The sequence below is a fragment of the Oncorhynchus tshawytscha genome, linkage group LG02 (assembly GCF_018296145.1).
Source record: "Oncorhynchus tshawytscha isolate Ot180627B linkage group LG02, Otsh_v2.0, whole genome shotgun sequence".
Classification (NCBI taxonomy): domain Eukaryota; kingdom Metazoa; phylum Chordata; class Actinopteri; order Salmoniformes; family Salmonidae; genus Oncorhynchus; species Oncorhynchus tshawytscha.
Genome location: NC_056430.1, coordinates 42878607 through 43022785, shown reverse-complemented (window position 1 = coordinate 43022785; position 144179 = coordinate 42878607). Strand labels below are relative to the sequence as shown.

Sequence of the window (144179 nt, the reverse complement as noted above, 5' to 3'; positions counted from 1 at the left end):
CTTTTCATTTTCCATGTGTTTTGTCTTGTTTTTTTCTCACACCTGGTTTCAATTCTCTAAATTACTTGTTGTATATTTAACCCTCTGTTGCCCCCATGTCTTTGTGTGGGATTGTTTATTGTAAGTGCTTGTGCACATGTTGACTGGTGCGCGACGGGTTTTGTACCCGTCACGCCCTGACCTTAGTTTGCTTTGTTTTCTTTATTATTTTGGTTAGGTCAGGGTGTGACAAAGGTGATATATGTGTTTTGTATTGTCTAGGGGTTTTTGTAAGTCTATGGGTTTTCACTAGTCTAGGTGTTTATATGTCTATGGTTGCCTAGATTGGTTCTCAATTAGAGGCAGCTGTTTATCGTTGTCTCTGATTGGGAACCATATTTAGGCAGCCATATTCCTTGGGTTATTTCGTTGGTCATTGTCTATGTGTTAGTTGCCTGTGTCAGCACTATATTTAGCTTCACATTCGTTTTGTTGTAGTTTGTTTAAGTGTTTCTTCGTCTTCATTAAAATAAGATGTATTCATCTCACGCTGCGCCTTGGTCTCCTCCGTACAACGAACGTGACAGTACCCATTGTCTTGTTACTTTTTATGTAGATGGTTTTGCTATTAAACTGCTTCGGCTATTACTTAGTTCTGCTCTCCTGCATCTGACTTCCCTGCCACCGGTTACGCACCCCTTACACCAATATATATTGTCCTGCTAATAACAGGGTTAATAATACACCTGTGAGAATATCCAAGGGGCTTTTATATAATTCAAAATGAATATAATTATAATAATCGCTTTGTTTAAAAAATAACAGTATTTTAGAGATTATTTTGTTTTCAAATAACGTAAAATGAGTGAGAAAAAAGGCCATTCTTAAACATGGGGTAAGGCATTGCAACTAATTTGTAAATAAAGTCAGTTATTTATAATGATTTATTTCTGTTTTTGGAGAGAGAGAAACCAAAAAGCTACAGTCATCTAACGGGTCTCCCAGCCGAGGCCGGCAAAGGTATCGACCCAGCATCTGAAGCTGAAGCAACACAACACAGTTTGCTATGCAGTGTATTAGACAGTTGCGCCACTCAGGCTCTATACACCATGATTGGTCAAGAGTGGGCTAGAGTACAACAGTAAGAGAAAAATAATCTTAGTAAAATAGTAAAAACCTTAGTGTAACGACAGTTTTAGTAAGTAATACTGAAGTCGTGCACAATTATCAGTTTCTATTTAGGTTTATGGTCGCCCGATCATTGTCAGTTAGAGACACAGTAGGACTGAAAAGCATAATCAGTGCACTATTCTACAGTGTAGAAAATAAAGATAAACCCTAGAGTGGATGTGTCCAAACTTTTGACTGGTACTGTATGTATTATATCTGCCCCCCCCCCAAAAAAAAAAATCACATTTCATAATAATAAATTAGTCATACATGTCAGGGATTTCTTCCGAAGAGGAGAGGTGAAATGGATCAGAGGACCAATATGCGGCGTGGTAAGTGTCCATGGTTCTTTTAATACGTAAACATGAACAACTGATTACAAAAACAAGAAACGTGTGAAAACCTAAACAGTCCTATCTGGTGCAAAACACAGAGACAGGAACAATCACCCACAAACACACAGTGACACCCAGGCTACCTAAGTATGATTCTCAATCAGAGACAACTAATGACACCTGCCTCTGATTGAGAACCATACTAGGCCGAAACATAGAAATACCCAAATCATAGAAAAACAAACATAGACTGACCACCCAACTCACACCCTGACCATACTAAATAATGACAAAACAAAGGAAATAAAGGTCAGAACGTGACAATACATTTTAAATATTATTTTTATGTGAACATAATCAATTTCCACATTTAAATTCAAAACTCAAGTTGACATTTTCTAGTTGGCAGTTCTTGTTCAATGCCCTACCAGATAATAGTGCCATATTGAGAAAGAAAACTGTTGAAAGGTAAATCGAAGTTCACATTTGTAATCGTACTACATTATTGTGATCCCATTATCGGTGACAAAAACAAGACAACTTAATGTAGAATTTAACAATGTTTTTCTTAACCTACCATGTACAAAATTCAAATCCTTATTGGGTAAAACAACATTCTCTCTCCACACTTTAATAAGCCTCCACACCCAGAACAATAGCTTGAAATGCCATAGCGATGAGGCTAATGAATTGTTTTGTATTGTCAGGATTCTGTCTGTTGCATTCCCCTCCTTGTAAAATGAAGATGAACAGTTTCATTGTTTTGGGTGGTATTATCATCCTCTCCTGGCTGTGACGAATGGTTCATTTCTATCTGTGTAATGTTTTTGTTGTTGTGTGTAAAGGTGAAGCTGCGCTGAATGGAAAGGTGTTAAAGCATGCCGATGTTTCATAAACCTGCTAGCTGGAACTGTTCTGAGGTGGAAATTGTCTGTGGTTTACAATTCCAATAACCAACAGGGAATTCATACTGACTTTCACCCTCTCTGTGCTTTATGTGGAGATTAGTTTTGGACTGATGGTTTTGAGCCAATTATCACAGTGCCTGGTCATACCAATTTTGTCTTCCCTGCTGAAGAGACTGTGCTGCAAAGAGTGTAACGGTGTAATCAAAGAGACCTCTTAAGCCATTTCTTTCCTAAATCTATACCCAGGAGTGTGCAACATTGGCCTGGGGAGTCGAGATGAGGGTATTATGTAAAGTGTTTCAGGCTAGGTTTTCAGGGACCTTTTTTAGCCTTGTGAAATACTGAAGACTATGAAATAGTACAAGGCTCCAGTCATGTTGGGTGTTGGTCTGTGAGTGTCTCAACCCTACAGTAAGGAAGCTAATGAACACTGTCTGGGGGTGTGCCTCTGGAAGGCATGAAGCAGAGAGAGCTTGCCTCTGTGAATGTGCTTTTTGCGTTAGCACAGACATTTCAAGATTTGTATTTCATATATAACCTTGTTGACGTATTCCACAATATAGGCCTAGTTTTATAAATTTTGATGGTAAATTGGGGCAAATAATAGATTTACCTGGCTACTATAAATTCAAAAGTGTCAATTTGTCACACCCTGAACATAGTTTGCTTTGTATGTTTCGATGTTTTGGTTGGTCAGGGTGTGATCTGAGTGGGCATTCTATGTTGGATGTCTTGTTTGTCTATTTCTATGTCTGGCCTGATATGGTTCTCAATCAGAGGCAGGTGTTAGTCATTGTCTCTGATTGGGAACCATATTTAGGTAGCCTGGGTTTTACTGTGTGTTAGTGGGTGAATGTTCCTGTCTCTGTGTTTTGCACCAGATAGGGCTGTTTTTGGTTTTCCACGTTTATTGTTTTTGTTAGTTTATTCATGTCTAGTGTCTTTATTAAAAAACATGAATAACCACCACGCTGCGTTTTGGTCCGCCTCTCCTTCACCTAAAGAAAACCGTTACACAATTCTTCACAGTATAATATGTATTAAGCCTGGATGAAATTGACTAGGTGCAACAGATTGCACGGATGAGTAGCTGTGTCTAAGAGCGTGAACTCAAGCAGGACCACAAGCAGGACCACCCGGTTACCACTCTCCAAGGAATCGTGTGTCCACACTGCTTTCATTCCTACACTGGAGCCCTGAGCTACACGGTTGACCATACTCAGAAGACCCCCTTTCAGAAAAAGGGCGAGGAAACAGACCACTAAGAGAAAGGACACTGACATTGTGTGGACAATCAGCAAGTTACAGCCTGTAACAACAAAAGTGCCGCCATCAGAGGAGAAGGAGGAACTCGGTCCACGAGGAGCTATCCCATTGGAGACCTTCGACACGTAATTACATCATTATATTCTGACCCATAAGAGCAGCTGTTCGGGGCAAGGTTAGGGCTAAACTAAGCATAGTTTACAAATGTACCCAATTGTGTTTCTCTCACTTTTGAAATCCCCATTTTGTGTAACACGTGACATATTGTGTTGGCCCGCTAGGGACCTGTTTCACTGTACAGAGTTCTAATCAATATCATAGACTGTGTGTTCATTTGTGTGTATCTTATATTATCATTTTAGCATGTTAGTAAATAAATAATCAACCCAATTGGTGTGGTTGGGATTTATTTAGTAGTTTGTGCAGATTCCTGGATTATGCGATGTTCAGGATGAGACTGTAGAGATAATTAATTAATTAATTAGCGACTTCAAAAAATGATATTCTGACATTCTTTGGGTTAATTTGGGAAATAGAAACTCAATAAAACCAAACTTTCCCATGGTGCCCCAGGTTAATAAGTTTATAATTAACTGATTAATTTAATCACGTAATTATAAACAGTTAATCATTCGATGAACAGCAGTCATCACAATCAATACAACGTGATGACAGTATGATGCGTAACCATACCAACACAATATTCACATTTTCTCACTATCATTATAGGTTTTCCTTACCTTATGTTGCTGTGACTTGCCTTGAGTCTATGAACACCAATTATCATAACCATTTCTACTGAGTGAAAAGCAGAGAGAGCAGAGGACAAATAGCCCATCTCTAGGTTCATTTTACAGCTCACTATGCCCACCCCATATTAGGTCACCATGGTGATAAGAGCTGTTGCTGTCACCTTGGTTATGTTTGACCTGTCTGCCAGGTCCATTCAAACTGAACAGGGCTCTAGTCTGAACCAAGACAACAGGGTCAAACACCTTATGCTTTATCAACCACAGAGATCCTATTAAAAGTTATAATATAATGGTGAATTATACAATAAACTCTCTTTTATGAGTCCTTTTGCCCCCCCCGAATTTACCAATTGCCAAAAGGTGTCAGTTTCAGCTCCATCTACCAAAAAAATATCAACTATATTTGCTATCTTTCACTGAACTGTACCAATTTAACACAGATATGTCCAGAGAATTGGCACAATGGCCTCCATCCATCCAGTATGCATCATCAGTGGCGTCATTTGGCCTGGGATTCAGGGGCATCACCCGTGGATGTTTTGGTCCAGCCCTGAACCTATTGATTTTATTTACATATATATATATATATATATATATAACACATCCTAGATCTGAATGACTGAAATATTCTTATTAAATACTTTTTTCTTTTATATAGTTGAATGTGCTGACAACAAAATCACACAAATTATCAATGGAAATCAAATTTATCAACCCATGGAGGTCTGGATTTGGAGTCACACTCAAAATTAAAGTGGAAAAACACACTACAGGCTGATCCAACTTTGATGTATGTATGTCCTTAAAACAGGTCAAAACGAGGCTCAGTAGTGTGTGGCCTCCACGTGCCTGTATGACCTCCCTACAACGCCTGGGCATGCTCCTGATGAGATGGCGGATAGTCTCCTGAGGGATCTCCTCCCAGTCCTGGACTAAAGCATCCGCCAACTTCTGGACAGTCTGTGGTGCAACGTGGCGTTGGTGGATGGAGCGAGACATGATGTCCCAGATGTGCTCAATTGGATTCAGGTCTGGGTAACGGGTGTGCCAGTCCATAGCATCAATGCCTTCCTCTTGCAGGAACTGCTGACACACTCCAGCCACATGAGGTCTAGCATTGTCTTGCATTAGGAGGAACCCAGGGCCAACCGCACCAGCATATGGTCTCACAAGGGGTCTGAGGATCTCATCTCGGTACCTAATGGCAGTCAGGCTACCTCTGACGAGCACATGGAGGGCTGTGCGGCCCCCGGAAGAAATGCCACCCCACACCATGACAGACCCACCGCCAAACCGGTCATGCTGCAGGCAGCAGAAGGTTCTCCACGGCATCTCCAGACTGTCACATCTATCCAGACTCTGTCACATCTGTCACATGTGCTCAGTGTGAACCTGCTTTCATCTGTGAAGAGCACAGGACGCCAGTGGCGAATTTGCCAATCTTGGTGTTCTCTGGCAAATGCCAAACGTCCTGCACGGTGTTGGGCTGTAAGCACAACCCCCACCTGTGGACGTCGGGCCCTCATACCACCCTCATGGAGTCTGTTTCTGACCGTTTGAGCAGACACATGCACATTTGTGGCCTGCTGGAGGTCATTTTGCAGGGCTCTGGCAGTGCTCCTCCTACTCCTCCTTGCACAAAGGCGGAGGTAGCGGTCCTGCTGCTGGGTTGTTGGCCTCCTCCACGTCTCCTGATGTACTGGCCTGTCTCCTGGTAGCGCCTCAATGCTCTGGACACTACGCTGACAGACACAGCAAACCTGCTTGCCACAGCTTGCATTGATGTGCCATCCTGGATGAGCTGCACTACCTGAGCCACTTGTGTGGGTTGTAGACTCAGTCTCATGCTACCAATAGAGTGAAAGCACCGCCAGCATTCAAAAGTGACCAAAACATCAGCCAGGAAGCATAGGAACTGAGAAGTGGTCTGTGGTCAACACCTGCAGAACCACTCCTTAATTGGGGGTGTCTTGCTAATTGCCTATAATTTCAACCTGTTGTCTATTCCATTTGCACAACAGCATGTGAAATTTATTGTCAATCAGTGTTGCTTCCTAAGTGGACAGTTTGATTTCACAGAAGTGTGATTGACTTGGAGTTCCTTTGTTTAAGTGTTCCCTTTATTTTTTTGAGCAGTGTATATATATATATACATACCACCGGTCAAACGTTTAGAACACCTACTCATTCAAGGGTTTTTCTTTATTTTTACTATTTTCTACATTGTAGGATATTGGTGAAGACATCAAAACTATGAAATAACACATGGAGTAATGTAGTAAACTAAAAAGTGTTAAACAAATCTAAATCGATTTTATATTTCAGATTCTTCAAACAGCAACCCTTTGCCTTGATGACAGCTTTGAACACTCTTGGCATTCTCTCAACCAGCTCCATGAGGTAGTCAGCTGGAATGCATTTCAATGAACATGTGTGCCTTCTTAAAAGGTAATTTGTGGAATTAATTTCCTTCTTAATGCATTTGAGCCAATCAGTTATTTTGTGACAAGGTAGGATTGGTATACAGAAGATAGCCCTATTGGGTAAAAGACCAAGTCCATATTATGGCAAGAAAATCTCAAATAATCAAAGAGAAACGACAGTCCATCATTACTTTAAGACATGAAGGTCAGTCAATATTGAAAATGTCAAGAACTTTGAAAGTGCATTTGCAAAAACCATCAAGGGCTATTATGAAACTGGCTATCATGAGGACTGCCACAGGAACAGAAGACCGACCCAGAGTTATGTCTGTTGCAGAGGATAAGGAAATTAGAGTCACCAGCCTCAGAAATTGCAGCCCAAATAAATGCTTCACAGAGTTCAAGTAACAGACACATCTCAACGTCAACTGTTCAAAGGAGACGGAGTGAATCAGGCTTTCATGGTCGAATTGCTGCAAAGAAACCACTACTAAAAGGACACCAATAAGAAGAAGACTTAATTGGGCCAAGAAACACGAGCAATGGACATTTGACCGGTGGAAACTGTCCTTTGGTCTGGAGTCCAAATTGGAGATTTTTGGTTCCAACCGCCGTGTCTTTGCGTGACACGGTGTGGGTGAACAGATGATCACCGCATGTGTACTGTATATCACACCATAAAGCCCAAACCATGAAAAACAGCCCCAAACCATCTTTCCTCCTCCACCAAACTTTATAGTTGGCACTATGCATTCGGGTAGGTAGCCTTCTGCAGGCATCTGCCAAACTCAGATGGTGAAGCGTGATTCATCACTCCAGGGAATGCATTTCTACTGCTCCAGAGTCCAACGGCGGCAAGCTTTACACCACTAAAGCTGATGCTTGGTATTGCGCATGTTGATCTTAGGTTGGTGTGAGGCTGCTCGGCCATGGAAACCCATTTCATGAAGCTCCTGACAAACAGTTATTGTGCTGACGTTGCTTCCAGAGACAGTTTGAAACTTGGTAGTGAGTGTTGGAACTGAGAACAGACAATTTTTACCTGCTAAGCGCTTCAGAGGGACTCTGCGTTCCCTTTCTGTGAGCCTGCATGGCCTACCATTTCACGGCTGAGACGTTGTTGCACATAGACGTTTCCACTTCACAATAACAGAATTTACAGTTGGCCGGGGCAGCTCTAGCAGGGCAGAAATTTAACGAACTGACTTGTTGGAAAGGTGGCATCCTACGTTGAAAGTCAGAGCTCTTCCTGTCAGGCTATTCTACAGACACAGACAGACAGACAGACAGAGAGAGAGAGAGAGAGAGACAGAGAGAGAGAGACAGAGAGAGAGAGAGAGAGAGAGAGAGAGAGAGAGAGAGAGAGAGAGAGAGAGAGAGAGAGAGAGAGAGAGAGAGAGAGAGAGAGAGAGAGAGAGAGAGAGAGAGAGAGAGAGAGAGAGAGAGAGAGAGAGAGAGAGAGAGAGAGAGAGAGAGAGAGAGAGAGAGAGAGAGAGAGAGAGAGAGAGAGAGAGAGAGAGAGAGAGAGAGAGAGAGAGAGAGAGAGAGAGAGAGAGAGAGAGAGAGAGAGAGAGAGAGAGAGAGAGAGAGAGAGAGAGAGAGAGAGAGAGAGATTTGACAAGGGAAAAATGACTGACAGACATCGGCTAGAGACCAGTTGATAGTTAAAAAGATTTCCAACAAGTGGTGCAAGACTTTCAATAATGACTGGGATTTGGAAATGATTGGTAGTGCTTGCAGGAGTTCTCTTTCTTAATTATGGTTAATTTGTCTTACTTGTTTAAAAGTACTGCATATATATTGATCACATCACCCACACATTTACAGACACTACCCACACCCAGTAAGACAATTCTCCCAAGATGTTTTTAACCCAGCACATCTAATTTTGGCTGGGGCAAAGGGGCTGCATCAAACCCAAATGATCCTCCTAATTTACGGGTTTGTGACACTTGGCCGGTTCCTGTGTGGTCTAATAACTGTAATCTGTGGCATTACGGGGCACTAGAGGCAGACAAAATCAGACAGAGAAGATTATGGGGCAGACCACAAAACTGAGATCGGGGTATAGGCAAGTGTCAAGTTGTGACAGGTCTCAATTCCTCCCTCTCTGTCTCTCACCCGGTTGCTCTCCCCACTCCCCATCTCACTCTTCCTCTTACATCCTCTCTTACTTTCTGTGTTTTACAGACCCTTTTTTGTCTGGTTCTCTAGGCTCTCTACTCTTTTATATTTTTACCAATGAAACTGGCACTGGCATTAAACAAAGCATGTGTGTCTATGTATGCTGATGATTCAACCACATGCGCATCAGCAAACACAGCAGAGTTGCAGTCCGTTTTGGAATGGGCGGCCAGTAATAAACTGGTCCTGCACATCTCTAAAACTAAGAGCATTGTATTTGGTACAAATTAGACCTCAGCTCAATCTGGTCATTAATGGTGTAGCTGTTGAATCATTTGAGGAGACTACATTACTTGGAGTTACCTTAGACTGTAAACTGTCATGCCCAAAACATATAGATTCAATGGTTGTAAAGATGGGGGGAGGTCTGTCCGTATAAAAGAGATGCTCTGCTTTTTTTACACCACATTCCACAATGTAAGTCCTGTAGGCTCTAGTTTTATCTTATCGTGATTATTGTCCAGTCATTGATCAGGTGCTGTGAAGAAAGACGTAGTTAAGCTGTAGCTGGTCCAGAACAGAGCGGCATGTCTTGCTCTTCGTTGTAATCAGAGGGCTAATATTAATATTATTCATGCCAGTCTCTCTTAGCTAAGAGTTGATGAAAGACTAATTGCATCACTTCTTGTTTTTATAAGAAACATCAAAGTGTTGGAAATTTCCAGTAAGACACCAAAATTGTTTACCTAGTCAACTTCCACACAGCACTGACACACTTACCCCACCAGACATGCCCCCAGTGGTCTTTTCACAATCTCCAGGTCCAGAAGAAAATTCAAGGAAATGTACAGAATTATACCGAGCCGTGAGTGGATGGAACTCCCATCCATATCGTACAGTGTAGGTGAACAGCAAACTGGTTACGAAAAACAAATAGTGCAACACCTCACGGCAGAACGCCTCGTGTGACCTACTTGTTGTGTGTATGCACTGACATATGTGTGTGTCACCGATAGACGCGCACACACACGCACACCACATGTTCATGTTTTTAAATATATCTCAATTGTTAAGTATTTTGTCTGCAATGTCTTTTTCATTATCTGTCGGACCCCAGTAAGACTAGTGTCCCCTTTGGTGTCGGCTATTGGAGATTCTAATACATCACATCAAAAATGATGTCTGATGGTCCATGTTGATATCTGCGTCGGTCTCTTTTTCCCTCCCTCCAACCCATCTTGGTCTCATTTGCAAAAAAAAAGTTCAAGAAATGACATGAAAATCAGTTATCAACATTGTCACCTGTTTGATATTGCAAACTCACCCTGAGTAGAGGTACATAATGGGCAGCATAGCCTAGACTTAATCTCCGTTATTCTCAAGTCGCTAGTCAGAGTACCGAAGTGCCAAGTGCGGTCACGAAGACCGAGGGGAAAATGATTAACAAATCCACATACAATGCTGTGACCAGATCTTTTTGCCACCAGGCACAATTGAGTGTTCATTTTAGCGACAGCCTCTTTTACCCAGGTCTGTTCAGCCATTTCAGTCCTGACAAATGCATGAGAAGGCAACACGAGCACGTTTGAAAGTCACTGACCTGAATAACAAGAGCATAGTCTTATTTCTCCTATTTTCTTGAGCTAAATCACAGGGCCTCAGACCCCTCTGTACCTTTGTGTGAACTTGAACTGGGAGCCACCACCTCCACCCCCATTCCACCCTGCAGTTGGACTCACTCATACTTGACTGGCTCCAAATTGCATTCTGAATTGCTTTTCTGACAAATCCCCCAAGAGGACACTGTAGAAAATCCAATGAATTTGCATGTCTTTCCATCTCAATGAAGTGATATTACCACCAAACAAAGTTACTATAATTACTCAACATACAGTTGAAGTCAGAAGTTTACAAACACTTAGGTTGGAGTCATTAAAACTTGTTTTTCAACCACTCCACAAATTTCTTCTTAACAAACAATAGTTTGGGCAAGTCAGTTAGTACATCTACTTTGTGCATGACACAAGTCATTTTTCCAACAATTGTTTACGCACAGATTATTTCACTTATAACTCACTGTCTCACAATTCCAGTGGGTCAGAAGTTTACGTACACTAAATTGACTGTGCCTTTAAACAGGTTGGGAAATTGATGTCATTGCCTTAGAAGCTTCTGGTAGGCTATTTGACATCATTTGAGTCAATTGGAGGTGTACCTGTGGATGTATTTCAAGGCCTACCTTCAAACTCAGTGCCTCTTTGCTTGACATCATGGGAAAATCAAAAGAAATCAGCCAAGACCTCAGAAAAAAATTGTAGACCTCCACAAGTCTGGTTCATCCTTGGGAGCAATTTCCAAACACCTGAAGGTACCAAGTTCATCTGTACAAACAATAGTACGCAAGTATAAACACCATGGGACCACACAGCCGTCATATCGCTCAGGAAGGAGATGCGTTCTGTCTCCTAGAGACGAACGTACTGTGGTGCAAAAAGTGCAAATCAGTCCCAGAACAACAGCAAAGGACCTTGTGAAGCTGCTGGAGGAAACAGGTACAAAAGTATCTATATCCACAGTAAAACGAGTGCTATATTGACATAACCTGAAAGGCCGCTCAGCAAGGAAGAAGCCACTGCTCCAAAACCTCCGTTAAAAAAAACAGACTATGGTTTGCATTTGCACATGGGGACAAAGATTGTACTTTTTGGCAAAATGTCCTCTGCTCTGATGAAACAAAAATAGAACTGTTTGGCCATAATTTTATGTGGATATGTTGAAGCAACATCTCAAGACCTCAGTCATGAAGTTAAAACTTGGTCGCAAATGGGTCTTCCAAATGGACAATGATCCCAAGCATACTTCCAAAGTTGTGGCAAAATGGATTTAAGGACAACAAAGTCAAGGTATTGGACTGGCCATCACAAAGCCCTCCCCTCAATCCGATAGAACTTTTGTGGGCAGAACTGAAAAGGTGTGTGCGAGCAAGACAGCCTACAAACCTGACTCAGTTACACCAGCTCTGTCAGGAGGAATGGGCCAAAATTCACCCAACTTATTGTGGGAAGCTTGTGTAAGGCTAACTGAAATGTTTGAACCAAGTTAAACCATTTAAAGGCAATGCTACCAAATACTAATTGAGTGTATGTAAACGTCTGACCCACTGGGAATGTGATGAAATAAAATCTGAAATAAATAATTCTCTCTACTATTATTCTGACATTTCACATTCTTAAAATAAAGTGGTGATCCTAACTGACCTAAGACAGGGAATTTTTACTAGGATTAAATGACATAAATTGTGAAAAACTGAGTTTAATGTATTTGGCTTTAAGGTTTATGTAAACTTCTGACTTCAACTATGTGTGTCCCCACGTACATGCATGTGTACATGCGTGTGTGTTAGTATAGACAAATGAGGCACAGGGGCGTTTCTAGGATTTGAAGACATTGGAGGCTCAGCCCATAAACTGTAGGGGGGTCCGAGTATAAGGGCACAGGGCGAGACCCAGATGCAGACACGGGAGGCAGATGGTTCGAGTCTGATATTTATTAGTATCCAAGGGGCAGGCAAGAGAATGGTCGTGGACAGGCAAAAGATCATAACAAGGTCAGAGTCCAGGAGGTTCAGTGGCAGGCAGGATTGAGGTCAGGATAGGCAGTATGGTCAGGCAGGCAGGCTTGAGGTCAGGATAGGCAGTATGGTCAGGCAGGCAGGCTTGAGGTCAGGATAGGCAGTATGGTCAGGCAGGCAGGCTTGAGGTCAGGATAGGCAGTATGGTCAGGCAGGCTGGTTCAGAGTCAAGGCAGGCAAGGGACAAAACTGGTAGGACTAGCAAAAAAGCAGGAGCACGGAGTAACACGCTGGTTGACATGACAAAACAAGATGAACTGCCCCAGAGAGACAAGAAATACAGGGATAAATACACAGGGGGAAAATAAGCGACACCTGGAGGGTGGTGGAGACAATCAAAAGGACAGGTGAAAGAGATCAGTTTGTGACACCGAGGGCATTCTCTCCCAGCATTTTTTTGAAAATAATTTCAACAGCTAAATGCATGAATTTGATGAACATTGAGAGATTAGATTTTTTGCCGGTAACTTGCACCTTCTCACCTCAACTCTCTCGTCCTCTCTCTCACCTACCTTCTCACCTCACCTCTCTCGTCCTCTCTCACACCTACCTTCTCACCTCACCTCTCACGTCCCCTCTCTCACCTACCTTCTCACCTCACCTCTCTTGTCCTCTCTCACACCTACCTTCTCACCTCACCTCTCACATCCCCTCTCTCACCTACCTTCTCACGTCACCTCTCACGTCCCCTCTCTCACCTACCTTCTCACCTCACCTCTCGTCCTCTCTCTCACCTACCTTCTCAACTCACACTCTACCGTCCTCATCTCACCTCTCTCGTCCTCTCTCTCACCTACCTTCTCATCTCACCTCTCTCGTCCTCTCTCTCACCTACCTTCTCATCTCACACCTCTCGTCCTCTCTCTCACCTACCTTCTCATCTCACCTCTCTCGTCCTCTCTCTCACCTACCTTCTCAACTCACCTCTCTCGTCCTCTCTCTCACCTACCTTCTCAACTCACCTCTCTCGTCCTCTCTCTCACCTACCTTCTCAACTCACCTCTCTCGTCCTCTCTCTCACCTACCTTCTCAACTCACCTCTCTCGTCCTCTCTCTCACCTACCTTCTCAACTCACCTCTCTCGTCCTCTTTCTCACCTACCTTCTCAACTCACCTCTCTCTCACCTACCTTCTCACCTCACCTCTCTCGTCCTCTCTCACATCTACCCTCTTGTCTTGCCCTGGTTGTTAATAGTGTACAAGTAAACAGTTGTTTTAATAGTCTTTTCACAGGCTTTTTCACCTCCCCTGCAAATTCTTTGTTTTACTTATTCACTGTCTCTATTTCACCTGTTATAGTTTGTGCAAATAAATGCAACTAATGAGAATCTATAGACCAGCTTGAAGTGATACAGTCTACTATGTGCTCAACTCACCTCTGTTCTCTCTCCATCTGCCCTCTTCTGTCACTTTCTCTGTGTCTTGTATGTTGCCGTCTCAGGTTATTTTTTCATTACTGTCTCCTTTGTCCATCGTCTTCTGTTATGGCCTGTTCTCTTGTTCTGGTGTCTCTCTCTCTCTCTCTCTCTCTCCCTATCATATCCTATTCTTCTGTTGCAGTCTTTGTGTCTTGCCTGGTGTGTCTCTCTCCATCATATCCTACTATTCTGTTGCTGTCTCTGTGCCTTGTCTGGTGCCTCTCTCCATCATGTACTCTTCTGTTGCGGTCTGTGTCTTGTCTGGTGTGTCTCTTTAATTTGGCAATACAAACGGTCAAGGGGATACTGGGGTAGCTTAACTTGTTTTGGGCCTAAGTCTGGGTCACCTAAATCATCCTCTTCCCTACCATTTGCCCCTGGCTGCTGCTGTGCTAAGTACTCCACTGGCCTGCTGTTCTCATCTGTCCTCCTCCTAGCCTCATCTGAAAGTGAGGAAGGTAGAAGTGCAACATATCATTAGTTAGTTTTAAAGGGTGAATGCACTTCCTGATCTGGCCTCAAACGGTACAAGAATGAAATAACAGACATGTAAAAACATGTAATAATAAATACACAATGAATACCAAGAACTTGGCTATATACATGGGGAATCAGTACCAAGTGTATGTGCAGGGGTACAAGTTAATTGAGGTAGATATGTACATATAACTAAGAATAAAGTGACTAGACAACAGGATCGATAATAAAAAGTAGCAGTAGCATATGTCATGAGTCAAGCAAAGTTAATGTAAAAAGGGTCAATGCAGATAGTTAACCAAATAGCTACCCAGACTAACTATTTAGCAGTCTTGTGGCTTGGGGGTAGAAGCTGTTTTACCGTCTTGTTGGTTCCAGACTTTGTGCATCGGTACCGATTGTCGCGCGGTAGCACAGAGACAGTCTATGACTTGTGTGGCTAGAGTCTTTCACCATTGTTTTGGACATCCTCTGACACTGCCCAGTATGGACATCATGGGTGGCAGGTAGCTCTATCTTCTGTAGCGCATTGGGGTCGATGCCAAGCAGTTTCCATACCAAATGGTGTTGCTGCCAGTCAAGATGATCTCAGTGGTGCAGCTGTAGACATTTTTGTTGCCTGAGGGCCCATGCCAAATCTTTTCAGCCTCATGAGGGGAAAAAGGCTTTGTCATGCCCTCTTCATGACTGTGTTGGTGTGTGTGGAAGATGATAGACCCATAGTGATGTGGACACCGAGGAACTTGAAGATCTCAAACCACTCCACTACAACCCCGTCGATGTGAATGCGGACATGCTCGGCAGTAGTGCATGATCAGCTCCTTGACTATGTGATATAGCAGAAGAAGAACTCGTAGTAAAAAGCCAAACAAAAATGAATAACACTCTCTCTCCAATATCCCCTACCCACTAAAACCCCACAGCTCACAGGTTGTGTCAGCGATTCCAACACCATTATAATTACTTGTTTGCCCCATGGTCCTAGTTTACCATTCCCATTATGAGAAACACTGCTACAAAGCATGCTATATATTGTACTCTAGCAGCCAAACTATGTAGCACATTTCTCTCTAACACACCCTGTGAGAAACAGTTTTACACATTTATAGTAAAGGGTAGCTAGTTGTATCTTTCTCTCTCACACCTTGGCTTTATAATAAGTGTGTGTGTGTGTGTGTGTGTAGGTCAACTGCTTGGTAATACGAGTGTGTAGGTCTAAAGTGTGAGTGTATATACCTGCAGAGGATGTTAGCCTGAGGGTGTGTACTCCCTGTGGGGAAGAGCTGTATACCTGCAGCAGCTGTTGGGCCAAACTCAGTCACGTCAAGACAAACCCCCTGGAGACAGATCAGGACAACCCCCCCCCACCACTCATACACTCACAGGCACTTCCCTAACAGTTAACCCTCTCCTCTCCTCTTTTCCTCTAGTCTCATCTCCTCTACTCTCCTCTTTTCCTCTCCTATTCTCTTCTCCCCTCTCATCTCCTCTACTTTCCTCCTCTTTTCCTCTCCTCTCCTCCTCTTTCTCTCCTGTCCTCTCCTCTTTTCCTCTCCTCTCCTCCTCTTTCTCTCCTGTCCTCGCTTCCGCTCCTTTCGTTTCCTTTATTCTCCACTCCACCTCTCTTCCTTAACGACTTAACGACTATTAACTATTAATGAGAACAACTGTGAAACTTCCCAGGTTTCGTTTTTTTTAACGACTATTATCATTATGATCTAATTTACTGAAAAATGTTTTGCTCTTGGACAGAATAAAAGCCAATTACGCAGCGCCATGTACACTGTTTGAGGGGAACTTGTCTGTGAATGCTAATCGCTTCAGGGTGCATTAGCATTTAGTCAGCTAGCTCTGTTGTCTGTCTCCTCCCTCTCTGCACATGTCGCTCTCCCCTGTGAGTGTTTTTGCCATTCTCAGTAATGAAGGGCATAGAGAGAACTTTAATGATGCTAATGCCACCTCCACATTAGCATTTGGCTGTGGTCTGGGAATGTTAGGCTTTGTGTCAGCCCTTTGTGTGTCCAGGGTGACTGGGTTGTATGCACACTTCTCCTGACTCCTGTACAGTAGGCCTCTGGGCTCTATGATTGGTTTTCTGGCCTGGAGTTCCAAATAATTTCCCTTTGAAACTGCATCCAGCTGACACACTGTGGCACCTTTTGACATGTCACACAGGAGTTGATTGGAAATGTCACAAATAGTGGTGTGTGGGGGGATAACCTTACCCATACTTGAGTCCTAAATAGTAGGCCGTTTGAGTATGAGAAAAAAACATGTTTAATACTATGTGACGTTTCAAAAATCGAGCATGCTTTAAATGCCATGATGTTTTATTAATTTTGGCTTTTCGTCTAGTGGAATTCGACGCACACTTTTCAGGAATTTCTCAGCCAAAATTAAGTAGAAGAGGGGGGCTGCGGGTTTTGATAGCTAGATCTCTACAACTAAACAAAACAACTTGGAAGATGGCGAATAGCGAAGCTTCTGCGGTGGTCTTCATATGTAAGTGCGTTTTTGTAATCCTTAAAATAATCACAGCTATTTCATTGTAACATTACATCTTTGAAAACAGATCTGCCATGCCTCTACATCCTTTAGGAGGACTATAAGTTATAACTGTTAGAACAGTAGCATTAGCTACAGGGTTACTTGCTTGTTGTTGAGTGAAAACATCATATTAATCTAGTTAGCTAGCTAGCTACTTGTGGTAAAGTCCAGGGCTTGTGTTTATACTGGTACAGGGTCTGATGACAATACCAGGCATTTCATTCAGTGGCGAACACCGCAGGATCAAGTGGCCATAGTTAGCTATCTTGCCACTGCACTATGCACTGCCACTAGAATTAGCTAATGTTAGTAACGTAACCTGCTATGGTGAAAGTAATGGTAAGCTGCTCTTCTTACTGTTTCACATTGGCACTCCAATTTGATAAAGTATGTGTCAGTGTAGTGATCTTCAGAAAGTTCATGCAACTCTACTTTGCTCATGTTTTGGTTAATGTTGTTGTTCATCTTATGTATTTTCAGGATCTACATAAAGGAGTGTGAGATGGAGGTGCAGCTGTCACCTGCATGGGTGAAAATGAAGTTGGAGAACCATAAGCAAAAAAAACGATGTATTTTACCGTATGTTATCTTGACATTTATTGACTTTTCTCGAAGAGCAACAACACTTTCCTATCCATTTCCTATGCTTCGCCGGCACATTCATGTAAGTGTGAAGATATACATGTTAGAAAGGTGCCAGTTTTCCAGAGAAATGTAATTGGAATAATTCATTTTACAGGGCTTTGCATGTAGTATGTTTGTGGCTGAAAGATAGTGGCTGCTACTCCACCACTTCATCACCCCACTGGACATCATCTCATGTCAATATGCCTTGTCTACTGCTGTTTCGGTTAGTTACTATTGCTGTAGATCCCCAGTCCTGCTCAACATGCCTTAGATAGCTCTTTTGTCCCACCCCCCATGCATACGGAGACATCACCTGGCTTAACTTGTGCACCCAGAGACACAACCTCTCTCATCGTCACTCAATGCCCAGGTTTACCTTCACATCCTACCATACCCTTGTCTGTACATTATGCCCTGAATCTATTCGACCACATCCAGAAATCTGCCCCTTTTATTCTCTGTTCCCAACACACAAGACGACTAGTTCTTATTCCTTTAGCCGTACCCTTATCCTACTCCTCCTCTGTTCCTCTGGTGATGTAGATGTGAACCCAGGCCCTGTAGCCCCCAGTTCTACACCTATTCCCCAGGCGCTCTCATTTGTTGACTTCTGTAACTGTAACTGTTTCATGCATGTTAACATTCAAAGCCTCCTCCCTAAATTTGTTTAATTCACTGCTTTAGCACACTCCGCCAACCCTGATGTAATATCCTTGTCTGAATCCTGGCTTAGGAAGGCCACCAACATTTCTGAAATATCCATCTCCAACTGTAACATTTTCCATCAAGATAGAACTGCCAAAGGGGGCGGAGTTGCAATCTACTACAGAGATAGCCCGCAGAGCTCTGTCTTACAATCCAGGTCTGTGCCCAACAGTTCGAGCTTCAGTTTTAAAAATCCACCTTTCTAGAAATAAGTCTCTCACTGTTGCCGCTTGTTATAGATCCCCCTCAGCCCCAAGCTGTGCCCTGGACACTATGTGAATTGATTGCCCCCCATCTATCTTCAGAGTTCGTACTGTTAGGTGACCTAAACTGGGATAAGCTTAACACCCCGGCCGTCCTACAATCTAAGCTAGATGCCCTCAATCTCATACAAATGATCAAGGAAGCTACCAGGTGCAACACTAAATATGTAAACATGGGCTCCCTCATAGATATCATCCTGATCAACTTGCCCTCCAAATACACCTATGCTGTCTACAACCAGTATCTCAACGATCACTGACTCATTGCCTACGTCCATAATGGGTCCGCAATCAAACGACCACCACTCATCACTGTCAAACGCTCCCTACAATACTTCTGCGAGCAGGCCTTTCTAATCGACCCGACCCGGGTAACCTGGAAGGATATTGACCTCATCCCATCAGTAATGCCTGGTTGTTTTTTAAAAGTGCTTTCCTCACCGTCTTAAATAAGCATGCCCCATTCAAAAAAATGTAGAACTAAGAACAGATTTAGCCCTTGGTTCACTCCTGACGTGACTGCCCTTGACCAGCACAAAAACATCCTGTGGCGTACTGCGTTTGCATCGAATAGCTCCCGCGATATGCAACTTTTCAGGGAAGTCAGGAACCAATATAAATAGTCAGTTAGGAAAGCAAAACTTTTTCAAACAGAAATTTGCATCCTGTAGCATTAATTCCAAAAAGTTTTGGGACACTAAAGTCCATGGAGAATAAGAGCACATCCTCCTAGCTGCCCACTGCACTGAGACTAGGAAACACTGTCATCACCAATAAATCTACGATAGTCGAATTTCAATAAGCATCTTTCTATGGCTGGCCATGCTTTCCACCTGGCTACCATTACCCCGGCCAACAGCTCTGCACTCCCCACAGCAACCTGCCCAAGCCCCCAGTGATGATCCAAGGCCCGGAGCCTACAGTGATGATCCATGGTACGAAGCCTCCAGTGATGATCCATGGCATGAAACCTCCAGTGATGATCCATGGTACGAAGCCTCCAGTGATGATACATGGCACGGAGCCTGCAGTGAAGATCTAGGGAAAGGAGCCTCCAGCGACGGTCCTCGGTCCGGAGCCTCCAGCGACGGTCCCCGGTCCGGAGCCTCCAGCGACGGTCCCCGGTCCGGAGTTCCCGGCAACGATCCCCACACCAGAGGCGCCACCCTCCACTATAGGTTCAGGTTTGCGGGGGGTGGGGGGGGTTCTGTCACGCCCTGACCTTAGATCATTTTTATTCTCTATGTTTGGTGTGACTCAAGTGGGAAAGTCTATGGTTTCTACTTCTTTGTTTTTGGCCGTGTGTGGTTCCCAATCAGAGGCAGTTGTCTATCGTTGTCTCTGATTGGGGATCATATATAAGTTGTCATTTTCCTTTGGTTTTGTGGGATCTTGTTTTCTGTTTAGTGTTTCCGCCTGACAGAACTGTGCGCTTTCGTTTTTGTTATTTGGTTTGAGTGTTTTTTTTAAATAAAAGTATCACGAACACTGTCCACGCTGTGCTTTGGTCCACTCTTCCTACCACCAACGAGAGCCATTACACCATTACACTTCGTTATTATCATGGCGTTCATTATTATTATTCAGGTTATTACTTATAAATATGAACCAACAAATTTAGCGAGTCAAAATTAAGATATAGCTCTACATTGTCCTTGTTTGTTGGCTTTTCTGCATATAATTTCTTTCGACGCACACATTCATATTTCGACACACAAACCATTCAAACGAAGTCAGATGGGTTTCTCCCACTTTTCCCGAAATATTCGCATAATGTCACAAACCTTACTGCTGCGGTCATTCATTGGCATTGGCACAAGTTCTTCAAAGAGAGGACACTGTAATGAGAGAAATCATGTAGCCAAAGCTACTGGAAATAGCAATTTTACAAGATTAGATCATGCCAGGAGCGTTTGATTCTTATTAAAGAGATTGAGTTATGTTGGCCAGGACTGGGTCTGATCAGCGTTGATTAGTCTATAATTTAAGAAAAGATTCCTTATCAAATTATACAATGCAAGGTTGGAGATTAATGGCACATTGTCCATTTTACATAACATTAGTGCAATATAGGCCTCAGAGACAGAACAACCTTGTCAACTGCTGTTGAAGTGAATAGTCAAACACATTTTTTTTAAGAAGAACGGTTAATTTATTTACTCTATCAAATAGTTTCGTATTGCCAGTCTCACTTACATCAGATTGATGAATCCTGTCACGTTCCGACCTTTATTTCCTTTGTTTTGTCTTTATTTAGTATGGTCAAGGCGTGAATTGGGGCGGGCAGTCGATGTTTTGTGTTTCTATGTTTAGGTTTCTGTTTTGGCCTAATATGGTTCTCAATCAGAGGCAGGTGTCGTTAGTTGTCTCTGAGAATCATACTTAGGTAGCCTGGGTTTCACTGTTGGTTTGTTTCTGTGTGGGTGTTTGTCGCCACACGGTACCGTTTCGGTTTTTGTAGATTTCACGTTATCGTTTATTGTTTTTGTTCGAGTGTCCATTCGTCTTTATTAAAAACATTATGGACACTTACAACGCTGCATTTTGGTCCGATCCTTACTCCTCTTCAGATGAAGAGGAGATCTGCCGTTAAAAATCCTGAATAGGTACATCACCTAAAAGCATATGAACTTACAACAGTGTTGGAGAGTGGTGAACGACATGTAGTTCAACTACTCATTTAAATACATTTTCTCACATATGTTTTTTTCCTCCTCCCTCTCTTCCCACTGGAGCGGAAGTTGTGTACCCACCCATTCCTACAGAGAGGACCTGATCCCCTATGAGTCCTCTGGCTCGCCAGGGAGATTTCTACGTATCTGAATTCTGCCAGGACCCGGACAGGAGGCTGCTGGGAGACGGTGATTCCAAGGAGGACAGGAGGGCCGACCTCACAGGTACACTACAGTAGGCCCTAGACACACACACTCTCCACTGGGCTATACCTAGTACTGTAGAAGTAAACAACATTATTTTCTCCATGGGCATCTCACCCCTTCATGTTTGAGGCCATTAACATGCCAATAAGCAGGAGAAGTAGGGATATAATTATTTATTGTTAGCTGCTTGAATCACATATATATATATAATAATGGATATGACTATCCACATCGGCAGGTGTAAGAACAGATAGGTCAGTGGCGCAGAGATGGACTCTGCACATAATGTGAATGTAATAGTGATCCATTCTGACAGTTAGTGTCAGTTTTACTGTTATTGGTTTTGACTCCTCTTTGGCACTGCCACAGAATAACAGGTCACTCAATCATATTAGCCGGCTTTACCTTCAACCTGCTGACAACCTGGCACTCATTCAACTGGCTAATCATGTTAAAACTGGAATAAGTTAGGCCTATAACAGAAAAGAATATGTTAGGCCTATAACAGAAAGAAAGAAGTTAGGCCTATAACACAAATAAATAAGTTAGGCCTACAACAGAAAGGAACAAGTTAGACCTATAACAGAAAGGACAATAGTGTATTTTGAAAAAACATTTGAAACAACAATAGCTTCAGATAATTCAACAATAACGCACAAAATGTAATATTTGTTTAAAATTATCAAACATTTGAGTTTCCAGCTGTTACCAATGGGATTTGTACCTTGTTGATTGCTGGCGGTCGCTTTGTTTGTTTATGAGCTGAACTGTGTGCCATGGTGTGTCTGTTTTTATGAGCTAGGGTGTGTTCCTGTCCTGCGAGTGACATTAACATAGACACACACCGTATCCTGTGAGTGACACCCTGTTTGTTAGGTGCTAATGAAAGGCTAAGGCCCAAATGACACTGCTGTCACCCACCAAGTGGCTGGCCACAGCCACCACCACCATATGGCCTGGTGCTACTCAGTGCTCACTAGACTGGACTGTAGCTGTAGCAGAGTCCTCTGACCTCCACTAGCATTGTTGCATGGCACCTCATTTCTAATCAACACAGTAAGAATCAGAAGTGAAGTGTAGGAATACTAACAATGTCTGGATCCCAAATGGCACCCTATTGCCTTTTATAGGGTACTACTTTTGACCAGAGCCATATGGGAAATACACTGTATAGGGACCATTTGGGAACCAGACAGTGTAACTGCTTGAGATCAAATCAAATCAAATTTTATTTGTCACATACACATGGTTAGCAGATGTTAATGCGAGTGTAGCGAAATGCTTGTGCTTCTAGTTCCGACAATGCAGTAATAACCAACAAGTAATCTAACTAACAATTCCAAAACTACTGTCTTATACACAGTGTAAGGGGATAAAGAATATGTACATAAGGATATATGAATGAGTGATGGTACAGAGCAGCATAGGCAAGATACAGTAGATGGTATCGAGTACAGTATATACATATGAGATGAGTATGTAAACAAGTGGCATAGTTAAAGTGGCTAGTGATACATGTATTACATAAGGATGCAGTCGATGATATAGAGTACAGTATATACGTATGCATATGAGATGAATAATGTAGGGTAAGTAACATTATATAAGGTAGCATTGTTTAAAGTGGCTAGTGATATATTTACATCATTTCCCATCAATTCCCATTATTAAAGTGGCTGGAGTTGAGTCAGTGTCAGTGTGTTGGCAGCAGCCACTCAATGTTAGTGGTGGCTGTTTAACAGTCTGATGGCCTTGAGATAGAAGCTGTTTTTCAGTCTCTCGGTCCCAGCTTTGATGCACCTGTACTGACCTCGCCTTCTGGATGATAGCGGGGTGAACAGGCAGTGGCTCGGGTGGTTGATGTCCTTGATGATCTTTATGGCCTTCGTGTAACATCGGGTGGTGTAGGTAGTTTGCCCCCGGTGATGCGTTGTGCAGCAGACCTCACTACCCTCTGGAGAGCCTTACGGTTGTGGGCGGAGCAGTTGCCGTACCAGGCGGTGATACAGCCCGCCAGGATGCTCTCGATTGTGCATCTGTACAAGTTTGTGTGCTTTTGGTGACAAGCCGAATTTCTTCAGCCTCCTCCTGAAGAGGCGCTGCTGCGCCTTCTTCACGATGCTGTCTGTGTGAGTGGACCAATTCAGTTTGTCTGTGATGTGTATGCCGAGGAACTTAAAACTTGCTACCCTCTCCACTACTGTTCCATCGATGTGGATAGGGGGGGTGTTCCCACTGCTGTTTCCTGAAGTCCACAATCATCTCCTTAGTTTTGTTGTCGTTGAGTGTGAGGTTATTTTCCTGACACCACACTCCGAGGGCCCTCACCTCCTCCCTGTAGGCCGTCTCGTCGTTGTTGGTAATCAAGCCTACCACTGTTGTGTCGTCCGCAAACTTGATGATTTAGTTGGAGGCGTGCGTGGCCACGCAGTCGTGGGTGAACAGGGAGTACAGGAGAGGGCTCAGAACGCACCCTTGTGGGGCCCCAGTGTTGAGGATCAGCGGGGTGGAGATGTTGTTGCCTACCCTCACCACCTGGGGGCGGCCCGTCAGGAATCCAGTACCCAGTTGCACAGGGCGGGGTCGAGACCCAGGGTCTCGAGCTTGATGACGAGCTTGGAGGGTACTATGGTGTTGAATGCCGAGCTGTAGTCGATGAACAGCATTCTCACATAGGTATTCCTCTTGTCCAGATGGGTTAGGGCAGTGTGCAGTGTGGTTGAGATTGCATCGTCTGTGGACCTATTTGGGCGGTAAGCAAATTGGAGTGGGTCTAGGGTGTCAGGGAGGGTGGAGGTGATATGGTCCTTGACTAGTCTCTCAAAGCACTTCATGATGACGGAAGTGAGTGCTACGGGGCGGTAGTCGTTTAGCTCAGTTACCTTAGCTTTCTTGGGAACAGGAACAATGGTGGCCCTCTTGAAGCATGTGGGAACAGCAGACTGGTATAGGGATTGATTGAATATGTCCGTAAACACACCGGCCAGCTGGTCTGCGCATGCTCGGAGGGCGCGGCTGGGGATGCCGTCTGGGCCTGCAGCCTTGCGAGGGTTAACACGTTTAAATGTCTTACTCACCTCGGCTGCAGTGAAGGAGAGTCCGCATGTTTTCGTTGCAGGCCGTGTCAGTGGCACTGTATTGTCCTCAAAGCGGGCAAAAAAGTTATTTAGTCTGCCTGGGAGCAAGACATCCTGGTCCGTGACTGGGCTGGATTTCTTCTTGTAGTCCGTGATTGACTGTAGACCCTGCCACATGCCTCTTGTGTCTGAGCCGTTGAGATGTTTAGGAATGACTGGCTATATTGGCACATTATGGTCCAAATCATTTTGGCAGACACTTATGCAGGTAGTTTTGATGCAGAATATAGGCTAAGGAGTGATTGAAAGAAAGTGAATATTGGGCAGACTAGAACTGAGACTGGAAGACAAGGGGGCCGAAAGACAGAATTACAGTTTTAGAGAGAAGGAGAGCAAGAAATGCAGATAAGATTGATAGTGAGACTGTGCTTAAGATCACCATACAGTGCTTTCCGAAAGTATTCAGAACCCTTTTCTACATTTTTTTTTACGTTACAGACTTATTCTAAAATGGATTAAATAAAACATTTTCCTCAGCAATCTACACACAATACCCCTTAATATCTTATGTTTCACTGAGTCGTGGCTGAATGTGAATAACATACAGCTGACGGGTTATACACTGCAGGATAGAGTAGTAGCCTCTTGTAAAACAAGGGGTGTTGGTCTATGTATACTTGTAAACAACAGCTGGTGCATGATATCTAAGTCTCAAGGTTTTGCTCACCCGAGGTAAAGATTCTCGTGATAAGCTGTAGAACACACTATCTACATAGAGTTCTCATCTATATTCTTCATAGCTGTCAAATTACCACCACAAAACAACGCTGGCACTAAGACCACACTCAAAGAGCCATATATGGCCATAAGCAAGTAAGAAAATGCTCATCTAGAGGCGGCACCCCTAGTGGCCCGGGGACATTAATGCAGATGCTAATGTTTTACCAGCATGTTAAATGTGCAACCAGAGGAAAAACGTCTCTAGACCACCTTTACTCCACACACAGGTACAAAGCTCTCCCTCACCCTCCATTTGGCAAATCTGACCATAATTCTATCCTCCTAATTCCTGTTTATAAGCTCAATTTAAAGTAGGAAGCACCAGTGACTCGGTCAATGAAAAAGTGGTCAGATGAATCAGATGGTAAGCTACAGGACTGTTTTGCTATCACAGACTGGAATATGTTCCGGGATTCTTCCGTTGGCATTGAGGAGTACACCACATCAGTCACTGGCTTCATCAAAAAGTGCATTGATGACGTCGTCCCCACAGTGACTGTACGTAAATACCCCAACCAGAAGCCATGGATTAAAGGCAACATCCACACTGAGCTAAAGGGTAGAGCTGATGCTTTAAAGGAGTGGGACTCTAACCCGGAAGCTTAAGAGAAATCTGGCTATGCCCTCCGACGAACCATCAAACAGGCAAAGAGTCAATACAGGACTAAGATTGAATCGTATCACACCAGCTCTAAGACTCGTCGGATGTGGCAGGGCTTGCAAACTATTACAGACTACAACGGGAAGCACAGCCGAGAGCTGCCGAGTGACAAAAAACACAAGCCTACCAGACGAGCTAAATAACTATGCTCGCTTCGAGGCAAGTAACACTGAAACATGCAGGAGAGCTGTTCCGGACGACGATGTAATCACGATCTTCTTAGCCAATGTGAGTAAGACCTTTAAACAGGTCAACATTCACAAGGCCGCAGTGTCAGACGGATTACCAGGACGTGTACTCCGAGCATGCACTGACCAACTGGCAAGTGACTTCACTGACATGTTCAACCACTCCCTGTCTGAGTCTGTAATACCAACATATTTCAAACAAACCACCATAGTCCCTGTGCCCAAGAACACTAAGATAACCTGCCTAAATGACTACCAACCTGCAGCACTCATTTCTGTAGCCATGAAGTGCTTTGATCACATCAACACCATCATCCCAGAAACACTATATCCACTCCAATTAGTATACCATCAGATCCTCTGATGCAATCTGTATTGCACTCCACATGGCCCTTTCACACCTGGACAAAAGGAACACCTATGTGAGAATGCCATTCATTGACTAAAGCTCAGCTTTCAACACCATAGTGCCCTCAAAGCTCATCACTAAGCTAAGGACCCTGGGACTAAACATCTCCCTCTGCAACTGGATCCTGGACTTCCTGACATGCCGCCCCCAGGTGGTAAGGTAGGTAACAACACATCTGCCACGTTGATCCTCAACACGGGGGCCCTTCAGGGGTGTGTGCTCAGTCCCCTCCTGTACTCCCTGTTCACTCATGACTGCACGGACAGGCACGACTCCAACACCATCATTAAGTCTGCAGATGACACAACAGCGTTAGGCCTGATCAATGACGAGACAGCCTATAGGGAGGAGGTCAGAGACCTGACCGTGTGGTGCAAGGAAAACAACGTCTCCCTCAATGTGATCAAGACAAAGGAGATGTTAGTGGACTACAGGAAAAGGAGGACCGAGCATGCCCCCATTCTCATCAACGAGGCTGTAGTGGAGAAGGTTGATAGCTTCAAGTTCCTTTGCGTCCACATCACCAACAAACTAACATGGTCCAAACACACCAAGACAGTCGTGAAGAGGGCACGACAAAACCTATTCCCGCTCAGGAGACTGAAAAGATTTGGCATGGGTCCTCAGATCCTCAAATGATTCTACAGCTGCACCGTTGAGAGCATTCTGATGGGTTGAATCACTGCCTGGTATGACACCTGCTCGGCCTCCGACCTCAAGGCACTACAGAAGGTAGTGCATATGGCCCAGTACATCACTGGTGCCAAGGTTCCTGAAATCCAGAACCTCTATACCAGGCGTGGTCAGAGGAATGCCCTAAAAATTGTCAAAGACTCCAGCTACCCTAGTCATACACTGTTCTCTCTGCTACCTAGGTCCAAGAGGCTTCTAAACAGATTCTACCCCCAAGCCATAAGACTCCTGAACATCTAATCAAATGGCTACCCAGAGAATTTTTACGTTACTGCTACTCTCTGTTATTATCCATGCATAGTCTCTATAATAACTCCACCTATATGTACATGTCACCTCAATTACCTTGACTAACTTGTGCCCCTGCCAATTGACTCTATACCGGTACCCCCTGTAGACTCTATTTTTATTTTAATGCTTCACTTGAATGATTTGTAACTTTTTTCTTTTTTTTTTCTTAAAACTGTATTGTTGGTTAAGGGCTTGTAAGTAAGCATTTCACTGTTGTATTCGGCGAATGTGACAAATACAATTTGATTTGATGACAAAACAGAAACAGTTTTTCTTCTTCAAATGTCTTAAAATAAAAAACAGATACCTTATTTACATAAGTATTCAGTTCCTTTGCTATGAGAATCGAAATTGAGCTCAGGTGGATCCTGTTTCCATTGATCATCCTTGAGATGTTTCTACAATTTGATTGGAGTCCACCTGTGGTAAATTCAATTGATTGAACATGATTTGGAAAGGCGCACACCTGTCTATATAAGGTCCCACAGTTGACAGAGCATGTCTGAGAAAAAAAACAAGCCATGAGGTCGAAGGAATTGTCGTTAGAGCTCTGAGACAGGATTGTCGAGGCACAGATCTGGGGAAGGGTACTAAAAAATGTCTGTAGCTTTGAATGTCCCCAAGAACACAGTGGCCTACATTATTCTTAAATGGAGGAAGTTTGGAACCACCAAGACTCTTCCTAGAGCTGGCCGCACGGCCAGCTGAGCCTTGGTCAGGGAGGTGACCAATAACCCGATGGTCACTCTGACAGAGCTCTGTGGAGATAGGAGAACCATCTCTTCAGCACTCCACCAATCAGTCCTTTATGGCCAGACGGAAGCCACTCCTCAGTAAAAGGCCACTGACAGCCCTCTCGCATTTTGCCAAAAGGCACCTAAAAACTCTCAGACCATGAGAAACAAGATTCTCTGTTCTGATTAAACCAAAATTGAACTCTTGATGAAAAAGTTCTCCAGAGCGCTGATGACCTCAGACTGGGGAAAAGGTTCACCATCCAACAGGACAACGATCCTAAGCAGACAGCCAAGATGACAGCCTTTACTGTTTCTAACAGCAGAACTTTAAGCTTGCTGTCAGCTCTTAGCAAACTGTTGGAAAAAAATGTGTTTGAAGAAGTGATGCGGTAAAAGCTATTTCTCTGTAAACAAATTAACAAAAAACTTTCAGCATGATTATAGAGAAGGGCACTCGACATGTACTACACTGACACAAATGACTGATGGTTGGTTGAAAGAAAGGGATAATAAAAAGATTGTGTGGTGCTGTAATGTTAGATTTCAGTGCGGCCTTTGATATTATTGGCCATACCCTGTTGTTGAAAAAGACATGTGTTATGGCTTTTCAACGTCTGCCATGTCGTTGTTTCAGAGCTATCGATCTAATATAACTCAAAAGGGTTTTCTTTAACAAGACGTTGCAGTCTGTTTTGGAATGGGTGGCCAGTAATAAACTGGTCCGGAACATTTCCAAAACTATGAGCATTGTATTTGGTACAAATCATTCCCTAAGTTCTAGACCATAGCTGAATCTGGTAGTGAATGGTGTGGCTGTTGAACAAGATGAAGAGACTAAATTACTTGGCGTTAACTTAGATTATAAACTGTCATGGTCAAAACATATAGATTCAATGGTTTTAAAGATAGGGAGAGGTCTGTCCGTAACAAAGAGATGCTCTGCATTTTTGACAAAAAGCAAGTTTTTACAGGCTCTCATTTTGTCTTATCTTGATTATTGTCCAGTCGTGTGGTCCATTGCTGCAAGGAAATACCTTGATAAGCTGCAACTGGTCCAGAACAGAGCTCTTCATTGTAATCAGAGGGCTGATATAAATACTATGATTCCAGTCTCTCTTGGCTAAGAGTTGAGGAGAGACTGACTGCATCACTTCTTCTTTTTATAAGAAACATTGTGTTGAAAATCCCAAATTGTTTGCATGGTCAACTTGCCCACAGCTCTGACACACACACTGACCCCACCAGACATGCCACCAGTGGTCTTTTCACAGTCCCCAAATCCAGAACAAACTCAAGAACACGTACAGTATAATATAGAGCCATTATTGCATGGAACTCCGTTCCATCTCATATTGCCCAAATGAACAGCAAATCTGGTTTAATAAAAAAACAGATAAGCAACACCTCGCGGCACAACGCCTCTCCCCTATTTGACCTAGATAGTTTGTGTGTATGCATTGATATGTAGGCTACGTGTGCCTTTAAAAAAATGTATGTAGTTCTGTCCTTGAGCTGTTCTTGTCTGTTAATGTTCTGTACTATGTCATGTTTTGTGTTTTGTGTGGACCCCAGGAAGAGAAGCTGCTGCTTTTGCAACAGCTAATGGGGGATCGTAATAAAATAACACACAAAAAAAAAACAAAGGGACTGAATACTTATGTAAATGTAATATTTTTAAAAACCTGTTTATGCTTTGTCATTATGGGGTATTGTGTGTGTGTAGATTGATGAACGATTTAGTACATTTCTGAATAAGGCTGTAACGTAACAAAATATGGAAAAAGTCAATGGGTCTGAATACTTTCCGAAATCACTATAGACTGTGTTGCTGTTGTTGTGGCGAATCATGGAGGTGTGTTGTGTGTCTGCCATATGTGTCGCTGTATCTTCCTCTTTATGGAAATTCTGCATTCCAACCTTCTCATACCCCCAGGCTGCTGAGGTGAGCCCCCACCCCAACACCCGGGGGCAAGGCCGTGTCACAGTCAGTTATAAGAATGAGAAGAGCAAGAGAAAGTGAGAACCACCAAGACGTACGTATGCACGTATGCATACAGAACACACACACAGACACAGGTGACATCACATACGCACACACACTGTCTTTGGGATTCTGTCTTTTATCTCAACTTTCCACCACATAGACTGACACACATGTGCATTCGCACACACGCACACACACACATTCTGACAGTATGTTTGTCTGTCAGAGGCTGGGCTGAGGCAGAGCAGTCTTGTAAAGCCAGACTAATCTTGCAACCTGCTGGCCAACACACACACACACGCTCAACCAGAACATGTAATCTCCCTCCCTTCTGTCTCTCTCTTTCTCCATCTTTTTCTCTCTCTCTCGGTCTCTCTCTCTGTCATCTCTGTATCTCCACACGACTGCAGACCTGACTGAAATTGAGTGACCGTGACAAATCTTGCACCTCTTCTCTATTCCCACTGTCCACTGTTTGTGTGAGCGTGTGTCTATAAATGCGTGGGTGCACGTGTGCGTGTGTGATGATACTGTGACAGGTACCCATGCTCCTGTCACTGACTGGTCTCGTCTCGCAGAGGTCAGCGGAACACTGGAGCACCGGACCATCACCCCCTGTCTTTGTGACGGGCCAGCCGACCCACACCCCGCTTCCTCCTCCCTCTGTCAGCCTCCCTTCCATCTCAAAGCCACCTTCTCCCCTCTCTGTTTTTTTACTAGCATGATAGTCAAAATTGCGGGTGGGCATTGTATGGATTTTCACTTGGTTGCATTTTCCTGAGAGTTTTAGGCGATTTTCTTTATAGTTTCTGACATATAGCTGTGCTAGCTTATGTCTCACTGCTCACTATTGCCTATGGCTTTTTGAGAATGCTCCAGAAAATTCCTTTGGAATTCAAAGCCAAGCTAAATAAAGCACATTAAATGGTAACAAGATAAAAGTTTCACAGCATATTTCACACACAGGCACATTGTGATAATGGATCAATTGTAACTTTGAAGGGTGGGAAGTGAAGAAGACGGTAGCTGGTAGCCTGAAGGCACCACTAAACCCATCCTCTCAAATCCAGAAACAATTTTGGCGCCTGGAAAAGAAGAATATCATGCAAAATGTGTGTTTTCCAAACCAAATGGGATTTTTTTTCTTCTCTATTGACTGATTCAATTTGGTACGAGTAGCTTAAGGCGCGAGACCAGGGAGGGAAAATTATTTAAAACCAGGCAGAAGCCCATGTGACTAAGTTGTAGCGTGTGTGTGTCAGTGCATGCATTTGTGTGCGTGGTTGTGTGTTTGTGCGTGCGTGTGCTCTCTGATGTGCTTCATATTTCAGTTTCCACTTCCTCTCCATCAAATGTAAAGATTTCAATTTCAATGCAATGGGGCAGTTTTATTAAGATACAAATGCACTGGTTGTGTGTCTGTTGTTTCATGGCTATTTCCTATGATTTTGCTAATGTCGCCAAGTGTTAACTAACTCAACTCAAACAGAATGAAACTGTCTTGCCTGATTGTCAAGAGTCAGTGAGCTTTGTGTCTGGTGTCCTGTCATTCGTGGAATATTGACTCTCTTGCACTGGCTCCATGCAAACTCACACATACTACACTAATACTACACTGACACTCCAACACACACACACACACACACACTACATACACTCACACACACAATGCACATACGCACATAGATATTGACGTCACACACACTTTCAAACTCGTCACATACGCTGCTGCTGCTACTCTGTTTACTATCTACCCTGATTGCCACGTCACTTTTACCCCTACCTACATGTATATACATATTACAACAACTTCATTGTACCCCTGCACATTGACTCTCTACCGGTAATCCTTGTAAATAACCTTGTTATTTTATTGTGTTACTATTTCCTTTTTATTTAGCAAATTGTTCTTACTTTTTAACTCTGCAATGTTGGGAAAGGGCTTGTAAAGTAAGCATTCCATGGTATAGTCTACACTTGTATTCAGGGCATGTGACAAATATCATTTGATTTGATTTGAGATTGAAATTATATGGATAGAGATAGACAGGTGATAAACCCTTCAACATAAACTGCTGTCAACACGTCATTGTCTTTGGTGTCAACCCCTTTCAGTATGACATCGCCGATCAGCTTCAACTTCATCTCTCTCTTTGCTTCTCTCTCTCCCTCTCATTCTCTCTCTCTGCCTCTCTCTGTCCTTGGGTGGTGTGTGTGTGAGAGCCACTGTGACAAAATGAGATAGGAATACACGTGAGGAAGGAATACACGTGAGGAAGGATCATATCTGTCCTATCTGCTAATAGGTACACTGGAGGACTAACAAACCAAACCGTCACTCTGTTTCAAAAACACTGACACAGACATTAAAAACTGAATCTAAGGAAATGTTGTGTTAATGTATCATTATCAATTAAAAATGCTGAGTTTGAGGTGATGCTTCTTGAGCTTATCCCCACCACTCATACAGAGAGTGATAGACGTGCTTTCAGTAAAGATGTGAATTGATTATATGAACCCTGTCAGCATTAAGTCTGATTTGGTGCCTCTACAGTGTTATTGAAATGATATATCTTCAACCATAGATTGCATGAATGCGTCTCTTGATGCTCCTGGACACATCATTAGTGATGTAACTATGAGGGCACAAGGCGAGACCCAAATGCAGACACAGGAGGCAGATGGTTGAGTTCCGATATTTATTACACCAAAAGGAGTAGGCAAAAGGCAGGTCGAGGACAGGCGAGAGTTCATAAACCAGGTCAGAGTCCAAACAGTACCAGGGGATAGGCAGGCTCGAGGTCAGGACAGGCAGGGGCTCAGTGAACAGGTCCGAGTGCAAACAGTACAAGGGGACAGGCAGGCTCGGGGTCAGAACAGGCAGAGTGGTCAGGCAGGCGGATTCGGGCGTCAGGACAGGCAAGGGTCAAAACCAGGAGGGCTAGGAAAAAACAGAGACTGGGAAAAATAGGAGCTAGGAGAAACGCCGGTTTACCTGGCAAAACAAGATGAACTGGCACAGAGAGACAGGAAACGCAGGAATAAATACACCGGGGACTAATGGGGAAAACAGGAGACACCTGGAGGTGGGTGGAGACAATCACCAAGACAGGTGAAACAGATCAGGGCGTGACAGTACCCCCGAGCTCTTCTCCAGGTATGTCGACAGCGGTGGACAAACATCTTGGCCGAGGGTAAGTTGACCTCCTGCTCTTGTTCTAGGAAGAGTGGAGGTTGACACCCCATAGAGCACACAAAAGGGGAGAGTCCCGTGGCTGAACAGGGAAGGGTGTTCCGGGCATACTCCATCCAGACCAGTTGTCGGCTCCAGGTAGTGGGGTTGGTTGAGACCAGGCATCTTAGAATGGTTTCTAGGTCCTGGTTAGCTCGCTCCAACTGGCCTTTGGATTGGGGATGGAATCCGGAGGACAGGCTGGCCGACGGCCCAATGAGGGTACAGAACGCCTTCCAGAACTGAGACGAGAACTGAGGACGCTGGTCGGCGACCACGTCCACCGGGAGTACATGGATCGGGAAGATGTGATGTACCATAAGCTGGGCCGTCTCCTTGGCAGAGGGTAGTTTGGAGAGAGGGATGAAATTGGTGGCCTTGGAGAACCAGTCCACTACCATCAGAATGACAGTGTTGCCATCAGACAGAGGGAGCCCAGTGACAGTAACCTGGGGTCATAAAGAGTTTCGGGTCCTACAACATCAGACACTCTCGCCCAGCCGAGGTTGATCAGACCCCAACTTGTGTCCTAGTGGGATTCCGATGCTTCCCATGGATCTCCTCTCTTGGTCCATCATAAGGCTTCTTCAGCTGCCTTGATGGTGTTGCTGATGGCTTTCCTCTTCTTTGCTCCATTGATGCAGTGTTCTGTAGCCTCTGTAGAGGGATTGCCAAACAAAAACCCTACAGCCTACCTCAATAGGCATGCTAATTCCACTCCTGCTCCTAGCAGTCAATGACCAGTCCCTTGTACATGGCCCTCTTCTTCTTGTAAGCCTCCTCCAGATGACGTTCCCAAGAGACTGTCAGCTCCAGAATATTAATAGAAATACATTTACTAGAACGGCATCCGAACATGTCAATGGTCTTTGATGTGTGGGACAGCAGTCATATTGAGTGTGTTTCCATTTACAGTTGAAGTCGGAAGTTTAGAACAATCTGGCCTTAATGGCCGTGTACTTTTATAATCTCCACCCGGCACAGCCAGAAGAGGACTGGCCACCCGTCAGAGACTGGTTCCTCTCTACGTTTCTTCCTAGGTTCCTGCCTTTCTAGGGAGTTGTCCTAGCCAAGGTGCTTCTATATCTGCATCGCTTGCTGTTTGGGGTTTTAGGCTGTGTCTCTGTATAGCACTTTGTGACATCTGCTGCTGATGTAAAAAGGGCTTTATAAATTTGATTGATTGATTACTGCACATACTTTACTAGGGTTGGGAATTGCCATGGACTTCACGAAATGATCTTATCGTGATACTTAGGTGCCTATACAATATTTACTGCGATTCAAAATTCTATATGCATTGCCTTTCGATAACGCAATATTCCAAATACAGGATATTGCTCACTGTATGTCTGCTGCAGGGAGACAAGAGAGAGCATGAGGAAATTAGTTTTGTCCAGTTATAGAAATAAAAGTGCTGAAAACATGTTGGCTCACTCTTTAAAAAGAAGATGGATAACAAGCTATTCAATTAAAAATACCAGAGTTTTGGTGCAGGCACAGCTGAAGGGCGCTAGCTAACACTACCTTGCAACAAAATAACACTACCTAGCATTAAATAGATAATATTGTCCAAAAGAATATTGCAATATTTGACTGTATCAACTTTTTCCCCATCACCAGACTTTAGTAGTGTTTCCATCTGCCACTACTGTATCTCCAATATAATTTCACATGTAGTTTTATTGAAATAACCAATGGGCACCTTCACTTTTTACAAATTGATACTTTGAGTCAAAGTATCAATATAATATTGTCCAAAATATATTCCGACGTGTAATTGTGTACATTTTTTCCCCCATTACTATACATTAGTAGTGTCCTAGTTTCCATCTCCCACTATTGTACCCCTCATCTGATTTCACACCTAGAGTATCATTGAAATTACCATTCATGACCTTTCACCTTTGACTGTTTTTTTCTGTCACAAACGCTATATTCTTCTTGACCAGGAAACTCTTGATGGTCGTTCAGGTGTGATACACTGTTTCAAATTTGTCAAAGGGGTGACTGGTAATATGGGCCACTTGTAATTAATGGAATGTATTACAATGTTAGTCACTCCATAATTCTCCTTCTACTTCTGCAGACATTTAACCTCTCTACCATTCATTACTGGATACCAAGTTTAGCCTACTATTCATTACTGGATACGTTAGTAGTGCTTTAGCTTTCAACCCACTACTGTAGGAATATTATGATCTTAATGCTGGGAAGAACAAGATATCTATCTTGCTGAATGTAGTTCATCTTGCTTTTCCAAGGAGAAGAGAATAGCGTTTTTCTCTGCTAAAAGATGATGCCTAGAGTGATCCTTTGGCCACCTCAGGAGCAGAGTCAGCAGGAGTTTTCCTTCTAATCCCCCACTGTGTCCATATGGTGTGTGCGCGTGTGCGCGTGTGTGTGTGTGCGTATGGTAGTAAATCTCACTCATAAAATCCAAATATGCAGAAATTGATCTGACTCCAAATGTGCCGAAGTGTACATGATCATGTTGACCATTGTACATTGCACAGGAGGTTGCTGAGAGGAAGACGGCTCATAATAATGGCATCAAACACAGGAAAACCATGTGTTTGATGTATTTTATACCATTCCACTCATTCCTCTCCAGCCATTACCACATGCCTGTCCTCCCCAATTAAGGTGCCACCAACTTTATGTGGTACCTTGTTTCCAGATGCATCATGCACCAGTGGCGTGTCCAAAACATTTTGATTGGAATGGCCAAGGTGGGGCACAGATCCAGTTTAGGGGTCCATAACATTTTGAACCTTAATCAATGCAAGGTAGATTTTTATTAATATAATTATGATGGTTCAACTCTTTAAATGCTTCAGCTTAGGTTTGGTGCATTTCCCTGTTCAAATAAATAATCAATCATTTCCAAAAGTCTCGTTACAGTTCTTAAATTCAAGGTCAGGATTTTATACAAGGGTATTAGCATACAGCAGTAAATTAACTTTAAAGTGCCATTCAGAGTGTGAATATTACTGTGACATTCGGGGGGAGGGGGTCTCTTGTTCTTTTTACGGGACCTCCTATGTGCACATACTTTTTTAATGGGTTTTATAGTTAAGACAGTTTAACTGTAAAAATGTATTATCTTATATTGTTGTCATGAACACAACCAGTAATGACGTTTTCATCTGATTGTCAAACAATACACTTCAAAAGTAGCTTCAGTACTGTAGGTTACCAGCCAGACATTCAGCCTACAAAGTTGCATGTATTCATGAATAACAAATTGAAACAATTAAATGTTTAAAATCATTTCTAATTTGTGTTGATCATTTTCCTTCAGTTCACAGGAGGCTGAATCTATTTCACCAGAGAGCGAAGCAAACTCTGTAGCCCATGCATTTGATTCTGTCTTTCCAAAAATAATATTTAATGTCGCTCTCTTTTTGGCCAGGAAGCAATGTATCGGATTCTATATGGCCAAAAAGCATATGACATGTCATACGCTTTTTGGCCAGACAGCATTAGATACATGGGCTAAACATGCTAAAACAGAGGGGCGCTGTTTAGCTCACTCAGATGTTTTCTCCGGGGAGATAAATTTGCCTTGTTGTAGCTGCGCGTCTTGGTCAAACTTGTCAATATATTCAGAGACAACCTATCAGATCTTAGAATTTCTAGGGGGACAATCAGATTTTAGGGGGGCGTGGGCCACTGTCGTGCCTGTATGGGGCACAAAGGCACGTGCCCCCCCAGATTTGTTCTGTTGAATTAATTACCACCTTAATCAGTGTTTGTAGCTGAAAAGCTTTTTCTGAATTTTTTGTCTACATTTACCTTTGTTTCATCTGGCAATGAACACATTGGACAATAGTGCAATATTGGATACACTTGGACACCCTACCCTGCACTGGGGCCTGCACTGGGGCATTATCTAAGCAGACACCTGCCTACTGTTGCTTTCATCCTTCCACTTGACATTATGCCTCTGATGTTTTTGGACTACTGCCAAACTTGAACTCCACTTGGATTTACTGTTTTGGACTCTCCCGCGGCCCGGTGTAGCACTTGCCACCCTCCCAGCTTTCCACCAGCCTGTGCTGGAAACTACATCAACTCCAAGGTGCTTCTATCCTGGCTATCATACTGGTAACACAGCCTCTGTTGCGTTGAGTAAGTCACTGCTCACTCCTTGCTGTTGCTATGTTGGCCAGCTTTATGCCTTGGCTGTGTTTATTGTGGGTCCTAGTACTGTTTTTAGTCTGTGTTTGGGTTCTGGCTTATTGCCTATAGCTATGGTGATCCTACAAACTGCGTGATACAATCTAACTATCACAGTGTGAAAGTGAAAATGGTACCGGAGGGGATGGCTGCCGTTTTATTGGCTCTTGACCAACTGTGCTATTTTGTTTGTTTTTTCACATTGTTTGTAACTTATTTTCTACATAATGTTGCTGCTACCGTCTCTTATGACTGAAAAGAGCTTCTGGACATCAGAACTGCGATTACTCACCTCGAATTGGACAAATCATTTTTCTTTAATAAGTCGGACTGGAAGGATATACAGTGCCTTGCGAAAGTATTCGGCCCCCTTGAACTTTGCGACCTTTTGCCACATTTCAGGCTTCAAACATAAAGATATAAAACTGTATTTTTTTTTGAAGAATCAACAACAAGTGGGACACAATCATGAAGTGGAATGACATTTATTGGATATTTCAAACTTTATAACATATCAAAAACTGAAAAATTGGGCGTGCAAAATTATATTGACTGTGTCCTCCGGCCCTATGGTGCTAACCTTGGAAAAGTAATTCCAATTGACTTTCCTTCCCTATAACTAATAGGAATAGATCCAATTCTGCAGTTCTATGCAATCTTATAGCCATACCAACTATATCAACCATCAAACAGGGCCTGCAACTGCCTCTTGAAAGTAACTTGCTTTGAGTTGGTGTTTCCATGTGACTTTAAAAATGGTAAAAGTCTTAGGTTGATGCATTTAGGAAGTAACAGGAGCCTACTTCCTAGACTGGATTACATCAAGATCTGGGCTATGCAGATGAATCCAGATATTATGGTATTGACTGAAACTTGGATCTCTGGGGACATTCCCTCAATTCAATATTGAGGGTTATCATGTGTTCTGAGCTGACAGACAGGGTAGAGGTGGTGGAGTGGCCATTTAAAAAATATATATATATATTTATGTCTCTTTACTGAAATCCATTTTCCTTGCCATAAATTTGAGCTAGAATTTATAAGCCTTTGCCCGGTGAAAAATGCATCCTTAACTGTTATAGGCGTCTACCATCCTCCCACGGCTAACCTTTGTGCACTCGAGGAGTTAACTAGCTTGTCTTCTTTTACTAAACCATAAGTTATTATCCTGGGTGACCTAAATTAGGATTGGTAAATGCAGGCTTCAGACAATCTGAAAACATGTGTAATGATCTAAACCTAACCCAGTTGGTGACTAAGCCTCCACGGCCCAAACCTAGACATCCTACAAATTGATCTTGTTGTAATGAATACAGAAGAGAAATATGTTTCTACTGGTGTCTTCGCCCAAGATGTTAGTGACCATTGCCCAGTTGTTTGTGTTAGAGATGTAAGAATACAAAAATCTCAGCCTTCTGTCATCACAAAGAGGAACTTTAGAAATGTCAGTAAACAGGCATTTTACATGATCTTTATTTTAGTCAAATTTGATTGTTTTTAGCTATCCCTGAATCAGATTGAACTTTGAGCCTCTTTCCAGATGTCTTCAATAAAATTGTGGATAGTCATGCTCCCTTCAAAAAATTAAGGGTTAAAGGTAGATCAAATGCATGGTACACTCTGGAATTATCAGAAGTCATTCATAAAAGAGATGATGCTTGGGTCAAGGCCAGGAACACAAGCTTAGGCCCAGACTGGCAAGCTTTAAAGCAACTGGCTAAATCGGATTATTATGTAACTGATTTCAGATTGTAATGGGATCCCAGCTAAATTCTGGAAAACTGGAAAATCCCTGAAGGGTTCTACGTCCTCCTCACTGCCACAACAAATGAATTCAGATACTGGCCTTATTACGGGGGAAAATTCCATAATTAATGCATTTAATCACCATTTTATTTCAGCGGGCTATCTTTTTGACAGAACGTCTAAGCCTATATTAGGCTGGATGCTGATACTGGAAATGTGCTGAATGATCATAGAAATGATAGTCAAAGCTTTTCTTTCAGGAAATTGACATAAACATAAGTCCTGGAGGCTTTGCTAGCAATAGACAACAAGAAATCCACATGGGACGACTAATTGGATCTTGGCCTATTTAAGTGTGTAGCGCCCATTATTGTTTGCTCATTAACCCACATTTGTTATTTAACATTCTTATCAGGAAATGTTCCAAAAGTATGGAAATCAGCTCTTGTGCTGCCACTCCATAAGGGCGGGGATAGTAGTGATCTTAATAATTATCGCCCCATTTCAAGGCTTCCTTGTACAGCTAAGATTCTATAATCCTTGGGAAATGTACTACTTTGCTCTTTTTATCTGAGAAATGTATTTTAATGTAAACCAATCAGGGTTCAGGCCGGGACATAGCATTACTACAGCAACCATTTTAGTTGTTAATGATTATGTCATTGCTTTAGACACTAAAATGAAATGTGCTGCTTTGTTTGTGGACGTGTCAAAAGCTTTTGATACTGTTGATCTTGGCCTCGATAGGCCTGAGCTCCTGACACCTGTTCATGGTTTCATGATTATCTTAGTGAAAGAACTCAGGCCATTGTGATGGATGGGGTTATGTCTGAATTTCTTGAAGTAAATAAAGGTGTACCACAAGGGTCAATTTTGGGACCTGTTCTCTTCACTATTTAAATTAAAAGAATCGGTCAATCTGTAAAAAGAATATATATATATATATATATAAATAAATAAAAAATATAATATTATATATGTTATTGCCCCAACTGTTGATCTGGCTGTGTCAAAACTGCATTCAGATTTTATTGCTATGCAGGAATCCCTTGCTGATTTTAAAACATGCTTAATACAGGCAAAATAAAATGCATGTTGTTTTTAAACTCTTGTAAGAATGTTTCGGATGAACTACATGTGCACTCATTAGATGGTTCTCCAATTGAACGTGTTCCCGCTGTCATGACTCATGTGAGGATCCAAAGGATCAGGTTACAGTGGATCAGCTTTACAGAGCTCTCTCTCTCTCTCCCGCAGAGGAGGAGAGGGATGGATGTGTTGTTGTTTTTTTACATCTCATGTCGATCGTAAACCATAGGCAGCAGATGATTCCTTTTGGGGCCTAGTTTGGGTGATCGGAATGTCTTTGTGTCTTATGAAGGCTTTGCCACGAAAACTTCCACATTAAAAAATGGACATTCAAACATTATTTCTAACATAAAGAATGTTGGTAATGATGACAGATGGAATATGGAAAATTAATGTCTATTTTGTGATGTCATTAAAATGATCAGAAACGTTCAAACGGTAAATTTTTAACTTTAAGAGCTTTCACAATGTACATATCAGATTTACATCTAATATGTTGTAAAAATGATGTGATAAAATATGAAGCTATTTTTGAAAAGAAAGAAATGTGATTTTAACCTTCTAAATGAGATAATGGCTTTTCATATAAACCTGGGCCCAGTCAGTATCACAAGGACTCGCTGAGAATTTAAATACAGATCAGAGAACATGAGGACGTGGTCCACATGTTGAAATGGTTAAATCTACATGACTAGAAAATGGTAAGACCCTCTGAAACTCTCGACGAGTGAAGAAGATATATACTAGACCAAACATTCACAGTCTGCAGCTGTGTATGTACAGTAGTCTAAGACAATTTGGCCAATGACGAGAGGGAAGAACAGAGCCCTCTCACAACTGTGTGGGACACCTACAGTATCCATTCTAAGAACACTCCAAGACAAATACGCATACAACTAAGAAGGGCATTGTGACTTCTGGTGGACAACCAGAGACTTGCATTCAACCACTTCCTATAGAACCATCGAGTTCAACAGAGAGACGACAAAGAAATCTATGCGCAAATACACTACAGGTCAAACGTTTTAGAACATCTACTCATTAAAGGGTTTTTCTTAATTTTGACTATTTTCTACGTCGTAGAATAATAGTGAAGACATCAAAACTATGAAATAACTCATATGGAATCATTGAGTGACTAAAAAAGGGTTAAACAAATCAAAATATATTTTAGATTTGAGATTTTTCAAAAGCCAACCTTTGCCTTGATGACAGCTTTGCACACTCTTGGCATTCTTTCAACAAGCTTCACCTGGAATCATTTTCCAACAGTCTTGAAGGAGTTCCCACATAAGCTGAGCACTTGTTGGCTGCTTTTCCTTCACCCTGCAGTCTGACTCATCCCAATCCATCTCAATTTGGTTGAGGTCGGGGGATTGTGGTGGTAAAATAGCCCTTACACAGCCTGGAGGTGTGTTGGGTCATTGTCTTGTTGAAAAACAAATGATAGTCCCACTAATCCCAAATCAGATGGGATGGCGTATTGCTACAGAAAGGCAGTGGTAGCTGGTGCTGCATGCTGGTTAAGTGTGCCTTGAATTTTAAATAAATCACAGTCAGTGTCACCATCCCCACACCATAACACCTCCTCCTCCATGATTCATGGTGGGAAATAAAAATCCGGATATCATCCATTCACCCACACTGCGTCTCACAAAGACACGGCGGTTGGAACAAAAAATCTCCAATTTGAACACCAGACCAAAGGACAAATTTCCAACCTCCTAATGACCATTGCTTGTGTTTCTTGGCCCAAGCAAGTCTCTTCTTCTTATTGGTGTTCTTTAGTAGTGCTTTCTTTGCAGCAATTCAACCTTGAAGGCCTGATTCACTGAACAGTTGATGTTGAGATCTGTCTGTTACTTGAACTCTGTAAAGCATTTATTTGGGCTGCAATTTCTGAGAACGATAACTATAATGAACTTATCCTCTGCAGCAGAGGTAACTCTGGTTCTTCCATTTCTGTGGCGGTCCTCATGACAGCCAGTGTCAACATAGCGCTTGATGGATTTTGCGACTCCACTTGAAGAAACTTGTAGAGTTCTTGAAATTTTCTGAATTGACTGACCTTCATGTAGTAATGATAGACTGTCATTTCTCTTTGCTATTTGCGCTGTTCTTGCCATAACTTCTTTGGGCTTGGGGGCAGTATTTTGACGTCTGGATGACAAGCGTACCCAAATTAAACTGCCTGTTTCTCATGCCCGGAAGCTAGGATATGCATATAATTGGTAGATTTGGATAGAAAACACTCTAAAGTTTCCAAAACTGTTAAAATAATGTCTGTGAGTATAACAGAACTGTTATGGCTGCCAAAAACCTGACGAAAATCCATCCAGGAAGTGAGATTTTTTTATGTGGGTGGTTTTCAATTGAATGCCTATTGGCTTTCACTAGATGTCAACAGTCTTTAGACATTCAGGCTTGTTTTCTGAAAAATTAAGAAGAATGAGACCTTTCTATCAGTGGACTGTGGAAGCATGCAGTACTGGTTTGCGAGCGTTATTGTAGAATAATAGTGAAGACATCAAAACTATGAGATAACACATATGGAATCAAAAAGGTGTTAAACAAATCAAAATATATTTTATATTTGAGATTCTTCAAAGTAGCCACCTTTTGCCTTGATGCCACAACCATACATGGTGACAATGACGTGCTAGCCACATTAACAGCTTATTTTAATCGGGTGGGGGTTAGCCATGTAGCTAGCTAACTTAGCTTCAACGATAGCTGGAGAACATTAGCATGCTAGCATCATAATATATAATAATATAGACTTAGTGTACAAAATATTAGGAACATTCCTTATATTAGGTTGCACCCCTTTTACCCTCAGATCAGCCTCAATTCGTCGGGGAATTGACTCTACAAGGTGTCGAAAGCTTTCCACAGGGATGCTGGCCCATGGTGACTCCAATGCTTCCCACAGTTGTGTCAAGTTGGCTGGATGTCCTCTGGGTGGTGGAACATTCTTGATACACACAAGAAACTGTTGAGCATGAGTAAGCTAACAGTATAAGCCAGCATTGCAATTCTTGACACACTGGCACCTACTACCATACCCTGTTCAAAGGCACTTAAATCTTTTGTCCCGCCCATTTATCCTCTGTATGGCACACATTCACAATCCATTTCTCAAGGCTTAAACATCCTTCTTTAACCTGTCTCCTCGCCTTCATCTATACTAATTGTAGTGGATTTAAATGATCACATAAATAAGGAATCATCGCTTTCAACTCGTCAGTCTGTCATGGAAAGAGCCTGTGTTGCTAATGGTTTGTACATTGTGTATAACATATGTGACTTGTTTCAGGAAACTATGCGTATGTCGCGTGTCATAACTTCACAGGAGTGTCATTAGCGTTTTTTGGCAGAAATGCTTCTGCAATATGTGAACTTTCATGTGCCTTAATAACAAATTTGTATGCCATCTTTAAATATGAATAAAATTGTTAAATTACGAGCCCAGTTGTGTCATGGTTCCTCCTAGCACCAGAGGGCAGCAGAGACCGCCCTAGAGACTTTTATTGGAGTCAGGTTATTAAAAGAGGTGTGTTTTCTGTGGTCCTTTGAAGAAGCATGAATTGTTTACCATCGTTTCCTGAGTGAGTTTTCGAGACTTAGTGTTTGTTGTTTTATCAAGTGTACTGTGATCCTGTGGCTACCATTTCTCAGTCAAATGTTATGTTTATCCTTAACCACTGATTCCTCGTCTGGTCTCTTCTCCACACCTGGGTCCAAACTTACCACTTCACAAGTTGGTTTTGCCACGGAAAAAGTCAACAACCTTTCCGCTAGCCATGATTGTCTAAAATAATGAGTGGATGACTAAGTTTGCTTTGGATAAAAGCATCTGCTAAATATCCAAAGCAACTTATAGTCATGCATACATTTTACGTATGGATGATCCGGGTAATCAAACCCACTAACCTGGCATTACAAAGCACCATATTCTACTAACTGAGCTACAAAGAACTAGACAACTAGGCTACTAGCTGCTAAGGCTATCCTGAGCAACAAAAAAAAACGATAATTAATGTCTAGTTTTCTTAGCTACATCCACATGTTTCCCCAAGTTCAAGGCATAGTTTTTATAGCCGAAGACGTGGATGTCGATTAAGATAGCTCCCCGCACTTCTATGATTAAGAGGGGTTGGGTTAAATGCAGAAGACACATTTCAGTTGAAGGCATTCAGTTGTACAACTGACTAGGTATCCTGGGTAAGGAGCTTGGCTTTGCATGATTGCACTGTCGCCTCTCCTGTGTTTGAAGGAGAACTGGTCACTGTAACGCGGCCAGGGATTCTCCTCATCGTCTTCTTCAAAAGATGCAGACACTGGGTCTGTGTTTGGATTGTCTCCTGACTCTCCTCTGTCTCATTCGTCTCTGTTGTTTATCACACACACCTCTCATTAAAAAAAATCCTCTCTTTCATAAACACTTTTTCATTTTTCTGGGTAATAACAGGAGCTGACAGGACAAACGCTGGTAGGCTTGACAAACAAGACGAACTGGCAACAGACAAACAGAAAACACAAGTATACAGTGGGGAGAACAAATATTTGATACACTGCCGATTTTGCAGGTTTTCCTACTTACAAAGCATGTAATTTTTATCATAGGTACACTTCAACTGTGAGAGACGGAATCTAAAACAAAAATCCAGAAAATCACATTGTATGATTTTTAAGTAATTAATTTGCATTTTATTGCATGACATAAGTATTTGATACATCAGAAAAGCAGACCGTAATATTTGGTACAGAAACCTATGTTTGCAATTACATAGATCATACGTTATTTATCTCCCCAATTGTTAGTAGCTACTATCTTGTCTCATCGCTACAACTCCCGTACAGGCACGGGAGAGACGAAGGTTGAAAGTCATGCGTCCTCTGATACACAACCCAACCGCACTGCTTCTTAACACAGCGGCATCCAACCCGGAAGCCAGCCGCACCAATGTGTCGGAGGAAACACCGTGCACGTGGCAACCTTGGTTAGCGCGCACTGTGCCCGGCCCGGCACAGGAGTCGCTGGTGCACGATGAGACAAGGATATCCCTACTGGCCAAACCCAGCCAATTGTGTGTCACCCCACAGAACTCCCGGTCGCGGCCAGTTACGACAGAGCCTGGGCGCGAACCCAGAGTCTCTGGTGGCACAGCTGGCGCTGCAGTACAGCGCCCTTAACCACTGCGCCACCGGGGAGGCCCTTCCTGTAGTTCTTGACCAGGTTTGCACACACTGCAGCAGTGATTTTGGCCCACTCCTCCATACAGACCTTCTCTAGATCCTTCAGGTTTCGGGGCTGTCGCTGGGCAATACGGACTTTCAACTCCCTCCAAAGATTTTCTATTGGGTTCAGGTCTGGAGACTGGCTAGGCCACTCCAGGACCTTGTGATGCTTCTTACGGAGCCACTCCTTAGTTGCCCTGGCTGTGTGTTTTGGGTCGTTGTCATGCTTGAAGACCCAGCCACGACCCATCTTCAATACTCTTACTGAAGGAAGGAGGTTGTTGGCCAAGATCTCGCGATACATGGCCCCATAAAGCCTCCCCTCAATAAGGTGCAGTCGTCCTGTCCCTTTTGCAGGAAAGCATCCCCAAAGAATGATGTTTCCACCTCCATGCTTCACGGTTGGGATGGTGTTCTTGGGGTTGTACTCATCTTTCTTCTTCCTCCAAACACGGCGAGTGGAGTTTAGACCAAAAAGCTCTATTTTTGTCTCATCAGACCACATGACCTTCTCCCATTCCTCCTCTGGATGTTCATTGGCAAACTTAAGACGGGACTGGACATGCTCTGGCTTGAGCAGGGGGACCTTGTGTGCGCTGCAGGATTTTAATCCATGATGGCGTAATGTGTTACTAATGGTTTTCTTTGAGACTGTGGTCCCAGCTTTCTTCAGGTCATTGACCAGGCCCTGCCGTGTTGTTCTGGGCTGATCCCTCACCTTCCTCATGATCCTTGATGCCCCACGAGATGAGATCTTGCATGGAGCCCCAGACCGAGGGTGATTGACTGTCATCTTGAACTTCTTCCATTTTCTAATAATTGCGCCAACAGTTGTTGCCTTCTCACCAAGCTGCTTGCCTATTGTCCTGTAGCCCATCCCAGCCTTGTGCAGGTCTACAATTTTATCCCTGATGTCCTTATACAGCTACCTGGTCTTGGCCATTGTGGAGAGGTTGGAGTCTGTTTGATTGAGTGTGTGGACAGGTGTCTTTTATACAGGTAATGAGTTCAAACAGGTGCAGTTAATACAGGTAATGAGTGGAGAACAGGCGGGCTTCTTAAAGTAAAACTAACAGGCCTGTGAGAGCCGGAATTCTTACTGGTTGGTAGGTGATCAAATACTTATGTCATGCAATAAAATGCAAATGAATTAGAATTACTTAAAAATCATACAATGTGATTTTCTGGATTTTTATTTAAGTTTTTGATTTAGTTGAAGTGTACCTATGATAAAAACTACAGACCTCTACATGCTTTGTAAGTGGGAAAACCTGCAAAATCATCAGTGTATCAAATACTTGACTCCCCACTGTAAGTACACATGGGATAATGGGAAAGTAGGGCTACACCTGGATGGTGGTGGAGACAAGCACAAAAACAGATGAAACAGATCAGGGCGTGACAGTACCCCAACCCCCCCTTTACCGGCGTCACCTGGCGCCCTACCTGGGTGCATACCTGGTTGACCGGGGTGCCGGCGGTGGAAGGCGGTGATGAGGACTGGGTCCAGCATGTCTCTAGTGGGGACCCAGTACCTCTCCTCCGGGCCATAATTCTCCCAGTCAACCAGGTACTGGAAACCCCTGGCCCGTGGTCGAACCTTCAGGAGGTTTCTCACCACATACGCCGGATGGCCATCGACAACATGGGGATGGCCATCGACAACAACAGGGACTGTGAGACATGGGCTTGACACCAGACAGGTGAAAGCTGGGGTGTATACGAAGGGTACGGGGCAACAGAAGACAAATAGCAGAGGGCCTAATGACCTTGGAGATGGGGAAAGGGCCGATAAACCGGGGGGACAGTTTGCAAGACTCAACCCTGAGGGGCAGACAGCTCACCTTCTGCCCCTCCGGGCATATTTGACCCACACAAGCTGCTGGCTCCAGGTGGTGGGGTTGGCGGAGACCAGGCAGTGCAGGCTGGTCTCGAGGTCCTGGTTGGCTTGCTCCAACTGGCCGTTGGACTGGGGGTGGAACCCAATGAGGGTGCAAAATGCCTTCCAGAACTGGGATGAGAACTGAGAACCCCGGTCGGAGACCATGTCCATGGCAGTCCATGGATCCAGAAGACATGCTGTGCCATGAGCTGGGCCATCTCTTTGGCAGAGGGTAGTGTGGGGAGAGGAATGAAGTGGGCGGCCGATCCACCACGGTCAGGATGGCGATATTGCCATCAGACGGGGGAAGACCAGTGAAAAAGTGTGCAAGCGGGGACGAATGCGGACACGTCCGTGACCATGGTAGGCCAACAAAAGCGGTGTTGCACAAAGGCCAGGGTGCAGGCCTGCCTGGAGGAGTGGTCCCACTCCAGGACTGTGGAGCGGACAATGTCGGGAATAAACATCCGGTTTTCAGCCCCCCCTCCGGGTTTGACTGGGAACTCTGTGCCTCACAGAGCTACTTACCTATTCCCCAGCTGAGTTCCGTCGTCAAGCATGAGGTGGGAAGGATGTTCTCGGGTTCCGGGATAGTAGTTGTGAGGCTGTAGCTGTGGGACATTGCTTCCAGCTTGACATTCTTGGATCCCGGCAGCTACGAGAGGGAGAAGTTGAACCGTGTGAACAGCAGAGCCAATCTGACTTGTCTGGAGTTGAGGTGCTTGGCGGTGCAGAGATACTCCAGGTTCTTGTGGTCAGTCCACATGATGAACGGATGTTCCGCCCCCTCCAGCCAGTGCCTCCAATCCTCCATAGCTATCTTCACCGCGAGAAGCTCCCGATTCCCCACATCGTAATTCCTTTCCATGTCATTGAGGCGATTCGAGAAGAAGGCGCAGGGATGTAGCTTGAGGTCAAGGGCAGAATGTTCGGACAGGACAGACCCCACTCAGACGTCCGAGGCATCGGCTTGCACCACGAACTGCCAAGATGGGTACGGATGAACCAGGATGGGAGCTGTGGTGAAGCAATGTTTGAGGTCCGGAAATGCCCGGTCAGCAGCTGGCGACTACGTGAACGGAACCTTGGGCAAAGTGAGTGCTGACAGGGGGAAATCCAGGGTGCTGTAACCCCATATAAAGCGGCGATAGAAATTGTCAAACCCCAGGAAACATTGCAGCTGCACGCTGGACGTAAGCTGAGGCCAATCCATCACTGCTCTCATCTTCCCAGGATCCTTCTGGACACTCCCAGCAGAGATGATGTAACCCAGAAAGGGGATGGTGGAGTGATGGAACTTGCACTTCTCCACCTTCACAAACAGCTGATTCTCCAGAAGGCGTTGATGGACCTGCCGGATGTGGAGAACTTGTTCTTGAGGGGAAAGGGAGAAGACGAGGATGTCATCAATGTAGAAGATTACGAACCGGTTGAACATGTCACAGAGAATATAATTCACCAGAGCCTGGAACACAGCATGGGTGAGGCCAAAGGGCATGACCAGATACTCGTAGTGGCCACTGACCATGTTGAAGGCAGTCTTCCACTCGTCCCCCTCTCATATCCGTTCAGTAGAACCAGCTTGGAAAACACAGTGGCACTCTGGAGCGGCTCGAAGGCTGAGGAGATGAGTGGTTAGAAGGTAACGGTTCTTAACCATAATGTCTTTGAGTTCCCGGTAGTCAATGCATGTCTGCAGGGTCTTGTTATTTTTCTCTACGAAAAAGAAGCCTGCACCGGCGGGAGAGGAAGAGGGACAGATAAATCCAGCAGCTAGGGAGTCCCCAATGTAGGTATCCATAGCCTTGGTCTCTGGTCCCGACAGTGAATACAGACATCCATGGGGCGGTGTGGTGCTAGGGAGAAGGGCAATCCCGCAGTCATAGGATTGGTGTGGCAGAAGCGACGTGGCCCGGGCCTTGCTGAACACCTCCTGAAGGTCCATGGCACCTTCCGATTCCCCCGGAAAACATCCCAGGGCAGGTTGTGTTCACTTCAGGCAATGGGCCTGGCAGAACGGGCTCCAGCCCATGATTGCACCTTTAGACCAGTTAATGATGGAATTGAGTCGTTGGAGCCAGGAGAATGCCCAATACGACAGGAATCAGAGGGGACTTTATGAGCACGAATTGGATAGCCTTGCTGTTGTTCCCTGACACCCATAGGTGGATGGGGGTGGTGTTGTGGGTGACTCTGCCTATAGAGTGCACATTCAGTGCTCTAACGTCCATGGGAATGGAGAGGGGCTGAGTGGGCATGTTCAGTTCGGAGGCCAGGGTAGCGTCCAAAAAGCCCTCATCGGCCCCAGAGTCAATGAGGACCCGGAGAGATTTAGACTGGTTTCCCCACAGCAGAATGGAATGAAAAGGGGTGCGAGCAAGAGAAACAGAATAGTTTTCAATATGGTCCACCAGAGTCCTTGCTCCTACCGGCTTCTTTAGAGGACAAAAGGACACTAAATGACCAAGAGTCCTGCAATACAGACAACTCTTCGTGTCATTCCTGTTTTGCCATTCCGCTGGCGACAACCCAACTCTGTCTAGTGGCATATGCTCAGGAAGCGGTGACTCGGCCGTCGTCGGCAGCCCTCGAGACCGTCGGGAGCTTCCGGGTTGACTCGGAGGCAAGAAGGGACCCCTGGGCGTGCGAGCAACATCGAATTTCCTCTCCCTCCATCGTTCCCGTAGTCGCCCATTGATTCGGATGGCCAAAGCGATGAGGGAATCGAGATCCGTAGGTAACTCCCGAGCAGCAAGCTCGTCCTTGACCTCCTCCGATGCGCCGTACAGGAACATATCAAACAGTGCTTCCTGGTTCCAAGCACTCTTCGATTCCAATGTATGGAAATCCACTGCATAGTCAGCCACACTGCAGGAGGGAGCCCTGCCGAAGCTGGAATAGCCTCCGGTCAGTTTCTCTCCCAGAGAATGGGGTGTAAAAAACCTTTGTCACCTCTGCCACGAATCCCTCCAGACTAACGCATATGGCCGGCTGCTGAGCTAGAAATGCACGACAGGTGCTCGACTCTCCATTGAGAGAGGGGGGGAACCCGAGAAGGTGAACAATCTGCTGAATTTCTCCAGAAAACTGTCCAATGCCCAGTCATAACGTTCAGCCAACATTTGAACCCCCTCTATAAGGCCCTGAAGCAGTTCCTCGGGCCTCCAGATGGTGGCTCCTTGGGAGGAGATGATGTCGCGCAGCTGGCCCAGGTCTGCTGCGTCAGTCATGGCCAGTACGTACTATCAGGATAAGGTAAGACCCAGATGCAAACTGTGTCATAGTAACAATGTGTATTACAGCAACAGAGACAAAGGTACAGGATGGCAGGCAGGCTCAGGGTCAGGTCAGGGTGAGGTCGAAAATTCAGATAGGGGCAAAGGTACAGGACGGCATGCAGGCTCACGGTCAGGGGAAGGCAGAGGGATCAGGCAGGCTGGTTCAGGGTCAGGGCAGGCAAGGGTCAAAGATGGGAAAGATGGGCGACACCTGGATGGGGTTAGAGACAAACACAAAGACAGGTGAAACCTATCAGGGCGTGACAATACCTGCTACAAGCTTTGCTCATCTGTATTTGGGGTGTTTCTCCGTTTCTTCTCTGCAAATCCTCTCAAGTTCTGTCAGCTTGGATGGGGGAGCATCTTTCCACAGCTATTTTCAAGTCTCTACAGAGATGTTCAATCGGGTACAAGTACCGGGCTCTGGCTGGGCCACTCAAGGACATTGAGACTTGTCCGAAATCCACTCCTGCGTTGTCTTGGCTGTGTGCTTAGGGTCGTTGTCCTGTTGGAAGGTGAACCTTCACACCAGTCTGAGGTCCTGAGCGCTCTGTAGCATGTTTTTATCAAGGATCTCTCTGTACTTTGCTCCATTAATCTTTCCCTCAATGCAGCCACCAATATGCTTGAAAATATGGAGAGTGGTGCTCAGTAATGGGTTGTATTGTATTTGCCCCAAACAGAACACTTTGTATTCAGGACAAAAAGTGAATTGTTTGACCACATTTATGGCAGTATTACTTTAGTGCCTTGTTGCAAACAGGATGCATGTTTTGGAATATTTTTATGCTGTGTAGGCCTCCTTCTTTTCACTCTGTGAATAAGGTTAGTTGTTCCATCTTCCATCTTCATTTTCTCTTATCACAGCCATTAAACTCTGTAATTAAACTCTGTAAGTCAACATTGGCCTCATGGTGAAATCCCTGAGCGGTTTCCTTCCTTTCCGGCAACTGAGTTAGGAAAGACGCATGTGTCTTTGTAGTGACTGGGTACATTGATAAAGTAGACCAGCCAAAGAGAAATTAATAATTCCACCATGCTCGAAGGGATATTAAATGTCTGGTTTTTTTACCCAACTACCAATAGGTGCCCTCCTTGGTCTTTGTGGTTGAATTTGTGTTTTAAATTCACAACTCGACTGAGGGACCTTACAGATAATGAAATGTGTGTGGGGGGTATGGAGATGAGGTAGTCATTCAAAAATCACGTGTAATACTATTATTGCACACAGAGTTCTAATTTGACATTTTTTGGTATTATGTGTAGGCCAGAGACAAAATTCTCAATTTAATCCATTTTAAATTCAGGCTGCAACACAACAAATTGTGGAAAAAGTCAATGGGTGTGAATACTTCATGAAGGCACTGTGTAATGCACAATGTCTCAGGAAAGACTGTGTGGGTTAACAATACTCAGTACAGAAAACAGTCGGACTCGAAACCTGGTGAAATTATTTGCACACAAAAATGCAAGGCGATGCAGTCACATACTGTAGCTGCTATAGGCCTCTACAAAAATAGACAAACAAGCACAGACATATTTGTTTCTAAGAGAAAGAAAGAGAAAAACTAACACAGAGAGAGAATCAGCATTGAGGGCTTCAGGAGTCCAGGGGAGTCTCTCAAGTTGGATTAATTTGATATAATGTTATTTACCTTGAATATTGCAGCCCATTTGTGTAGGCTATAAGCCAGACAAAACCCGTTGCGTTCAGCTATAAAGAGTGTCGGAATTTATCCTCAAGCCAACTACTTTTTTCCTCATTGTTAGGCTATTTTATGTGTAATTTTATAAAAATGTTATAAATAGCAGACAAATAGCAGCTAAATACAAGTATATAGTTTTAGATAATACACTGAATAATGAAACAATCCCTAGTAAGCGAGTGTGTTGAGGGTGGACTGACTGTATTATTTACCATTAATAGACTTGTTTTATGTACAACTGCAGTGTTTGAATTTCCAACTTTAATTACCAAAATTACCAAGTAATTATTATAAACACCAGCCAACCAGCATACCCTGTGTACAGCTTTGTGAAATGCTAGGCTTAACATGAGAAAATTATGACCAAATAGGCCGACCAATGAACATTTACACATTAGCTAAAACAAAGCTATAGGCTACATGCCCTGGCAGTGGCGTCACAGAAAGCCAATCATCGATTTGATAGGCAACTGTCAGCGATTGGGTGCAGAGTGAAAGCGGAGTCAGGCGCAGGACACAAGTATGGAGTAAGTTTGTTTACTCAAAGAATAAAGCAAAATTCCAAAATGGAACATACAACAAAACTCTAACACAAACACAACCACTAACGACATAAACAATCACGGACAGAACAGAAATGTATGTCAAATGTTTAAAAAGGGAATGTAATGAGGGAATGTAAAACAGGTGTGTGTGTAATCAGACAAAACAAAACGAAACAGAAAAATGGATCGGTAGTGACTAGAAAGCCGGTGACGTCGACCGCCGAACACCACCCGAACAAGGAGAAGGGCCGACTTCGGCGGAAGTCGTGACAGCAACTGCATAGTCATGTCGCAATTTCAGCACCATGGACAGAGGTCGGTAGTCTATACTTTGTGAGTGGCTGTCTGGCGAACTCTGACCTTGCGGCGGTCCATAGAAACTGCATTACCCAAGTGGATAGCCTTCAAAATTGTACTAAACCATATGGTTTTAAAATGTAGCGATATAATGTTAATTCAAAACATACTTAAGTACCCCTGCCTGTTTGTTGCACTAAGGGTTGAGCAAAGTGCAAACTCATGGTAAGATCTTATTCAAAAATATTCACAGCTGTAATGGCTATCAATGGTGCTTCCACAAAGTATTAACTCTGGGGTGTGAAAACATATGCAATCAAGACATCTTTATTTTTTTTTCTCAGTTTGGAAAATGTTCTATAATTGTCTTTCACTTTGAAAATGTGGAGTAGGTCAGCAGAATGTGAAGACTGTGCAACGGGTGTGCAGACTTTCACTAGGTACTGTGTACTAAGATATGCTATACTATGCTTTGTTCTGTGCTGTGCTTTGAGCAAAACCATACTGAATCTGTACCCTCTGGCCTGGAAGATGAGCCATGAGATCATTAATTCACCATTAATGAATTCATGAATTCATAGATATGAATTTGGCCATGATAAAGAGTAGAATGTCTCTCAATGTCTTCCAGTCTCTATCATCACACTCTCTCTGCATCTCTTCCCTCTATGCTATCTTTCTCTAGCATTTATTTTGACACCCTTTCCTACCTCCCTCTCTCATTTTCACACCCTCACTCCCTTCCTCACACTCTCTCTTTCTCCATTTCCCCTAATCTCCTCCATCTCACCCCTCTCTGTCTGTCTCCCACTCCAGCTCACTCTCCTCTCACTCTCTCTGTCTGTGTGATGAGGGTAAGGCAGCTGTTCCTGAGAGACCACCCGTTGTCTCTCACCATGAGGCTCATGTCCAGACATATACTCATCCTGCATCTTCACACAGCCTATTACACACAGAGAGAGAGGTGGGGTGGAGGGAAAGCGAGAGGGGTGGGATGTAGTGGGAGAGAGAGGGAGGTAGAGATAAAGGAAAGGTAAAGGAACGAGAGAGGAGGCAGACATATCCCATCCTGAATCTTCAGACAGCCCATTACATCCAGCTAGACACACTGAGAGACACAACACCCCGTCAGTAATCTCCCAGGCCAGCCACGTCCTACTCACTATGCAGAGGGAGAGGGAGAGAGAGGGGGGAGAGCAAAGGGGAGGGATGTAGGAAAGAGGGAGACAGAACAGAGCGAAATGCAAGGTGGTGAGTAGAGCGAGAAGGAGTAAGTGATGTGAGGGAGATAGATAAAGAGAGGAGGGGTGAGAAGGAGAGAGAGATGGGGAGGAAAGGAAAGTGTACAGACAACACAGAGGGAATTAAATGACTGGGAGACCATAAATGCCAGTTTTATGCAAATGGTGTTTGTATATTCTGGACTCCAGCATATTTATATTCATAAGCAGCAGTGTTAAGGTATTCTCAAGATCACCCATTCGTTACACACTCAGACAGATGAATAATACAAGCCAGGCTGGGTAGAATCCATCTCCACTTCAGTTCGTTACTGTTTCTAACCCTGAGTGTCTCTCAAATGGCATCCTATTCCCTATATATGGTCAAAAGTAGTTCACTATGTAGGGAATAGGGTGCCCTTTGTGACACATTCCCTATCTGCTTTAGGCTTTGAATGGATGTCTTTCTAGACACACACAACCTTCGGTTGATATATAAACACATATACATTTGTCAGTCGTAGAGTACACTAATGTCATATATAATCAACTAACATGTCATTTGTCTTGCTGGTCCCCCTTTTCCTCATCATTCATGACAAATACAATATGCTAACTCTCTGTTCGCCAGCATATACCTTGTAAAACTCAGTAATGAAAAGGACCATGAAGGTATATATACAGTAACAATAGACATATCCATGTATCCAACTGTATCATATTTTTTTGTCTTTATTCTTTAAAGGATAATCTTAGAATATAATACATATTGTATACCTCCCCCACAGACACTCAAAAGATCCTCAATCAGCCATCTCCAAAGTTTGATCCGTCCATTGTTTTTACCATCACACGCTTCCTGTAGGTTGTTCGGTTGAGTTGCTTTACCTCTCCTCGGTGAAATCAAGGCAAGTTGGTGGGTGTATTTGTTCTGAGTCAAACTTCAAAGTGCTACAACCACCCACTCTGATACTGATACAAGCCCTGGTTGCAAGCTATACCCAACCAGATCTATCTTCATTTATAATATGTTGTTGCCAATGTTTTTACATCTAAGATCGGTGCACTTATTTATACATGGTTTTTCCATAGTTCCATTTTGACATAGCTTTTTAAGGTTAATTCAAGGATTTACCACAAGTGGGTTCCGAGAGGGACTGTTTTCATTTCCACCCCTGGGTAAGTGTACTGATGTTGTCTATTTTGGCATGTGATGTGATGACCATACCCGTGTCCCAAATGGAACCCTACTTCCTATCTAGTACTACGTAGGGGATAGAGTGCCATTTGGGTCGCAGACCATGATAACAAGGTTGACACTGATCCAGAGGGAGATGCCATTTTAAGGGCCTGAAGGCTGATAATATGAAATATGAAACTGATTTGTACATTTTTTGCTGCTCTGCAACAATATGTTTCTCCTGAGAGTTTTGTTGGAACTGTTTTAGTAAACAAAATGAATAAAAAATACAGAGCAAAACACAATTGGGTCGTTCCACGAAATAGGTGCTTTTGGAGTCCCTTTGATATTTAAAGTAGAAGTTATGCACCAATAATGCAGTTTTAAAACCTGTTAAATAAAGTGCACTTTAATATTGACCAAGTGGAGAATTCAATCAATCTTATTTGTATATGAATAAGGTTTGCTAAATTTCCAAAATTCAGATTTTATATTTTACATGTCCCTCCATCAACCCTGTGTTACTTCTAGGAAGTAATCCAAAAATGTCTCCAAGATTCACCATCATTGTAATCATTGTATTTTTATATAATAGTTAGGCTAGGTAGTTGCACAAGTGTATGTAACATAGTTGACAGACTGTGTGGTACAAGTGCAGATAAAATGCTCTTAGTTAATAGGACTTTAATGCCTGAGATGGGAAATGTGTTTTTCCGTAGGGTAAACATATCCTCCATGCAATTGAATGTTGAAAGAACAGATCTTTTAAAGAAAAAAAAATGTAAAGGCACCGATTTCGTGGAACAACCCAGTTACACAATTTCTCTAAGGGTCACAACATACGTAGGTCATTAGTACTATTCACTTAATTGCCCAATATTCACTTGTCAGCCTCGGAGAGCAAGACTCAAAGTTAAGACATGGCAAGGCAGAATGAGAAGCCCCATACACACTCAAGTTGTATAACTGATGTACAATGCATTTGACATGGCTGTGTTGATACAATGGAGAGTTTATCTGCACAACAATAATTGCACAAGTGGTTTGGAGATACCGCATAATGGTTGTGTAAATATTTCATCCCAAGAATATCACTTGTGTATCATAACCATGGTGTCAAATGGGTTGTAGATTAGTTGTACAACCTGAGTGTGTACGGGGCCTGAAATAAAACATCTGATCTGGTACAAGTTGTACTAATCCGATGATACGAATGGCACCCTAGTCCCTATATCGTGCACTACTTTTGACAATAGGGACAGGGGTGCTATTTGGGACAGAGACCGATGGTGTGTATTTACATTTCTAATCTAAATGCTAATAATTATTTTCTAGATTTGGAACAGTGCAGCCCATGAGGGTATATTGTACTACTGTAGGTAAATGATTGTGTGTATCGTCATTATGCTAAAATACTGCTCTGTGAGAAATGTGTGTGTGTGTGTGTGCGAGGACCTCCATTCTGTATGTTTGTCTTCTCTCATATTTGCAGTCACATGTTTGGTTGTTGCTTTTTCTCCCCTGCCACTTACAGAGTGGGTTTATACAGAATCCGATATATAGTGAATCTTTCCTCCTTGTTTTGGTTTGTTTCATCGACCTCCAAGACATATTATATGTTTTTCACAGGCTTGCATCATCACTGTTTAATAATGAATTAAATCTGTTCATAAGGTGTGTCAGATATCCCAATTGTTTTTAACCTCAAGATAAATGTTGTTTTATGTTAATTGCCCTATGGTATATTGCTATCAATAGGTTTTGCTATCAATTCAGCTTTCCAAACGTAGATATTTATTTGGGTGATGTTCACATTTGTTGCTTATAAAAAGATACACAGTTCCAATACAAAATATGACACTATAAAAGGAGCAGAATCTATGAGCATGTAATGTGATACGGTAAGAACCGTATGCCGTCTCCTCTCACTTGCGCTAACACTTCCTGGTCACGTGCTACCTATATACATGCGACCAGTGACCCATGAACCCATATATAGTGCCCCAAAACAAGTTCAAACATTCCTAGAAAGACAACATATACACAGTCTGCACTTTCATCAGAATAGTCATAAATAATCTAAGATAAATAATGAAATCTGTAATCATTGTTGACCTTTTTTGCTGAGGAGGTCTTAGTCGCACAATTGAACTCATATCAAATGTTTTGTGCTGTGCTTCTCAAGTGAAAAAATGTGCATGAAATCTAGTTGTCTCTCATTGAATGATAACCAACCCTTAATTGGAGTAGTACTGTTGACCAATCAACGACAAAGGGGCGTAGACTTCGACTATCAAACTTCGACTTGCCTCAAGAAAAACATTTTTTTGTGCACAAACAGTCACTAAAAAAAAAACAGTTGAAAACCAAAATGAGCAAAACAAAGTCACAACATGTCTTCGTAATATATGCACAAGCTGTTTCGACTGGGAAGCGTGCAACACTCTTAAGAGACCAGATCACAGCGGTGTGGAATCCATCACCAACATTGTCGTCATCAGCAGGGTCGCTGGCCTGTGGAGCATCGCTGCCAATCAGCAACCCCATGCCGGCCCCAATATGACCCTGCTGTCCAAAGTCAGACGGCCCCTGTTTCACATGATCCAAAAACTCAAGGCTAGTAGACATTTTGGATTTAAACCAGTCAGTCTGCATGTGGTCTGATCTTTTCCATAGATCTGTCCATTTTCTTTAATGTTCAGATAATACCTTCTGTAACACATTCAATTACATACATATAGGCAGGTCAAAACGGCTCCTACAGGTTTTGTCGGCTTGGTAATAAAAAGAGAGTTAGAAAAGTTAGAGAACTGATTGATTGTTGTAATACTCTGAACTATGTGATTACAATGATGAACTCTACTGAGTCTGGTGTAAAAAAGTGAAGTGAGGTGTAAAAGGAGTGTTGTATTCCAAACGTTACCCTATATCCTATATACTGCATTACTTTTGACCTGAACCCTATGGGCCCTGGTCAAAAGTATTGTGGAAAAACAGGAATAGGCTGCCATTTGGGACATGAGGAGCAGGGACCCAAGTGTATAGTCCAGGGGCAGGCTTTACAAGCACCCCACTGAGGCTGCGCTTGGTACTGCCATTGTCAACTCAATTATACTGTAATTATACATTGATATGAAAGAACACATATGACATGTGAGATGGATGTTTCGGTAAATAAACGAGTACAAGCAGAGATCTGTTTTGCATAAAACATTTACTTGCAATTTTCATGACCCACATAGCACAACAGTCATTCATCCTTCTCCAAATGCTGGAACAACAGAGAGAGAGAGAGAGAGAGAGACTTACAAACGCCCGCAAACACTCACGCACGCACTCACACACACAGTTGGTGCGTGTCTTTTGGTTTGTAGCCTAATACAACATCTAGATGTTTCATCAGAGACTGAGTGACCACTGTACAGGAAGTCTTTGATAACAGACTGTTCTCTATAATTCCCCACTACATTAATTGACATGCTCCTATCTCCCTCCTCCTCCCCAGAGATCCCTGCCATTCTAATGTTAAACTAAAAGTCTATTTCAGGAGGAAATTGGTCCCTTTGTGTTGGCAGAGGGGGAATTATGCAACGAACATGGACTAACTGCGAGTCATTTTAATTACCTCTCTCTCTCCAGCTGAAAATAAACTGTTCTGTTTGTCCGGAGGTGAGAAAGTGTAGATAGAGAGAAAGGTATCTTAATTTGAGATAGAATGATCTTTGTTTTCATATGTTGCTTCCTGTCCTTGTTTCCAGATTTTCTCTTAATTGGTTGTGTGCTCATTGACGATCTGCCAACAAAAGACGACTGAAGAGGGGAAAGGAAGACGGAAGGAGAGAGAGGGGATGGGGACTTCATGAACACTTCATCTGTGAAAGATTATGCAACAGTTATTTGGCTGATGTTACGTACATCAGCCAAATAATTCAACAAAAGTGCTAAAAAATAGCCTGCAGGCTCTGGACCGTTTGAGACAATATCATGAAGTTTGTACGGTCAAAGTATGTTGTCTATGAACAATTCTAATAGGGAGTGGTAAACTTGTCAAAGTGTGGTGCACTTACTTTCACGTCATTGAACACAATTGGTGTGCATTTCCTTTTCTGGCTTCTATAGCAGCCTACACACACACACACACACACACACACACACACACACACACACACACACACACACACACACACACACATAAACACTCTTCTCCTGACTGTGTTCAGGAGATTCCTGTGGGGATCAATCACACCTCATCGAGTTCCACATGGATAGCTCATCCAAACAGCCACACCACTGAATGGCCCAAACAGCCCTCTGTCCATCCGCCACCTACGAGCTGTAGGCCTAACTCCTTCTCTCCCTCTCTGTTATTTCTGAAGCAGAGAGTTATTGCAGCTCAAAACAACTAACCTAATTTGTCACACAGAAGAAAAACTCTCCTCTCAGTAGTACAGTCAAATAGAAAGTTTGTTGTTGAGAATGACCACAGCTTACAAAGATCAGCAATTACTCCCCTCTCAGCTTTCTGACCATAATGTGCAGTTACCTTGACAAGTACACTCACTCAGACACCTAATGCACTGGTTGTATATTAATTGTGTGTGTGTGTGTGTGTGTGTGTGTGTGTGTGTGTGTGTGTGTGTGTGTGTGTGTGTGTGTGTGTGTGTGTGTGTGTGTGTGTGTGTGTGTGTGTGCCTTGCGTGCGTGCTTGCGTGCGTGTGTGGTGTGTGAAAAATGGATGACATATGGCCCCTACTCACAACCATAAAATAGTATGTGATTTATATATATACCATTAATCTGTGCTGGGCTAAAGAATAGAGCTACCCATTAGACAAAGATGGAACACGGATATGGACGAATACAAGAAAGCCCGCTACGACCTCCAACGAGACATAAAACATGTAAAAGGACAATATAGGAGGAATGTGGAATCCTATTACACCGGCTCCGACGCACATCATATGTGGCAGGGCTTGCAGACGATAGTGAATTACAAAGCAAAAACAAGCCATGAGATGCCCAGTGATGCAGAACTCCCAAATTAGCTAAATGCCTTTTATGCTTGCTTCAAGGAATACAATACAGAGTCTTGCATGAAAGCCCCTGTTTTCGGGATGACTGTGTAATCTCGCTCTCTGTGAGTTGTGAGTAAAAATGTTAAACAGGTTAACATTCACAGGCAGGCGGAATACTAGGGCGCATTCTCAAAGCATGTGCAGACCAGCTGGCAAGTGTGTTCAGGGACATTTTCAATCTCCCCTTGTCCCAATCGGTAATCGCAACATGTTTCAAGCTGACCACCATTGTCCCTATTACCAAGAACTTCAATGTAACCTGACCAGATTGTCAATGGCGCCGGAGGAGATGGCTGCCGTTTTACGGGCTCTTAACCAATTGTGCTATTGTGTGTGTTTTTTCGAGTGAATTGTAACTTATTTTGTGCATAATGTTTCTGTCACCGTCTCTTATAACCGAAAGAGCTACTGGATATCAGGACAACGATTACTCACATCGTACTGGATGAAGGCCCACATCCCCGTCCTTCGCATGAGAAAGAGACTTAGATATTGGGGACGTAGGTTGGGGTGCCTTGAAAGGATCTGATGGCGAGTGGGTAATCTCCCTCTACCATCAGTCCTATTAGCCAACATTAAATTATTGGATAGCAAAATAGACGAGATACGATCACCAATATCCTACCAACGGGACATTAAAAACTGTAATATCTCATGTTTCACCGAGTCGTGGCTGAATGACGACACGGACAAAATACAGTTGGCGGGGTTTACTCTGCATCGGCAAGATAGAACAGCTGCCTCTGGTAAGACTAGGGGTAGCGGTCTGCGTATATTTGTAAACAACAACTGGTGCACAAAACCTACTGAACAGGTAATCAAATGGCTAACCAGAATATTTGCATTGTCCCCTCCCTCCTCCCTCTTTTACACTGCTTATACTCTCTGGTTAATATCTATGCATAGTCACTTTATCTCTACCTACATGTACATTTTACCACAATTACATAGACTAACCTGCACATTGACTGTGTACCGGTACCCCCTGTATATAGCCTCGCTACTGTTATTTTTCTGCTGCTCTTTAATTATTTGTTATATTATTTTACATTTGTTATTTATCTGTTTTTTACTTAAACACTTATTTTTCTTAACTGCATTGTTGGTTAAGGGCTTGTAAGTAAGCGTTTCACTGTAAGGTGTAACCTGTTGTATTGGGCACATGTGACAAATACAATTTGATTTGATTTGATTTGAAATGACTATCACACAGCTGTAATTATGAAGTGCTTTGAAAGGCTGGTCATGACACACATCAACACCATCATCCCAGACACTCTGGACCCCCGCCAATTCGCATACCACCCCAACAGATCCACAGATGATGGAATCTCAATTGCACTTCACACTGCCCTCTTCCACCTGGCCGATGAAGGGAAATGACTATGTGAGAATACTGTTCATAGATTATAGCTCACATACTGGGCACAGACGTAAATTCAACATGTAGTTTTGACTTGCATTTGATTGAGTTGTCAACTAACGTGAATTCAATGCGAAAAAATTAATCAACATGTTATTGGATTTAGGTAAAATAATTATAATAATGAAATTTAAAAAATATGAAATTCCCTTACGTTGATGAATTTTCTCAAATGCAATCAGTTCATGTTGTTTCAATGTCATCACATGGAAACAACATTTATTCAAACAGTTTGTCTCAGTGGGCAGTGTTCAACACCACAGTCCCCTCCAAGCTCATCACCATGCTGAGGGACCTGGGAATGAACACGTCCCTCTAACTGGACTTCCTGATGGGACGGTCCCAGGTGATGAGGGTAGGCAACAACACCTCCGCCACGCTGACCATTAACACTGGGGCCCCTCAAGGGTGTGTGCTTAGTCCCCTCCTGTACTCCCTGTTCACCCACGATTGCATTGCCACGCACGACTCCAACACCATCATTAAGTTTGCTGATGACAGAACTGTGCTGTCACCAACTGCATCATTGGGGCCGAGCTCCCTGCTATTCAGGACTTCCATATCAGGCGGTGTCAAAGGAAGCCCTGAAAATTTGTCAAACATTCCAGCCATCCAAGCCATAGAGTATTCACTCTGCTACCATCCGGCAAATGGTAACAGAGCACTGGCTCTCAGACCAACAGGCTCTGAGACAGCTTCTACCCCCAAGCCATAAGACTGCTAAATATCCATAAGACCGCTAAATAGTTACATAATTAATGGTTAACTGGCCTATCTGCGCTGATCCTATCTTGCACTAAGTCTATACACGCTCACAAGACTATTGACACACTCACACATACACTACACGGACACTCACACAAACCCACACACATTCACATACACTACATACACACGCACACATATGCATACCGACAACACAAACACGCATTCAGACACAACGCAAACACAGATACACACATATACTTACACTTTTACATTCAACATTTGCTGCTGCTACTGTTCTTCATTTTACTCTTATTAATATCTATCCTGATGCCTAGTCACTTTGCCTTGCTTTTCTGTACATATCTACCTCAATTTGTTTTTAAACTACTTTTCGTTTCATTATTTGTTTTTAAACTCTGCATCATTGGGAAGGGCTTGTAAGCAAAGTGCATGTGACATTACAATTCGATTTGATGACACACTGTACAATACTGTCTATTATACTGTACAAAAAAAGTCAATGCTACCATAATCAGAATGAATGGATGAATGAATTCCATTCATTGAGGGGAGGAGTTTGTATTTCACAGTTGGCTATTTTACTGCAATTACAAGGGATTGATGCAAGCAGGTTGGCTGTTTGATGAAGTGTTTACACATTACAGCATATGAATATTTGGTGTTTTACATCACTTGCACTTCTTGAGATCTTAACAAAAGCTTACAAACTGGCAGCAACTACAGGTCAAGACAGACATCGCAAAATATTAAATCATTTAAGGCACTAGTAGGTAAAAGGTTTTTGGTGCTCCGAAGATACGGTACGGTACTCTCTGTTGTGGAATTACAGTACCATTAGAAATACAGCAATTTTCACCAAATGCATCATCATTTGGTTGAATAAAGGTTAAATAAAGGTTAAAGGTTTATCTTGATAATATCTAAAATGACCAGGTAAATTACAGTTTTCCATTACAGTGTAGGCTATCGTTCCTATGCATGGTGACTCCTCCTGTTATTTAATCCTCTAAATGTAGATAGGAAGATGGTAAAGCACAAGCAGAGGGGGGCAGGGGCCCTGATAGTAGTTGGTAGCCTATGTCAGTGCACTGGACAGGCACTCCTTAAACACAGCCAACTGAACTTCTCCACACTAACAGAAGGCAGCAGTCCTAGTTTACAGTCCCATAACCAAATGGGAATGGAAGTCCAGTCTACATAGTAACCAAGCCAGGCAAGATTCTTGAAATAATGTGAGTTTACATAGGCTACTGAAGCTTTATGTGTCTCTGTAGCTTGATGGGGAAATTAAACTGAGCAATTGAAATTAACTTCCTGCCAAAAATGCATTTGGGTTATTAACAGTGTAAAGTTACAAGAGTAGCCTTCAGTAAAGACCATCAAAGGCATTTGGTGGATATCGGATTTCCTGAGATGGGAATATGCCTAGATATTAATTTATTGGAAAGGTATTCCATAAAGGACATTAATTAATATGTACAGCTGTATAGATCCAAGACAAGTAGATTATTATGGCAAATTTCAAATAGTACTTTGTGCATAACAATAACCCAGTGCAGGCTACATTCCAAGAACAACTGCTACACAGCAAGCAATTTGCGCGCGAGACAACAGAGCATATCAGTCAGGGGGTGCGTCTGTTTCGAAGTTGACCTGATGAACTCGCTTGCAGAGAAGGATATCTCTATCGCTCTCTCTCTCTCTCTCTCCCTGCCATTGAAGGCATTTCATTGGAAATACATGAAGCAAGAATGTTATAATCGCATTATTAAATGGCACGTGATTTTTAAATTGACTAATGAGAATTAACTCTAACGTTCAGAACGAACAGTCCATTCAATCTGGTTTTGAAGAGCGCTTGCAGATCGAGACATTTAGGAGCATTTTGAATTACATAACTTTATACTTGACTATCTACTCTGGTCAGTGTGTCCGTTTAAAGTCATAATAGCCAACTATATCCTACACTCAGCGCCTTGGAATTTCGAGCACAACTATGTGGTCAAGAATGTCGAGGAATTTCCCACTCCTGCCAATCTGATCTAGATTTCAGAACCAAGGACAGTGCACACCTGCTCCACCTGGGATACCGACGCGCGACGTTTCCTCACTTCCCGACTTTAACAATGCAACCAGGTAGGAAATTAACTCTGATGTTTTAGGCTAGGCTACTCACTGTCACAGCATGCCAGTTGTATCAGAAATACTTGTGCATCAATATAGAATTGGCTAAAGCGTTATTCACATGCTTTAATAGTGCCTTTCCTACAGGTCTATAGCAACTGTACAATACAATTTTACCTCCATATCGATGTAGGTTTTAACATTGTAGCCTTCTATGCTATTTGGCTAAATTATGCCGTTTATGGAAATAGCCTACAAATAGATTATTTTCCATTTGAAAAAATATGTTGAATTTAGAAGATCTATTGCATACAATAGCAGGCTATATTACATACTGGAAGAGTAGGCTTATTATTATTACAAATAAATATAATATTGAATCAATTGTTTATAAGCACATGCACAAGTTGTCAACACTCCCACCTCATCTGTAGTCCACGCTCTATTGTTCTGCACATTATCAATCTAAAGCAAAGTTTGACAGGTCAAGAAGAATGTGACACAGTATGTTTTAACATGAACTATTCCTAGATCATACCTTGTATATTACTAAAATATATCCTAGGGGCCATGTATTGCTCACTGGTAGGCTATATAGAAATTGTATTATTGCATTATATTTCACTTTTTAGTCATTTAGAAAATGCTCTTATCCAGAGCGATTTACAGGAGCAATAGCCTATTTAAAAGTCACAATGATAAGTTGGTCTTAAGAGCGGGGAAAGGATAGATGTTATTGACCGTGCAGAGCTGGAGATGCAGGTGCTAGCCTACGAAAAGTGAAATATTCTAATCAATCAACACACCAAAAAACTGCATGTGCCATGCAAGCATGACCATCCTCCATGAGACTTCCGAGATCTGTCCTAAGATTTAAAGCTGACCATAGCAGCATATAGTGTAGGCTACAGTAGGCCCTACCAGGCGCTATATTAATGTATCGTTAGATCACATTATGTGGTGAACAGGTACTGAGGCAACTTGGATTTTGTCTGCCCTCTCTACCTATAGCATAGGCTACTACAGTCTGTCCTCATTGTTAATTCTGCGTTGTGAAGTTAAAGTTGTCACAAATATAAATAGTAAAGTAAAGTACAGATTCCCCCAAAAAACGACTTAAGTAATGCTTTAAATAGTATTTTTACTTAAGGACTTTACACCACTGCATATAGGTGGCCCAAGGATTTAAACCCACAATCCTGGCATTGCAAGTGCCGTGCTCTACCAACTGAGCCATACAGGACCAGAAACAGACGCAGTTCCTCTATAGGCTAACATATTTAACTGGGAATAGAGATTCATCTAATTAAGCTCTATCCTTCTTCATGAAACACCATCAAAACCACCCTCCTTCCTGTTTTGAAGTCACACCCATTGTGTGTTGTTTCTCTGCTCGCTTTACAGGACCAATAACCCCATTCATCTCATGTAGAAAGGAGTCAAAAGCCTCTTATCACCCCACAAAAAGTAGATCGTAGTTGGATTACTTTTTTGGGGATTGAGCCCAAAACCCTCCTGTGAGAATTTGACACTCAGTCACTAATGCTCTATATTGTAGCATACAATGGCTATTCAGTCAAACTTTCTAGTTTGAATAGGCTTCCGTTTACTGAGTGCACTTTTGCGATACATCACAAAAGAACACCAGTTGGCCTTCTGAATGTCCCCCTGTGAGAACTACTTGAAATCTGAAGTACCTATCAGAGTTAGATTCAGCTATGGAACTTTTTGAGGTCATTTTGAAGCCCATTGAGTCTTGGGCTTTCTCACGCTGTACTGATGAATATTCCAATTGCAACACAGAGTTGAGTCCCGGGGGAAGGTCTTGAAGTTAACATTTTTGGTTCAAGTGAGGAGAAAGGGAATTGACCAGCATGTTGTGGTGTGTTTGTGTCCGTGTGTTTGAACTGAGAGATGAAATGTATCACTGAAACACAGTAGTGACATGGAGTGTTAGAAAAGCTGGAAAGGTGCTATGTCACATGGGTTAATCGAAATCATGATTATTTCAGTCACAAATAGATACCACCTTTAGGTATATCTGTCTAGAATAAGACGTGTTATCTCTTTATGATTGCAGGTGTTATTGCCATTCATCGACACAAGGTGTCTACTGTTAGTGTTGCCTTAGGGTGTAAGTCTTTGCTACTTATGTGTTATGTGTTAAATATTTATATCCATCTTAGCACGCATTGTTTAATTGTTTATTTATTGATATGTTAAAACAAGTTAAGAACCTATAGCCATTATTTTAAATATTACAGACTGAGCATCAATCATACTTATACCAATGACATTATATAGAACTCATTATATTCACACAAGCCATTCATACTCATACCAATGGTGATACCCATTATAATGCCAATGTTATAATAGACACAATCAGACGTGTTTAATCTATGGAGGCTGTATTTGAGCAGTGCCTTGAGCAGCTGGGCTCTCTGTCTGAGGGCAGACAGGGCATAGGCTCCTTCTGGCTCCACCATGTGTTGTGTGATGGTGTTCAGGTCTGTTAGGGAGGGTTACTGGCTGTGCTGTCTGACATCTCACCACCTGATCAGGGTGCCACTTAACACAGCATGGGGACATCTACCAACTAACAACATTACCGTCCATATGAAGGTGCCATCATGCACCACTTACCAAGAGGACTAACTGCAAACTGTTTGGTCTGAAAGTCTAGCTCAGTAGAACCTATTCTAGACTCTTCTACATCAATATGTTCACAAGTGTCTGCTGCCCACAGTTGATGAAAACAGAAGCTTCAATCGGGAGTCTTTGTACAGTAAAAGCCAGTGAACTGTACTGTACCAATGGATCTTAAGGACCTGTGCTTGGTTGAAACATGTGCTCAAAGCAACATTTGTACTTAGTCACTCAATAATTTGAGAAATGCCGTTATTTGGATTCCAAGGGAGAGAGGCACATTGTATTGGAGGCAGTTGACTGCTGTACTGTATGCTGCTAGAGGGATCTGCGTTGAAGAGACCTGCAGCTTTTCAATGCACGTGATGGGAGGCTGGTGTGGATTTGGTACTGTATGTGTGTGTCAGCTTGCTAGCTGAGGGTTCAAAGTGGAGCAATTATGCACACTGTCTTCTCTTTTTGAACTCCTGTTTCACTGGGAATCATTGTGCAGAGATAGCTGGGTAGGGAGGGAGCAGCTCTCTTGGCTGCCAAGTGCTATTGTGACAGTCGATTCCGCCACGAGCCAGATTTAATGACGTGACCATGGCCTGATAGAAAATTCCTCAGAACTAAGAGGAGGCTGAGCAAGAGTTGACAGTTGTCGTAGCAGCTCCAACTCATGTCAAATGACTCTTGGTCCCCTTGGTTATTTGCTCTCTCCTGTTTAAGGGGAAAGTATTATGAGCTCTACTAAGTGGGAAATGTTTTGCTAATATTGCCAGAGATATCATTTTATATCTATCTACCTCCCATACTTCAAGCTTGTGTATCCCCACATCTCTTCAACACACATCTGGGGAACTTGCAGTAGGACTTTATTTGCTATCAACAGACTAAGATCCACTCTTAGATCAAAACGTTGTATAACTAAGCCTAATTAAATGTATGTGGTGATGCCATTGTGTCCGTGTTCTATATCTTTAGGATTTTTTGGGGGCGACTATGACAGTCAGTCCTTAGACCATACCTTGGCCTAGTTCCTTTTGGCCCCCTTCTTGGTCTTCTTGGTTGGCCCTGATTCCTCCATTAAACTCAGGCTCTGCAAATGGAGAGTCCCTACCAAGCCCACCTGGTACAAGGGACAGTCGAGTGGGAGGATTCGATTGCTAACATCAATTAAACAGTTTTGGGTCACCTGTACCCTGTAGCTCCTGTTGGAAGGCTTTACAACAACAGACTGTGGCTCAGTCCCAACAAGTTCTCCTTCCTCTTGAAGTGTGCACTCGTTCACTACTCCCCACAAATTGTAAAGCGTCGATTGGTGTAGGCATGGGCTAGAGGAAGTTTCCATATACCAGTCTATCCTTTCAAATCCATAAAGGGAACTGAACAAGTACACAGTTCGAGAGAAAGGAGATACTATTGGTACACACGCTATGAGACAGGAAGAAGGATATGGCTGGCATATTTGTATGCTTCATGATCTCACCATACCAATCATAGCCATGCTAAACACCTGCTCCACTAAAGTACACCAAACAAAAGTTCTGGGTTTTGCCTTGACAGATCTAAACAGCTATAAAACAGAATAGAAGGTAGAAGAAAATGTGGCATTGTAAAATAGTTAACTCAGTCTACTTTACCTTGTAGAATAATATGGACAGTTGATTTGGACAGAATATTTGGTTGTTTATGAAGTTTTTGCCATTATAAGTGTTCTCCTCACACTATTTTGATTGAGCGTGAATCACTGTCTTGCCAATGGAGCACAGGCAGTTTCAGTTGTTTTTCTCTTGGAGGGAGAGAAGAGGTTTCATCAATGCACCATATGGTCTACAGTAATGTCGGGGTTGTGTTTCTGTAGAGATGGCAGATTCAGCAGCAATCATTGCACTTGTTCCTGCTCATTTGCTTCCTTGTCTGTTGCTGGGGTATGACTGAACAATATCCCCCTGAACACCATCACACACACACGCACCAGGGGGGAGAAGCTATACGGACACTCCTGGTGTACAAAGTGATGATGTATGTCACGCTGCTGAGAGCCGAGTGAACCAAATCACACAGACCAACTTTCTCTGGCCAAAGACTGAACTGACTAGCCTCTTTCTCACCAGGGGCCCACCCACAGGAAGAGTGACAGGACATGCTATAGATGGCATACTATGACCACAGGTTATTACTAACTATAGTCATGGGTGCTGAGAGATGTAGGTGTGCACATTCCTTTTGTACTAACTTTTTGAAAAAACGTATATGTTTAAGATTGACCAGTTTACTGCGATAAGGTACCTGTAGGTAGGAAACGTTTAAGATTAAGACATGTATCTTTACAAATAGTATTACATGAACTCCTCCATATGTCCACTACCAAAGCTTGGAAAAGATTATCAACATCTTGCCGTATCCTTTTAGCAACGGCAAAACTGGTTGAAATTATGTATTTTCAACCAGTTTTGCAACAGCATATACAGTATGAGTGAGATGGTTGATTGAAAACCCAGGCCACACCTTCAACTAACAGCTATAGCTACTATCTCCCATCAGTGATGAGGTGGTGTGTCCAGCAGCTAATGGGACTGATTACCTCAGCTTCCCTTAACAAAGTTCTCAGATTACCAATCATACTTTGAAATTGAATGTCGATTGTGAAATAAAAATCACAAAAAAAGTAGTGTTGTCACGATGCCAGAATTTTTACTTCGATACCGATACCAGGTATAGTATCACAATACTCGATTCCATTACGATACTCAATACCAAAACAATACCACTGGGAAAAAAAGAAGGCATATTAGCCAAAGTCACAGAATGGCACTTGATCCAAACAGTTAAGCTCAGCTACTGCTCTGTTCAATCGCTGGGCATCTTTTGAGTTGTTATTACATTACAATTTTTTTACCTCAACATTTTTCAGATGCCATGTATGCCTTAATAAATCAATTATACAATCATACAATCAATTTTACTTTGTATTTACCAATCTACATAACAACATAATGGTAATAATTTATTTGAATTAAAAATCTCTATTGATATACTGGCTAAATGAAGATGAAGCCTAGGCATATCCACAATACACACAATGTGTGTGCCTGCATTGAGTTATTGAGCTTGTTTTGGCTGATTCCATGGGACTACAGATAGCAAACAATCTGTTTCCCTTCCTTATTGTATATTTGCATACAAATAGCCTATTTTATAAAAATGTGTGCTGTCTCTTTAACCAGTAATATCGTCATTCACAAGGCAAGAGTGGGGCGGCCTGTCGGAACACAGGCAGTTCGCTCAGCCAATAGATCATCTTTGGGAGAGATGTGAGACAAAGACCGAATAAGTGAATGAATAAAGTTTTTGTTGGCAATCAGCTTTGAAATCAGCATACAAGCTTGGCACACCTCTATTTGGGGAGTTTCTCCCATTCCTCTCTGCAGATCCTCTCAAGATCTATCAGGTTGGATGGAGAGCGTCGCTGCACTGCTATTTCCAGGTCTCTCCAGAGATGTTCGATCGGGTTCAAGCCCGGGCTCTGGCTAGGCCACTCAAGGACATTCAGAGACTTGTCCTGAAGCCACTCCTGTGTTGTCTTAGGGTCGTTGTCCTGTTGGAAGGTGAACCTTTGCCCCAGTCTGAGGTCCTGAGTGCTCTGGAGCAGGTTTTCATCAAGGATCTCTCTGTACTTTGCTCCATTCATTTTTTCCCTCGATCCTGACTCGTTTCCCAGCCCCTGCCGCAGAAAAACATCCCCACAGCATGATGCTGCCACCACCATGCTTCACGGTAGGTGTAGTGCCAGGTTTCCTCCATGTGTGATGTTTGGCATTCAGGCCAAAGACTTCAATCTTGGTTTCATTAGACCAGAGAGTGTCCTTTAGGTGTCTTTTGGCAAACTCCAAGCGGGCTGTCATATGCCTTTTACTGACGAGTGGCTTCCGTCTGGCCACTCTACCATTAAGGCCTGATTAATGGATTGCTGCAGAGATGGTTGTCCTTCTGGAAGGTTATCCCATCTCCACAGAGGAACTCTGGAACTCAGAGTGACCATCGGGTTCTTGGTCACCTCTTGGTGGTTCCAAACCTCTTCCATTTAAGAATGATGGAGGCGACTGTGGTATTCTTCCCCAGATCTGTGCCTCAACAAAATCCTGTCTCGGAGCTCTACGGAAAATTCCTTTCGACCTCATTGCTTGGTTTTTGCTCTGACATGCACTGTAAACTGTGGAATCTTATGTAGACAGGTGTGTGCCTTTCCAAATTATGTCCAATCAATTGAATTTACCACAGGTAGACTCCAATCAAGTTGTACATTGTAATTGAAACAGAATGCACCTAAGCTCAATTTATTTCGAGTTTCTTACAAAGGGCCTGAATACTTATGTAAATAACGTATTTCTGTTTTCGCCTCATCATTATGGGGGTATTATTGTGTGTAGATTGATGAGGAGAAGAACACATATTTAATCAATTTTAGAATAAGGCTGTAACATAGCAAAATGTGGAAAAAGGGAAGGGGTCTGAATACTGTCTGAATGCACTGTATTTTCCCATTCATTACAAAGACCCCCATTGCTTTGTTTGACAAACCCGTGCAGCTCTCTCTCTCTCTCTCTCTCTCTCTCTCTCTCTCTCTCTCTCTCTCCAGTCAAACAGGTATTTTCAACCCCTAATATACAAGATATGACCTCAACATGATACGAATTTATATCAGCAAACCTCTTGTCATTTATATCAGCAAAACTCTCTGCCCACTACCCCTTCCTGCCCACCCACCACCATCCTATTTTTTTGCCCATCATGTTTCCATGGCAACCACAGTTAGCGAAGAAGAGAGCTCTTCCAAGTGTGAGAATATCTCTGATTATACTTCTTGTATGGTATGGTGTTCGTATGGTTCACACTCCATGATGCTATACTGTAAATATTTGATTACGTTTTTCAGTATGGATTTGTCTTCGATTAGAATAATGAATAACAAATAACAAAGTATGCTATAACCACTGTCCAAAGACAGAGCTCTTTTATACAGTATTCATTCACTTCTACCTTTCATTCAAAAAGTGATCCCACTGTGGTTTTCCACGCAGTTTCTCCTTGCATGTGGTCCTTGGAGATGGTTCTTCACTGAACTAGCTCCCAGTACACACACAAAAAATGGTGCTTAATAGTACCAAATAGGGTTCTTTAGCTTGTAACCATGGCGGAACCGTTTTTTGGTGCTACTGTAAATAGAACCATTTCTTGAAGTTAAAAATAAATAACTATGCTCATGAGGTTCTAAATGGAACCTGTATGGTGCTATAAATAACCTTTCCTATGGTTCTATAAAGAAGCATTAAAAAAGGTTATATTTAGCACAGAAAAAGGTTAAAGCCTTAAAACCCACTTTTGTGGGTCTTGAAACTTCCCATTAGCACTGCATGAAATGGTCACTTTTGCACTTGTTTTTAAGGACAAACCTCAAATATTGCCACCCTTCCCACCCCAGTTCAAGCGAGCTGATGTTAGTCAGGTAAATTGACAAACCTCATGTTATGACTGGAGAATACCAGTGAGACAGTTTTTACATGACGAAAAACAAACAATTTACGTGAATTTGACACTTGTTCTTCCTTAGCGCCAGCCAAAAATAGAGCCCTTTATCTGTTGTAACGTTCTTTCTCCTCAAGTCAGTGTTCACTGTTTATATTCTTAATCTCCCAGTGATGCAATTAGTTAGAACAACTCGTGTCAAGTGCTGGATGCACTCGACAGAAGCAGAGGGCAACACATGATACAGTATATTCACTAAATATATGTATTATTGTAACGGCTGTCGTCGGATGAAGAAGGAGACCAAGGTGCAGCGTGGTAAGTGTTCATGATAAATTTAATACTCAAAACACTGGGAACCACACCAACATAGAAATAAAGAAACTAGAATGTCCACCCTAGTCACACCCTGGCCTAACCAAGATAGAGAATAAAAGCCTCTCTATGGCCAGGGCGTGACAATTATGTACCCGTGTGCATGTGCTGTGTATGTACAGTGAAGTCAGTCAAGTGAAAACAGAGGAAGTATGTATATAGTGTAGATGTACAGTATGTGAGTGGGTGCAAGTGGGTGAGTGTTTCATGTTTCAGAGAAGTAAAATGTGTCATAAGATTAAATGTATCTTATCAAGTCATCAAATCAAGCTTTATTTATACAGCACATTTCAGACATGGGATGCAACAAAATGTGCCTCATAGGAAAAAATATGTAAAAAAAACAAAGCAGAAATATTTACAACACAACAAACACAAGATCAAAAACAAAAGAATGACACAAACTGGACGACTAAAAAGCACCGTAAGAAAAGCTAAAAAGATTCAATTTAAGATCTCTTTTAAATATGTCCACAGTTTTGGCCCCCCTCAGGTTCTCTGGCAGGCTATTCCAGATGCTGGGGGGATAATAACTAAAGGCTGCCTCTCCAAGCCTCTTGATTTGGTTTTGGTTTTGGATAGTTAAAAGGCCAGTGCCAGAGGAGCTGAGGCACCTACTGTGTACATAACTTAAAAGCATGTCTGACATGTATTGTGCACAATCGTGGATTGGTTTAAAACCAATTGAAGAATCTTGGTACCCGTGCTGCAGAATTCTGTATGTTTTTCAGTTGACCAATGGCTTTCTTGAGTAGAACAGACCGGAGAGCATTACAGTAGTCAAGCCTGCTTGTAATAAAAGCACGGATGAGTCTCTCTGTCCTAGCCTGAGAGAGAAACTGCGCAGTTTGGCAATGTTCCTCAGGTGGTAAAAAAAACGATTTTTGTCACATTCCTAATGTGTGATTCGAAATTTTGTTCTGAATCTAAAACTCACACCTAGGTTTTTTGTCTTTATTGCCCATGAATTAATATGTGCGGCCAGATTTGCGCTCTGTGCTTTGGCACCAACAACAAAGTACCTTGGACTTGTCTTGATATAGTTGGAGGAAGTTGCAAGCCACGCAAGTATTTAAATCACTAATACAGTCTAATCATTTATCCCAAAAATTCTCTGGTGACACTGAAATATAAAGTTGTGTATCGTCTGTGTAGCAGTGAAAATCCTTGCTGTGCTTTCTGATAGTGCTGTTCAGATCTAAATTGGTTTAGGACCTATTTATTTGGTCAAGATTTCTCTGTCACTGTATACGGTGAACATAACTCAGAGAAAATACATATCACATGTGGCGTTCCACAAGGTTTGATTTTGGGTCCGGTACTGTTCAGTTTATATATGTTACCCCTTGTAACATATATAAACTGAACATTACTGGACCCAAACTAATCCACCTCTCCAGTCTGTCCAGAAGGACATCATGGTCAACAGTGTCGAATGCAGCACTTAAATCCAAGAGTACAACAAGGACAGAGAGCTGTTTGGTATCTCGGTTGGCTTTAAGATAATCTCCCACTTTAACTAAGGCTGCCTTCTTCAGATATACTATTAAAACTGTTTTGAAGAAGGTGGTGGGGATAGGATCAAGAAGGCCAGTAGAAGTCTTAAGTTGTAATATCACTTTCCTGAGCATGTCTGTGTCAACCAGGGAAAATACATCTGTAGTGCCTTTGCGTGGTAGGCTAGGGAACAAATCATCAAACTTCTCGTCAGGTTTTGCTTGACTGATACCCAGCCTAATGTTGATTATCTTATCTCTTAAATATGCCGCAAAGTCATCACATTTAGATGTGGAGGGAAGTTCAAATAGGTTTGAGGTGGTAGGATTTATCAGGCCATCAATGGTCGAGAAGAGCACTCTTAAATTATTCTGATTAATAGTGATCAAGTTAGAAAAATGAGCCCGTCTGGCATTTCTAATTGCCTTGTTAAATATGCCAAGTTGCTCTCTCAGAATATCATAATGGACCTGCAATTTTGACTTTCTCAACTTCCGCTCTGCCTTTCTGTAATTTCTCTTTAATTGATTAATTTCCTCACTCATCCAAGGGTCTCTCTGTTTGGATGTGGCCCTTTTCAAATGTAATGGAGCTATGGCATCAATGGTTGCCCTTCATTTTCTATTAATGTTATCAACTAAATCATCACAAGAGGAAGGCAGAATAGGTGGTGGAGAATTGTTCATACATAAAATCTGTAGCAACTTCAGAGGTAGGATAGTGTTTCTTAATAATGTGTTCGGTATTACCCTGTGTGTGTATGTATGTAAACTTTAACCCACTGGAATTGTGATACAATGAGTTATAAGTGAAATAATCTGTCTGTTAACAATTGATGGGAAAGTTACTTGTGTCATGCACAAAGTATATGTCCTAACCGACTTGCCAAAACTATAGTTTGTTAACAATACATTTGTGGAGAGGTTGAAAAACAAGTTTTAATGACTCCAACCTAAGTGTATGTAAACTTCCGACTTCAACTGTACATGTTATTCAATCATTGCATCCACACTGCTCGCACACGTCAACGAGCGTCTGCGTAGCCGGGCTCTAAAATAGAACTTGGTTCTATTTGTGACGCTTGATGCGCTGCAAGTCCCGCCTCTCCCATCTCCTCATTGGTTTTTAGGAGCATATACCCACGTGAATGATTGAACGGTGTACTGAGGTCCACACTCCCGTCCAGTTGGTGGTGGTAATGCACCTTAAAGTTGGTTGCCAACCGCAATATAAAGTCCAAAGAAGAAGAAGAAGACTGAAGGAGGAGAGATTACTAGAAACTAACTTGGTTTACCCTTTTATTTGTGGATTAATTGTCGGAGTAGAGGACCTTGTGCATTTCAGGTAAAATAACAAGCCAATGTTAATGTCCCAGGATAAATTATCTAGCAACAGCAAGCTTGCTAGCTAAATTGCCATGAATGTTTTTTTAATGTCCCCAATGTAATATAGTTGGCTCAGAGTTCATCTTGATATTTCAACCTGCGTGTCCTGATCACGTCTGGTGTGGATGGACAAAATCAACATGTGCTGTTAGGGTGAATCACGTCTCTTTTAAAACATTCTGGTTGCTCGCCACAGCAAATGAAAGTTGTCACAGAAAGAGATTCCTGTTGTTGCAAAGTTTCTTCAGGTACTTGTTCAGGGCAAAGAGTCAGCTGAAACGTTACGGACACCTTTGATAGCACGGGAGGGGGCAAGAGATAATTGTTATCTTCCCTGTGCTAGTGTAAAATGATCGCCTAAAATGAAAGTCGTTATAACCTACGTGAGTGATGATGGTGTCAATGGAGTAGTTGGCCAGAACCGTGGGAAGAAGGGAGTTGATGTCATGGACATGGGCTCCTGGGTGACAGCGGACCTTGGTCGGTCCACAGATCGTAGGCAGGCCAAAATCTCTCACCATAGGGCTGCCTACATTGATGGTGGTCGTGATGGAATCAGATGGGTAAGTGACCTGCTGAACTATGGTGGCCGTTGGAGAGGATGCCACTGGGCGGCCTGTTGGTATACACCCAGGATACATGCTGACTCCCGGGGCTGGTAGGTCCGTCTCAAGCGGGGCAAAGCTGTTTGATAGCTGGATTGCATCTTCTCGGATAGATGAAGGGTGGCCAGACTTCCTCCCCGATCTCCTACGCCTTGCGTGTGTCCAGTCTCCCATCTTATGTCTCATGGAGTTTACTGTAGGATCTCATGGAGTTTTCATGTTAGATTGTAGTGTAAGGCGTCAATATAAAGATTAGCCAAACAACCTCTCTTAGAAGATGAATATTTAATATCCAACTGCTAGCTTCACATAGAACAAGTCATACAAAGGATAGTTCAAAAGACCACCTGGGAACGTGAATGAATACCAATAACCTTTTCCGAGGTCAAGTATTGCATAGAGTGATTATGTCTGCTCCTGGTGAGGGACTATCCTGAGCAATGTCCACAGGGGTTGCAGCCTGATTCAAAGGGGAACAGGCAGGAGCATCAGGGGACAAAGGGAAAGTCTGGTGCCCTGGGGGGACCCTGGTGGAGTGCTTGGAGTCTCGGGAGTAGCTGACAGTGGGGCTGCCTGTCTCAAACCATGCCCATGAGATAGTGGGTGACGGAAAGGTAATGGTGCTTAGAGGGCAGTGAGAAGGGGGTATGGGATTGGGCTGAAGGTACAAAACCCTGCTAACACTTGTGGCTGCCTAAGGGGTGGGACATTCTCTGCAACATCACCATAGAGTGGTTTCAGTCTATTGTGATGGATAACTTTCGGGGTAGTTTGAGGTGATTTCAAATCCAGTACCCTGCATGTTACACCAGGCTGTCCATCTGTGTCGAACAGATGTAGGATTTTGGATGGGCCCTTCCAACATAGGGATAGTTTGCAGCGCAGCTTTGCTGGATCGGTCATGAAAACCAGATCCCCAACTTAAAATGGTTTGAAAAAAGTTCCCTTGTCGTATTGCTCCTTCTGTTTTTTTCCTCCAAGCCAGCTGTAACTGGGAGTTGGCATCAGCAAAGGCCAACAATAGTCTGGATGTTACAGAGGAGGCGTACTGTGATGGGGACTTTGAGGAGATGTCAGACGGGCTGGGCAGCATGACAACTCACTGCCATTGGCATGTTTCTTCTTGACCACGTAGTTGTAAACATTGAGTTCCAGTGCCCATCGTGCTCTCTGCCCTATAGGGTCATTGTCCAATGGGATCATCCTGAGCCACACGTGTGGTATGTGATCAGTTACGACCTTGAACGGATTGCCTCCCAGATAGTGTATGAAATATCAGATGGACCACGCTATAGCGTAGAGTTCCTTGTCATATGTGGACCAGTTTCTCTCAGATGGGTTGAACATGTGACTAGCATAGGTGATCACTGATTCTCTGCCATTCTGCACTTGACTGAGAACAGCACCAACTGCCATCTCGGATGCATCACAGTGAATGAGGAAGGGCTCTGTAAAAGTCAGGGAATGACACGATAGGTGGCACTGAGAGGGTCTGTCTCAAGTATTTGAAAACCTCATCTGCCTCCCTTGACTACTCAAAAGGAACGTCCTTGAGTGTGAGCATGTGCAGTGGGGCTGTGATTTGGGAAAAGTTCCAAACCTTCCAAACCTCATGTAGTAAGTGCACAAACCCACAAATGCCCTGACTGGGATCTGGTCTCAAGCCCTGGGCAGACGCAACATGACCTAGAATTGTCACTTGGCTCTGAGCAAAGGTGCGTTTTGACGGCTTCAGCTTCAAACCTGCTGACCTGAATCTCTGGAAGACATGTGTTTTTACAGTTCCTGCTGAACACAATGACGTCATCCAGGTAAACGAGGCACTGGTTCCAGTGACAACCACAGAAGACTAGTTCCATGAGGTGTTGTAACGTCAGCAGTGTGTTGGACAAGACCATCGGCATGACTTTAAACTGGTAGACCCCACTCCCTGTGTTAAAGGCTGTCTTGTCCCTGTCTGTAGAAACCATGGGAACCTGTCAGTAACCAATGGATAGTTTGAGCCTTGTTTGAGGGATGACCTGGCACTTGACCCACAGTACCAACTAGTACTAATTTCCCTGGTCTTGAGTGTGTGAATTATCAAACGGATGCCCTCATTTTTGGGCCATCTCCTATTGTTGTTCTTGTGGTCGTAGTGACTGTGTCCCTATCCCTGTCTGTAGATACATACTGATGGGTGTCTGAGGTCTGTTGTAGCCAGAGCTGCTGTAGCCCCGTTCATGACGTCCGACATTGTTATGTCTGTAGAGTACTGTCTGTAGTCTTGGGAAGGTCTACCACAGCCATCATGCTGTCCACCATCGCTATCATGTTGCCCTTATGGTTGCACACGTTGCACTGTGTTCCTAGGGCGGCTAGGTGAGCGTTTCCTCTGATGAGACGAGCTGTAGTCTGGAGTAGGTGAGCTACCGTTGACTGGAACGGCCTCTTGAATCCTGTTGTGGGTCATCCTGCCTCTGTTGTTGCATTGACAAAACCAGTTTCATCACCTGTTGTTCTTCACGTAGTCCTGAAAAATCACTTTGCAGTGCTTTGATGTCGGTTGTAAGAGCCTCTATTAATTTTGATTAGCCATCACATGAAGCTAATCACATGAAGCTTCATCACATGAAGTGGTGGGTGTGGTTTCACCATGTGAAGCCTGGCATGAGGCGTTAGATGTGGCAGGCATGTTAACCATTAGACTTGGGGAGCTAAAATTAACTTCATCCTGTACTCTCTGGCTAACAATTACAAGTGTCTGTTCCAGAGTAGCAGCCCCATGTACATGGCACTTAGCCTGAAGCACCAGATCCAATCCAGCTACAAAATGTCTAAAATGTTCCATTTGGATGGCAGCATCATTGTAGCCTGGAAAAGCTTCCTGTGTTAGACGTGTGATTACAGCTGCATAAACGTCTAATGTTTCTCATGGGAGTCTGGGCCTAGCGTTAACTCTGAAAAAGAGCTAAGTATTACATCCACCAAAAACATCAAACTTTCCAATAGTTTCCCCATAGAAAATTGAGTTGCTTGTGGCAGAGAAATCCAGTTTGGTTGGAAGGATTGTGGCTAAATCATTGTCTGTTGTGTCAGCACAAGCTTTGACAGCTAATCCCCCAAAAAAAAAAAATCCTTAGAGTAAAAACTCTCCTTGTCCTTTCCATCACCCTGAAATGGTTGGAGAAGATCCACTTTATAATATATCACTTTGTTAACAGCAGCAAGCTCTCGCCTTTCCTATCTTCCTCCGAGTCTGACATTCTTGAATTATTGATATATCTTGAATCAGATATCAAATTTAATTCCTCTCACATTTGAGCTGTTTAGTCCGTTTGTTATTCCACTCACTTGTAATTGTATAGTCCTTTCGTAAGTCTGTTTGGTTGCATAGTTTTGCATTTATTTTATTTTTTACAGGGACAGTGCACATTAATCAACGTTTTAGTAGAAGTTACCCCTTTTTACCCGCTAGTTCAAAAGACCACCCGGGAACATGCATGAACCCCAATAATCTTTTCCCAGGGCAAGTATTTCAGAGTGATTACGCCCTCTCATGGCGAGGAGACAATAACAGTACATCACTTTCTACACTAGTATGAAACATGTGCTGCCCTTTTATTCATGTTTTCTGTGGAAGTCTTTCCCACTGCTATTGCTACAAATACAGTCAATAAACTTGCCAAGGTGGAAAATGCTAACTTTAGGAATGTGATATCTATCAACAAGTGACACGTGACATGCACACAGATGATAGATTGGACTGCCTGGAATTGGACTTTCTATCATGTTTCGATGAAGAGCACAAACACATGGAAAGGTTAACATACTCAGGGAGCATTATACTTGACAGATTAAGTTGTGCATCCGAAATGGCACCATGTTCCCTACCTAGTCCACTTCTTTTGCCACGAGCCATATGGGTCATGTTCAAAAGTAGTGCACTATAGGGAATATGGTTCCATTTAGGATGCAGACAAGGCTATCAGGCTAACAGGAACCACATGAACTAGCTGTACTTTAACTGAAGCATTGTCATTTATTATTATTTTTTAATTATGCGCAAAATGGTAGAAAGAGGAAGGGTGGGAGAGAAACTCAGAGGTAGAGTCTGTGTGGCTGTGGGAGAGAGCGAAAGACAGAGAAAAAGAGATGATGAATTAGGGAAAATGGGAGAATATAGGTATTTATAGGTATATATATAGGTATGTCTAGAGGGCAGTAGATTGGGGTGCTGGGAAATCCAGGCAGAGGAGTGGAACGTGACCAGCCACCTCGATTCGGGTCTTATGTAGCAACATTTGAAATGGTGTTTTTTACATTGGATAAAAGTAGAGTATCAGAGCTACAAATGATATGTCATACACTGCAGTTGAGGAACAATTGGACAGTAATTCTGCTTTGAAAGTGAATGAACTTTTGAGAAAATGGCCCTTGGATGTTTTGGTACACCTCCTGGAGAGCTCTTCTTTGTCTACACATATTCAGCATCGTTTACACCCTCTTAAGCCTTAGCCTCACCCATCTCTTTAAGGATTCACATGTGAGGCCATGTGCTAAACAGAATGAGTAAGATAGTGTAGTAAACAACCAAACATTTCAAAACTAAAAATTGTGAAAGTCCTAGCCCACAATAAGAAAAACTCCAGGTTAAAATACACTTTATCTAGCCCTTGGCCTATATCCTAATCTGACCTTGCTGCAGGTTGTGTTGTTCTTCACATTACCATCTCTGGTAAACACACAAATAAAATCACAATTATTTGTCACAGTGAAATGTTTACTTCTATATTTGCATAGTAGCAATATAAAAAATAGAAAGTTTCCAGATAAATATTTTATAATTATTAGATGATGCTTACCAAGACACTAGGGGTGTGCCGAGTAGTCGGACAAAACAAGTATAATAACGGATATGGGCAATTTCCTGGATACAGTTATGATCCTAGTATTTTTTTCGGGTGCCAGCGAGGATGTTTCTCATGTGTTAGTCAGAGAGTTTCGGAACCATACTGTACTGTCTTTGAGTCACTCGTTTGCGTGGTTTAAATAACTCAACTGGCTTGATACTTGATACTGCTGCTGTTGATACTACTGCTCTGATTGGATAGAGTGAAGATCTATTTCTCCTCATCATTTCAGGATCACTTTTCTTTGAATGTTTTCGGTCTGATCATTTAGATTGTTACTGCCTGCTACTATGATAAATCACATTTCGAGGACATTTGCTATCAAGCTATCAATGTGCGTAATATCTAATAAGTTGGGCAAGGGTAGGGAAAAAAGCTAAAATGCTAATGCGCATTCTGACTGAGTGACAGCAAACCTGGTTGCCTGCAACAAAATGAGGTCACAGACACACATACGCACTGACACCTTCGCGATGCTCCTAATCGGCATCTTTTTTTTTTGCAGTGAGAAGGGAGTTAAATTACCAATAACTATTTAGGCATATTAAAACCCTTCAGTTTTTTCTGATCACATGTATCATTCTATCCAACTGTCACGTGTCAATTTACAGATACGAATATGAGTATGGCCATATCAGCACACCCCTACCAGACACACTTGTCTAAATTGATGGGTCGTGAAAGAAATGCGATAACCACCCCCCAGCCACATTTAGCTAAGTGGTTGGGTCACTATTGTCTAGACACATACACATGTTCATGAAATACAATATATGGCCGTAATCACCCACAGACACACCTGGCTAACTTGATGGGTCGTGTAATCATCTGGCAAAGTGGAGTCTTTTCTTAAGACATGTAGCTAGCTAAACAATGAACCATACTCCCAACCCATACTACTAGCAATACAAAACTGATTGTCATAGCTAGCCACCATTTATGAAATGCTCTAGTATGTATCTACAGGTAGTTAAAGCTAACCAACTAGGTTCAATGTGAGCTAGCTAGCTAACGCTATGCTATAACTAGCAATTCAAATGGATTAGCTAGCGAACCAGCAAACTAACGTTCGCTAGCCAGCGAACAGTACACTTTAACTTGCAATGAAAATGACTTTCTGACTAAATTAGGAGCGTATAGTTACCGGTGTACATGGATGAATGCTTTATGGCAGACTGGAACCCATTTAACTCGGTTTTGTTTGTGCAGCTTGTTTGGCCTGCGTTATGTCAAGTCACTCCGGTTCACATTGACTGTGTGCGGAAAGTAGTCCATCAAAACTTTTTCCCACTAATCTTGGTCGATAGTGCCTGCTAAACTCAGGGCAACAATGTTGTTGAGAGGAGTAGCAACACTTTTGCAGTTCTCCATGGATAACATTATATCTTTAAAAAAAGTAGTGGTAGCAAGGATTATCTACACATACTGCGGAACTCACATTATAGACAGAAGCATGCTAAATGGCAGACCAATCTGAACTCATCTATCTGCACGTTCAGCCCATCCATTATCTCAGCCAATCATGGCTAGCGGGAAGGTTCCCTGTCTTTTTTCGTGGGTAAACCAACTAAGCTCGTAATTTAACAATTTTATTAGTATTTAGAGATGAGATCCTCATTTTTTATTAAGGCAGATGAAAGTTCACATGTTCCAGAAGCCATTTCTGCCAAAAAACACATTTTTATAAATAAATTACATTCAAATGCCACTTCTGTGAAGTAGTGACGTGCGACATATGCCTAGCTTCCTGAAACGAGTCACAAATACACACAGACACACACACACACAGTGGCTTTCTGAGGACGGGCGACATACTCACTCATCTGTTGAGATGGCTGACAGTCTGGTTATGTGGCACAAGATAAGTTGCTGGGGTGAAGTGCATCTTGAGGAATTTGCCGAGAGTCACAACCACCTGCAGCCAGTCTTTAAGATTGAGAGCTCTTATAGAAGGGCTGTTAAATCAACATGTAGAGGTTGTTCAAAGATGTATGGGAAAATGAATCTATTCCCTTTACACCTTAAAGGGATACTTTGGGATTTTGGCAATGAGGCCACTTCCCCAGAGACAGATGAACTTGTATATACCATTTGATTTGTATGTCTCTGTGTCCAGTATGAAGGAAGTTAGAGGTAGTTTCCATAGACATCCAGCCATAGCGTAAGCACAACTAACTCTAACTTCCTTCATACTGGACACGGAGATAAAAATGGTATCCACTAATTCTTCTGACTCTGGGGAAGTGGATAAAGAGCCTTGTTGACACAATTGTGAAGTTTCCCTTTAAACTAGACTGGAGGTAGTGAGGAAAGTCTGGATTTTCACACCTTCCTGCCATGAGTAGGAGCAAATAGCATCTGTGAACCTCAATTTGGATTGTTTGGAATAAATTCTGTGCTTTTATTTTGGAGTGGGCAAAAATGCTATTTTAATTGCAAATTTGTATCAGTCACTTTTATAACTGAAGTACCATAACATTACTGGAAATGTAACATGAACAATGATATGTTATTCATTTTCCTCTCCTCCACTTGCAGTGAATAACCAAGATGACATGAGTGTCAAGAGTAGGCTCTAGAGTGATCCACCTCACCCAGCCTCCTACACCCACTTACCCACGACCCACTACACTGACCCCAGCTAGACTACCTCACCATGCCCACCACCGGCCTCCTCTGCCCTGGGCTCTGGGCCAAGGCTGCCCCTTGGTGGTCCCTTCACCTGCTCCTCTTTGACCTGCTCATCTCTGAGGCCCTGGCCAGCCCTAACAACAGATTCCCCCCTTCCACCAAGAGGGAGATCACCATCGACGGGGACCTGGTGATCGGCGGACTGTTCCCGGTGCACGAGAAGGGTGAGGGGGTGGAGGACTGTGGGAAGATCAACGAGCAGAGAGGGATCCAGAGACTGGAGGCGATGCTTTTAGCGCTGGACGAGATCAACGCAGACGAGAGGCTGCTGCCAGGCCTCAGGCTGGGAGCCCACATCCTGGACACCTGCTCTAAGGACACATACGCTCTGGAGCAGAGCCTGGAGTTTGTACGAGCCTCCCTCACTAAGGTGCACGAGCCGGGGTTCATCTGTCCAGACGGATCCAACCCCATCCAGGATGATGTCCCTCTGGCCATTTCTGGAGTCATCGGGGGCTCCTACAGTGACGTTTCCATCCAGGTACGTTTCTCATAGAAATCCATTCATTAACTGGTTATGACTGTGTCCAGTTATTTCTATACCGTCTATGGTCCATACAGGTACCTTTACACCTCGTCATCTCACACCCAACCCATAGGAGTCTAAGCCCCCACCCCTCCAAACAGTTGAGGTTAAGGTAGGCTACCATTACCCACCAGCAAATAGGACAACTTAGTTTTGGTCAATTTCTTTCAGTCATCGCAGGTTCCGAAGCGAGCCTTGGAGGATGCAGCTATGCAGTCTTTTTAGCTATGAGCCACACCGTATTATTCACTTTGCACATTAGGTATCAGGTGTTGAATTAGTCTTTTTTCTGTGCCTATGCCTGCATATACCTACTGGTAGATAGATGTGAGACGTGCTGGTAGATAGATGTGAGATGTGCTGGTAGATAGATGTAAGACGTGCTGGTAGATAGATGTGAGACGTGCTGGTAGATAGATGTGAGACGTGCTGGTAGATAGATGTGAGACGTGCTGGTAGATAGATGTGAGACGTGCTGGTAGATAGCTGTGAGACGTGCTGGTAGATAGCTGTGAGACGTGCTGGTAGATAGCTGTGAGACGTGCTGGTAGATAGCTGTGAGACGTGCTGGTAGATAGATATGAGACGTGCTGGTAGATAGATATGAGACATGCTGGTAGAGGCGTGCTGTTAACGTGATATCAGTATTCAGGTTTAACGAGAGGCAGAAAGAGATGGAGCTAAGATAGAGTGAGATTAAATTCAGTTCTCGGCTTTCGCTGACGATTCAAAGCTCTCTGTAACTAATTGGTCCCAGCTGAGATGATGTCGTATTCCTGTTTCATGAGTCAGTACTCCAAATACTGTGTTTGTGTGTCTTTGTGTGTGTACATGTGTGTGTGTTTATGTTTATGAGTGGGTTGCTATGTCTGTAAGTGTCTACACTATGTCTTTAAGATGGTGTCATGTTGGATAGGAAGTGTAATATACAGGTGGAAAAACACTTTAAAAAAAAAGAGAAGACAACAGTTACCGGAAACAGGTTGATTCCCATCCCCACCTACCTCCACTTGCCTCTAGTTCCAGTTCTGTACATTTCGTTTGGCTTTGGTCGGGCTGGAATAATTATCCACCTGGGAGGCTTGCAGTAGCTGCCCACATTAGCTGTTTGAAGCTCTGCTCCTCTACGGCGTTTGTTCACAGAGACCTCTGTCACTTTGTCAGTGCAATAACTTCCGTACGCCACATGGAGAACTTTGACCTTTCTTGAAACCTATGAAGAGAAGCCCCTACGTCCTATACATAGCTACTTAATTAACACCTGTTCTCCAGGGCTCTCCCAGGGTTCTCCCAGGGCTAACTGTAATTACCCATGATGCACTAGGCGTAAAGGAGAGGAGGCCTGTGTGAATCATTTAATAATTCAGAGACAGGACATTATACTGGGAGTGATGTTGTTAGGTAAGGATCATGTCAACGATGGACCTGATAGAGAAGTGTACAGTGTGCGTGTGTGTCTGTGTGTATTTGTGGGTGTGTATTGCTGATGATGAAGTGATCCCACAGACAGAACATGTCATCATGGAGTGTTACAGCATGTCAGCTTCAGAATCCATTAGCACCATCTTATTCAAGACATGTAAGGATGTGAATAAGATCAGAATATGATCACACATCATATGAACTGTGACTTTACTATGCCTTTGTTAAGTGCCAATTCTCGGTGAAATATAGTTTGCTTCTAAAATTGTACCCTTTTCCCAATGTAGTGCACTACCTTTGACCAGGGGCCATAGGAGACACAGACATAGTTCACATCGATGCGTCAATTCTGGAATGATTTATCAAGTGCAGTATTCCCTTTTGCCATGCTTCCTAGCAAGTGAGTTAAAGCGATCAAAATGATGAAGGAACAGAACACACATCTTATAGCAACTCTGTGTTATAACAAATCCCTTGATAGATGGCTCTCTGTCAGATGTGAGGCACAGTAGCTTGTGGATGCTTGATGATTAAGCTTCTGCTCATTAAGTCATGAAGTTAAATTGCATTGTACAGTTTATGCCTGACGAAGACGGAGGATATTGAGTCAATCAATAGTTGATCAAGGGGATTGTAGCTAGGACAATTGAACTATATGGTCCATAGAGGTGGGATCTAACAGAGAGAGTTCTGTTCCCTTCTTAAAGAACCCCGGAAAAGGATAATTTATAATGTAATCCCTCCATAAATAATAAGGAGTAAAATGACTGTTCCTTTGGATCATTCAGTAAGCATGTGTCCAGTGGATCTGCATTCTGTATTGAAGTCGATTGAACTTTTAAGGTCTAATTAATGCTTTTGTTCAGAGCTTGCATAAAATACATTTCTGGGGAAGGTCTATACAGATTTTCTATATTAATTTGACCAGTTTCTCACAGCACAAAAAGTATTTCGCAGCAACAGGAAATGTGAATATTTATGTGGGTTATAATGAATGTACATTTTTGTACATTTTTTTGTTAAGATAAATCAACTAAATCAAAAAAATCATTACAATCTTTAGAAGCCTTTTTAAACCTCAAATACACTACAATTTGCATGTCCTGCCACATAGTGATCAAATGAAAACGGTACACCTGTAGCTCTCTGTCTGGTAGAGAAACACCAGACAACACAGCAGGGATTGTATTATACACTTCGGTTGAGTCAGTTGAGACCGCAGCAAACACAAGGCCTCCCTACTGAGAGAGTAGAGCTTTATGGATCTGCGTGGCCACCTGTGGCCCCTTTTGTGGTAAATGACAGTCAGTGATAGGAAAGCTGAAAGCGACTGGATACTTCACCGTGATTGGGAAAAAGAGCCAGGCAGGGATACTTTACAGGACTGTCGCACACAAAGGTTTGGAAAATGTGTATTTGTCACATGCTTCGTAAATAACAGGTGTAGACTAACAGCAAAATGCTTACTTACGGGCCTTACCCAACAATGCAGAGAGAAAGAAAATAGAGAAATAATAGAAAAGTAATAATATGTCAAAGTAATAATAAATACACAATGAGTAACAATAACTTGGCTATATACATGGGGTACCAGTACCGAGTTGAAGTGCTGGGGTACGAATAATTGAGGTAGATACATATAGATGGGAATAGAGTGACAGGATAATAAAATAAATAAAGTAGCAGCAGCGTATGTGTGAGTTAAAAAAGTTAACGCAAAAACAGTCAATGCAGATAGTTAAATAGTTAACCAAATAGCTACCCGCACAAAGTATTTAGCAATCTTATGGCTTGGGGGTAGAAGCTGATTAGGGTCCTGTTAGTTCCAATTAGAATACATGATAACTGTACTGTCATAATGCCATAGGGGTTCAAGGTTCTGTTGGCAGTGCCCTATAGTTCCAGGTCCCCTTCATTGACTCACTCCTTTGTGAGTAGTGAGGACTGAGGAGCCTGTGGTGAGGTTTGTCGGAAGGAGGGCGGCTGCTTACGCACTCAGTCCCACTGTGTCTCAGAGGCAGAATTGTGTGTGTGTGTTTTTTATGCTGACGTACTTTGTCCCACTGTGCTTCAGACTCAAAAGCAGAGTTTACTGTATTAGAGGACGGGCACCACCAGGGCCGGTGGAATGACGCCACTGGAGAGCTATGGCCTTAGAGATACAATATAACACTCATCTATTCAATTCTGTGATGCTGTCTGCATCCTTCAGAGGAGCTGCTTTGCTTTTCCCATCTGTGGGGTGCAACAGGGCCACAGAGAAACTGAGAATCTTGGCAACGGACCTCTCCACCTGACTGTGGTGGGGGAAAGACGCAACGACACTGCCCCAGTCTAGATGCCCGTCACTGGGGCCAAGGGCTGCCTGTGAGGGGGTTGTGTGATGTGCTGGCCATCTGGTGGTGCATGTATGCATGGGCGTCAGGACCAGTCATTCACAGCCTCCGCACGGTGCCATTTGGGACACATCCATAGGCTATAACAGGAAACTCAGACGGAGAGCACATGGGACGGCATCCTCCCCGTTTAGATGAGCTGTTTTTTCTCTCATTGATGTGAAAACGATTTATCGCCATCTGGGATGAGGCTGGGGGCAAAGCATCACTGATGACTAAATTACACTTAGTTCAGGTGACAGATGATAGGTAGCTGACAAGTTTAATTGCATACTGGAAATGATGCTCTTTAGGCTTTATAAATTGTGCTGTTGCTTAACAACCACCACAAGTAGAAATTGAATCCGTGTGGAATTTACTTATGCATGGTTTAAATAAGGATATACCCTATACATTTCATAATGTATCAAAAAAGGATTATCTTTATATTAGCTATGCTGCTACTGTTTACCCACCACAACTAGACATAGAATTGTACACGTGATGCTTATTGTGGTCAGACTTGTATTTCTACATGTTCAGCACATTCCTTCTACTTGACAGAGATGTCTACTAAGATGTCTGTTTGTTTACCAGTCCGAGCATTCTGTGGTCGTGCTTTGTATTCAGACAGAAGGCTTTGCGTGAACTCCTCACAAAACAACACCTCACTCCATGTGAATATTCTACAAAGTCTCTCTATTTTCCACCTTACATAAACCTCAGATATACCAGCCCCATATCTGCAGGGTGTCCTGTAGATCAAAATAGGAACATAATTGCACGTGAACATTCAATGTCTTAGAGCAGGTGTTAGATATCAATCCATAAATTCAGCAAATTAGAAAAAGAGACTCGGCACACCCAATCACATTACTAAAATCTATTTTAGAACTCTCATAACTTGAGGCAATATGAGTTGTTTGAGGAAGGAGGTCCACTGTGATTTGGGGTGTTGTTATCTCAGGGTGGATAATAGTAATTATGAGGTGGATGTTGGAGTGTAGGGGCTCGAATCACTCCGTAGTGCTAAAGTTCCGTGTCGTAGCTTGATTGACATTCAAATACAATGTTCCTGCATTTGCAAAGAATGCATTCACGGTAAACGCTGCATATGTCAGCTAAATCTGAAATTACCTTTCAATTTCAATCGCACTACAGCGCTGATCTTCAGCTCTATACGGATTGAATCGAGCCCTAGGTTTAGAGTGTGCTATAGTATTGTATAAGTGTTGATTATGTGTCAGAGTGGCTAGGAAGGTGGATGAATCTCTCACTGTGTGTGTTTGTGTTTCAAACTGAGCTGAGCATCACACAGAGATTGCAATGCAGGGTAAAAAATACTTCTCCTTTGGTGTTTTTCATGTGCGGTATCATTGCCATCTCCCTCTCTCCCTTCTTCCCTCCCTCTCTCCCTTCTTCCCTCCCTCCCTCCCTCCCTCCCTCCCACCTGAACCTGTGATTTTAAAATTGTACATTTTTGCCAACTGCGGTGAGGCACGCTAATTAGTGTGGCAGAATGTCGTTTAGAAGTGAGGGAAACAGTGGAGGTTGAAAGAAGTGGGATTCAAGAAGCCCATGCGTACCACACAGAGACAGGCGTTGTTAATGCCAGACAATCTACGTATATCCACGTGCGCTCACACAAACTCGCACGCACGCACACACACACACACACACACACACACACACACACACACACACACCTTGTATTCCTCCCATTTCCCAGAGAACTGTTATTTTCTTTCTTTCCTTCTCTCTCACAAGGTGACATTAAATAAATGTTCATTTTTTTGTTCAGAACCTCTGGGTGTTCCACACTGCATTTCGAATGTAATTATATGCATAAATATGCATGACAAGCTTATATCCTCTGATATCAACTATGATGAAATAAAAAATACCTGGAGTCGTTTCAGACTTTTTTACAAATGCAATGCAGGAGAATGGGGAGAAAATAGCATTACACAGGCTCTGCAAACAAATGATGCAGAACAATGTGTTTGTGCGTGCATGTGTGTGTGTTGGGGTGTTTATGTGGTCACTCACTCTGAGCCTTGCATTGTTGTTGGTGTGGAGGAAATTTTAATAGAGGTCATTAACATGTGGTTGATTTGGCTGTGGGTGACTTCCTGGTAAAGAGCACTGTCAGCCGATCCAATAACATCTCACAGGCTGCGTCTGATTGTGTGTGTGTGTGTTTGTGCCAGTGTTAATTTTGCCACTCTTTTTACATTTAGTCTAATCTTAGTTATTTTAACTAATAGGTCACTAAGTTTTTGTCACATTTTTAAATAATGATTTAGTCTAGTTATTGTCAAAATGACAAAAACAGTTGGTCATTTTAGTGTACTTAATGCCCTTTTAGTTCAGTCAAATGTTTATTGCCTCATTAATCTATCGTAAACATAAATCACTGACTTCCATGTGCACAAACATACATAGCCTTGTCTTACCAGCATATGTTTCGGCATAACATTCCATGATTCTCTTCCCAACAGCCAAATTGGTAGAAGAACACATTCTGCAGCAGATCAAAATCACACCCCTTGACATGGCTCCAGACTAACATTTTCCCCTAGTGACACTGGTGCCACTAACCTTTTCAGTTGGTGGCACCAGCTCATGATTTGGTTGCAGCAATTTTTTTCTGCGGTGCCACACAATATAAACATTTTTTTTGAAATCACCTTATAAAGTCATCCACAGTGCCTGACACTGTGTAATAGACTACTGAGATGGTAAGCTATTCAATAAATAAGTTGTTTCATCTGTCCAAGCAGGAATGCATGATTCAACATATTTTGATGTACAACCTAATCCTGTGATTGCCATGAATTGTAGGTTGACAATAGGGTATTATTAGGGTTATATTTTAATGTCAAAATAGGACTCCAGAATTTTCTGAAATGTGTTGTTGAATTTAGATTAATTTTCCTACATCTTTATGTGCACTAATATCATAGGCATATTTATTTTGGGGCTAATTCACCACCATGAGGCAGTGAAAACTCAAAACACATTTGCTGGAATGCTAACACTAAATATAATACCCACTGCTAGTAATCATGTATTAATCTAACAGTAAATGTTATTTGCTAAAAATAATTTGCTGTTGGAGCCTGCTACCCATCAGCACTTGCAATGGCTGATACGCAATTGACCATTTCGTACGTTTCGTATCATAATTAACAGTCGACTTTGGGTAAAAACGCAAAAAGAACAGCTTTAAACTGTATAACTGATCAATGCACCATCATACCAGGTAATTGAATGCGTAAAAAAAAGGGATGAATACGATATTTGGTTACAGAAGTGTCATTGCTTATGGATCTCTACAGCTTCGGTCCAATAGCAAATCCTTTAAAATGATGTCAACACATACTGGAAGAGTTACTGGCTAGCTAAAGTGGCTAGCTTAGCTAACAAACTAGCTAACAAACTAAATGTTGGTCACGGTGCGCATGACCAGAATGATATATCGAAGAACCACCAAAGGCACACCCCATTTCTGTTAGAAAATGTAGAAAGGGGCGGAAAGGGACCGTTTTTCATGCCCAAAGTCAACATTTAAAGCAATTTCAAATCTCAGTTGTTGAATAGTTTCTATTGAGCTCAATATTAAGATGACAAATAAAAATTCGACCCACAGAAAGCTGAGACCAACAGTAGTTGCTTCCAAAGCTATGTATTTCCCATAATTGGATATAGAAACGTTATACAATTAGAAGGCTTTTTTCCTCTCTCCCAGAGCACACATCAAGTGGCTCATTCAACACAGCAGCAGGCCCCAGCAAGACAGGCCTCAGCGAAACAGGCCCAGGGTCTGGGAAGACACTTTCATTACAGAAATAATGAGGATAATGCACTCACTTTGAGTGAGGTGGCCATACAGTGAAGGTTGCCCGCACTGATGTGACCAATTAAAAATGTAACTCGCAGAGCCAAGTCAAAGGATCGCAAAATGTGACTAAATGGTTGCCGTCTGGAGCCCTGCCGCTTGACATACTGTAGGTATATTGTAATCAACGTTCTGTCATAAGTAGTGGTCTGATAGGTTGCTGCAACCTAACTAGCCAGCATTTTCAATCTGTTATTACCTGAGGGTATATATTGGAATGATGCGCTTTCAGATGTCTCTTGAGGTTGGTGTATTTTTCCATCAACTTGTGGGTGAAAATGCAGTAATAAACAAAACTTCTAAGTGGAAACGTTGCATTCGGTCTTGTTGCATTTGGTCTTGTCTACCGGGAGCTTATACTACCTGAAGAGTAGCTATGGGGTGTACCTTTGTTGCATCAATGATTTGTTGCCACCAAATTGGAGAGCAGATGCCGGTTAGAGAGGTGACTAGTGAATGAGAAACAAGATTCTCTGGTCTGATGAAACCAAGATGCAACTCTTTGGCCTGAATGCCAAGTTTCACATCTGGAGGAAACCTGGCATCATCCCTACAGTGGAGCATGGTGGTGGCAGCATCATATTGTGGGGATGTTTTTCAGCGGCAGAGACTGGGAGACTAGTCAGGATCAAGGCAAAGATGAATGGAGCAAAGTACAGAGAGATTCATGATGAAAACCTGCTGTAGAGCGCTCAGGACCTCAGACTGAGGCGAAGGTTCACCTTCCAACAGGATAACTACCTTAAGCACACAGCCAAGACAACTCAGGAGTGGCTTCGGGACATACTCTGAATGTCCTTGAGTGGCCCATTCAGAGCCTGGACTTGAACCTGATCGAACATCTCTGGAGAGACCTGAATATGGCTGTGCAGCATCACTCCCCATCAAACCTGACAGAGCTTGAGAGGATCTGCAGAGAAGAATGGGAGAAACTCCCTAAATACAGGTGTGCCAAGCTTGTAGCGTCATACCCAAGAAGACTCGATGCTGTAATCGCTGCCAAAGTTGCTCCAACAAAGTACTGCGTAAAGGGTCTGAATCCTTATGTAAATTAACAAACATTTCTAAAAACCTGTATTTTGCTTTGTCATACAATCTTGTGTGTAGATTGATGAGGCAAAAAAAAAAACAATTTAATCAATTTTAGAATAAAGCTGTGGAAAAAAGGGTCTGAATACTTTCTGAAGGCACTGTATAATAGGGTGGTTTTGAACATGATGAACCAGGCAAAGCTGAGCACCATGGCCTTAGACAATGGGTACACAGCCCATAGAGATTGTCATAGAGAGAAAGATTTAGATAGAGAAAAAAAGTAACAATCTACAAGGTTCACATAATCTCCTTATCAATCAAATGATTGTCATATCTGACATTGACTGACAGTACACAGTTGATTTGAGTTTGTGTTTTCCCATGGTAGAAAGCTGATGTATCATTACACAAGGCAAGACCCAAATGCAGACACAGGAGGCAGATGGTTGGAGTCTTACCCTATTGGAATAATACATATTGTAAGGCAAGAGAATAGTTGTGGACAGGCAAAATGGTCAAAACCAGTTCAGAATCCAAAAGGTACTGAAGGGCAGGCAGAATCAAGGTCAGGGCAGGCAGGATGATCAGGCAGGCAGGAAAGTAGTCCAGAGTCAGGCAGGGGTCAAAACCGGGAAGACTAGCAAAAGGAGTACAGGAAAAACACACTGGTTGACTTGACCATACAAGATGAACTGGCACAGAGAGACAGGAAACACAGGTATAAATACACTGGGGAAAATAAGCGACACCTGGAGGGGGTGGAGACAATCACAGGAACAGGTGAAACAGATCAGGGCGGGACAGTATGGAGAGGAAAGGCTAAAAGATAGGGGCTTGATTTGCTCTCTTCTACACGTCATCTGTAGTGGATCTGTATCTCAGCTTTCTTCCTTCCTTCCTCTCCAACCTGTATTTATACTTGTCTAAGCCAGGGGGGAATCTATGTCTATGTCCCAGGACATAGACATGTCTTATATGGGCAGAAAGCTTAAACTTGTTAATCTAACTGCATTGTCCAATTTACTGTAGCTATTACAGCATAAAAATACCATGCTATTATTTGAGGATAGTGCACAACACCAAAACACTTTTATCACAGCAACTAGTTTGATACATTCACCTCTGAAGGTTAATAATGTACTAACATTCAGTAATCTTGCTCTGATTTGTCATCCTGAGGGTCCCAGAGATAGAATGTAGCATCGTTTTGTTTGATAAAATCCATTTTTATATTCAAATGTAGGAACTAGGTTCTAAAGTTTGAACCCCTGCTGTTTCTGGTTGGCAGATCGGCTGTACCGACTTCAGAGGAGTCCCAATACGCTTGTGAGGGTTGTAGAGCAAAAACGGAGAACACCATTGTGTTTGTGAGAGTCTCATCATTCTTTAGAGGGGTCATAAACCGTTTGGACACTAGAGACAACTTTGTGAGGAGACCAATTTTTAGAAGGTCTCATGGTCTGACAAACACCGCTCTAGCTCTGTTACCGTTCACTGCAGAGGTCTCATGGTCTGACAAACACCGCTCTAGCTCTGTTACCGTTCACTGCAGAGGTCTCATGGTCTGACAAACACCGCTCTAGCTCTGTTACCGTTCACTGCAGATGCGGAAGTGCGACATCGACAGATGCAGTCGATTGAGACGCATCCAATGCAAAACAGATGTCTCTAGTTTAAACTGATGAATTTTTATGGGCATTGTTTTATTATGCTAATTAGATGTATGCGGTGGTGCAGGCATCGACTCTAGGGGGTTAACTAGAACTGGAATCTTCTTTGTACAGTATATAGAAACAGGCATGCACCTATAACTGGAACTCTTAAATCTCAAACAATAGATACATGTATAGATGCATTCGGTCCATGTAGTCTCATGTATGTATAGGGAATCAATTCATAACTGGAACTCTTACTGTTAAAGGATTGCTATGATTCCACTCTTACATTAACAATTTTGTAACCTCAAATACAATATGTTCCTTAGTCTTGCTGTAATGCCTGCATTACTATATTGTCTCAAGGCTCAACTCACTCTGGACCTGACCGGAGTTAAAGCAGCAATGAGGGGGGAGCTACTCACTCAGCTAGCATTTTAAACTCTTTCTGAATAATACAGTATATAGGAATCATATTTGCAGAGTTTAAGTACAAATTGAATGACAACATTCTGTCAATTAAAGGTTAAGCAGGTGAAGGTTTGACTTTTGGAAAAATATTTAATTGAAGTACCCGATAAGGGTCTAATGCAGCGGAGTTGTTTGTACTCGTACCTTGCAAAGAGAGGGAGAAAGTGTGAATGACACAGAGAGAGAGAGAGATGGAGCAAGGTAGAGAGAGAGAGAGAGAGAGAGAGAGAGAGTGTACGTGAAGGGATACACAGACAGTTACTATCACACACTCCAGTAGTATGCTGATAGATTTTCTGTAAGATTTTCTGTAAACACAGCATTTAAAACTTCTTAAGGACCGAACAAACCCTTTTTTTCAATTTTCACCCATAATGACATACCCAAATCTAACTGCCTGTAGCTCAGGACCTGATGCAAAGATATGTATATTCTTGATACAATTGAAAGGAAGCACATTAAAATTTTGGAAATGTGAAATTAATCTAGGAGAATATAACACATTAGATCTTATAAAAGATAATACAAACAAAAAAAACTGTTTTTTTATTTATTTTTTGTTACATCATCTTTGAAATGCAAGAGAAAGGCCATAATATAATATTGCAGTTTAGGAGCAATTTAGAATTTGGCCAATAGATGGCAGCATTATATGTGCACAGTTTCAGACTGATCCAGTGAAGCATTGCAATAACTACAGAGAACATACCGGGAACATACAGAGAACATACAAAAATGATATGGTAATAGAAAAAAATTAAACACACCCAGGAAGGTCATAAATGATAGAAAACTAGCTTCACTACAGAAAAGACACTAACCTTCACACATCTAGATGGCCGGGCGGGGTGGGTGTGGGACCAGAAACAGCAGGGGTTCAAACTGTAGAACCCAGTTCTTACATTTGAAAATTATAATGGATTTTATCAAACAAACAATGCTACATTTTATCTCTGGGACCCTCAGGATGACAAATCAGAGGAAGATTACTGAATGCAAGTACATTATTTACCTTCAGAAGTGAATGTATAAAACCAGTTGCTGTGATAAAAGTTTTGTTGTGCACTCTCCTCAAACAATAGCATGGTATTTCTTCACTGTAATAGCTACTGTAAATTGGACAGTGCAGTTAGATTAACAAGAATGTAAGCTTTCTGCCTATAAAATACATGTCTATGTCCTGGGAAATGTTTTTGTTACCTACAACGTCATGCTAATCACATTTGCGCACATTAGCTCAACCATCCCGCTGGAGGGGCAATGATCCCGTAGAGGTTGAAAAATATATTGAAAGAATTTGACCCTGTACAGGAACAGTAACATACATCCATGATGTTTTCGTCAATTTGACACGCAATTTGACCTTGGTCTATATAATTGTTTTACGGTTTGTCCTACAAACCAGATGCTTTCTGCACATGAATGGTGCAACCATGCTGGTCACATAGATATTCGTATAATTTCTCTATGATTCTCAAAGACTGAGCAGCACAGATCTGAAGTAAATTTGAACCACAATTTGACCTTGGTCTACAGTGGTTCCTCCTTTAAAAGTTGTGAGCTTACACCGGGGGACTCAGAGGTACCCAGGATCACGGCTTCATTGCTCCAGACCACCACAAGGGGGAGTTAGAGCACTCATTATGCATTTGGGTACCAAGGTTTTTATATGACCAATCATATCGAGTGGTTCCAATGACGAGATTGATGCGAGCCACCCATCCCTGGTGACTTCCTTCAGTAAAGATGGCTGACAAAACATGGGGGAAGCAATTGTAAGTAGTTATAATGTCATAATGAGTCAAGCTAAAAATATACAATTGAGAGGAATATGTTAGTTAACCCTTTCACACGTACCATCACACCCGTGTGATTAGAACACTCATTTAGAATGCTCGTTTAGAAGGGCAGTTTCGAATGACGCAACAATCAGCATTTGAGCTGGCCACACTTTTTTTCAGAAACTATTTACACAAACACAGTCCTTACAAAGTTATGTCCAGAATGTCAGCAGTTTATTTTGGGATGCAATGTTCAGATATTCACAGAAGTATATATAGCATAACACAATCATCCTAACCAGAAAAATGTAGGCTACATTTGTCCTAGCGCTAACTGAGGAAAGATTGACCCAACACAAGCAGTCATATTTTCTAACTCTCGGCTGACATAAACTACAATATGAATTAGCTAATAGCAATTACTATGTATAATTAATCACATCACGGGTGAGCTCACCATTGATCGAAATAACTAGGTAAAACACTTTATAAAAATCGAAAGTAATCCGACGATTAGTTTCAGCGCGCAGCCAGGCATTTTTTCCTCACAGAAACCAAACAAACATGGCTACACAGCTGGAATTAGCTTAGCTCATCATAATCAGTACAACCTTCAAAAAAGTATATTACACACATAATACGTGCCCATTACAATCTGTGCAAGAATCGGAATGCATGATTTGTCACCTAGAATTGAAAACATGTGAATAAAATGGTAAATACACAAATAATTGCCACACAAAACATTTTCTGATCGTGATTTATTGATACAAGTTGCGCGTGCCGGCAGTCAACCACGTAACCTCCCACTCTGCGCCATTCAGTGTTGTTGTTTATGTATGTAGCTAGTGAGCTAAGCTGTAGCATTAGCAATGTCTTTCAAAAGGAGACAACTCACAAATGTGGAAATTCTGGAGATTTTTTTTAACAATGAGTCTGAGTATGAAAGCCAGGAGTGAGGGGGAAACTCGCTAAATGGGTGACAACCACAATTAGTGAAATGTATACCTTCCTGGTGACAGTCCTTCTCATGGGGATAGTAAATAAGAACTCCCTAAGAGAATGCTGGAGGATAGATCCTATGTTTGCAACTCCCTTCTTTGCCACCCTCTTTTCCAAGGCCGCTTCCTAGTTCTGCTGCCATGCCTACATTTTATCAACAATGCTACTGCCATCCTAAGTGACCCATTAGACAAAATAAGAAATGTTCTTATCTGCCTGACATGAGCATTTGGTCGGGTCTTTGTGTCATACAAGGACCTATGCATTGATGAGTCCCTGATGTTATGGAAAGGTAGGCTGGCGTTCCGTCAATATATTCCCTCCAAAAGGCACAGGTTTGGAGTCAAGTTCATTGTCATGTGTGACGTGAAGACAGGATTTGAACTGTTAAGGAGTGTACGTTAGCATACAAAAGCTGTCCTCGTTCTTCAGCTCCAAAGATGTCCAGCTCCAGTTAAGATATTGGCAAATAATGTTTGTGGTTTCTGAAAGCACAGAATAAAAAGGAATTATTCATTAGAATACAATGTAAGGATATAGCAATAAAACAATACTACAAAGAAGTAACATAATAAACACTGCTATAAAGAAATAGTTTATTGCATTGACAAAATCACAGATTTGAGTTATAACAGTAAGAAACTAACTTTTGAGCTCCACAAGGGGGCAAGGCAGGGCAGAACAGAGCTATGCTGAATAGACCAAATTAACAAACCATGGTCATATTTTTTATTTATTTAACTAGGCAAGTAATTTAAGAACAAATTATTATTTACAATGATGGCCTACACCAGCCAAACTCAGACAACACTGGGCCAATTGTGCACTGCACTATGGGACTCCCAATCACAGCCAGTAGTGATACAGCCTGGATTTGAACCAGGGTGTCTGTAGTGATGCCTCTAGCACTGAGATGCAGTGCCATAGACCACTGTGCCACTTGGGAGTCATAAGGCCAGGGTAGCTTCAAAATACAACACAAGCTAATAGTTCTCTGACACAACTAGCATTGTTTTACAGAGCTAATAGAAAAATGTAGCTACGTAAGCGCGATTCACTATAACACCATAAAGGTTATAAAATGAGTAACGTTACCTCACGTGTCCGCGGTTTGTTTGAAATTTTGTTTCAACAAGTCAAAATACATTTCTATATACTCCTCAGATACCCTAAAATGTAATCAAGCTGTAATATTTATTTCAGAAAGAAGTATGTTCAATAGGAAACCGATCAGGTGCGTAATGTCTTCATGGCGCGCAAACACACATTTCCAAGACTGTCTTTCTACTAAAACTGATATGTCTTATTTGTTTTTGAAGTTACAAGCCTGAAACCTTGAACATAGAACATAGACTTGAACATAGACTGAGCCAAACATTTGGCTCTAAATTTGGAACAGTTGGGTCTATCAATTCAGGGGAAAAACATATATGAAAGAGAACATTCTCATCTACTGGAAAATACATTTTGGGAGGTTAAAATCATATATGTATTATCTTGATGTACTTACTGTACTTCATTTACTCTGAACATAAATGGTGTAGGCTGAATTGAACATAAGGTAAGGGTTAAAATGGTTGCAAAGACAGGGAAACCAATAAAAGCAAGTGTTTTTTTATTTTACTAGGCAAGCCAGTTAAGAACAAATTCTTATTTACAATGACGGCCTACCCCGGCCAAAACCTAACGCAGATGACGCTGGGCCAATTGTGCGGTGCCCTATGGGACTCCCAATCACGGGCCAGTTTTGATACAGCCTGGAATTGAACCAGGGTCTGTAGTGATGCCCCTGGTGCTAAGATGCAGTGCCTTGGACTGCTGCGCCACTCAGGAGCCCACCGATTAGTATAATGAATGTTGGCTACAATATCTAATGTATTGATTGAGTTTGTCATTTGAACACCAAGATCAATTTATTCTAATTAACTTCAATTATGTGTTTTATTTTGTACTTTCTTTTTTAACTAGCCAAGTAAGTTTAGAACAAATTATTTTTTACAATGACAGCCTAGAAACAGTGGGTTAACTGCCTTGTTCTGGGGCAGAATGACAGATTTTTTGACCTTGTCAGCTCAGGGATTCAATCTAGCAACCTTTCAGTTACTGGCCCAATGCTCTAACCACTAGGCTACCTGCCACCCCAGGTAGCCATCATGATATGTTAAAGTTTAGTTCTTTCAGTGGATTCATATTTCAGTCGACCCTCTGCTCCTGCTCTATATTCAGCTAGAAGGAGGACATGGAATGGACTTACGCTGTTGTCCAGAGGGATCATTGCATTGCGCCTGTCTAAATAGATCATATTTACTCCATTTCCTCTCTAGGGACAAAGTGTGCCTGCTGCTCCCCCAGGCCTGTGGTCTACAGGGTGTTTTAAATGGAACTGTCAGAGTCGGTTAAGATCAGGGTTAATTTCAGTTAACTCCATTGAGTTAGAAAGATAGCCCATCCCCTATCTTTGCCATGATCACGTCTGTGACAGCATGGGCAGCCCCATTGAGGTTTTTCTGGTAAGTGCGTCCTCTCTATCCAACTCTATGGTCAGTTTATAGAGGCACGCTCTAGGGGGACGCACTCCACAGTATGTTAGCATTACACTCACCATACTAACTGGTCTATTTGGTCTCTCTAGCTTGTACAATGTCCGTCCACTTTGATGCCCTGACGTTTATTTAGGCAACAGCGTCCTTGAAATGAAATACCCAGATATGTCTTGGACAAAATCGCTCAATCAGCTGTAAGCTCCCAGATGCCGTCCATGGGACTAAAGGAATGTTGTCTACAGTTTAGGCAATAAGCAGTACATTTATTTTGAATCTATTGTAAGTTAAGTCTTATTTTTCTATTTCAGACACAAATGTCGAGACTTCTGTAGGATCATGCTCTTTAGCATCTCATACTGTACATCTGATTGAAGACAGCACAATGTCCAATCATATCATACCACATAAACCGCAATTGGGGCCACATATGTGCTCTGAAAAAGTAATCAGTGTCAGTGTTGTATAGAATTAGAGAACGAAAAAGGCCACATATTTGCCACATATTTGAAAAACATACAGCTGAAACACAGCATACAAATACTTGTATTTTATGTTCCACAGAACATTGTTTGTGTAAGGATGTGCATGACGTATCAAATACTGGATTAATTTCCCTATTTAAAGATTAATATCTGGCTACTTAAATTCTCATGAGCTGGAAACTGGGAAGCGAATGAAGGCTGGTGAAAGAATGGGAATCTAAATGTGGATTAGTGTGAAGAGGAACTGTTAAATGAGCTCCAAGGGAATGGGGGGGGATTATTGAACCCTCTAGGCATCGTGAGGTGCCTGGGAGACAGTGCTCGTTAGTTACAGTAGTGTTAGAACACACATTGGCACAAACTCAGAAACCCTGAGGCGGACAAGGAAAGCTGGAGAGATGGAGAACAACATAAAATAAAATGTCACATACAAGTGTTTAGCAGATGTTATTGCAGGTGTAGCGAAATGCTTGTGTTTCTAGCTCTAACAGTGCAGTAATATCTAACAATTTCACAACAATACACACATCTAAAGTAAAGGAATGGAAATTAAGAATATATAAATATTTGGGCGAGCAATGTCAGAGCGGCATAGACTAGGATACAGTACAATAGGATAGAATACAGTATGTACATATGAGATGAGTAATGCAAAATATGTAAACATTATTAAAGTGACTAGAGTTCCGCTATTGAAGTGGCCAGTGATTTCAAGTCTATGTAAATAGGGCAGCAGCCTCTAATTTGCTAGTGATGGCTATTTAACAGTCTGATGGCCTTGAGATAGAAGCTGTTTTTCAGTCTATCGCTCCCAGCTTTGATTAACCTGTACTGACCTCGCCTTCTGGATGAAAGCAGGGTGAACAGGCAGTGCCTTGGGTGGTTGTTGTCCTTGTTGATCTTTTTGACCTTCCTGTGACATCGGGTGCTGTAGGTGTCCTGGTGGACAGGTAGTTTGCCCCCGGTGATGCATTGGGTAGACTGCACCACCCTCTGGAGAGCCCTGCTGTTGCGGGTGGTACAGTTGCTTCACCAGGCAGTGATACAGCCCAACAGAATGCTCTCAATTGTGCATCTGTACAGGTTTGTGAGGGTTTTAGGTGCCAAGTCTGTGTGGGTGGAACATTTCAGTTTGTCAGTGATGTGTACGCTGAGGAACTGTCGATAGGGAGGGTGCTGTTTTCTTAAGTCCACGATCAGCTCCTTTATTTTGTTGAACTTTGGGTGACAAGTTATTTTCCTGGCAAAACACTTGCAGGGCTCACACTTCCTCCTTGTAGGCTGTCTCATCATTGTTAGTAATCACGCCTACTACTGTTGTGTCATCTGCAAACTTGATGATTGAGTTGGAGGCATGCGTGGCCACACAGTCATGGGTGAACAGGAAGTACTGGAGGGGGCTGTGCACGCATCCTTGTGGGGCCCCAGTGTTGAGGATCAGTGAATTTGGAGGTGTTTTTCCTACCTTCACCACCTGCTGTTGAATGCTGAGCTACAGTCAATGAACAGCATTCTTACATAGGTATTCCTCTTGTCCAGATGGGATAAGGCAGTGTGCAGTGCGATGGCGATTGCATCGTCTGTGGATCTATTAAGACGGTAAGCAAATTGAAGTGGGTCTAGGCTGTCAGGTAAGATAGAGGTGATATTATCCTTGACTAGTCTCTCAAAGCACTTCATGATGACAGAAGTGAGTGCTATGCTGCGATAGTCATTTAGTTCCATTAGCTTAGCTATGCTTTCTTGGGTACAGGAAACAATGGTGGCCATCTTGAAGAATGTGGGGGCAGCAGACTGGGATAGGGAGAGATTGAATATGTAGATAAACACTCCAGCCATCTGGCCTGCGCATGCTCTGAGGACAATGCTAGGGATGCCGTCTGGGCCGGCAGCCTTGCGGGGGTTAACACGCTTAAATGTCTTACTCAGCCACAGAGAAGGAGAGCCCACAGTCCTTGGTAGCGGGCAGCATCGGTAGAACTGTGTTATCCTCAAAGCGGGCGAAGAAGGTGTTTAGTTTGTCCGAGAAGCAAGACATCAGTGTCCACGATGTGGCTGTTTTTCCCTTTGTAGTCTGTTATTGTCTGTAGACCCTGCCAGAGATGTCTTGTGTCTGGGACGTTGAATTGTGACTCCACTTTGTCCTTATACTGAAGTTTTGCCTGTTAGATTTCCTTACGGAGGGAATAATACACTGTTTGTATTCGGCCATATTCCCAGTCATCTTGCCATGGTTAAATGCGATGGTTCACGGTTTCAGTTTTGTGCGAATGCTGCCATCTAATCACGGTTTCTGATTAGCGTAGGTATTAATAGTCACAGTGGGTACAAAATCTCCTATAGACTTCCTGATAAACTCAGTCACCGTATCAGTGTATTCGTCGATATTAACCTCGGAGGCTTCCCGGAACATATCCCAGTCCGTGTAATCAAAACAATCTTGAAGCGAGGATTCTGATTGGTCAGACCAGCGTTGAATAGTCCTTAGCACGGCTACTTCCTGTTTGAGTTTCTGCCTATAAGAAGGGAGGAGCAAAATGCAGTCCTGATCAGATTTGCTGAAGGAAGGGCGGGGGAGGGCCTTATAGGAATCCCAGAAGTTGGAGTAACAGTGGCCTAGTGTTTTAGCAGTGCGAGTACTACAGGCAATGTGTTATTCGAACTTTGGCAGCGTTTTTCTCAAATTGACTTTGTTAAAAATCCCCAGCTACAATAAATGCGGCCTCAGGATATGTGGTTTCCAGTTTGCATAAAGTCCAGTGAAGTTCTTTGAGGGCCGTCGTGGTATTAACCTCGGTATTAACCTTGAGGGGGAATATACACTGCGACTATAACTGAAGATAATTCTCTTGGGAGGTAATACGGTCAGCATTTGATTGCAAGTTATTCTAGGTCAGGTGAACAAAAGGACTTGAGTATGTTATCACAATCTCACCAGAGTAGTTAATCATGAAACATATACCCCCACCCTTCTTCTTCCTGGAGAGATATTTTTCCTGTCTGCTCGATGAACTGAGAATACAACTGGCTGTATGGACTCACAGTATATCCCGAGAGAGCCATGTTTCCGTGAAACAGAGTATGATACAATCCCGGATGTCGCTTTGGAAGGAAATCCTCGCCCTGAGCTCGTGAACTTTATTATCCAGAGACTGAAAATTAGCGCGTAATATACTTGGAAGCTGTGGGTGGTGTGTGCGCCTCCTTAGTCGGACTAGAAGACCACTACCTCTCCTCCGCCGGCAGTGTTTTGGATTAGCGTCTGGAATCAGTTCAATTGCCCTGGGGGGTACGAACAAAAAAGGAAAGTCCTATTCCTGGTCGTAATGCTGGTAATGCTGGTGAGTTACTGCTTCTCGGATGTCCAATAGTTCTTCCCGGGATGTATGTAATAACACACAAAAAAATCTGGGCTAATAATGTAAGAAATAACACATAAAAAAAAACAAAATACTGCAAAGTTTCCTTTGAGTGCTAGAAGCATGGCAGCCCTCTCTGTCGACACCATTTTTCTTGCTGAAAGGAAGAGGATGTTTTCTACCATTCTGTTGTGGACAATGTGGCACTCAATAAAAAAAGGGCAACATAGGCGTACATTAACCACTAAACAAACACATGCTTCTTGTGGCAATGATTACAATTTCAAATGCTCATTCAACATGATCTGCTTTCAGAGTGGTGCATCACACATAGTAATGTCCCTCGTTGCTCTCAGCAGAATACACTTTCCCTATCGCCCACACTGTAGATCAATAGATCTTGTTCAAGTTATTTGGGGCATAATGAGCTTATGGTGTCAGAATATTGACTGTAGATTCCAACACACACGCACACACACACACACCTCAGTCGGTCTTTCTGGGGGCTTGACTGTATCTGGCCCAGCTTTAAGCTGCTGGGCAAATGGCAAAACAAGCATCTAATGTTCTTATCTCAATGATGGTTTTGTTGTTGTTATCATACAATTAAACAGATATGGCTGTTATCCACTTATGGCTCCTGCTCCAGGTAATGTGGATAGCTGACATGATACACTGGGTTAGAGATACGTGAAAGGGGCATTGGCTGGAGGCCTCCTCATCTCACCAATGCAAGTCAAATCCTAAGGTAGGCTCCTGATAGACAGCAGAAGCTGTAACGGTTGTCGTCTGGACAAAGAGAGGACCAAGGTGCAGCGTGGTAAGTATTCATTGTAATTTAATAAAGAATGAATACTGACAAAAAAAACAATACATGACAAACGAACAGTCCCGGACTGTGCAACAAAACACAGAACAGAAAATAAACAGCCACGAAACACAGGTGGAAAAAGGCTACCTAAGTATGATTCTCAGAGACAACTAACGACACCTGCCTCTGATTGAGAACCATACCAGGCCAAACTCAAACACCAACATAGAAAAACGAACATAGACAAACCACCCAATTCACACCCTGACCATACTAAAACAAAGACCTAAATAAAATAAGGTCAGAACATGACAGTACCCGCCCCCAAAGGTGTGGACGCCGGCCGCAAAACCTAAACCTATAGCTGAGGGTCTCGGTGGGTGTCTGTCCGCGGTGGCGGCCCTGGCGCGGGACAGGGACCCCACTCCACCATAGTCCTTCTCCGCCTCTCTGCCCGCCCCCGTGGCCTCTTTAACACGGCGACCTTCGCCGCCGACCTCGGACTGGGGACCCAAGCCACGGGTCCCGAATGGACGGGAGATTCCGGCAGCGCCGGACAGGCGGGAGACTCCGGCAACGCCGGACAGGTGGGAGACTCCGGCAACGCTGGGTAGGAGGAAGGCTGTGGCAGCGCTGGACAGGCGGGAGAACCTGTAGCGAGGAGACGGAGAGACAGCCTGGTGCGGGGGGCTGCCACTGGAGGGCTGTTACGTGGAGGTGGCACCGGATAGACCGGACCGTGAAGGCGCACTGGAGCTCTCGAGCACTGAGCCTGCCCAACCTTACCTGGTTGAATGATCCCCGTAGCCAGGCCAGTGCGGCGAGGTGGAATAGCCCGCACTGGGCTATGCTGGCGAACCGGGGACACCATGCGTAAGGCTGGTGCCATGTACCCCGGCCCGAGGAGACGCACTGGAGACCAGATGCGCAGAGCCGGCTTCATGGCACCTGGCTCGATGCCCACTCTAGCCCGGCCGATACGAGGCGCTGCAATGTACCACCTGCCCGGTCCCTCTCTCTCCACGGTAAGCACGGGGAGTTGGCGCAGGTCTCCTACCTGACTTTGTTACACACCCCATGCGCCTCCCCCCAATACATTTTTGGGGCTGCCTCTCGGGCTTCCTTGCCAGCCGTGTTCCCACATACCGCTGGTTCCTTTCTCTGGCTGCCTCTGCTCTCCTAGCTGCCTCCACCTGTTCCAATGGAAGGCGATCCCTTCCCGCCAGGATCTCCTCCCATGTGTAGACTCCCTTGCCGTCCAGAACGTCCTCCCATGTCCAGGAGTCCTGAGATCGCTGTTGCCCAATACCACGGTGCTTGGTCCTTTTTCGGTGGTGGGTGTTTCTGTAATGGATCTCGTCCTCCTCTTCTGAGGAGGAGTAGCGAGAAGGATCAGAGGACCAAGGTGCAGTGTGGTAAGTATTCATTGTAATTTAATAAAGAATGAATACTGAAACAAAAACAATACATGACAAACGAACAGTCCTGAACGGTGCAACAAAACACAGAACAGAAAATAAACACCCACAGAACACAGGTGGAAAAAGGCTACCTAAGTATGATTCTCGATCAGAGACAACTAACGACACCTGCCTCTGATTGAGAACCATACCAGGCCAAACTCAAAAACCAACATAGAAAAATGAACATAGACAACCCACCCAACTCACGCCCTGACCATACTAAAACAAAGACCTAAATAAAATAACTAAGGTCAGAACGTGACAGAAGCTGTTTTAAAGAAGCTCCTCTGAGGAATACTGATACAGCATGTTTGGACTGGGGCTGCAGAGATAAAGAGATCAACATTTTTGGACATCAGAAGATTTATTAGAGATATATATATATTCATGCTTCCCAAATTGCACCCTTTCCCCTATATAGTGCACTACTTCTGACTAGAGCCACCATATAGGGAATAGGGTGCCATTTAAGACAGAACTATAGACACATTTGGACTGGGGCCGCACAGTTGATATCACTCCCTGATAAATTAGATCTGAAAACAGAGCACATGTTGTGCTGCAGTGGTTTTGTTAATTTCCTTTAAAGCTACAATATGTAACTTTTTGGGCGACTTGATCACATTTACATAGAAATGAGAGTTATAGATAGATCTGTCATTTGCTTTGAAAACAAGTCTAAGAAGCGAAATAGCTGTTCTATGTGATCTGTTTCTATGCTTCCCATTCTGACGTTTGATTATGTGTCTTTTACTTTCAGTTTTGTACACCAGCTTTAAACAGCTGACAATACAATATTTTTGGTTACGGAACATTTTTCACAGTGATGTAGATGCTACAATGATTCTCTACACGATTACTTCTTCACATAAACTGAAGATTAGGGGAACTCTTAAAATATTAGCAACCAGGAAATGGAAGAGCGATTTGTGCATAGTGCACCTTTAATAAATACTACCGTTCAGAAGTTTGTGGTCACTTAGAAATGCCCTTGTTTTTGAAAGAAAACATTAACATAACATAAAATGTATCTGAAATACAGTGTGACATGAAATACAGTGTTAATGTTGTAAATGACTATTATAGCTGGAAACGGCAGATTATTTTATGGAATATCTACATAGGCTTACAGAAGCCCATTATCAGCAACCATCACTCCTGTTTTCCAATGGCACGTTGTGTTAGCTAATCCAAGTTTATCATTTTAAAAGGCTAATTGATCATTAGCTGAAAACTGTTGTGCTGATTAAAGAAGCAAGAAAAGTGGCCTTCTTTAGACAAGTTGAATTTCTGGAGCATCAGCATTTGTTGGTTCGATTACAGGCTCAAAATGGCCAGAAACAAAGGCCTTTCTTCTGAAACTCGTCAGTCTATTCTTGTTCTGAGAAATTAAGGCTATTCCATGCAAGAAATTGCCATGAAACTGAAGATCTCGTACAACGCTGTGTACTACTCCATTCACAGAACAGAGCAAACTGGCTCTAACCAGAATAGAAAGAGGAGTGGGAGAGTGTCTAGTTTGAGAAACAGACACCTCACAAGTCTTCAACTGGCAGCTTCATTAAATAGCACCCCCTCAACACCAGTCCCAACGTTTCAGCTTGTATTTCTTTCATCACATTCCCAGTGGTTCAGAAGTTTACATACACACAATTAGTATTTGGTAGCGTTGCCTTTAAATTGTTAAACCTGGGTCAAACGTTTTGGGTAGCCTTCCACAAGCTTCCCACAATAAGTTGGGGGAATTTTGGCCCATTCCTCCTGACAGAGGAAGGTTTGTAGGCCTCCTTTCTCACACACGCTTTTGCAGTTCTACCCACAGGGCTTTGTGATGGCCACTCCAATACCTTGACTTTGTTGTCCTTAAGCCATTTTGCCTAGTATGTTCGGGGTCATTGTCCATTTGGAAGACCCATTTGCGACCAAGCTTTAACTTCCTGACTGACTGACACAAATGACTCAAATGACTTCCTGACTGATTCAAATTACGTCAATTAGCCTATCAGAAGATTCTAAAGCCATGACATTTTCTGGAATTTTACAAGCTGTTTAAAGGCAGAGTCAACTTAGTGTATGTGAACTTCTGACCCACTGGAATTGTGATACAGTGAAATAATCTGTCTGTAAACAATTGTTGGAACAATTTGTTGTGTCATGCACAAAGTAAATGTCCTAACCGACTTGCCAAAGCTATAGTTTGTTAACAATACATTTGTGGAGTGGTTTTAATGAGTTTTAATGACTCCAACCTAAGTGTATGTAAACTTCCGAATTCAACTGCATATATAAATGATGTGCCGGTTGAGATCACCTAACCCAAGGCGGGAACTGTGTATTGTCACGTCCAAACATACACAAGCTGCAGCCATTGTCACTGTGAGAATAATTTACATGATAAATATGGTGATTATAGTTCATTTGAATTTTAGATGAGGATAAAGCTCTCTTAGGCCTTTTTCTACAGTAAGTGTAGGTGGTAAATGTCTGGAACTAGCTGACATAGTTTCGCCGTCCCTCCCCCTCTCTCTCTCTGTATAGGTGGCCAACCTCTTCCAGTAGTGGAAATGGCGAGATCATTCAATTATTATTAGATTAGAATATTAGATTAGACGGGAGATGATTGCAGTATGTTAAATGTCTGAGACTAGCTGGCATGGTTTATCACTCTCCCTCCCTACTTCCCACCCCAGGTGGCCAACCTCCTGCGCCTCTTCCAGATCCCTCAGATCAGCTACGCCTCCACCAGCGCCAAGCTCAGTGACAAGTCTCGCTATGACTACTTCGCCCGCACCGTGCCGCCAGACTTCTACCAGGCCAAGGCCATCGCCGAGATCCTGCGTTACTTCAACTGGACCTACGTGTCCACCGTGGCATCCGAGGGCGATTACGGTGAGACAGGCATCGATGCCTTCCAGCAGGAGGCCCGCGCCCGCCAGATCTGCATCGCCACCTCGGCCAAGGTCAGCCAGTTATTGTTTGTTGTTGTTTCCACTTTCACAGTGAAAATAATTCATCATTACAAAGGTTTCATACTATAGCAATATTTACCCAACACCTACGGACCTTGTCAAGGGGTTCAGAAATCTTGACGTAATGGTTAAGGTGTTGGGTTAAGAGTCTCTGGACCCGGGTTAGAATCCAAATCTGGGTTACCCACTGATTTCGCTACAATAATATTGCATGGTATTAAATTACATTTGATCACGGGTTGACAACAATGGCGTTTCTAAAGGCAGAGATCCCATTCACTGTAAACACTGCAGCTCAATTGGAAATTGGCTTTAAAAGCTGATTTGTAGACATCCCACGATCAGATTAAATCCTGACATTGGTTGATTCCATTTAGAATAGTGTTGTATCTTTTGCTGCCTTGTTGTTATAGACTAGTTATAGACTTGTTATAGATGTCTTATTCGAGCACATGATGGTTCAAAGCTGGTGCATAATCAACAGGTGAGCCGCTCGATGAACCGGTACAGCTTCGATCAGGTGATCCGCTCGCTGCAGCAGAAGTCCAATGCCAAGGTGGTCATTCTGTTCACACGCAGTGAGGATGCCAGGGAGTTGCTTGTGGCTGCCGCTCGCATGAACGTCACCTTCATCTGGGTGGCCAGCGACGGCTGGGGGGCGCAGGTAGGGCCTTGGCCTCCGTTCAAAAAGAGTTGATTACCGATTTCCTAACAGTCAAAATCGACTCCTTCACAATTAAGGAATACATTCCTTTATAAGAATGATTTCCATCATTTTACCTTTGTTTACCATGAAATGTAATGTTTTGCGATTTTGATAAAGGGTGTATTTTCATTCCAATTACTGAGAAAATGTGAATGATTTGCAGGAGAGTGTTGTGAGGGGAAGTGAGACAGCAGCCGACGGGGCCTTCACCATCGAGCTGGCCTCCTATCCCATCCGGGAGTTTGCCGACTACTTCACCAAGCTGAACCCCTACACTAACACAAGGAACCCCTGGTTTAGAGAATTCTGGGAGCACCGCTTCGACTGTAGTCTCACAGAGCCTGGTTGTAGCGAACACAGTCTGCGGGACGGCAAGTTTGAGCAGGAGTCCAAGATCATGTTTGTAGTGAACGCAGTGTATGCTATGGCTCATGCTCTACATAATATGAGGCAGGCAGTTTGCCCACTCAATGCAACCAAGATCTGTGATGCCATGAAGCCAGGCACCGGGAAGAGGTTCTATAGGGATTTCATCCTCAAGGCCAAGTTCGATGGTGAGTGAAGCAGTTTTAACAGTAGAAATATAACTCCCAGAAGGGGATATCCCCATTTAAGTAAATGTTCAATGATGGGTGGACCGGAGGCCATATGCAGTGCATCCAATTCTGCGGGTAATGTAATAAAATGTGTATGGCCTTAACAGCCATATAAGGTCAGGTGACTTGATTACGGGCTGTATCACAATGTTAGCCTATATGCACCCTTCATTCACTGAACAGGTTTAGATATACAGTACCAGTCAAAGGTTTGGACAGACCTACTCATTCCAGAGTTTTTCTCTATTTTTTTTACTATTTTCTACATTGTAGAATAATAGTGAAGACTTCGAAATGAATAAATAACACATATGGAAACATGTAGTAACTAACGAAGTGTTAAACAAATCAAAATATATTTTATATTTGAGATTCTTCAAAGTTTGCTTTGATGACAACTTGGCACATTCTTGGCATTCTCTCAATCAGCTTCATGAGGTAGTCACCTGGAATGCATTTCAATTAACAGGTGTGCCTTGTTAAAAGTTAATTTGTGGAATTTATTTCCTTCTTAATGCATTTGAGCCAATCAGTTGTGTTGTGACAAGGTAGGATTGGTATACAGAAGATAGCCCTATTTGATAAAAGATCAAGTCAATATTATGGCAAGAACATCTCAAATAAGCAAAGAGAAACAACAGTCCATCATTACTTTAAGACATGAAGGTCAGTCAATATGGAAAATTTCAAGAACTTTTCAAGTTTCTTCAAGTGCAGTTGCAAAAATCATCAAGCTCTATAATGAAATGACCGCCACAAGAAAGGAAGACCCAGAGTTACCTCTGCTGCAGAGGACAAGTTCACCTCAGATTGCGACCCAAATAAATGCTTCACAGAGTTCAAGTAATAGACACATCTCAACATCAACTGTTCAGAGGAGACCGTGCGAATCAGGCCTTCATGGTCGAATTGCTGCAAAGAAACCACTACTAAAGGACACCAATAAGAGACTTGCTTGGGCCAGTCTGTCCTTTGATCTGATGATGCCAAATGTGAGATTTTTAGTTCCAACCGGTGTGTCTTTTTGAGACACAGAGTAGGTGAACGGGTGATCTCCACAAGTGTGATTCCCACCGTGAAGCATAGAGGAGGTGTGATGGTGTGGTGTTGTGGGATGGTGTGGGATTTATTTAGAATTCAAGGCACACTTACCCAGCATGGCTACCACAGCATTCTGCAGCGATACGCCATCCCATCTGGTTTGTACTTAGTAGGACTATCTTTTGTTTTCAACAGTACAATGACCCAACACAATTCCAGGCTGTATAACAGCTATTTGACCAAGAAGGAGAGTGATGGACTGCTGCATCAGATGACCTGGCTTCCACAATCCCCTGACCTCAACCTAATTGAGATGGTTTGGGATAAGTTGGACCACAAAGTGGAGAAAAAGCAGCTCAGCATATGTGGAAACTCTTTCAAGACAGTTGGAAAGGCATTCCAGGCTAATCTGGTTGAGAGAATACCAAGACTGTGCATAGCTGTCATCAAGGCAAAGGGTGGCTACTTTGAAGAATCTAAAATATATTTTGATTTGTTTAACACTTTTTTGGTTACTACATGATTCCATATGTGTTCTTTCATAGTTTCGATGTATTCACAATTATTCTACAATGTAGAAAATATTAAAAATAAAGAAAAACCCTTGAATGAGTAGGCCTGTCCAAACATTTGGCTCTTACTATAATTTATTGTTAAACTGTATATGTATACCACCTGACCAAAAGTATGTGGACACTTGCTCATCAAACATCGCATTCCAAAATCATGGCCATTAATATGGAGTTGGTCCCCCCTTTGCTGCAATAACAGCCTCCACTCTTCTGGGAAGGCGTTCCACTAGATGTTGAAACATTGCTGCGGGGACTTGCTTCCATTCAGCCACAAGAGCATTAATGAGGTAGGGTACTGATGTTGGCCGATTAGGCCTGCCTCGCAGTTGGCGATTCACTTCATCCCAAAGGTGTTAGAAGGGATTGAGGTCAGGGCTCTGTGCAGCGAAGTCAAGTTCTTCCACACCGATCTCGACAAACCATTTCTGTAGGAACCTTGCTTTGTACACAGGGGCATTGTCATGCTGAAACTGGAAAGGGCCTTCCCCAAACTCTTGCCACAAAGTTGGAAGCACAGAATCGTCTAGAATATTATTGTATGCTGTAGTGTTAAGATTTGGCATCCGCCAAACCCAGATTCGTCCATCGGACTGCCAGATGTTGAAGTGTGATTCATCACTCCAGAGAAATAATTTCCCCTGCTCCAGAGTCCAATGGCGGCTAGCTTTACCCCACTCCAGCCGACGCTTGGCATTGCACATGGTGATCTTAGGCTTGTGTGCTGCTGTTCGGGCCATGGAAACCCATTTCATGAAGCTCCCGACGAACAGTTCTTGTGCCGACGTTGCTTCCAGTGGTAATGTGGAACTCGGTAGTGAGTGTTGCTACGCGCTTCTGCACTCGGCGGTCCCGTTCTGTGAGCTTGTGTGGCTTACTACTTTGCGGCTGAGCCATTGTTGCTCCTAGACATTTCCACTTCACTATAACAGAGCTTACAGTTGACTGGGGCAGCTCTAGCAGGGCTGGAATTTGTTGAACTGACTTGTTGGAAAGGTGGCATCCTATGACGCTGCCACGTTGATAGTAACTGAGCTCTTCAGTAAGGCCATTCTACTACCAATGTTTATGTATGGAGATTGCATGGGTGTGTGCTTGATTTTATACACCTGTCAGCAACAAGGTGTGGCTAAAATAGCCAAATCCAGTCATTTGAAGGAGTGTCCACATACATTTGTATATATAGTGTACCATTCATGTTATCAGAAATAATACATTTAATCTATTCTTACATTTCTTATTTTCAATGTGATAAGACAGAATGTAAGAACAGATCGGAAGCAGCTCAGAATCACATAGTAATCCTGTTATTACCTAAGCTAGTCCGAGAATGATGTCTAATTATAATTGAGTATTAAATGTTTTATTTAATCATCAATATTGGTACATAGGGGCAATTTGAAACAAATGCAGATCTGAATTGACCGTGAGATTGGTTTCGCAGATTATGCTGTGTCCCTGTTGAAAAGGGTTTGGTGATGATTTGATTTGCAGTGGGATCAGTAACAAATAGGGACTCAGTAAGATGCGTAGTTAGAGTAGGCAAACAGTGTGCACTATTTTGAGAAGATGCCTCATGAATATATGTTGCATTAAATAAATGAATTAAAAAGCAAATGGATAAGATAAAGGAAACATTGACATAGCATCTCAATTGTGATTTCTTTGTGAGAAAACTAAATGACTAGAGACTCATAATAAAACTCAATATCTAACTAAAATGGAGAGTTGTTCTTTCTTCTGAAATGTCATCATTGATATACAGTATTTCTGTTCCCCCTCAGCTCCCTTCAGACCTGCCGACACGGAGAACATTGTGCGTTTTGACGCCTACGGGGACAGTCTGGGCCGCTACAACATCTTCCACTATCACAAACAGGATGATAAATACGTGTATAGGAAGGTATGTAGCTCTTCATCCAGGAGTGCTGAACCACGGCTGACCCTGTGTGTGTGTCTGGGGATGGGAAAAAGGAAGAAGAATAAAGTATCTCTCCTTTCCTCTTCAGGTGGGTTACTGGGCCCAGGGCCTGATCCTGAATACCAGCCAGGTGCCATGGAGGGGCCCAGCCGGAGTGCCCCCCACCTCCCAGTGCAGTGATCCTTGCAGGAAGAACGAGGTGAAGAGCATGCAGCCTGGAGATGTGTGCTGCTGGATCTGCATCCCCTGCCAGGTAATACATCCACAAGCAAGGAGAGATTCATTTATTTTTTCATTGTATCGTTTATCCTCCGATAGTCAGCAGCTCTCTTTGAGGGTGTGTTCCGCCCGGCGCCATTCATTTCTGCCGGTTGAATATGCACTACCTTTTTTGGGTGGGGTTAGGATGAAGGTTAAGTTTAGGGCTAGGGTAAGTGGATAGTAAGTTGAAATATTGTTGATAGTTAGTTTGTAGATGTTCTGTAGATGTTTAACTATCTATTTCCCCTGCCAGCCCTACCAGTACCTGCTGGATGAGTTCACCTGTGCAGACTGCAGCTTCGGACAGTGGCCCCAGGCCAACCTGACAGGCTGCTTCGACCTCCCAGAGGAGTACATCCACTGGGAGGTATTGTCACTGTTTTACCTTATTTTTCTCCTCTTTTTAAAATATGTGTCTGAGTTTTGAGACATTTAAGTGTGAAATAAGTGGAATAACACTTTAAATAAACCTTCATTTGATTTAGGATGCCTGGGCTATTGGGCCCGTCACCATCTCCTGCCTGGGCATGTTGTGTACCCTTTCCGTAGTGGGCCTGTTCTTCAAGAACAATGACACCCCTGTGGTCAAAGCCAGCGGCCGGGAGCTGTCCTATATCCTCCTACTCGGAGTCCTAATGTGCTACAGCATGACCTTCATCTACATCGCCAAGCCCTCGATGGCCGTGTGTACCCTACGTCGACTAGGCCTGGGAACCTCCTTCGCTGTGTGCTACTCGGCACTGCTCACTAAGACAAACCGCATCGCGAGGATCTTCAGCGGGGTGAAGGACGGGGCCACACGGCCACGGTTCATCAGCCCAGCCTCCCAGGTGGCCATCTGCGGCGGACTTATCTCCTGTCAGCTCCTGGTGGCTGTGGTCTGGCTCCTGGTGGAGATGCCTGGCGTCAGGAAGGAGGTGGGCGTAACAGAGTTGGATTCCTAACATCACTCCCTAGCCTGAAATGTTTCCACACAAGCTATCAACTCATTAGCTTTTGTCAAGTGGGGGGGTCATGTATGTTTGCAGAGCAGATGATCCCTGGTTCCAGCCCAGTGAGGGTCAGGGAAGAAAGCTATACTGTTAATGAAGCACAGTGATATTATTCCCCATCACATGAGCATAGAAATATATAATAATATTCTATATTAATATACTGTATACACTACTCTATTTCCTAATATGGTTCTGTTCTATTTAATTATATGGAGGTGAGCCCCGAAAGGAGGGATATAGTCACCCTGAAGTGCAACAGCAAGGACTCCAGCATGCTGGCCGCTCTGGCCTACAACTGCGTCCTAATCGTCCTCTGCACAGTCTACGCCTTTAAGACCAGGAAGTGTCCAGAGAACTTTAACGAGGCCAAGTTCATTGGGTTCACCATGTACACCACCTGTATCATCTGGCTGGCCTTCCAACCCATCTTCTACGTCACAGCCAGCGACTACAGGGTGAGTGGTAAAAATATATTCCAATTAGGGTTGTAAAATGCTGGTAACTTTACCAAAATGTCTAGATTTTCCAGAAATCCTGGTTGGAGGGTTCCAGATTTCCTGCTTATTCCCCTTCTGATTCTGGGAATATTCTAACCAGGACTTCTGGACAATCTGGGAATTTGGAGAAAGTTACCAAATCCAATATATTGTAATGAAATGACGGAGTAGAACGAGGTAATTGTACCTATCAACACTAGGGTCATTACGATATTAATGACAAGGTGGGTATATTTTCATTATTAAAGAAATCTATAAGTCTTTGAATGTGTCTTTAATGTACCAATGGATCTAGGTGACATCCTGTACATAAATTCCTTTTGATCATCATCATCATCATTTTGATCATTCCTCGTATAGTCATTCTCCAAATGGCATTCCTTATCTAATCTACAACTCCAGTATTGCCATTTATATACATTACATTCTGATTTGAAAATAATGCTTTTTTTCCTCCCTTCTAACATCGACAATGAAATTGTGCAGGAGATTTCCCCCAGGGAATTTAGATAGGAACTCTTCCCACTGGGCAAAAACTGGTTGAATCAATGTTTCCACGTCATTTCAACCCAAACATTCTATATGATAACGTTGAATCAAGGTGAAAAACTGATTGGATTTGAAAAAAGTCATCAAAGTAAGGGACCTTCGTATTTTTAACCTAAATCCAATGACATGGCGGAATTTTTTGTTGATTTCACATTGAATTCACGTTAGTTGACAACTCAACCAAATGTAAATCAAAAGTATATGTTAAACTCATGTCCATGCCTAGTGGGTTGTTCCCAGCATTCCTCTACAATATTGCCACGGCTTCGTTTTCCAGTTCTCAGCTGAGATCAGTTCAAAGGGAATAGCTGGGCTTCTGAGGGCCTGATTGCTAAGATTGTCTTAAGTCATCTACAGATAGCCATCTGCTTAATTATTAACTGATCGACTAATCAACTAATGAACACCCAGACCCAGTGACCCAGTGTGCCCCTTCTCAACACCCAAATGACGAGCCCAATATGACACCACAATACAGCCTAACAGGATAGATGACTTACTGTATATATTATATCTATATAAAAATATAGCTTAAAGGTGCTTTCATCGCCCTGTTTCAGACCTATGCAGTCTTTGTTGGCATGTAAGCAAGATAAAGAGAGACAATATGTATACAACTGACACAAAAGTTCAGTCCAGGGTGTATGATAACTGGGACCCAAGGCTGAATCTAGTCTAGTCTAATGCCTGTCCGGTTGGTGTTGGTGTGCCACTGGGCTCTGGGAGGAGAAAGGAGAGGGGGAGGAGGAGGGAGTCTCATATTGGTCTTGCATCAGAATCATGAGTCTCCCCAGGCTATCTCATCATCTCTCTGGTGTTCTATGTACTAGCAAAAAACACCTGAGTTGGAAGAGAAAAGTTTGAGAGAAGGGGTGAGAAAGCAGGCTAGAAAGGAGTGAGAGACTGGATGAACAGTATTAGGATGAGTGTACATATTGAATATAGATGATCAGTGTTCATATTGGAGCTGTGGTAGACAGAATAATTAAGCTAGGAAGAGGTTTTGGCTATGCAACAGAACGCTTTGCTCTCTGTGTGCCATTAATAATGACAGCAGTTGGGCTTCAGCATCCTGCATTTCAACATTGTTGATGTTCTCACATGAAAGACAAGCTGTGTTGTTCATTGAATTTCAATGAACCTGGGGTCTCATATGGACATGGACATTCAATATTCCAGACGGTACTTCCATCAACCGTGAAATGGCAGACTTTTTACTCTCTCTTTCTCTCCTGATTTCTAAGTCATCTTCTCTCTCTCTCTCTCTCTCTTAAAGCTCAAGGCTATTGATCTAGTCCAGTGCCATGGTTCGTTAAATGATCTTGTGTTAAAATATGCATTGAATAGCTCCTAGGTAGCTAAATGCCTACTGTATCTTTACATACATGCATATATATATATATTATCAAACCTGATGCTTGTTGAGGTCAGCGAAGGGCCATAGACAGCTCTTGGAAATTCACACTCAACTGTGACTTGGACAAAAGCTGTGTCACACTGTCATAGTGTTATTTCATCAGGGTGAAATGGAGTTCAAATTCAACAGAAACAAATCTGAAAGCCTTCCATCATACTATTCTGGATTGTGCATGCTGTTAATGTACTACATAGATGTGCTTTGATGCTCAGAGTCAGTCCATACTGTTGTGCGAACTGGTGATCTTTGCATGCGGAAACAGCAGTGGTACGAGGCAGCCTATTTGTTGGGAAGGCTGAGTAATCACAGGTTAGGAGTCAGAGCAGATTAACAATGGGCTCATGATGACAACCCAGGGCCCAGATTCACAGAACCTTTTAAAGAAGACATTTCTTCTTAACTGCCATGTTTTCCTTAACCATAGGCTTAAGACGAAAGCTAAGCAAAGTTGCTATTCCTTAAAAAGGTTCTTGGAAATATGCTTGCGCTATTTCTTATTTTTCTCCTAAAAGCAAAAAGTGAAGAAGAAATTAGATTCTTGAAAATAAAGTAATCTTAATTCCAAGATGGCTAAACCCTCGTCTTAAACTCAGGGCAGTGAGCGAACAAGCTCATGAAAGCAATTGAACGTTTAATTCACTCAGAAACTTCATCTGAAAATTTCAGTATTGATTATTTTAAACCCAAGAACATGTTTTAGAACAGGAATCTCAGTAAGAAATATACTAACATTATTGCCATTGCTAGTTGGATAGCTAGCAAAAACAGTTGCCTAGCAACAACTATTTTAAGAAGATATTGGAGAAGTTCGTAAGAAATTCATTACATCTTAAGATATTGTTGAAGAATTTCACTTAGAAACTATCACATGAACTTCTTTTTTTTAAGAAGCTTCTTAAGTTTTTGCATAAGAAGTGTTTTGTGAATCTTGGCCCAGGCTCTGCCAGGACAGACAGCAGTGCCAGTCATTAGTGGGCACAGTTGAATGAGATTTCCATCAGTTTGGTCCACCAGAGATGCTGAGAACAGCTCAACTGGTTGGCAGAAATGGCAGATTGCAAAAGACCACTACAGTCACTGGTCTTGGAACAGAGCTCCATCTCTGTCAGGAAACGACTAAAAGACCCCAGCCCTATCAGTATATTCAGTGAATCCTGATGATTCAACCTGTCTCCTCTATCTCCCTATACAGGTTCAGACCACCACCATGTGTATCTCTGTCAGTCTGAGTGGCTCTGTGGTGCTAGGCTGTCTCTTCGCTCCTAAGGTCCACATCATCCTATTCCAGCCCCAGAAGAATGTGACCACACTAAGGGTGCCTGCCAACCGCTTCGGGGCCACGGTCAAAACAACATCAGCCTCCGTCCCCAGCTCGTCGAAAGGTAGCTATCACTGGCAAATATGAACGTTTCAGTCATTGTTGGTGAACATGACATACATCTCATGACATAAATGTTGCTGACCAAAGCACACAAGTTTTGGTTATGGGTTCCAAAAATAGTGAGCCATCTTCTGAAACATGCATAGGTCTACTGATATTTATGATTACAGTGGTAGAGGTGTCTGTTGCGTTTGGCAACTATATAGGCGTATGCAGAAGACTACTAAAATGTACTAAAACCAGATCCCTAAGTTAAATATTTTAGCTTTAATCAATGTGAAAAACAAGCAAGTTATTTTTATTTTCTTTAAAAAAAATGGTATTTCACATTTTTACTTTCTATTTTGTATTATTATTGTTGCATCAGCCTCTCTCTGCCTGTGTGCCAACAGCGGTAACAACGGTGTGTAACGGTCGTGAGGTGGTGGACTCCACTACATCCTCTTTGTGAAGAAGGTTGAGCTGCTTGTATCATTCCTCCGTTCTCCAAACACAAGCTACAGTGCCATCTGAAATCACCCCCTCTCGTCCAACAAAGCTGCTGATGACATAACGCTCATGCTATATCTCAAGTCCCTTTTACAGTAGAGACAAGTAGAGGCTCTCTCTAGTCAGACAGAGGACTGTGAAAGCTAAATTATGACTATACATATCAGTATTACGTAATGTATGAGTGTAAATCCTTTTGGTATAGATTTAACAACATTGCATTGATTTTATTTGGTTTCAGGATAGACTTGTCGTTGAATGCACTGCTGTATGAAGGGTTGCAAAGGGAGGGTATATTACTGAAAACTTTCTAAGTTTACCAGTAAACTACCAGAATTTTGGTCATTTTCAGGTTTCTTTTGGAATCGAGTGGCCTTTTTAGTACCTCAGATTATCACAGGTGTCTGTAATTATGAAAAAATTCAATAAGTTAAAGACAAATAATAATACAAAGACAAGCAGTAAAACTTTATCCTAAATATAAACCATCAACTAAGTGAACACCATTGGTGTATGAAGGTTTCAGCATGAAATATCCTTTATTTATGTTTTACACATTTATTTTACTATTTCAATGTCTATGTTGTAAATGTTTTGGAATCAAACTGGTGGCAGTTGTGAAATAAGTCAATAGTTTGAAGAGTTAATGAAAACAATTGTTGATTAGATGCTTTTTTCATTAATTAGGCTATATTTTCCTGAACTTTATGGTCTATCCACTAGAAACTCATGGACAATATGCACACAGATATAAAAAATGAATACTATATATTAATTTATATTTAATTTTTTTATATTCAAGTATAAAGTTTTCCATCCCAAATGTGTGTGTAAAGTACATGTAGGAAAAAGAATTACACAACAGTCCTGATGGAAAAGGCTAATTAAACTTTCCAAATGTCAACAAAACACACTAGACGAGGTGGAATCTTTTTGTGTGCGTAAAATTAATTATGCGAGGAATTGTAATGGAAACTCCTTTATGCGCAAATATTGTAAACTTGGGAGTCACACGATGGTATGTTGTTTGGTCCTCCCACTACAACTCAGGAAAGCATGCAGTTTATTAGGCTACAGATGAATTAAATTATGAACGTCACAGGGTGGTGGAAGTGGACAGTCATGAGCTTGATGCTACTTTCCAATAAATATCGAGGGACTTCTGGTGACACGATAATCAATGCTTTGGCTGCTGTTTGACAAATAAAAATAATCTCGCTCTTATACATAATAATCTCATCATGTATGCTATACCTGCATTGTACCTGCCAGCTGCTGGCTAGAGCATGTGCCAAGACCAGAGTGGACACATCCGCTATATAACACAAAATATATGCTGACAGAAACATCAGAAGAGTTGAAAATAAGATGGAAACCCATTTAACATGGGAATAGAAATTCAACCACAAAAGTAATTATGTGCACTACATCATCGCGCACATCCTTTTCCCCACAAGTCAATTTGATGGAAATATGACTATAATGTATGCTCATATTGTTTTTATAGAGATTTTAGAATATTTGCATTAAGATCTGTCGCAATTGGATGGAAACATAGCTATAGATTGAAATAGATTATGTTAATGACCAAAATTCCAGAAGATTCCAGTAGCTTTGGTCAATTACCGGTAGCTTTGCAACCCTAGCTGTATGCCTTACTGTCAGTACAGAGAATCCGTATTGTGAATAAGGTGGTTCAGGGTGTCATACAGTTATGTGAATACAATATAGAAACGTTTTACCTCTCTTCCAACTACTAGAGTTAGTATTATTAACACAAAACACTTATTGGATTCATTTTCCCCCTGCCTCTTAAACTACATTGAAAAATATATATAAATGCAACATGTAAAGTGTTGGTCCCATGTTTAATGAGCTGAAATAAAAGATCCCAGAAATTATCCATAAGCACAAAAAGCTTATTTCTTTTAAATTTGGTGCACAAATTTGCTAACATCCCCGTTGGTGAGATTTTCTCCTTTGCTAAGCTAATCCATCCACCTGACATGTGTGGCATATCAAGAAGCTGATTCAACAGCATGATCATTACACAGGTGCACCTTATGCTGGGGACAATAAAAGACCACTAAAATGTGCAGTTTTGTCACACAACACAATGCCACAGATGTTTCAAGTTGAGGGAGCGTGTAACTGGCATAATGACTGCAGGAATGTGCATCAGAGCTGTTGCCAGAGAATGTAATGTTAATTTCTCCACCATAAACCACTTCCAACAACATTTTAGAGAATTTGGCAGTATGTCCAACCGCAGACCACGTGTATGGCTTCGTATGGACAAGCGGTTTGCTGATGTCGTTGTGAACAGCGTGCCCCATGGTGGCAGTGGGGTTATATGTGCTGGCATAAACTAAAACAATGAACACAATTGCATTTTATCAATGGCAATTTGAATGGACAAAAATACAGAGATCCTGAGGCCCATATTTTAAGGTTATCTGTAACCAACAGATGCATATCTGTATTCCCTGTCATGTGAAATCCATAGATTAGGGCCTAATGAATTCATTTCAATTGACTGATTTCCTCATATGAACTGTAACTCAAGTCAAATCTTTGACATTGTTGCATTGATATTTTTGTTCAGTATCCATTTGAATGACATGAGATGAACCATAGTGAAAGTGATGATTAAAAACTAGGCTACTATCAGCATGGACAATGTTTTAACGTAGACTTTGGTGAACCAGTTTGTGCTTTCTTGTAATTTATGTAAATAAAGTGTTATTTTTTATTATTAAAACAAATTGTCAGTGTTTATTTTTGTTCACAAAACTCCAGAGACACCAGCAATGAACTGTAAAGAGCCACTACCTCATCTTAATAACCTCAGAAATATAATCTCCTTAAATGTTGCAGGTGTATCAGCATTCTGGATCGACCATCAATACTGAGCAAAACACTGATTATTACCCAGCACCGAGTGTGTATATTCCAATGGCTAAAGGATGCACAGAGGTACTCTAACCAGAAACATTAAGTCCCCTATTTAGGGGACTTTGAGAGGTTCTGGACCGGTTCCAACTGACATTTGTGTACAAAGCGCTCCGTGAACATCGCAGTGTCCAGTGCCTTATAGTGTCAGAAAACACCATATGTCTGCATTGCACTATCACTGTCAGCAGAGTTGACTTGAAGTGTCAGGTTTCACACCCTACATTCACGTAGGGAGGTGACGTGTCACATTTTACGGCTCTTCCTTTTCTGGGATCCCTCTGAGCAATGGCGCTAGAGCCTGGGAGATCTATTAAAAAGGGAACAGTCTAGCAATTTCAGCAATTGTGGTTTCATCTCACTTAGAGCTCTCAACATGAAGAAAAAAACTAAATCATTTTGTAGAATTGAAACAACCATTCCTCTTGGTCACAGAGGGAGAAAAACACATTGTGCGTAAGGCTGAAGTTGTAACAAGTCTGCAGACATTTAAATGTTGTCTCTGCATCGCTCAGAGGATGCTTGGCAGAAAATGCTCGGTCGTCAGCCATATAAAAATGGGGCCAAATTTGGCCTGTCACTAAATATGTCCATATTTTACTATACAGTGATATCTTATAGTAAGTCTTTATAATTTCATTGTTACTCTATTTATAAAGCATTTCAGGTCATTTCAAGCCCTATTCCCCCACTTTTGAATAGAATATTCAAGGAAGGCCCCACATTTTTTTTTAAATCCAAGACACCAGTCATAGACTTCTCTCTGCTACAGGACAGCAAGCAGTATCGAAGCGCCAAGACTTGCCTAGTTAATAAAAACTTTATTTTACACAAATAAAAGTCCAGGTCCAAAAGGCTCCTTAACAGCTTCTACCCCCAACACTGCTGAACAATTAATCAAAATGGCCACCTTAGCAGAATGTGTACTCCGAGCATGCGCTGACCAACTGGCAAGTGTCTTTGACATTTTCAACCTCTGACAGAGTAATACCTACATCTTTCAAGCAGACCACCATAGTCCCATGTGCCCAAGAAAGCAAAGGTAACCTGCCTAAATGACTACCGCCCCGTAGCACTCACGTCTGTAGCCATGAAGTGCATTGAAAATATTGGTCATGGCTCACAACACCGCCATTATCCCAGAAACACTAGACCTACTCCAATTCGCATACCGCCCCCACAGATGATGCACTCTATTGCACTCCACAATGCCCTTTCCCACCTGGACAAAAGGAACACCTTGGTGAGAATGCTGTTCATTGACTACAGCTCAGCGTTCTGCACCATAGTGCCCACAAAGACCATCTCTAAACTAAGGACCCTGGGATTTAAACACCTCCCTCTGCAACTGGATCCTGGACTTCCTGATAGGTAATGGTAGGCAACAACACATCTACCACGCTGATCTTCAACACTGGTGCCCCTCACGGGTGCTTGCTTAGTCCCCTCCTGTACTCCCTGTTCACCCAAGACTGTGTGGCCAAGCATGACTCCAACACCATCATTAAGTTTGCTGATGACACAACAGAGACGCGTACAAAGCTCTCCCTCACCCTCCATTTGGTAAATCCGACCACAACTCTATCCTCCTGATTCCTGCTTACAAGCAAAAAATAAAGCAGGAAGCACCAGTGACTTGGGATATAAAAAAATGGTTAGATGAAGCCGATGCTAAACTACAGGACTGTTTTGCTATCACAGACTGGAAAATGTTCCGGGATTCTTCCGATGACATTGAGGAATACACCACATCAGTCACTGGCTTTATTAATAAATGCATTGAGGACGTCGTCCCCACAGTGACTTTACGTACATACCCCAATCAGAAGCCATGGATTACAGGCAACATTTGCACTGAGCTAAAGGGTAGAGCTGCCGCTTTCAAGGTGCGGGACTCTAACCCGGAAGCTTACAAGAAATCCTGATATGCCCTGCGACGAACCATCAAACAGGCAAAGTGTCAATACAGGGCTAAGATTGAATCATACTACACCGGCTCTGACGCTCGTCGGATGTGGCAGGGCTTGCAAACTATTACAGACTACAAAGGGAAGCACAGCCGCGAGTTGCCCAGTGACACGAGCCTACCAGACGAGCTAAACCACTTCTATGCTCGCTTCGAGGGAAGCAACACTGAGGCATGCATGAGAGCATCAGCTGTTCCGGATGACTGTGTGATCACGCAATCCATAGCCAGCGTGAGTAAGACCTTTAAACAGGTCAACATACACAAGGCTGCGGGGCCAGATGGATTACCAGGACGTGTGCTCAGGGCATGTGCTGACCAACTGGCATGTGTCTTCACTGACATTTTCAAAATGTCCCTGATTGAGTCTGTAATACCAACATGCTTCAAGCAGACCACCATAGTCCCTGTGCCCAAGAACACAAAGGCAACCTGCATAAATGACTACAGACCTGAAGCACTCACGTCCGTAGCCATGAAGTGCTTTGAAAGGCTGGTAACGGCTCACAACACCATTATCCCAGAAACCCTAGACCCACTCCAAGTTGCATACCGCCCAAACAGATCCACAGATGATGCACTGTATTGCACTCCACACTGCCCTTTCCCACCTGGACAAAAGGAACACCTTGGTGAGAATGCTATTCATTGACTACAGCTGGATCCTGGACTTTGACGGGCCGCCTCCACGTGGTAAGGGTTGGTCGCTGCACATCTGCCACGCTGATCCTCAACACTGGAGCTCCTCAGGGGTGAGCGCTCAGTCCCCTCCTGTACTCCCTGTTCACCCACGACTGCATGGCCAGGCACGACTCCAACACCATCATTAAGTTTTCAGACGACACAACAGTGGTAGGTCTGATCACCGACAACGACGAGACAACCTATAGGGAGGAGGTCAGAGACCTGGCCGGGTGGTGCCAGAATAACAACCTATCACTCAACGTAACTTAGACTAAGGAGATGGATTGTGGACTACAGGAAAAGGAGCACTGAGTACGTCCCCATTCGCATCGGCGGGGCTGTAGTGGAGCAGGTTGAGAGCTTCAAATTCCTTGGAGTCCACATCAACAACAAACTAGAATGTTCCAAACTCACCAAGACAGTCGTGAAGAGGGCACGACAAAGCCTATTCCCCTTCAGGAACCTAAAAAGATTTGGCATGGGTCCCGAGATCCTCAAAAAGGTTCTACAGCTGCAACATCGAGAGCATCCTGACCGGTTGCATCACTGCATGGTACGGACCAGTACGTCACTGGGCAAAACTGCCTGCCATCCAGGACCTCTACACGAGGCGATGTCAGAGGAAGGCCCTAAAAATAGTCAAAGACCCCAGCCACCCCAGTCATAGACTGTTCTCTCTACTACCGCATGGCAAGCGGTACCAGAGCGCCAAGTCTAGGACAAAAAGGCTTCTCAACAGTTTTTACCCCCAAGCCATAAGACTCCTGAACAGGTAACCAAATGGTTACCCGGACTATTTGCATTGTGTGCCCCCCCAACCCCTCTTTTACGCTGCTGCTAGTCTCTGTTTATCTAAAATGCATAGGCACTTTCACTATACATTCATGTACATACTACCTCAATTGACCCGACCAACCAGTGCTCCTGCACATTGGCTAACCGGGCTATCTGCATTGTGTCCCACCACACGCCAACCCCTTTCTTTACGCTACTGCTACTCTGTTAATCATATATATGCAGTCACTTTAACCATACTTGGATGTACATACCTCAAAAAGCCTAACTGGTGTCTGTATAAAGCCTTGCTACTCTTATTTTCAAATGTATTTTTACTGTTTTATTTCTTTACTTACCCACACACATTTTTGACACTATTAGTTGAGCCTGGATGTAAGCATTTCACTGTAAGGTTGTATTCAGCACACGTGACAAATAAACTTTGATTTGAGTCGATGGCCTGATCACCAACAAGGATGAGACAGCCTTTAGGGAGGTCAGATACCTGGCAGTGTGGTGCCAGGACAACAGCTCCCTCAACGTGAGCAAGACAAAGGGGATTATCCTGGACTACAGGAAAAGGAGGGCCGAACACCCCCCCCCCATTCACTTTGAAGTGGCTGTCGTGGAGCAGGTTGAGCGCTTCAGGTTCCTTGGTGTCCACATCACCAACAAACTAACATGGTCCAAACACACCAAGACAGTCGTGAAGAGGGCACGACAACACCGTTACCCCGTCAGGAGACAAAAAGATTGGGCATGGCTCCCCAGATCCTCAAAACGTCCTACAGCCACACCATCAAGAACATCCTGCCCGGTTGTCTCACCATCTGGTATGGCAATTGCTCGGCATCCGACCATAAGCCACTACAGAGGGTAGTGAGTATGGCCCATATATCACTGGGGCCAGGCTTCCTGCCACCCAAGACCTATATACTAGGCGGTGTCAGAGGAAGGCCCCACATTTTTTTTAAATCAAAGACACCAGTCATAGACTTCTCTCTGCTACAGGACAGCATCAGAGCGCCCAGTTAATAAAAACTTTATTTTACACAAATAAAAAGTCCAGGTCCAAAAGGCTCCCTAACAGCTTCTACCCCCAACACTGCTTAACAATTCATCAAAATGGCCACCTGGACTATTTACATCGACCCCCCACCTTTTGTTTTTAATGCTGCGGAGCTATGCATAAGTCACTTTACCCCCCCCCATCTACATGTACAAAATACACCAATTAACCTTTCTCCCTCTTTCTCCCTCTATTTTATTGTGTTACTTTTAGTAAATATTTTCTTAACCATTTCTTGAACTGCATTGTTGGTTAGGGGCTTGTAAGTAAGCAGTCTACGGTAAGGGCTACACCTGTTGTATTCGTCGCATGTGACAAATATGTTTTTTTACGCCCTATGGTAGGAGAGGGGGCTATCGGCTAGGCCACCAAAGCTATGGTCCGTGCACCACCTATATTCCAGAGTTCAACCTTTTCACTTAAGATTGGAAATATGCATTTTAAACCATTTCATCTGCATTTTATATTTAAAGTAAAGAGTATTTTGATTCAATAGAGAAGGAGCATGCCACTAGTTTTTCCACACATAATACATTATTGCAACAGTTGGTAGAAAATTGTTTGTCAGATGACAGAAGCGGAACGCTGTTTGGCTAGCAGCCACAAGTAAACTGGCTTACAATGAAAAGGCAAGATTTATTTTTTTGCAAAAAATCATGAATGTCCATCAATTTCTAATGTTTATGATAGCACGTAGCCAGCTACATTAATCAATGTTTTGCTTGTAGATAATCTTGCATTTGAACTTTCTACCAGAGAAAAACACCTGAGGAAATGACCCGCTGGTGATCCAATGAGAGCAAATTTCATACAAGTGGAGAAGTGCAACTGTAGCACAAAACTACTCCTTTTACATTCATGAGTTGTAACAAACCCTGACTAAAGTTGAAGCATTTTAGATCTGCAATTACAAAAATGCAGCCAGATGTGTTCTAGCATATCTTTTTTGCATGAAGAACACAGAATCCTGCATTAACTCAACCTCTGGTGACACAAAAGTTGTTAAATAATTTCATTTTCAAATAACCAAATCACAGGGGATTTTTCGATCTACAGTCCACAAGCTGTGTAGCTGAGAGAATACAGGCACCAACAGCACATACCCATATTAGATGCAGACACAACACTTCAATGAGATTTAAAATAGAATGAAAGTTGTTTTCTAACAAACCATTTACTGTAGTTAACTGATAGGCAGTAATACAAATAGTATTTCTGGAAAGAATTTAATTTACAAAATCAAATGTCATTCATATTATATTCTAAGGCATACACAGATCAGCTACTCCCCATTCACCTCTTCTTGTCGTCGTTTCAGAGGAATAATGTAGAGTCCGTTCTTCGCTTCTTTCAGTCTCCACCATCGACCAAGCCTGAAAACCACCATTTTAACAAAGACAGACGGTTGACAAAACAGAGCTAATGCATGAATAAAGTTATGAGTAAAATTATGCAGTACATAAGATGCCATTTAATCTTGTAATAAGGAAAGTAGGTAATGCCATCACTGCCACTGAGGCAGTCTTAAGGATTTGAGGGTGAAATAACAGTGCCACCAAGTGGACAACAGTCCTCATGGCAACTACTTCCATACAGAATACTGAAAACAGGTGTGTTTAAAGAAAGGGTAGACACTGATTACATGGTCAATCAAGAAGTCAGTCTATAATGCTAGTAAGTATTCTCTGGGTTATATCTCTGTATGACAGGCAAGTAGGTGGGTACCTACCTGTGCTCCTGTCCTACTCCTGCCACCAGGAACTTCCCAGAACTGGAGAACTTTAGACTGTTGACAAAACCAATCTACACAAAAAGAAAACGAATATGCTGTATTGAGAAGACGGATGTTTTAGTGCAGAACAGTCTTACTAGGCAATTCCTCATACACATATATAAATAGGCCCAATGCGTAATGTTTGAATTATAGCCAATGGTGCTACCCACATATTGTTATGCTACACAACACAAGGTGTATTAGGTATGGAGCAGTGTAGCTGGGACTTGCTTACCACAGGGACGCTGAAGAGAGGCTCCAGATGACTGAACCCCTGACCACATTTCCACAGCTGCACCTTAGAGTTGTGGGAACCTGCAGTGACGAGACTACCGTTGTTCAATTACAGAATAATCAATTGGACAAGTAAATACTAGCGGTCAATACCGAAATTATGTCCAAGTCTGCTATGAATGCGAGCATGCTGCTATTCCTACGCACACTACGTAGATTTACAGTATGCATTATAGCAAGGAGGTGGACGTTTGGGGTTGATTGTTAAATAACTCACACAGGGTGAAGTCACTTGTTAAATCCACTTCAAATCAGTGTAGATGAAGGGGAGGTGACAGGTTAAAGGACTTACAATTGAAGTCAGAAGTTTACATACACTTAGGTTGGAGTCACTAAAATTGGAGTCACTAAAATTGGTTTTTCAACCATTCCACAAATTTCTTGTTAACAAATTATTGTTTTGGCAAGTCGGTTAGGACATCTATTATGTGCATGACAAGTAATTTTTCCAACAATTGTTTACAGACAGATTATTTCACTGTATCACAATTCCAGTGGGTCAGAAGTTCACATACACTAAGTTGACTGTGCCTTTAAACAGCTTGTAAAATTCCAGAAAATGATGTCATGGATTTAGAATCTTCTGATAGGCTAATTGACATAATTTGAGTCAATTGGAGGTGTACCTGTGGATGTATTTCAAGGCCTACCTTCAAACTCAATGCCTCTTTGCTTGACATCATGGGAAAAAAATCCAAATAAATCAGCCAAGACCGCAGGAAAAAAAATGGTGTACCTCCACAAGTCTGGTTCATCCTTGGGAGCAATTTCCAAATGCCTGAAGGTACCACATTCATCTGTACAAACAATAGTAAGCAAGTATAAACATCATGGGACCACGCAGCCGTCGTACCACTCAGAAAGAAGACGCGTTCTGTCTCCTAGAGATGAACATACTTTGGCGCAGAAAGTGCAAATCAATCCCAGAACAGCAGCAAAGGACCTTGTGAAGATGCTGGAGGAAACAAGTCCACAAGTATCTATATCCACAGTAAAACAACTATTTCAACATACCCGAAAGGCTACTCAGCAAGGAAGAAGCCACTGCTCCAAAACCACCATAAGAAAGCCAGACTACGGTTTGCAACTGCACATGGGGTCAAAGATTGTACTTTTTGGAGAAATGTCCCCTGGTCTGATGAAACAAAAATAGAACCACTTGGCCATAATGACCATCGTTATGTTTGGAGGAAAAGGGGGAGGCTTGCAAGCCGAAGAACACCATCCCAACTGTGAAGCACGGGGGTGGCAGCATCATGTTGTGGGGGTGCTTTGCTGCAGGAGGGGCTGGTGCACTTCACAAAAGAGATGACATCATGAGGGAGGAAAAGTATGTGGATATATTGAAGCAACATCAAGACATCAGTCAGGAAGTTAAAGCTTGGTCGCAAATGAGTCTTCCAAATGGACAATGACTCCAAGCATACTTCCAAAGTTGTGGCAAAATGGCCTAAGGACAATAAAGTCAAGGTATTAGAGTGGCCATCACAAAGCCCTCCTATAGAAAATGTGTGGGCAGAACTGAAAAAGCGTGTGTGAGCAAGGAGGCCTACAAACCTGACTCAGTTACACCAGCTCTGTCAGGAGGAATGGGCCAAAATTCACCCAATTTATTGTAGGAAGCTTGTGGAAGGCAACCAGAAATGTTTGACTCAAGTTAAACAATGCTACCAAATACGAATTGAGTGTGTAAATTTCTGACCCACTGGGAATGTGATGAAAGAAATAAAAGCTGAAATAAAAAAATTCTGTTATTCTGACATTTCACATTCTAAAAAATAAAGTGTTGATCCAACTGACCTAAGACAGGGATTTTTTACTATGATTAAATGTCAGGAATTGTGAACTGAGTTAAAATGCATTTGGCTAAGGTGTATGTAAACTTCTGACTTCAACTGTATAAGCCTTGAGACATGGATGGTGTATGTGTGCCATTCAGAGAGTGAATTAAATGCCTTTGAATGGTGTATGCTAGTTGGTGCACCGGTTTGTGTCAAGAACTGCAACGCTGCGGTTTATTTTTTACACTCAACAGTTTCCTGTGTGTATCAACTATGGCTCACCACCCAAAGGACATGCAGCCAACTTGGAAACCTGTGGGAAGTTGAGTCAACATGGGTCAGCATTCCTGTGGAACGCTTGACACCTTGTAGAGTCCATACCCCAACAAATTGAGCCTGCTCTGAGGGAAAGGGGTAAAACCTACTAGGAAGGTATTCCTAATGTTTGGCATACTCAGTGTATATTGATTGTTGAATATAAGTTATATCTATGTCAGAACGATAAAAAAATGGCTTTACTTAATTAGAACAGTGCTAACTCTGACAACTCAATATTAGGAAAGAGTTCATGTTTTGTAAACTCAGTGTAGAACTGTGTTATAAAGCTGGTGACTCTCATAGCCGTTGGTACCGGAGGCTACGGTGTCAGTTCTGCAGAGCTGCCACGGCCGCTACCCAGTAGGGCTGCTCCAGTCCTGAGTCGCCATGCCGACCGTGGGCTGCCTTCACCACGCTAAGAGGCTTCTTCTTGTTCACACTCCACAGGGAGACAGAGCTGGAGGGAGGACGAGAGAAAGCTTTTTAGACTAATGAAAACATTTGTAAGGAACCATTCCCTCACAAACTGGTTGCAGAACTGCTAGAGGTGGAGTACGACGACACCTAGTGGAGTATAAATCCACATTTACCCATCATTAGCACCTGTTATCATGTGTTCCTCGTTAATGAGCTGGATACAGTCGATGGAGCCCCTGAGAGAGAATAGCGAAAATGAGTGGGAGGAGCATTAGCAGTATGTTAACACACAAGGATAATAGACACTCTCCGAGACCAACAAAGACTAGGCCTATACAGTGTTGTGAGACTGACTAACACAGAGAAGGAGACCAGGGGGACTCACTCATGGCCATGGAACACTAGCTGGGACTCCTCAGCGATCTTCCACACCCTCACAGTGCGGTCCCTCCCCCCTGCAGTCACACAGCGCTCCCTACTCCCACTGTCCAGCCCTGTGATCACATCCTGGTGTCCAAACCTAGGGAGACACATGGTCAATAAAACACACAAACCACATGCAAAAACATCGATTTTACTATTCAGCTACTTACAGTGTTTCCACATAGGCGTTTTCGTCCACGTTCCACACCTTGATGGAGCGGTCATGAGTAGCACTGTACAAGTCATGGGTGCCCCTCCTGAAGGATAGGCCCTGTGGAGGAGATGGCACCGTTTGTGAAGGTAAATATGAAAGGGTGAGAAAGCAAGAATAAAAGCAGATGGAAAAAATGAATATACGGGAAGGTGTGAAAGGGAGTATATTTTACCGATACTGGGCCTTTATGTCCTGTAAACTTGTACAGGTGTTTACATGTTGCTGCCTCCCAGATCATGATCAACTTATTCATGTCTCCAGTAGCCAGGTATTTGCCATCCGATGATATAGACATTCATAGGACATGGGCCGTATGTCCCACATGGCGATCCTCTGTTCCTTTCCTCCCACCAGCTGTCGTATGAAGTCTCTTACCACTCTCAACATCCCCTGCAGTTAGAGAAGACAACGGGAGAATGTATGAGTAAGTTCACTTTGACTGTGTTGCATTCTAGGTCACATGCAACCGATTTTGAACATCCTATTTCAGTACAACAAACATATTTCAGATTATTTTGGCAAAGAGTGTAAAATGTATTCTCCAGACTCACATTTGATGATGGAGCAGTCTTTGGAAGCGGAAAATACGTATTGTTCATCGGGAGAAATGATCAGACAGGTGACTGGCAGCTTGTGGCCCCTCAACAGACGAATCTCTGACACATCTGGTGGCAGGAGCTAGAGACCATGACAACTTACGCTACGGACCATAGAAACCTCATAGCACAACATGTTCCAATATCCATAATAGTATACCACTTAGAATGCAATATATACATAGTTTCATTCTAAGTAGTAAAAGTGTGAATGATGGGCATGCACAGGGTGCTTTTACGGGAGACAGCAATCAGGTCCATCTCAAAAGACTCCTCCTCTGCCTTCTTTTCTTCTGTTGATAAGACATGACGAACACAAACCAGTCAAGCATCAGATTCATGAAATGTCATTAAAACGTTGACGTTACCCATTTTAGGAGAGCTTTGTTGAAATTGATAATAGGTTTTCAGTAGCTCTTCCCTTACCCTCATCCCTCAATTGGTCGAGGTAAAGTTTAGCTAATCGTAGCTTTTTCTCCTGTGGGGTCTCAAACTCTTCTTCGACATTGGCCCTCCGTTTTCTGTGCAGTGAAAGGCTACATAAAGAAATTGATTCAACTCATGGTTTGTCCACGCATAAAAATAATTCAGTTTGTTAGCCAACTTAGCTAGCCAGCCAGCCAACTACACCTCGAGTAAGTTAGCATGCCCTTCTGTTTCAGAGTCGCTGGAGATTTCTTCATTGTGCTTTGAATTTCGTTTTTTCTTGAGTTTGTTTCCTGTGTCTGTATCATTCTAATGCACCAACACAAACAAACATCAACGATTAAACGAAAGCTACGTGTTAGATAGCATTGTAATACGTAGGTCGCAAACTAAGTGATAGGCTACGTGTGGCTAGTTAACGTTAGCTCCGTACCTTTCGTTTTGAACCTGCTGAATTCTCGTTCTTTTTGAAAACCTTTGGCGGTCCTTTTTTCTTTATAAAGAAAGACGACATGATAAGAATATATAGATTGACTAACTATGACGCACTGTTACAATCTTGACACTAGCTGGCACACATTTCGTCCACGGAAATCAACATTGAACCCACATGGGCTCTCGCTCTTCTAATTCAACCGAACAATGGATACCCCAAAAGGTTTTAAAATAGAGGATTTAATTGGATAATATTGAGGCACCGGTTTGTCCCGCCCCCAAGTACAGACCTCTCATTGGACAATCGAGCAAGTAGGAACTAAAGTCCAGATTGGATTGGCTGAGAATGCAGGTAAAGTCATCATGGAAGTGTGCGGAGTAGGGCTGCTCATTCCGGCTCTTTTCAGTGAGCCGGCTCGTTCGGCTCAGCTCATAAAAAAGAGCCGGCTCTTTTGGCTCCCAAACGGCTCTTTAAAAAAATATGTTTTGTATTTTTTCTAGTCAAACAGTTTGCGATAGTTTGATTGTGATTGGTGTTAAAACAATTCTAATTAAATTATTAAATGAAATCATCCTCTACCTTAACCACAATGTATTTAAAAATGCATTGGTTTGTTATGAAAAATAATGGTATTAAACATTTGCATTTAAAGTAAAACTTTTTAATGTATATAAACATACATCTAACCATTAAAAACGAATACAATCAGAACAGCATAATGGAATATTGCACCATATCAAAGAAAAATAAATAACAATTTGCAAAACTGCAGCATCCCACAAATTGAAATAATTGTAAAAAAAAGAAGGATGCTATTACACATGTGATTTAAAGACTAACTTTGTTAATGTATATAAACAAAGTGCATATAAATGTAACAATTCAAAACTAATACAATCTGAACAACATAATAATAGAATATTGCACCATATCAAAGAAAAATAAATAACAATGTACAAAACTGCAGCATCTCACTTAAAACATTAAACTGGTCTTTTCTCTCTCCTCTTTATTGCCATGTTATAACCAGCAGTACACAGCAATGATGACCATATTTTCCTTTAATGAGAGATTTGCATTCAGAAATGCAAGCTGCCTCACTTTCGAGGGGCTGATGCGGTTTCTTCTCTCGTACAGTTGTTGAATAAGTGATTTTGAAAGGGTTTTCCTGCTTGGAATTGTGTACATTGGATTTAGACTATTGCAATAATGTATATAACCTCTGTCCTCCACGATCGAAAATGGCTGGAAATCGGTGGCAATCATTTTAGCCAATGCAATATCAATTTGGCCTTGTTTTGCTACAGACATAGACGTTTGGCATAAACTGGTCCATAGCAGTATGCGTTGCAGTGGGTCGCGGAGTAGGCCTACTTGACTTGAGTGTATATGTCTCCACGTGTGGAGGTGCTGGCTCCACCACTATCACTAGTAGGCCTACTTGACTGAGTGGATACGTCTCCACGTGTGGAGGTGCTGGCTCCACCACTATCACTAGCAGGACTGCTAATTTCTCGAAGCTCCGCTACAGCTAGCTTCACAGTTGGGTGCACAGTTCGCATATGCTGGTGTAGGTTGTGCGTAGAACCGGCATTATATGAGATTTTGTTTGGCAAATTCTACACTGTGCTCTAACATTGTCTACATTATTAAAATGCATCCACATTCATTTTCCAGCTGTTGTTTTCACAGCTGTCCTTCCTCTCATCGGCTGCTAAGCGTGTGACTGTGAAAGAGTTGGCTCGGGCCTCCCTCAAGCACCTTGGTTCAATGGTTGACATTGCGTGTCTGATTGACAGGAACAACAGGTGAGGCTGTTAGTCTGAGTAGACAGTCAGAACAAATGTGTGCGCTTGAGCATTTAGGCCTATATTATTTTATTTATTTTTTCATTCTTTGAATTAGTTAATTCTATTCATTAAAATCTTTTAATTATTAACATCTTAATGTTTTAAATATTCTTCTGATATGCGACCCGGCTCCTAACGTTCACCTACAAGATCCGGCTCTGACTCTTCATGAACGACCCATCACTAGTGCAGGGGCAAAATTCCCCCCTTCCCAAAAAGTTGTGATCCTGACACATTTTTCCTTGCAGAATGCAGTTAAACCATGTAAATAATTAACATGATTAAATCATGTTTTTAAAGGAAGGTTACATGTTAAGCACAAACCTATAATACTTGGAATTCTCTCTTTTTTTTTTTTTAAAGAAGCACATTTTCTCACTGCCATCAAACACACACTGAAATTCTTATTGCGACCAAATACACACTTCCTCTAGTTACTAGCTAGTACCAGCTAGTACTTTTCTATGTACTTACAAATGTTTGTATCGATTGTCACTGTCTTAACAACAACATTTGATATACGGGTGGGTGGGTAACTTTAGCAGCAATCTGGTGTGTTAAAATCTGTAATGTGTTGCTTGAGGTAGGCACATTTGTCCAATTATTAGGAAATACCCAAAACTGCTAACGCAGAGTTCACATCCTGATAACGACCCACGATATGGAGTCCACAAAGATTATTCATTATGGCTGCTGAGAATGCAGTATCATCAATGTAGCAATAACCAATTTTAATTTAATCCCAATGTAAAACTAATGGATTTAAAAATTGATGGAAGAAAGTAATGTACAGCTTCAAAATTTATATTTTATTTCTTCAACTACACAATTTAATTATAGTGCTTCAGACCTGATGAAAATATGTTTTGTGTATTTAGTCAAATGTACTTACTTTCTGTGCCTGTGTTATATATTTCATCAGGGAGTTTTCCCACCTGGAAACATGGCACCCAAGCCGGCAGCAACAACAACAACAACACATTCCATCAGTGTCAACACAGGCTCTTCTGTCAAAATGATGAAGATTGGATCATTCTCTGGATGATTTTGGTGAGGTAATAGAGGAGAAGTACTGACCGGAATGGACATTCAACCATAGAGATGAGAAAGGTTACAAACAGTTACTGCAGATGACCACCCTGTTACAATCTTGGTTAGTCCATTTTTTTCAGATGTCATTTAATTTGCTTCATGGAATCCCTACCCCTTTTCCACCCTGCAGTATCAGTAACGATTATTGCCCATGTGCAATACCAGTGCTAGTTGAACTGTACTGTATTTTACACCATGGTGTTATACTTTGTTTCTCTCTCAGGGAGAACCAATCACTTTCTGGGAAGAAGATGATCAAAGTCCTGGAATGAGAACCGACACCACAACTCTCCTGATGAAAATGGATCATCTGCAAGCAGAACTGAAATATGAGCGCAGATGCAGACAGCTGGCAGAGAGGGAAATGAAACAGATGAAAGGTACATTCTAAAATTACACTCATTCCAATTGAAGTACTGAATCCTATTCAATAAGGTATTCACAGTTGCCCAAAATATAAACTTTACTATATTATTAAGCTTTATGCTTTTTTAGTGTTAAACTTTTTTTTTTTTAAATACTTCTTATCATGCCAGATACTGAAAACATTTGAAGAATTACCATTTAGCAGATTAACACTGGAGTGATAAATGAGCAGATGATTGTATGCAAGTAGAGATACTGGTGTGCAAAAGAGCAGAAAAGTAAATAAAAGCAGTATAGGGATGAGGTAGGTAGATTGGGTGGGCTATTTACAGATGGACTATGTACAGCTGCAGCGATCTTGCAAAGATGCACTTAAAAAGGTTAATCAATTAGGGGGATTGCTGATTAGCTATTTCCTATCTTTATAACATGGCTTGGCTAAATACTCAATTCTGATTGGTCAAATGGGTGTTGTTGATTATTTTCTGATACTTTGTCAGAGATGAAGAACCTGCCAATGTACTCAGTTATTGTAACGGCTCTCCTCTTCGTCTGATGATGAGGAATAGGAATCACCGGACCAACACGCAGCGTGGTAAGTGTTCATAGTAAATTGAATTAAATAAACTGAACACTGAATGACAAAAACAACAACAACAACAACAACAACAACAACAACAACAACAAAGAGCGTAAACAACAAGAAACAGTCCTGTAAGGTGAAAAAACAGGAAACAACTACCCACAAACACAGGTGGGAACAGGCTACCTAAGTATGGTTCTCAATCAGAGACAACGATTGACAGCTGCCTCTGATTGGGAACCATACCAGGCCAAACACATAGAAATACAACACACAGAACAAAACATAGAATGAAAAACATAGAAAGCCCACACCAACTCACGCCCTGACCCAACCAAAATAGAGACATAAAAAAGGAACTAAGGTCAGGACGTGACAGTTATCTTGTCCGTACTCACAATTTTTTTAGACCTGAGGTTTAGACCTTTGGTCTAAAATGGATAGCTGCTAGCTTTTCTCATAGACAAACCTGGCACAATTATTCACTATGCCAAGTACAACCAGCTGATCTGTAACCTCAGTAATCTTAAATGGTAGACCCAGGCATGAAAGTAGATTTTATTCCTTACTGGTACGGGCATCATAAAATTACAATAGAATCCCTATTCATTTAGTATGATCTCGGTGGGCCTAGTAAAGATTTGTCATTTAACTTTTATCATGTATTACCTTTTAATATGTCATAAACACAACCAGTCATAATGTTTTCATCTGATTGTCAAACAATCACTTCAAAAGGTGCTCCTGTTGGCTTCACGGGCACGTTTGTCCACTCACAACATAATTCCAGCCTCAAAACAGTGCACTGTGCGCTCGCAATTTCATGGATAGAAAGAGACATCTGTTACAAAAAAATGAAATGTGTAATGACATTCGCCAATTGTCATTAGGCACACAACACTTGTAGCCTAAATGTATGCATCAACTGCCGTACACAAGCATCTCGGTCTTGGCCACTTATCTCTGCCTTAGTGTTCTTGTCGAACCACAAAGCAATTTGGAGGGTATACCGCCAGTTTTCAAGTCAATTCACTCAGCTGGTATGCGGTAATGTTGAGTAATGGTGTAACTGCCAATAGTTTTCTTGCCTATTTGTTTTAATTATTGTGATAGGCTCACGTTTAACCGGTACGGGATACCTCCAAAATCTATTTTGCTGGGACGCCGTACCGGGCCATACCGCCTTACTTTCACCCCTGGGTTGATCCACCATCCAATCACATTTGTTAAGAAGGTCAACGTGGCCACCAACCTTCAAGGTTTACTTTGTTACCCTTGGTCTAACAAGTGGAGTGTGCCCCTATTGCATAATGCTTCCTTGACTAGGCTACTGAAAAATTCAAAAGGCAGCTTGAAACTTGATTGCTGACTAGCAAAACATGTTGGGTCTATGTCAACAATGGACGAATGAAACAAATACCAAAAGATCGTTTTGGGGTGGAATTTTCCTTTAAGGATGCTTTTGTGAAAAAGTGTTTGATCACATCCAACTATGTTGATAATTTTAATTGGCTGATATGGAATTTGTTACCGGATATAATCAATGTGCTCAGCTGGTCGCACTTAGCATAGGGCCTATTTGGTCAGGTTTGCCTATGCGAAAAGCTAGCCATTTAATACCAAAGTTCTGAACCTCGGGTCTAAGCAAAAGTTTGCGAGTATTACTCTCTTCTCTAATACTTTGACAGAGATTAACTACTTCATGACCCAAATGAGAAAAACAGCCCATGATCTGAGGACTGTTCTGACAGCAGGGGAACAATGTGAACAAAGTTGTCATCCCACAGAGCTGTGAGGGACAGAGCATCTCTTATGCCAACTTGCCAGTTCATGTGTCACAGATGGTGTCACAGGAGGTAGAGGTGAGGTCACAACATCAGGCGATTCCACATTGTAGTTGCTGCTACAAGCACACTAAACGTATCCTCTCAGGCAAAGTATGTATATAGTTTGCCTGAGAACTCCCCACAGGGTTATGACTCCAACCGCAATGAGACAACCTGATTAAATAATCGTTGAATAACATAGACAGCAATATGAAAGATATAAGGTATAGTACTTAGAAGGGCTCTCATGATGTCAGGGGGGAGTTGAGGTTTCTGGGTCTACACTTTAGCAATGTTACACCTCCTGCCCTACAGACTGTGTGTGCCCAGAGTCTCCTTATCAAACAGAACACTTAGCATGGCTGAGATGTAATTTCTGAAGTCCATGATCTATGAGATCCCCTTGTACAGGTTCCTCTGCACTCTAAGACCCCAGGAGGAAGAAGTAGTTAGCATCCTGATAAAGTTCAAGACAAAACAAAGTGTTTTGAGTACATTGCATTGCATTTATGACCAGCAACGATTGGATATTGTGTATCTCCTTTCATCATAAGTACCCCTATCCTGGTTATACCAGACTGCGCTTACCATTGTTCCCAAAACAATGGTTTGTGTCACGCCTGCTCCCGCTGCCATTCATTACGCACACCTGTCACCATCATTACTCGCAGCTGCGCAATATTGGACTCACCTGGACTCCAATACTTTGTTGATTACCCCCTCTTTATCTGTCTGCTCCTCACATTATTCCCGGTGTCAGAATTTATGTCGTTATTTTTCCCCTGTTGAGATGCTGTTTCTGTCGTTTTTCATGTCCGTTGTTCATTAAATGTTCTCCCTGTACCTGCTTCTCATCTCCAGTGTCTATCCTCACGGAATGCTGACACCAAAATTGGAAGCATCTGGGAGGCCTTGTTTTTTGTTGGTGATGTCGGTTCCGGGTGCCACCCCAGTTGGTTCGAGAGATTTATCTTGCCCCGGTGGGCTTGGCAGGTGCCCACCCTACGTCATTCTTCAGCCGGCCATCAGGCTCCCACGCCTCAGCCGGTTCATCAGGCTCCCACGTCTCAGCGGGATCGTCAGGCTTTCACGCCTCAATCGGATCATCAGGCTCCCACGCCTCAGCCGGTTCGCCAGGCTCCCATGCCTCTGCTGGTTCGTCGGGCTTCTATGCTCCAGCCGGCTTGTCCAGTGCCCCTGCCTCGGCCAGCCCGTCAGGCTCGCCCAGGTGGGATGTCGGGTGGGGATACTGTCACGTCTGCCCCCGCTCCCCCTCTCTGGCGCTCAAGGGCGCCAGGCTGCCCTTCATTACACACATCTGTCACCATCATTACGCACCACTGCGCAATATTGGCCTCACCTGGGCTCCATTACTTTGTTGATTTCCCCCTCTTTATCTGTTTGCTCCTCACGTTATTCCCTGTGTGAGCATTGATGTAGTTTTTTTGCCCCTGTCCAGATGCTGTTCCTGTTCTGTTTCATGTCCGTTGTTCATTAAACGCTCTCCCTGTACCTGCTTCTCCAACTTCGATCCTCACAGGTTTGAGCCAGTCACGTGTGTTTGTTTACAAAGGGGCACAAGGAGCAAAATGGTAGCTACGTGAGGTGAGTAATTTCTGCAGCACAACTTAAATAAGGCGATCAAGTTACACTTGTATGAAATTCACTGCTAATGCTTGCCAGCTACATATCTTAGAACTATTAAGTTAACTATCTAAGATGTGCCAAATCAATTCTCTCCAGCTGGGTTTTGCTAACTTGCTAATGTTCGCTAAGTGGCTAACGTTAGCTTGCAAGATCAAGCTTCCTGGTAACAGCAGCAGAGATCATCCCCTCCTAGATTAAGATACTATTTGTTTTGTGCATGCCACAAACTGCGTTTTGAGATTCTTGCATAACTTAATGAGCATTTACCTAGGATTCGGTACAAGAAACTATTTAGTACTTGTTAGCATTTTGTTAGCGTTCTTGTAAATTGTGTTTTTGGGGCTTTTTTTCAGTTTGAAAAAAAATTGGTGCCCCTTGTGTACACTATGTGTAATACTTAATATCCCGGAATGGCACAGGCACAATATGAAGGTTTCAAATCTGGATACCGCCCAACCCTAATATGTGTACACTACTGTTACCATAGCACATTGCTGTCACCTTATTACCACTGTGTAAGATGCTCTTAATTATCTTCTTTCATATAATCCATTACCGTTAGTTCACTCCTCTGTAAATGTGTGTGGTATGTGCCTGTCTTGGGTGAGAAATTAAGTGTGGATTTGATCCCTGTCTCCCGCTGGTCGTTATCAGTCCTCTTACTGGGACTCTGGGGCAGTTGTACCTATACTAAACCGGCTCCTCTTTCGGAGACCGCATATTAAAGCCTATTTTCATTTCAAATTATAAAATATATTGATAATGCATGTTAAAATTATTTTCCACAGCTAGTGAGGACAACATTTGGTGAGGATTACAGTGCGATCTGAGCTGCCATCAGAACAAAGTTGAATAATGGAGACAAACTGTTGAAGAACAGACTTGGGATCCGTTAAAACATAACCATATACCAGGTTAGAATCACACAATTGTTGACATTGCAAGTACTGTAAATGCAGTGTTTTGTTCCTCCAACAGATGTCAGTATGTAGCAGTTTAGTTGTGGGATGTCACTTTTGATCAGAAGGATTTTGACTATCAAATCAAATCAAACTTTATTTGTAACATGCACCGAATACAACAGGTGTATGTCACACCCTGATTTGTTTCACCTGTCTTTGTTCTTGTCTCCACCCCACTCCAGGTGTCGCCCATCTTCCCAATTATCCCCAGTGTATATATACCTGTGGTCTCTGTTTGTCTGTTGCCAGTTCATTTTGTTTGTCAAGCCTACCAGCGTTTTCCCCTTGCTCCTGTCTGTTTCTAGTTCCTGTTTTCTAGTTTTCCCGGTTTTGACCATTTCTGCCTGCTCTGACCCTGAGCCTGCCTGTCGTTCTGTAACTTGTCATATCACACTGGACTATTGACCTCTGCCTGCCCTGACCCTGAGACTGCCTGCCGTTCTGTACCTTTTGGACTCTGATCTGGATTACTGACCTCTGCCTGCCCTTGAACTGTCGTTTTGCCTGCCCTCTGTTCTAGTAATAAACTTTTGTTACTTCGACACTGTCTGCATCTGGGACTTCTCCTGAGCCTTGACAGTACGAACTGGCCATGACTGAACTAGCAGACTTGCACCAGCTCCACAATGCCATC

At 42.6% G+C, this 144179-nt stretch overlaps 1 protein-coding gene and 1 pseudogene across 1 annotated transcript; one reads left to right on the top strand and one right to left on the bottom strand.

Moving 5' to 3' along the window:
- The first annotated feature begins 64791 nt into the window (after positions 1–64791).
- On the top strand, positions 64792–123157 carry LOC112244839 (metabotropic glutamate receptor 2-like). Its single transcript, XM_024412647.2, has 12 exons — positions 64792–65285; positions 84726–85359; positions 110392–110661; positions 111155–111334; positions 111540–111930; positions 115367–115485; positions 115592–115756; positions 116018–116131; positions 116250–116681; positions 116975–117214; positions 120415–120604; positions 120996–123157. Exons 2-12 carry the CDS (start codon positions 84844–84846, stop codon positions 121052–121054), a joined length of 2676 nt encoding a protein of 891 aa, XP_024268415.1. The 5' UTR covers positions 64792–65285; positions 84726–84843; the 3' UTR covers positions 121055–123157.
- Positions 123158–129149: 5992 nt separating this feature from the next.
- LOC112244809 lies at positions 129150–134789 on the bottom strand (annotated as a pseudogene).
- Positions 134790–144179: the final 9390 nt, after the last annotated feature.

Coding starts and splice junctions, on each gene's coding strand:
- LOC112244839 (XM_024412647.2), top strand. CDS start 84,844: ATGCCCACCACCGGCCTCCTCTGCCCTGGGCTCTGGGCCAAGGCTGCC. Junction 115,757..116,017: donor GGATCTGCATCCCCTGCCAG/GTAATACATCCA, acceptor TTCCCCTGCCAG/CCCTACCAGTACCTGCTGGA. Junction 116,132..116,249: donor AGGAGTACATCCACTGGGAG/GTATTGTCACTG, acceptor CATTTGATTTAG/GATGCCTGGGCTATTGGGCC.